The 144,179-nt window shown below is 40.1% G+C and overlaps 2 protein-coding genes across 8 annotated transcripts in view; both read left to right on the top strand.

The window, feature by feature from the left end:
* The first annotated feature begins 7,555 nt into the window (after positions 1-7,555).
* Positions 7,556-103,034, top strand: PPP2R5C (protein phosphatase 2 regulatory subunit B'gamma). Of its 7 annotated transcripts, XM_044437116.1 has the most exons (17): positions 7,556-7,830; positions 10,081-10,146; positions 12,020-12,058; positions 27,532-27,691; positions 76,541-76,740; positions 78,193-78,303; positions 79,695-79,787; positions 79,875-80,005; positions 84,226-84,285; positions 84,532-84,640; positions 88,026-88,079; positions 89,805-89,975; positions 90,396-90,523; positions 93,638-93,739; positions 95,602-95,674; positions 98,017-98,133; positions 100,035-103,034. In XM_044437116.1, the coding sequence occupies exons 1-17, from the start codon at positions 7,798-7,800 to the stop codon at positions 100,164-100,166; spliced, it is 1,779 nt and encodes a 592-aa protein (XP_044293051.1). In that variant the 5' UTR covers positions 7,556-7,797; the 3' UTR covers positions 100,167-103,034. The 7 variants fall into 7 exon arrangements, with proteins under 7 accessions (XP_044293051.1, XP_044293054.1, XP_044293053.1 ...); XM_044437119.1 differs by lacking the exon at positions 98,017-98,133; XM_044437118.1 differs by lacking the exon at positions 79,695-79,787.
* Positions 103,035-120,605: 17,571 nt separating this feature from the next.
* The window catches only part of DYNC1H1 (dynein cytoplasmic 1 heavy chain 1), a 57,247-nt gene continuing 33,673 nt past the window's right edge, over positions 120,606-144,179 (top strand). The window contains exons 1-28 of the mRNA XM_044435964.1: positions 120,606-120,986; positions 126,050-126,137; positions 127,818-127,991; positions 128,654-128,909; positions 129,734-129,920; positions 130,025-130,296; positions 131,161-131,388; positions 131,769-132,845; positions 133,350-133,529; positions 134,244-134,393; positions 135,254-135,400; positions 135,532-135,672; positions 135,859-136,035; positions 136,557-136,667; positions 137,025-137,144; positions 137,391-137,630; positions 138,100-138,255; positions 138,428-138,541; positions 139,110-139,220; positions 139,310-139,519; positions 140,245-140,391; positions 141,289-141,455; positions 141,651-141,824; positions 142,418-142,583; positions 142,672-142,860; positions 142,962-143,156; positions 143,263-143,545; positions 144,020-144,120. Of these exons, the coding sequence (XP_044291899.1) occupies positions 120,725-120,986; positions 126,050-126,137; positions 127,818-127,991; positions 128,654-128,909; positions 129,734-129,920; positions 130,025-130,296; positions 131,161-131,388; positions 131,769-132,845; positions 133,350-133,529; positions 134,244-134,393; positions 135,254-135,400; positions 135,532-135,672; positions 135,859-136,035; positions 136,557-136,667; positions 137,025-137,144; positions 137,391-137,630; positions 138,100-138,255; positions 138,428-138,541; positions 139,110-139,220; positions 139,310-139,519; positions 140,245-140,391; positions 141,289-141,455; positions 141,651-141,824; positions 142,418-142,583; positions 142,672-142,860; positions 142,962-143,156; positions 143,263-143,545; positions 144,020-144,120 (5,823 nt within the window). The 5' untranslated portion in view covers positions 120,606-120,724. The remainder of the gene's footprint in view (positions 120,987-126,049; positions 126,138-127,817; positions 127,992-128,653; positions 128,910-129,733; positions 129,921-130,024; positions 130,297-131,160; positions 131,389-131,768; positions 132,846-133,349; positions 133,530-134,243; positions 134,394-135,253; positions 135,401-135,531; positions 135,673-135,858; positions 136,036-136,556; positions 136,668-137,024; positions 137,145-137,390; positions 137,631-138,099; positions 138,256-138,427; positions 138,542-139,109; positions 139,221-139,309; positions 139,520-140,244; positions 140,392-141,288; positions 141,456-141,650; positions 141,825-142,417; positions 142,584-142,671; positions 142,861-142,961; positions 143,157-143,262; positions 143,546-144,019; positions 144,121-144,179) is intronic.

Below are 144,179 nucleotides of genomic sequence, written 5' to 3' on the forward strand. Positions count from 1 at the left end.
AGCAGTATCTGTTAAATTGCTTCTACAGTTTTGACTTTGTTACTCTTTCTACTGCCTGGATGTATTGCTGCCTTTGATTGTTTTTCAACATGTTAGTGAGCAAAATAGGCAGAAACAGGTGATCTGAATGATCCCAGAGTTACAGCAGAGGTTTCCTGAGGGGTAGTGATATTAGTCTACTGCTACAAAAACAACAGAGAGTCTTATGGCATATTCAAGAAAAATAAATGTATTATGGCAGGAATATCATGGACTGCAGTCCATTTCATCAGATGCTTAATTCTTATCCTGAGTGACAAGCTATACACACACATGGTTAGAAGTGTGTGGTTGTAAGTATTCAGTGTGATCAGGCTGAAATAAAATGAAGACACAGACAATGGTAATTACATTATTAATAGTGGCCATTTATCAAACAATTATTGGGTGATAACACAGACATGCTGACATTACTAAGCTAATTAACACATTTAGTGTGTAATTTTTAAAAAATTCTTTGTCCTGATTCAAGATTCTGCTGTCTCTGAGAAAGACATCAAACCAAGAACAGAGTAGATTTACTTGTTCATTTGCCCTATCTAAACTTCAGGTCAATGAGAGAAAACGATCTTGCTGCCAAGATTTCTCAAGGGCTGTCTATGCTCCCTTCCCTCAGCTGCTGATCATTTTGTAGCTTTTGCATGTTTCCCCTCAGGGTTTGTTGCTAGCAGTAAGAGCTTTAAAATAAATGATGCTGAGGGTGTTTTGAAGCTTTGACTCAGCCCATTTTGGTTCTGGCTCTGTCCTTGCCCATAACTGGAAGGCTCCAAGAGTTTAATTTGGTCCTGGGCTGAAAGTGGTTCAACATCCCTGATCAAAACTTAAGCATGTTGTCCCTAATTGTACAGAAATATTGTACAAGGGGCATATCCTATAAAGATATCACACTACAAAAGGCAGCTGTCGTGCAGTATTTCTAAGCATAATATCAGAAACTACCCTGTGCTTCTGCATGCACCTGTGAATATGGAGATCAGCAGCAGCTTCACTGTAAAAAGAGGTGGCAGCAGGAAACTGCAGTCTACAGATTTGAGCTTATTACAGGTACAACTTATTGTGAGTGCATTCCTTTGTAGATTTAGACAGAAAAGTATACAACTCCCAGCATGCCCCAGCCTAAATGGGTGTAGGATAGCACCTTTAACTGACTATTCCTTGAATACAGGGGTGAGAAACCACTTCCAGCTTAAGGGCTGAAATCAGTTTCAAAGAAGCTCTTGCAGGCTGCATTCCAGTGGTAGGTGAGGCCAAAAAGAAAGGGAGCAGGGCCAAAATATCAGCATATTTATCTAAAAGCTCTTGCTAAGATTAATTGTTAGTAGAGACATCTCAGTCTTATAGAATGGACAAAGAATACTTATAGAATGGGCATAAGCTGGAAAACCAATAAACATCAGGGGAAAGGAGATGTGGTCAGGAATGGGGACAGAGCCCCAGAAGACTAAACTGGAACACCAGAGATGCCTGATTTGGCCCTCAGAGCTGTGATTGCCCATTCCTACACCAGATTGATCAGCATAGGTCTGCACTTAGCCTGATAATAAGCATGGAAAGTCAGGGAAATTTGCATGGCCCTGTCAAACACTACACTTAGCCACCTACTGTTGTCCTTTTTGTGACTTGCAGGTGTTAAACAAGAATCTTGCTTGACCAAGATCAGTAAGAGTCAAAACACACTTCCAACATTGGGTGTTTCTGTACTAGGAATGTTCCACATGAGTTTTATCATATTGAGGGTCAATGTAGTGTGGTGGTTAGTGTTGTACTGGGGATCCAGGAGATCTGAGATCTAGTCAGTTGTTGCGGCCTGATGATGTGAACAAGGTGCTTGGACAAATACACCTTACCACCTGCTTACTAGACCCATGCCTATCTTGGCTACTTAAGAAAGCCAAGGACAGGATTGAGACCTGGATCCTAGAGGTGGTCAACGCCTCTTTAAGAGACGGCCGGGTACCTGCCCCTTTAAAGGAGGCAGTAGTCTGGCCACTCTTAAGGCATCCCTGGATCCAGAGGTGGCCGCCAATTATAGACTGGTGGCCAACATCCCATTCCTGGGCAAGGTGCTAGAGCGGGTGGTGGCGGGACAACTCCAAGCACTCTTGGATGAAACTGATTATCTGGACCCATTTCAGTCCGGCTTCAGACCCGGGTACGGCACTGAATCTGCCTTGGTCGCCCTGTGCGATGACCTGTGCAGGGAGAGAGACAGGGGGAGTGCGTCCCTGTTAGTTCTCCTGGACCTCTCAGCGGCTTTCGATACCATCGACCATGGTGTCCTTCTGAATAGGCTAGCGGGATTGGGAGTTGGAGGCACCGTGTGGCGGTGGTTCCGCTCCTATCTCAAGGGCTGATTTCAGAAGGTGGTGCTGGGGGACTATGTCTCTGCGCCATGGCAGTTATGCCATGGAGTTCCACAGGGGTCCATTTTGTCCCCTTTGCTATTTAACATCTACATGAAACCGCTGGGAGAGGTCATCAGGAGGTGTGGGCTGTGGAATCATCAGTATGCTGATGATACCCAGCGCTACCTCTCGTTTTCCACCAATCCAGGTGAGGCAGTGGCTGTGCTGAACCGGTGCCTGGCCGAGGTGATGGGCTGGGTGAGGGCCAATAAACTGAAGCTCAATCCAGACAAGATGGAGGTCCTGTTGGTGGGTGGCTTGGGCCTCGGGATGGGGGACTTGGGCCTTGTCCTAAATGGGGTTGCACTCCCTCTGAGGGACACGGTTCGCAGCTTAGGAGTGCTCCTCGACTCTGAGCTGTCTCTAGAAGCTCAGGTGATGGCGATGGCAAGGAGCGCCTTCCTTCAGCTTCGGCTGATACATCAGCTGCGTCCCTTCCTGGAGAACAACTGCCTGGCGACAGTGACACACGCATTGGTGACTTCCTGATTAGATTTCTGTAACGTGCTCTACGCGGGGCTACCCTTGAAGACGGTCCGGATACTTCAGTTGGTGCAGAATAGAGCTGCCAGGTTGCTGACAGGGACTGGGCCTTGTTCCCATATAACCCCAGTTCTCCGTCAGCTCCACTGGCTCCCGATTGAAGTCCGGGCCCAATTCAAGGTGTTTGTTATGACCTATAAAGCCCTCAACGGTTTGGGACCTGGATATCTAAAGGAACGCTTGCATCCATATATGCCCTCCCGCCCCTTGAGATCAGCAACAGATGCCCTTCTCCGGGAACCCTCTGTGAATGATATTAGGATGGTGAGTACCCGGAGGAGGGCTTTCTCTGGGGTGGCGCCCCATCTATGAAATGCACTCCCCAGAGAGGTCCGCCTGGCACCATCGTTATTTGTTTTTTGGCGCCAGGCTAAGACCCTTTTATTTAAAACTTATTTTAATTGTTAAATTATTTGTATTTATAGGATTTTAAATTTTTAGCCGAGATGCACTGGGGGTTTTAAATAATTTTATTGTTCTATTGTTATTTATGTATTTTGTTTCAGTTGTGAGCCGCCCCGAGGCTTCATTGCGATGGGGGCAGCATAAAAATGTTTTAAATAAATAAATAGTCCTCACCTGCTAGTCCTCACTAGGTGACTTTCCACTAATCACAGACTCTCAGCCCATCCTACCTGACAGGGTTGTTGATGTGAGGATAACACTGAGAGGAGGAGAATTATGTATGCTACCTTGAGTTCCCTGAAAGGAAAACAAGGTGTGACAGAAATAGAATAAATAAATCATACAACTCCTGTGTCCCCATTCATGGAACTCTTCCAGGTAGAGAAATGATCTTGCACTTCTGTGTTTTCTGTAATGTGTTGCATTTTCCCATGGCTGCTTCTTTTCGCAACAAACCCTGTTAATGAGAAAAGATAGAACAGCTGCCTAGTGCTTCTGAATTGGTAGTGGTAGTTGCCCTTCTGGACACATAGCTAGAGTGTTTATCCTGAAAAATTGTTATCATGCTTTTAATCATAATCAAATTGTTTCTCTCATGGGTATCCTAACACTTTTGTTGTTGTTAACCAGTAAGTCATTTCCAACTTATGGTGACACTTAAGAATAAATACCCTCTACAATGGTCCATCCTTGGCTGTTGTAAACCCAAGGGTGTGGCTTCCTTTATAGAATCAATCCATGCCATATTGGGTCTTCTTGTTGTTCCTTCAACTTTTTCTAGCATGAGAACTCACAAAATCCAAATCTGAAAAGTGGCGGGGGGGAAAAAAGAATAGGACTGTGGTACTGCCTGTACTCCTCTGTTGCCTCACAGCTACTCCTCTGCTTTTTAAAAGTAACATAGCTTGGGTGTCTGAGCCCATTGGCGCATTCTCTGTACAATAGCAAATGTTCAGCACCATCTTAGTGATGTGGAGATGTCGAAAATTGATTTTTTTAATTCAATTTGAAATTCAAATTCAATTCAAAAAATCTAAGTTGTACCAAATACTTCCTTCTCCTACATTTAAAAATATTATTAATATATTAGTGCAACTGCACAAATGAAGGCATTTTATTTATTAGAATTGTATCCCACTTTTCCCCAACAAACTCAAAGAAGCTTGCATCATTCTCTTCTTTCTGCTCTCCCCACAACAACAACCCTGTGATGTAGGTTGGGCTGAGAGCCTGTGACTGGCCCAAAGTCAACCAGCTGACTTCACAGCTGAGCAGGACTAGAACCCAGATCACCTGAGTCCCAGTCCTGTACTCTTAACCACTACATCACATTGGCTCTCATTTTAGTTCATTAAGAAAAGATTACTCAGATAAATGTGCTGTTAAATTTACATACTTAGCTGTATTGGCGGCATAAAAATGTTTTAATAAATAAAAATAAATAAATATTGTTAACTTAACTATTGACATAACTATCTCACTCTCATTAGTGTGGATGGAACAAAGCATCTATCTATAAATATAAGCAGAGGTGTTGAACCTTAGGCTAGTGGTCAAAACTGGCCTGTCTATGCTGTCAGTACAGCCCTCTGAAATTCCTCAGATGGCCACATGCTTTTCTTTGACCTTTTGAATGATCCCTATGCCCTGCATTCTAACAGATTGAAGCACCTCTCCTAAGTCCAAGTTATTGGCCACAAGTACTTTGAGCTAGTAGGGATGTGGTGGTGCAGTGGGTTAGCTGCTGAGCTGCTGGGCTGGTTGATTGAAAGATTGACAGTTCAAATCCACAGACAGGATGAGCTCCTGTACTCTGTCCCAGTTTCTGCCAACCTTGCCATTCGAAAGCATGAAAATGCAAGTAGATAATAGGTACCGCTTTGGGGGGAAGGTAACAGCGTTCCATGCACCTCGGTGTTTAGTCATGCCAGCCACATGACCACGGAGACTGTCCATGGACAAACGCTGGCTCCCTCGGCTAGGAAACGGAGATGAGCACTGCCCCCTAGAGTCAGGCATGACTGGATGTAACGTCAAGGGGAAACCTTTACCTTTTTACTTTAAGCTAAAATATGCCAGTATTTTTGGTGTGCCTCTACCCACAAGGATTTGTGGACTATATAGACCATGGGTCCTCAAACTATGGCCCAGGGGCCGGATCCGGCCTGCCATGCCCATTTGGACCCGCCACAGGCACGCGCCCACTGCCGCCCTCCTCGCTCCAAGATCTCCAAGCGAGCAAGCCGCTGCCTCATGCACCCGCCTCGTGGTGCGCACCCGCACCTTGCCTCGTCGCACACCCTGCCCCCGCCTCAACATGTGCACCTGCACACACCACCCCTGCCCCTGTGCCGGCCCGCATGCACCGCCGGCCCCACCTTTCCAGCCCACGCCCAGCATCGGCAGCTTTCAACTGGTCCCCTGGAGAAAAAGCTTGAGGATCCCTGATACAGACCAAGGCTTCATCAAATGCATTAAGTATTGACCTCTAACTGGTAGATTTTTATACTTACTGGGAGCAACAGGCATGAAGATGTACACTGTCATGTCAGATAGAACTGAATGATAATCACCAGTTGCCATTCACCAAAGTGTTGATAATAGTTACCCAATTAAAAAGATAAAAAAGTCATCCTGGATCAGCCCAACAGCAACTTCTAGCATTCTATTCGGACTGTGGCCAACCAGCTGCCCACAGGATATCATAAGCTTCTTCACACCATGTAGCCTTAAACTATAGAATTCACTTGTAGAAGAATTCACTTGTGGAAGAGATGGTCACCAGTTTGCATAGTTTTAAAAAGGGATTGGAGAACTTCATGGAGAAGGCCATCAATGGCTACTAGTCCTGATGACTACTAGTCCTGATGAATTGCCATCAATGGCAATTCATGACAATTGCTGGGGAACTTGGGCAGGAGGGTGGGGATGCCTCTATTACTGGCTTGAATCTCCCACCAATCAGCTTCACAGAATTAACAGGTTTCTAGTATTTATTTATTTAAAAAAAATTGTATGCCACCCAATTGTGCCACAGCACTCCAGTATTCTGGAAAAGGGAGAAAAATCTCTTTCCACTTTCTCAACGTCAGGCACAATGTTGCACACCTTTGTCATGCCTCCCCCTTACTCACCATTTTTTAAGCCCAACAAATCTTAGCTGTTAGAGGAGAGTTGCTCCATCCCCACCATCTTTTTGGATGCTGTTTCCTGCCCCTTTCCCATTTCTACAATATACTTCTTCAGGTGCATCAATTAGAACTGTACAGAGCATTATCTGGTCTCAGCCCAATTTTCTATAAGGGCAGTATGATCCTGGCAGTTTTATTTTCAAGCCCTTTCTTAATTATGCCTGACATGGAGTTTGCCTTCTTCACAACTGCCACACGCTGCGTTGACATTTTCATCACGCTGTTCACGGCACCCCTTACATCCCTTCCTTGGTCAGTCACTGCCAGCTAAGATCACACCATCTTACAGTTGCAATTTTGCCCTCAACGCACATTACTTTACATTTAGTTTTATACACATTTGTCATTTTCCTGCCCAGTCTCCTAACCGCAATATGAATTGTGTAAATAAAAAGATCCCCAAGAAGCTGCCCTGAGGTTGCTGGCAGGCCCACAACCACCGTTAAAATTCGAGGGGAGGCGGGCACAATAGCAGCAAGCATTGTACTAGCTCGGGATGATGGGAGTTATGGCCCAACGGATCTGCGAGGGGCCGGGCAGGACTGAAAGGTTATCCTGAGGGCGAGGGGCGCTGCTCTTCGGGAGGCAGCGGAGGTGCGGACCGACTAATAAGCGAGGGCTGTCTCCCGCTCTTTCCCTTGCCTCGGAAAGGGAAGAGGCGAGAGACAGGGACGAAGCAGCCGCCGCCTCGGCGCAACCCAGCGTGAGGAAAAAGGAGGCGGCGGCGCAACACCCGCCCCGCTTCTCCCGCCTGCTGCGGGGGGAGGGGACGTGGAAGGCGGCGAGGAGGGAGAAGGAGAACGTTGGCCCCATGTGACGCAGCCGAGCCAATGGAGAGGCGGCCTCCTGGCCCCGCCGAGAAGCGGAGAGTGGAGAGGGTTGGGCGACGGAGGCCGCCTCTTTTTCCTCCTCTGCTATCTTCGCTTCGGAGTCGGGCGGGGGAAGAGGAAAGAGTCCTGCGCAGGGTCCGAGGGAGGGAGGAAGCGAGCGAGCGAACGAGGGTGGGCGGGAGGCTAGCCGGCTGGCTGGCCGGCCGCTGGAGTAGAAGTAGCAGTAGCTAGAAGCAGCAGCTGAAGAAGAAGGAAGAGGAGGGGGAAAAGGAAGGCAGAAAGGCAACCCCCACCGCCACCACCACCACCTCTACCACCACTGTCCCCCGTGGGAGGCTGCGACTCTCCGGCCTGGCGGGCCCCCAGCCACCTAACCGATCGGCCATGCCGAATAAAAACAAGAAGGAGAAGAGTCAGGTCAGGCCTGAGAGAAAGCGGCGGCGGCTGGAGTAGTTCCAGACAGGAGCAGGCCCCGAGGAGGGGTCTAGTTGGCTGGGTGGAGAAAGGCCTGTGGGTGCTGGAGCGCGAAAATTGAGGGGAGAGGCGGTATGAGAGAGGGAGAATTGGTGTTAGGGGGTCCCGTGGTGGTGGACTCTGGAACCTGTAGGGCTTGTGGGGTGGGGGTCCAACGAGACACACCGACAACCACACTAGCGAAAGGTGTTATTCCTGGGAGTGACGCCTTCCCACCTGTAGTACTTGAGATTGTCACACGCGAGTACACACACACACACCCCTCTTTGTTGTTCTCCAGTCCCCCAAAAAACCCTGAAAGGGTGACAAAGGGCAATAGGCACGAGTTTCTACTTTGAGGAGAAAGATGTACGTGTGGGAGAAAACCAAGAGTCTTGTAGCATTTTAAGGACTAAAAGATTTATTGCGGCATAAGCTTTAAATCTGTTAGACCTTCTCAGGTGCCACAAGCCTCTGTTGTAACAGACTTAATGCAGCTATGGGCTCTGGAGGTTGTTGCTTTGAGGCTTTTTCTGGAGGTATCGAGGGTTCTGTGCTAAAGCGTGGTGGGCTCATTTTAAAAGATAGTGCATGGTTGTGGGTGGTATATTAAGGTGAGGGGGTTAAGGGTCTTCTGTCAAAGGACATGACTAAGGGCAATGTGAAAGCACTCCCAAAAGAGTTAATATGGAATTGATGCTTACATGCATACATTTAAATAGGGCATGCACTTACAGATACTGTGTCATTTTTTTCTGGATTTATCTGGCATGTATTTTAAAGCCAACAGCAAGCAAATAGAGCAGGTGGGTTGCATATGTAACCTTCTGTTCAGGGAGGAAGTCATATTTGCATCTTGATACAGGCCCATCTACTTTGAAGTAAGCAGTACTTCAGCATAATTCTAGTTAATGCTGCAATACTGTGCACGTGTACTTGGGAGTAAACCGTGTTGCTCCGTGAAACTTATTTTGCATAAACATACATAGAATCTGGTTGTGTGCCTGTGTCACAGCTCCTATTTCCTACTTGATAGGGTAACAGACAAAGTCCTCACCTCTGATAGGCATTCCAAGGAGTCTGTTTTGGTGTTATCCCTGAAATAAAAAGTGTTTTCCACTAGCAAGTCCCCTGGAGTGTTGAATTCCATGCAGCATCTCCACATCTGTTTAGAATTTAAGAATGTTTATTGCACTATATATTTTATTGCATCTATATGTTAATACAATGTTGGCCAAACTGGCCTGCCACAGCCTGTTTCTCTCCCTGCCCCCCAAAGAAAGAAATACCTAGCAGTCATTTCTTTCTAAGGACAAACACTGACATGGTGTGAGAGTTGGTAGTTTCAGTTCTACTTGTCAGCTAAATTCTGAAGTTCTAGAAAAAATAGTATATCGTTATAAGCCATGATTTAGTTGGTTTGCACATTGGTGCTGCTTGTATGCTTTAGGCACACATGGGAATGATTCTTGGGGTGATTCCAAACAAAGAGCTCCTATTCAGTCAGTCAGAAGGCACTGTACAGTATTTTTTAAACCAGAGTTTCTATGGTAAGCGGTGGAAAAAGTGGAGGGAAAACAGTAGTGTTATGACCCCTCCTTAAAATTATCTGAATGATTGAGGGCATAGGTGCTTTAAAAGTCACATCTCGAAGCACCATTGTATTTACATGCCCTCACTGCTGCATCTAGACTTGTCGATGTGAACAGAACTAGGACTTAGAAGAGGACCCAAAGTGGGAACTGATTCTTAGAATCATAGTACTAAAAGTGATGTCATAGATCACCAGTCTCAATTCTGCTACCAAGGTTTACTTTGGTTTCAGCTCTGGCCATTCGGCTTCTTCCTAAAATTATCCAGGGAAAATTATTGCTTAGACTCTAGTGTCTTTCTCCAGATTTCTGAATAGTCCTTACAAACTAGAAAGCATTGCATGATATCTGCAGTACTTGCTTCCATTTTGATCCACTGATTCATGTTCTTTCCATTGCCTTTTCTTCTTTCCTTCTGCTTGCTTTGGTATTTTAAAATTACTGTTTGACTAATAGTAGTTTCCCTTAAAATTATACTACTTGTTGAGTGTAGGGTGATGTTTTCTCTTGTTATAGAAAGCATGTGTTTCAGTTTACCTAAGAAAGGGGGGGGGGGATTGTAGCCAAAATTGTGCTGTGTTTCTGTTTCTACTTGAAACTTAGATATCTCTGTAAATTTCAGGAACCTCCAAAAGCAGGCAAAAGTGGAAAAAGTAGCAAAGATGTGCAAGATAACCTGGAAATCGAGGTAAATTTTATAAAATAAACATATTTGCTATCTGTGAGAAATTATTGTGTTGACATTCTATACAATTAGAAGTATCTTTCACTGATACATGTTTGTCACAGGTTTTTTTCATATGTCTTGAAATTATCAGTGACTTATAAGTTACAAACTTAAACAAGTGACATTTCTCAATGACGATATTTTGTAAGAAGTAATAATGTGAAGCACTTAATGTTCAATAAAGTATTTCTTAAGAATTTCATTTTCACTCAGACCTGTATGATTAGGAAATTCATCGATGAACAGGGAAATAGCCTGTTTGGTGGCCTACTGCTTATTAATATTTTGGCTGTGAGTTTTAGAAATTGCTATCCATAGGAATTGCTATCCATAGATTTCTCTATCCCAAAATCTGAAACAGAGGAATAATGTTGATCTATCTAACAAGAATATTGGAGAGTCTTGAGATCATGTACACTGAGTGTGGAACAAAGTGCTGAGTGTGAAAAAGTGCTGTATAAAAGCTAAAGTTATTATAGGGTTATGGTTATCATCTTTATTGTTGTTTTGCAAATACTTGGTCATGGCATCAACCATTCTTCTTCTTTATAAGCAAGCTGCTTTTGCAAAGAGGAATATCTCATGCTGCTTAAAATTCTGCCAAACACTTTAAGAATTGGCATTCTTAGACTTGTATATCTTTCTTGTTCCCAATAGTTAATTGACTGCCTTGCTTATCAGTTAAACACCATCCATGATGCACCTATAGCTCTTCCTGACTTTAATTTCATCCTTCACACTAGAATTTTAGGAAGAAATTTTTAAATTTCATCTGAATAGTTAAGAACATGACTGTAGTAAATTGAACACTCTTTAAGTGTTTTTGTATAGCAAATAAATATTCTGATTGCTATTTGTCAGTAACCAATAATCTAAAAGCACAATTTCTGTCCTTTGAAGTTAACGTTTATGGTTTGGATTTTTCATTTGTGTGTGCTGAAATAATATTTTTAGCATATTAATGTGTTATTGTAAAAACATTTTAAGAAAATGCGCAAGAATGTAATCTTTCTGGTACTGTTAAAACAATCTTTAGTACTTTGTCAAACTGCACTGCACCACCTAATCGGTTTAAAATTATGGTTTCTTTATTAAAAAGTATGAACAATCTCATTTAATGTCTCAAGGTTACTCTGAGACTGCAGGCAAATCATATTTGAAGGATTTTGATGTGGTGTGCCAGCCGTATTCTATATACGGTGGCACAGATGCAACAGGGCTCTTCCTTGTCTGATTTATTGTTAGTGAATCGAAACCAACTCAATGGAGCAGGATAGATGTTATGTCTGTGAGCAAACCTTAGAACTCATAGCTATTTCTGCTTAGCTCTACCCAGTAGTATGTGGTACATGGTTAAACCAGCTCCTGCTGTGTATAAAGTGTGCTTTCTGTGGCAGCTATTAATGAATCTTCTGTGAGTGTTGGAGAGCCCTACATTTAGAAATATGACATATTTCACTTCTGCCTTCGTCAAAACTGGATATAAAATGGTTTGAGTTCATGACTCCAAATTTCTGAGGTCAAGGTAAAATAGTTATTGTAAATGGGAATCATGCATAATTTTCTTTTGAGTGTGCACCTGCAGGAAAACATTCCAAAACAAGAGTATATTGTACTTCATTTGAGTTTTTCCTACTTTTTTGCCATTGATTATGAAGAAAAGAAACTCTAGAGACAAGTCTTCTCTGTTGCTGGGAACAGTAGGAAAAGAGTGTCAACAGATATTTGATTGAGCATATGCCATGGTTAGCATCCATAGCAGATATTGTTAAATTGCTTAAAATCTTGGGAATTAAACATTCAGATGTTTCAGCATATCATTTATTATTGACAGAATGATTGTGCAGTGTTGGAAAGTGAGAAGAAGGTGCAGGTACCGATTTAATGTTCTATTGTAAACATTCTTAAGTAATATTTTATCAGTCCTGTGTGTATTTTTTTTTACCAGCTTATGGGGTGTGAGGGGTCTCCAGTATGAAATTATGTTTTTTTCTATGAAAATACAGAATTTGTATTCTGAAATTATTATTATAACATTTCTATGCCGCCCCTTGCCGAAGCCTCGGGGCGGCTTACAACACAATAAAATACAATAATGACAATAATGACTGGAGATGTCATACATACTTTTAAGAATTCCTTCCCAGCTTCTGTTGTATGTGATGCAATTCTGCAAGCCTCACTCAGCACTAGTTCTAATGGCTGGGAAACACTAGGATGTATAGAAAACACATGCTGTTATGAGGAAGCACAATCAAATGGGGCAAAAGCTCAGTACAGAATCTGGTTTCAGTCAACATCCTTAACAGCATTTCATGTTTTCAGTCCCCAACAGCTGCTAAAACATGTCTGTTCGACTGGTTATAATGTCGAGCATGGAAAAGGTTGGGGTTTTTATAAAGCAGTAAGTGGGTACTCATTCTAGTATAATAGGTAGAACTGTCCAAGTGTCCATTTTTCTCTTGGATCTAGTTCCCCCACCCCAGCCAAGTCTCTGTCTTACATACTTCTGGCTAATTTTTGAAAATACAATCTTAGACCTCTGCGTCTGGAAATGTACTACCATATGTTGTTTTTTTCAAGTGCATGTGAAAAATGCCAGATTGTGAAGATGGGAGACTGTCCTCTGTTCAAAGAACAAGGGAACACAATAGGCAGCATCCCATAAATGTAATATTTATAGCCACTTATATAAGTTGTTGTATATTATTCAGTGGATACATTCCTTGTATTTGTATTCAGCTCATTTTTGCATCACTTTCTCTCTATCTCTGAAAGCAATGATAACATGGACAGTGTTTATTCAATGTAAAACAGTTGAATAGCAGAGCTGAAAGGGGCCAATAAGACTGTCAAGTCCAACCTCCTGCTCAGTGCTAGACTCCACAATTTATCTTGCACAGCTTATGTGTGCATCTGGCATTTTTAAGGTTCAGATAAAAATTGTTTCCTAGCCTAGATTGTGCCTCATGATTTGTATTTTGGTAGACCAAAATGTGCATAGCCAGAGTGCTTAGCTGATTCAGAAAGTATTGCTGCCATGTCAGCTTCTCATTCTCAGTAATATCTATTATAACAAAAATACGGGATGTCATGATCTTACGAGTTTCCTGGCACCAATAAGCAGCAGCTAATTAAGTGGAGTAAATACAGAGAAGCTCATGGGCTATAAAGTTACCTCATCTGGTTTGGTTTGGTTTGGTTTGGTCATTGAACATTACTGGGGTGGGGGCGGGGAGTAGGGAAGCACAGCTGCAGTTTTTGGTAACAGCTGCTATCATGTCTAGTTTTAGTCTCAGATTCCTGAATGTGTCCAATAGAAATCTTGATTTTCGCAATTGCACTCCCTCTACAGAAGTTATCATTACACAGTCTTTTGATAACCTGCCTTAGACCCAACTCCCAACAGTTCGAAGAGCTGTTTAATAGGGATATCCAAATAAATTCTACAAGCTTATATCACTAAAACTCCATGATAAGTTCCTTTCAAAGTTCCAAACAAATGCTTCTTTGTTTGAGAGAAGCATTTTTAACATTAAAATTTAATGTTTATCTTTGGGCAAAACAGAATATTCATTAAGAGGACTTCCTTAACTGAGACAGCAGTAGAGCATGGTAAGGAAGCTGTTTATTTCTGATTGTTTCTAACAGGTTGGAAGGAACAAAAAGATGGCTAGTAGAATTATTTGTTGTTGGCTTTAGAAAAATGCTGGTTTTGTTGTTCACTGTTTAACCAGAATCAATTCAAGATATGAAGTGCTTTTTTGGGGGTGGGAGGTGAACTGCATATATAGTGTTAAAATTGAGTGACAACATTAATACCAATAATTAAAACACATAATTTTGTAAGAATATACCATCCCTCAGTGTGTTCTGCTAATCATATGAGAAAATACTTAGTAGTTGGGAAGAGGGGGGACGACCTGCATGTTTTTGTTTACCTTTAAGAAATAAAGATTTTTTAGGAATTAAGTTGATGCTTGCTGGTACTGAGCAGTTGTTTGTGTTTGTTGATTTTATTTGGCCAATACTGTTGTTTTCTTCTAAGCTACCATATGTGATCCTTATCCCAAAAAAAGCTTCAGCTGTCAGGCAAACTGATAAACTTTATAAGATAACAAAGATGGAGGAGGAGATGTAAGCTGCCTTGAGCCCTTTGAAGGAAAAAGGCAGGATATAAATAGAAATAAATAAATAAAACAGATTTAAAATTTTCAAGGAAATTTGAAAACATGAGTTTTAGGATACTTTGTTTTTTACAAATTTTAAAATTTTGAAAACATGAGTTTGAAAACATGAGTTTGAATTTGAAAACATGAATTTTAAGATACTTTTTTTTTTTTTTTACAAAATCTGAAACAACTGCAGTTAGTATTATTAACTACAAAGGCTGCTTCAAAGATTTTTTTTTAATGCAGGCTGCTGCAACCTGCTCTTACATATGTACATGCCTTTGATTGTAAGGAGAAATAAAAGAGTGACTGAGCTGTATACAGACAGTTGGCGTTGATTTCTGCCAGTACTGCAGTGGTTTTCCAGCTACCATATCGTGGGCATTGCTGTGTCCTTGTGCAGCCTTTTTCACACTTCTGTATATCCATGTGATTGTGGATGTGTGAGTAGTTAAGAACAGACTGCAGTTACTTGCTTGGAGAATGAGAACATAATGTAGTGGGCGTGGATGCCATAATAAGCCATTTATTATTTTGTTTGGTATACAAGATTTTTGTTTAAACTGGGGGGGGGGTATGGGGTGCTGTAGTATTATTCCTCATCATTTTAGGAAGTTTATATACTAGCATTACTTTACTCACTATGCCACCAGCTCAGCATTATTTGTTTTACATTGATATTACTATTTGTAGATAGTGAAACTGCTTGTGTTGTGAGGTACCCTGAGGTGCTGTGGCATACAAATGTTTTAAATAAATAAATACATAAATAATGCAACTTTTTAAAAAAACTTACCTTCTGGCCAGCATAATTTTCTAGAACTTTTTTCCCAAAATCACATCATACCAGCTAAACTTTGGTAATCTTTAATGCTGTTGCTATAACATCATTAAGTTATCCAGTCTTCTGCATCCTTGCTGCTGGAATTAGTTAACTATGGGAAAGAGTGATAGAAGTTGTAAACTACTTTTTCAGCAGCTGGGGTAACAAGATAAGAGATGCAAAATTCTTAAGTATGTTGGCGTGAGTGCTGCTATGTCACCTATGCTATTTCTGTTGGCTGGTTTTGATAGACAGTGATGAGAACAAGCATCCTCACAATAACCATCAAGCTTGTAAATGTTTAATGATCTCATTCATTTCAAATATCACTTACAAAAACATTTTAATTGCTGTGGAAAGCAATTGTCTGGAAGTACCCAGGATCAAAAGATGAGATTCTAGCCACTTTCAACAGAAGCCTTGTACACATGGCCTAAATGCAGTCATATTGCACAAGCAGGAGTACAGAGGTGCTGGCATTTTCAGGCTTGGCTGATAAATTCCTCAGCTACTTTCCCTTATTTGCAGCCACCTTTCTTCATCTCACAAGTAGTTTCCTTGAGAGGAAATCAATAAGATCCAGAATAAGCTGTGTTCCCAAATTATTAGTGGCAGATTTGCTGTCAGCAGGTGCCTATACAGTGTCCCTAGCCCAGCCACTTCTGAAACTGCCTTATATTGTGATCTCACAACAAAGCTAGTTAGTGTGCTACTCAGAAACCTAGTTGAATATTTTTTGATCAAAGCCCTTAAAATCAAAGGCTAAGTAGAATTTCTGTCCTCCACAATTTCCTGTTCTGAATGAGAGAAGGAAAGGTCAAATTTGCTGTCATGCAGTAGGATAAGTGCTAGAATTGGATTTTCAACCAATGATAGTGACGAGCTGAGTAGGTATAGTACATTAGTATTTATATAGACAGTGGTCATAATTCATGTGTCACCATGGAATTTCAGTAGATAGCTACAGCAATCAAAATTCCGGGAATACGTGAGACTAACTTGTTGATAGTAGAGGACTGCCAATTCTGTGTGCATGTAATCCATCTCTGGGATTGTAGCCAGTATGTACAAAATGCCAAATTGTTTCATAGGCAATGGCTTTAGTATGGGAAACGTTGTGTGATTTAGTAGCTTAATAATTCTGGATTGGTTTTGTCCTATGGTCTCTAATGATTGAGGATGAAACCCTATATGTTTTTCTGGGAGTGAGTCCCATTGAAACCAATGGAACTTTTGAGCATATGATAAAATTGCACCATAAGGTACATAACCCAGTAGAATTAGTCATAATCACATATTTTGAAGATAGATAGCCATCATTTGTATTTGGCAAACATTCTTCAACCAGCCAACCCTTACCAGACCAGCCTGTTCACTCTCATCTTTCTTACTCTTTTCATTCATGTGTGAGTCCCTGGCTTGCTTCTCATTGTTTGCATTTTTCAGATTATAAATCTGCAACTAGTAGGTGATAAATGCGATCACTGACTTAAATTTTAATCCACTTTAGATCCACTTTGTAGGATTGTAGTTGTAAGTTACCATGGTCAGTGGTCTCAAAAGCTGCTGAGAGTTTCAGAAGGATCAACAGGGTTGCAATCTCCTATATCTCTCAAAGCATAGATCATCATACAGGGCAGCCAAAACCAGCCTGAGGCTTGACTGAAATGGATCAGATAATGAGTCCCATGCAAGAGTACCTGGATCTGGTTGACCACCACCTACTCAAGGACCTTGCCTAGGAAAGGAACATTTGTCATTCATCTAAAATTATTTCAGTCTTTTGAGTCCAGAGAGGGTTCTTTCAGGAGTGGCCTCTGTAAGGCAGCATGGAACCATTCTGTTCTATAAAGAGTCATTAATCACTTCCCTGGCCCAGCTGGCTGTTCCCACCCTGCCAGCTTTTAGAAGCCAAGAGGAATAAAGAAGTGATTGCCCAAATGTGCCCAACCTCTTTGTCCACATCCTCTAACTGTAATGACCAAAATTCATCTGACAAAACTGGATGACACTGAACTTTGGGATCTTTGCCAGATTCAACTGCTGTAAGATAGGAAACTAAATCTTGGTGGATGCAGAAGATTTTTATCCTGGAAATGCCTAACAATTATGTTAGGGGTATATCTCCTCAGACTGAATCTCAAGTGTTCTTGAGTCCAGCATTTGATTGGCCCCTGGGTGACTCTAAAGGGCAAATGAAAGACTGGACAGAAGCAGTGAGATGTTGTTTCTTTGCTGCTCTTACTCCTCCCAAATAGTTCTGACCATAGGCATTTACAAGGGCTCAAGTGCACCCACTAGAAGTTTTTTTTTCCATCTGCACTTCTCTCAGCTCCAGGGCATATCGCAGAGCTATATGAGCCTCACTACAGAGACGGCACTCAGGCAATTATGTCAGCCACCCAGGTCATCTCTGTATTGCAGAGGTCAACCAAGGATTTGACAGAATTGCTAGGCATATCAGCCAGAAAATCCCTAAGGGCCCTCTGAAAACCACCTGCATCCATTAGCAGGGGGAGGGGAGATTTTAATAGGTCACTTAACCTTGAAGAGGGGAAAAGTCACCATTAGTCTAAATCTCAACAAGCAGTGAACTGACCATGACAAAGGGAGCAATGTAAAGTCCTGCTTAGTTTGCTATCTCCATGTCTTGCAAGAACGCACGCCAAATCCAAAGTGTACCAAATACATAGATTAGGCTGATTTCATCTTGGGATAGTCCCATGGTTGTCATGGAGTCCATGAAATCTTGAAATGCCTTTGAGAAGGTACTCTTTGCATGGATGTTAATGACCCTCAAGGTCAACAGTCTTGGGAACCTCAGCATAGCAGCTGAGACCACTTCTGTCAACTGAGATAGGAAGTCTTTTAAAAAGCAGAGTGCACCAACAGAGTCCCTGATTTGTCTTGCTGGCTCTACAGAAATGGGTAGAAATCTGTATAAGTGAATAACTTTAGTCACAGATGAATCCTTGTAAATTAAAGGTATTAAATTATAAGTTTTAACTATTCATTTTAGGTTTCATAACCATGATTTTATGATGTCAAGTTCAAGCATGCAGACTCTGATATGAAGCGTTTACTTGTATAGCCCTGGACTTTTTTGTTACATTCAAACTAGGGAACTATGGCTTAATGTCAGTGGCCAAGCTACGAAAATAAGGCAAAGAAGCCAGGATCAAATTGGACATAAGGAATCATGGGAGTTTGGAAAAACAAGGGAAAGAGTAGTTGTCCTTTGTGCCCCACAAATATAAAGCCTGGAACAATTGTCTGAACTAGGCCTGTATATAACATGTGTTATGCTTTATTATGGTATAATACCAACTTCTAAAAATACACATAGTATATTTTCATTGTAAACATAAATTTGTGTTCTACTGAAAAGAAATAGATATGCAAATCAAATTCAACATATGGATTTTTTTGCATATTTCACTTTATTTTATTTATTTATAAAATTGTATGCCGTCCAATTACTAACATCTCTGGACGGCTAACAGCATAAATAAATTGACGACCCACTCTGGCTGCAAGTTAATAAAATACAATAATAAAATTCTATATTAAAACATATTAAAATATTGATTGAATAAAAAGGTCTTAACCTGGCGCTGAAAAGCATATAATGACAGCACCAGGTGGACCTCTCTGGGGAGTGCATTCCATAGTCAGGGCGCCACCGCAGAGAAGGCCCTCCTCTGGGTACTCCTAACATCTTTCACAGAGGGTTCCTGGAGGAGGGCTTCTGTTGCCGATCTCAGGGGGCGGGAGGGCAAATAGGGAAAAAGACGTTCCTTTAGGTATCCTGGTCCCAAGTTATTTAGGACTTTATAGGTAATAACCAGCACTTTGAACTGAGCCCGGACTTCGATGGGAAGCCAATGGAGCTGATAGAGGACTGGGGTTATATGAGAATAAGGCCCAGTCCCAGACAGCATCCTTGCAGCTCTGTATTGAACCATCTGAAGTATCCGGACTGTCTTCAAGGGCAGCCCCATGTAAAGCACATTACAGAAATCCAACTGGGAAGTAACTACTTTACAAGGTAGTCTTGATAGCTACCCTTTACATTCTTGCTGCATTCTTACATGCAAGCACAATTCAAGAACTTGCAGTGACATTGTATACTTTTGTAAGTTTTGATCAGCTTGAGACAACATCCCTGCATAGTGGGAGAGGGGGTAGACATAATAATTGGTTGGTGCAAGTTTTGTTGGACTGCTTGGAGTTTTGCAGTTTCAGTGCCATACCTGGAGCTGCTAGATTTGAGAGTGGTGTTTTTATTTGAAATTGTTATTCTCCTGCCTCATTCGTAGTGTTAATGTTGCTTGTGGTCCCCACATGTTTTTCATTAAACATTATAATGCTATAGCACCCTGTGAAGGCATGAAATCCTATGAAAGCTTTAAACTTTGCATTTTCAGTAATCTGTTAACTACACATTCCTAATATAATCATTCTCTACAATGTTTGTGGACCAGTTTTTGACATAAAAAATAGCCTATGATCAGGTCAATTACATTGATATCCATGGTATATAAGAATATTTTAAAATTGTTTTCTAACTTGCCCCTCAGGTGAAGAATTGTTCTACTCTTTGTTTCTCCATGGCCCATAAAATTTATAGCAATCAGTGGGGTCTAAGCATTCTTGCTACCTTAGTTGTAACCATATATAGTAGTTACCATTTGAATGGACAAAATGCATGCAATAATGTATTTACAGTATCCGTGTTGTTGTTATTTGTATACCATATGAAATACCTCTCACCCCATTGATCATCAGGGTTGATTCAGCATTACAGTGTTGTGACTACTACATCACATGGGTGGGTACACACACACAGATCTACAGTAGTCAAACTAGTTTCCTTTATGTGTGAAATCCCTCATAAAATTCTGCCAGCTGTCTTGGAATAGTATGGTACGGATGTATTGCCTTCAGATTACAAGAACTTTCTTCCATTACAGGTCTCTTAATAGTTGAAGAGATTTATCTATGCCAGGTAGCTCAAGAAGGCATTTCAGCAATGTGTTTGCAGAAACATTGTTGGAAAGTGTGCCCATAATAATCTGTGACTGTATCTCTGTGATGTATAGTCATCCCATTAGCTGGAGCTGGTTCATCATACACTATGGCATTGTATCAGGAACCGTAGAGGTTATGCTAATTTTGCTCATACTTTGTCTCTAAAAGTGGTACAACATCTGTCTTATTTCCCACTTCCATATTTCCTCATTGCTGAAAGGCAAAGGGCAAGGTCCATTTTCATGTTTGGATTTTTTTTTCAGTTCTGAAATAAGGATCCAGTTTGCCTTGAAATAGCGAAGTCTCATTCATGCTCCAGTTCTCTTATTGGTATTCTTCTTCACTGGTATACCAAATGCATACAAATTTGGTTTTTTGTGTTTTAAATATAGAGTGCTCTTATTAGCAAGCATTCTTTAACAACAGGAATTATATAGATTTTTTAATCAACTCTTTTTTTGTAGAGCTAACAGCTTTTTTGCCTTCAGTGATTCAGATGACAGTAGCTACAAGCTTGAGTATATTCCATTAATAGTTTGCTGTATTCTTTGAAGCTAAACCTCAATTCCTGCACTCTTTGCATGAAATTGATGTGGAATTATTGTTTGCAACAATTAAAGTATTTTTTCTGTTATTTATTGCTACTAACAAACTTAGCCATTAGAAGTTGCAGCACTGAAGGATGCTCTGTGGCATTTTGGTTGTAGCTTTATAATATACTTGATCTAAAACTATTATTGAAATTATGAAAAACAAGCTGGACAGTGTTGAATTAGGTTGGACATCATCATGACTGAAGAGCCTTTAGATATTTTATTTATTGCCTTTTTAAACCACCCAGTAGTCCAAGGGCTCTTAGATATGACGAAACTAAATAGTGATATCATATTATCCACAACCATTATTTTTTCAGCTAGACACTTCTCCCTGTTTCCTATTTATTTTATTTAGGATAATCAACTTCAATAGTTTATATTTCTAACTTCTTATATATCAACAATTTTTCTTGTTTTCTGCATTTTTTGTGTTTTATAATTTCTTGATCTTTAGCTTTTATATATTTTTGTTGTTTATCTTCTCAGACCATTAAATGTAAATGAGATAAATTCATATTAAAAATCTTTCAGTCTTTTTAATGGTATAGACATCTATCAATTTGGTCTTAGTTTCATTCAGGTTCTATAGATGAACTGATAGTCAGCATGCACAATTACAATTGTCAAGAGAAAATGATGTCTATACCAGATATCAGACTGTCATCATGTAGGAAGTGTTTACCTTGTCTGAACAGATAAAAAGGAGTTAGAAAACTTTGTGGTTTAAGTATTCGGTACTTCTGCATGATCTGGAGAGAGACCACTGCTGAATACTGTTACTCAGATCTAACATTGTCATTATTATATGCTTCATTCAAGAGATGTTAAAGTGTTTTACCAGTTATGTAGTGTAGACTTCTTGTATCTATTTTATGTACATCACAGAAGTGTCTGCACTAGCAATGTACATAGGCCAGAGCTCACAGTGGGCCAGTTTGCATTTCATGGCAATCCACAATCAAGTCATAGTGGATGGTTTTATCCATAGCTAAGCCACAGTATCGCTACCAGATGGCTTCTTATCACAAGCTATGGATTGTTTTCCTCTACCTTCCTTGTCTGTTTCCAGTATGCATCCCTGCTGGCAAGCCTTCACTATGTCAGCAGCATTTTTGCCATTGACCCATACTTGCCTGGGAATGGATTAATTTTTATTTACCCCCAGGAGTGCTTGTACTGTGCCGGTGCCCTTTCCTTCGTTGCATTGTAGCCCTTGGTTGGTGCTGGAAGAAGCCAAACACAATAGTCCCCAAAACTTAGTAACTGTCGTGTGTGTGTGTTTTGGCAAGATTCCCAGGTGTGCATGAGAAGCTGACCATTTTAATGGGACTGACATCTCAGATTCTGAGAATGAGCTGTATGAAGGGGAGTTGGCCAGTCCTGGCAGGACTAACAGCTTGGGCTCTGATAACAAGATGGTTATTGAAACAGACACAGTTTCAGCTGCAGTCCAAGGCTCTGTGTACTCCCCTGTGCCTACTAGGGAAGAGATTAGTTTAAGAGCAGCCAAGGGGCTTAAGTCAACCTGCCTGTGGAAATGAAGACGGGCAACAACATCCTGAGAGGGTCAGATTTAGAGATGAGGAGTCTACTGGATGGAGAACTTCAGCCTCCTGAGGAGGTGGACCCAAATGTCCATCATCACAGTTACAGGATGGCCCAATTGGGATCTCACAGAGAAGAACATAGGCACGCCCAGTTCCACAGCACCCCTCCCTCTTGAGACAGGCACAGAAGGATTCATAAGCAAAGCTTTGGATAAAGTGGGCCAGAGAGGGTTCAACTTTTCACTTTGAGTATGCTCAGAGACTTTTATGTAAAAAAAGACGTTTAGCAGAAAGCGCTTGTAAGTCTGTTACTGCAGTAAGGGAGTACAGCTCACAACAGCAACATATATTGTGTGGGTAAGAGTCCCAGATGAAGTTAGCTATCACTGCTGTCACTGCTCATGCTTCATGGGACAACGTTGTCTCAGAGCAGAAGAGGGATGGTGGACTGCTAGCACTGGGGATTGATGGGAATGGCATTCTCAGCCCTGGATCTAGGGGTTGTTCTCAACCATGTCACCTTCAGTGTACTGATGTGAAAAACACAGCATATGACAGTAACATCTGCTACCAAGTCTTCTTCAACATCCAGAATCTTGTACACAGAGTATCAGTGTAACTTTAGCTACCCAGTCTTGCCCTGCTGTGATAGTGGCTGATGTTTTTTCCCTTTGGGTGTTCTCAGAGAATAGTAAGGTTCTATGAGCCATGGCTAGTCTGCATGTATAAATTGCTTCTCACTCTCATCCAGAATAAATGCACAACATGGTGCCTTTAGTATTATTTCCTCCAGCTTCATAGGTGGTGGTGGTGGTGGTTCTTCATGGTCTCTGTGCATCATAGATATGGGCTCTGCACCTCTGTGGGGCCTGTTGTCAGTTATATATAGAGAGAAATTCCTCGCTAGGCATTTTTGGTAAGAGCCCTGCCCCTTTCCCCCAACGCTATATAAAGATGAAGCTCCTGCCATTTTCTCCAGTTCGTTTTCAACTCTCACCTTGGGTGCCTTGGGTCTGTTCCTTTCTTAGCTCTCCTTACGACTTAAAGCTTTCTTTTCCCTCAACTCTGTTTTTATATCTTTATCTTCCCATTTCAGAATGTTTCTTTTCCTATTCTAAATCTTGTAACTTTTAAAAACCCACCTATCTACTGTCATTACCTACTTATGTCATTTTATACCCCTTCACCCTATTTTGCTCACTGATGGCAGCATTCAGAAAATGCATTAATGGCAGCATTCAGAAAATGTGTTCGCTGCAGCACTAAAATGTCTTTGACAGATGGACAGACATTTGCTCTGTATTCTATGCTTACATGACGATGTAGGAGAGGAAGAATAGGGCATGACAGCTGTGCCATGAAATGTGAACTAGAGCTGTGCAGGCATCAGATATGGTCATGTCTGTTCCTTCCACCTTGCAGGCTGCTCGCCCCCCATCAGCACCTTCTGGGGCTCCACCAACTGAGTGCGTGGAATTGGCTTCAAAGGCCACTGAATGATGGTCCAAAAAGAGGCCTAAACATGGCCCCAAAATGGTGACCTACAGAGGGTAAAAATGGCAGTAAACATGCCCACCAAAAAAGCCTAAGAAGAAGGATCATTGCCAATCCCTCACACTGAATGAATCATGAGTCTGCTCCAAGGTACCTGCAGTGGGACTGATACTGGCTGCATTCAGCCCCGTCATGTGCACTGACTGCATCATTATACGGTTCAGTGCACTGACCAGGGGTGGAATGGGGGGTAGAGAGACCTAAACTAGTGGTGAGGATAGGCTATCGTTGATCCTTCCACGCTTCCATTGGGATTTTCCTCAAGGCAGCCCCACGGCGCTGCCTTGGAGTGTGGGGTCGGGTGGGGAGGGGGGACCCCACCACGCGCCCACTTTTCTTTGTTTCTCAGCAGTTCCAGCCTCCATTTTTCCTCATTTTGGCCTCCCTCCCCAGGTAGCGCCATATCAATCCCAGGCACCCTCTCTATCTTCCTCCTTGCTCCAGCTGCTGCTTCATCACCTCAACCCCATTGCTCGCTCCCTTTGCCCAGCTCCCCCCGCCCACGGCCACCAGCATGGGAGTCCGGCCTGGGAGTGGGTGCGTGGGCAGGTGGGCGTGTGGCTGCCTGGCTGTGCCTGCGGCTACCAAGTCAACAGGGTCCCGCCACTCCGCTGGGAGGGTAGCTTGGGCCGGGAGGAGGAGGCAGGAGGAGGGCGCCGCCGCCAGCACTTGGCACACGCGCTCGCTGCTCACCTGCTCCCTTTCTGGCACTCCCGCTGCAGCTGTTGCACCTGCCTCTGGCCACCTGTTCGACACCACCTCTTGTGGGGAGTCATGGCTAATGAGTGATGTTGTTGCCTTGCGCCATTACTCTTTCCGAATATGTGCATGGCTGCTGGGGCAATTCCACAGGGACAAGACACTGCTCTGTCCAGACCACTTCTTTATCCCTAAAGGAGTATCTTCCTACCATCTAAACTAAGGCCTCTGCATGAGGGGTTATCTTGACCTGGTGCTGAAAAGATGACAATTTTGGCTCCAGGCCAGCTGTAGCTGTAGCAGGGAGCTTGTTCCAGAGATGGTTGTCCTCCCAGTTGTGGCCCCTGGGTTCTTGGTACAGCACCAACATTGCCTGGTGGGCTGGGGAGGAGTGTGTGGCTGTGGTCCTCAGGAATTCTATCCCCCTCGTGAGGGTTCCTGTCCACCTGAATGCAGCTCTTGAGAGTCTCTACCTTGTGCTGGGAAACTGAAACAGATTAGGGATTCTTCTGGCATATCACCCAACCCACTGCTCATCAGACTTCCTGCCTGAGCTGATTGAGGTGGTCTTGGAGTTGGTGTTGAGGTCTCCTGGGATGATTGCTCTGGGGGACCTCAGTCTCCATGCTAACACTGTCTTTTCTGTGATGGCTCAGGACTTCATGGCTGCCATGGCAGTCATGGAGCAGTCTTAATATGCCCAACACATATAAAAGGCCACACTCTGGACCTGGTTATTTTCAACTAGGCAGGAAGATGGTGATCTGATAGTAGACAGTGAAGACTTGAGGACATTTTCCATAGTGTATATGGCAAAGATGATTTTAAACCCAAGATTCACAGTACCATTTCATGTAAATTTTAACTAAATAGTTAATTTTCATTTGCAAAAATACAACTTCAGAGTGACTTATGTGTATATTCCCAATGTGTTATGCAGAAATGGGTCTGTAATGTGGAGTTGTATTTTGCTAAACAACCCAACACCTGTTTCACCCATTTCAACCTAGTCCAGTGATGGTGAACCTATGGCACATGTGCCACAGTGGGCATGCAGAGCCCTCTCTGTTGGCACTCAGGCCAAGTTACCCCAGCATCGCCCCAGCAGCCATGCACATATTCGGAAAGAGTCATGGCGCCATTCATTAGCCGTGACTCACCACAAGAGGCAGCTTCGAACAGGTGGCCAGAGGCAGGCGCAACAACCGCGGCGGGTGCCCCAGGAAGGGAGCAGGTGAGTAGCAAGTGGGCGCGCCGAGCGCTGGCGGCAGCGCCCTCCTGCCTCCTCCTCCTCCCGACCTGCAGCATGTGAGCGGCTGCCCAAGCCGCCCTCCTAGCGCAGTGGCAGGACCCTGCCGACTTAGTAGCCGCAGGCACAGCCATGCAACCGTGCATCCACCTGCCCGTGCACCCACTCCCAGGTCGGGCTCTTGCACCGGTGGCTGCGGGGGTGGGGGAAGCTGGGCAAAGGGAGCGAGCAACAGGGTCAAGGTGGCAGAGTAGCAGCAGCAGCTGGAGCGAGGAGGAGGAGAGAGATGGTACCCGGGATTGATATGGCGCTTCCTGGGGAGGAAGGCCAAAGCAAGGAAAAGTGGAAGCTGGAACTGCTGCGAAGCGAGAGGAGTGGGCGTATGGTGGTGACCCCCCTCCCCACCCAACCCCACTCACCAAGGCTTGGCAGCACTGTGTGGGCACCTCAAGGAAGATCCCAATGGAAGTGTGGAAGGGATCAGCGATAGCCTCGCCTCACCTTTACTTTAGGGGTCTCTCTGCCCCATTCCACCCCTCTGGTAAAGCTCCTGCGGCACTCCTGGTAGTTAGTTTGGGGGCGAGGAGGGAAGGAAGGAGGGAGTGTACACGTGCCCGGGCACAAGCAAGTCCAGTGTCCCCCGACTTGGGGGCACTGAACATGAACTTGGCTCCTTCTCTATTGTGTTTTTTTTTTTAAGAAAAAAGATGTTAATGTATGTTTTGTAATGTTAATGTAATGTTTTTTTTTTTCTAAACTAAAACCTCAGTATTCAGGGTTTTATTGCAGGGTTGGCACTTTGTGATAAATAAATGGGTTCTGGGTTGCAGTTTGGGCACTCAGTCTCTAAAAGGTTCGCCATCACTGACCTAGTCTGTGGCTCAAGCCTCAGATAGATGATGCTTTCTAGTTATAAATTCTCATAGTTATGAGGCCTGTGTGCTTCATAGGTGAAGACTGTCAAGTGGAGAGGAGGAACATGGCCTTGGAAATACTTCCCAAAATATCTCTAGAAGGAAGTTATAGTGGCAGTTTGCCATTCCATAGCATGCATGAAAGAGCAAGACAGTAAATATTGAAATAGCACCTAGTGCTTCATTGTTTTTCTAAGTAGCTTCCATTCATATTTCTACACTTTGTAGAACTTTCTCCAAAGTTCATGTATCATATACTTGCTGTCCATACAGATCTTAAAGACAAATGTCTGACAACGTTGTCTGTTTCCATGTCGTAATTGTGAGTGGGAACAGCATTAAAAATGAGCCATTAGTAGTTTAATAATCAGACCATCATACATTTTCTTTCGGCAAAAAAGAACACAAAAAAACACAAGCTTAAAGAAAGAGAGCAAAAATCAGAGGTTCCATAACACATACCTTACAGCTTTTCTGCAGCAAATGAACAGTGACCATTTGTATGTTTCTCAAGGATGTTTATTTTCTGGATCTTGATGTGAGTATAGCAGTTTTTACAGTTTATGTTAAAGCTTCCTGAGTCTGTCTCCTGTCATTCTGTACTTGTCTACTTTTAGGTTTTCCAGTACAGGCTTAAATATATGTTGATCAAGAGAAGAACTTGACAGTAAGCACTAGAAGAAGAAGAAGAAGAAAAATAATCTGTTACTTTAAATTCTGTTTAAGGAGACTTACTTTACTTTGTTCTTGTTTGTTTGTAGGTCACATGCAAAAAATCAAATACCATGCCACCTGCAACACAGTTAGCTAAAAACAAGGTACCTCCTGCACAACCTGCAGTGAAGAAAGAAAAGCGTCAAAGTTCTTCAAGATTCAGTATTAGCAATAACAGAGAACTCCAAAAGCTGCCAGCTTTAAAAGGTATTTGCTGTCTTTTTCTTTTGTCAATCCTTGACATAGAAGTATGTTGGTAATGCAGAAGTGAGTAACTTTGTGCAACAGTAGTCTGTGGTCTCAGGGCTTATTTAAGTACATATAAAAGAACTTCTGACCTTTTCTCCGCAAAGATCAAGTCTTCACCCTGCATCATTGAGCATTTCTTGAACTCCCCCAACTTTCAAGAGTAACTAATCAAGCTGTGCATAAACTGCTGAGGAGGGGGATGGGAAGAAAAAGCCAGCACCCTGCTGCACATGCAGCTCACCAGATGGCCCTCTTGATTGTAGCCTTAAGGCACAGGCAGCAAATTAAATTCCACAATGCATGTGATCACATTGTGGTGATGTCAGAACAAAAATTAGCTGAGAACATATTTTGGTCTCACTCGACAAGCATCATGTTCAGGGAAGTATTTGTGGCTGGACCAAAATGATATGGGCTTTTGTGCAGTATGGAGTTGTGGACCTTTTTGGAAAGTGAAAATAAATAAGGTGCTGCACCATATGCAGGCTGTCATCCAGCAGACATAGCATGTGATCAGATCTTACTGTTGGCTGTGAAAGGCAAGAAACTATGATCTCATGCAATCCATAGCTAAGAGTGGCAAAGCCCCAGCTGTGGTTTAATGGTAATGTTTGTGTTTTAGAATATGCAAGGTGGTACTTATATATGGAAGAGCAGTATTTGAAAGTTACTATTCAGTAGTATGTTTGTGATTATGAATAATTTGGGAGGCTCTGGATTGGCTTTTACAGATGCTTGGCATTCATGCTTTATAGTCTAGAAGTAGCTTCCTGTATGGTTTTCTATTCTTCCACCATGACATGATGTTTTTGATCTACATGATTAGCAGAGCTACACTTCAAAAGATGTAGAACTCATACCAGTCAAATTATCATGACTTCCCAAACAGACCCTAGAATTTGGAGTTTAGTGAGATGCTGAGAATCATCTGTTAGAGAAACTTAGGGTTCTGCTGGTAGTGCAACTTCTATTTTTCTCTGGGAAGAGGGATCAATGCTTAAATTAGTTTTAAGAGCTGTTGCAGATACTTCAGTGAAGATTTCATAACTTCTCCTGGCTGATAGAGAGTGGGCTTAGGGGTGCTAACTTTATTTTGATGCTTTATCAAATTAAGCTTATTTTGTTGCTTTAACAATATATAATGCACCATAGATAACTTAGCATATAAAATAAAACTGTTTTGTATAGTTATATTGGAGAGAAGTTTTATTTACTTAGGTGCTTTTGGTCATCTTTATGAATAAAAACCCTTCCTGGACAGTTTATAGAAAAGGATCTTATGGGGGTTTACTCAGAAGTAAGGCCCACTTTATTTAGTGGTGCTTATGTTGAGAATTGCAGCCTAAAAGGGATAAATGCCTTAGTTTTGTACAAGCAAAATGGTGACTGTACCAAAAGAAGGAAAGAAAGGGGAACTGTTTCCTCCACTATATGCTGTGGAAGCACATGAGTCTTAATTTTTGCTTTCTGAGAAGTAGGGTAGCTGTGGGGAGTTGACTAGAAATCACAAATGTTAAAGTAAACTAGGGCTGAAGAACTATTACAACCCCAGGGACAAGATCACAGCAGGCTACTTGTCAACAGCAGGCTGAATATCAGCCAGCAATGTGACAAAGCGGTTAAGAAGGCAAAAGTCACTCTTGGATGTAAAGACAGAAGCCTAGCTTTCAGATACAGGGAGGTGTTGTTACTGCTCTACACGACTCTGGTGTGCCTACAACTGGAGTACTGTGTCTAGTGCTGGGCTCCACATTATAGGAGAGATATAGCTAGGTTAGAATTGGTTCAGTGCAGAGTCACAAGAAAGGTAGCCAGGTTGGGAGGGATGAAATATGAAGAGAAATTGAAGGAACCTGAGTCTTTTCAGCCTGGAGAAGAGGAGACTCAGAAGAGATCTTTTAATGACTTATAGGCAGATGGGAAACCTCTGTGGGCCAGAGGTTCCATATTCTTAAAGTGAGCAAAGGGAAGTGTATAGATAAAAACAGTCTCATATGTTCACTATCTTAGGGTCTAGGAGAAAACTTTGACATTAGGTTAAACTTAATAACAAGGTTGAAAACACTGAACTCTATACACAGCATTGTATATTATGTCCAGTGCTGTAGATAATCTTTAAAATTTTCATACGGCACATTTTGAGTGAATAAAACTCATCTCAGATTGCATTTTAGTTGTGTCTTCCTCCCCATACCTTTCTGTCTTTAAATGTTCTCCTGATTTACTTACTCTTCCTTCTGCAGTGAACTCCCACTTGGGTGGATAATGTTGACCTTGATTTAAAGTAATCTTTAAACCTTCCTTTCAAATCTCACCTAAAAGGCAGCTCTTGTCAGCACTAACAGTGGAAAATGCAAGTGCTGATTGTAATGCTTAAGTGTAGTTGGGAAAGATATGCCTGGAAGGAGGGAGAACATGATTGTATAGTACTCTGTTTTAGTTTGGGGAAGATTAGACATAAATTTCCCCTTCTAACTTCACCTGCACCTTGTAGAAAAAACACTTCCATTTTTAGAACTTGATACATAACTATGGTATTTAGTTACCTGGACTTAAATTCAAGTATTGGCAGCTAGTTGTTATATGTGATTTTGTTGGTTATCAAAAGTTAATGTGTCTCACAAGCTAATGAGGTGTAAGAAATAGCTGGCTGTGACGGTGGTGTGGGAACTGTTTGTCATTCTATACATAGAATGTAGTTTTCCAAATGTATGGTTGATGTGGTACCATTGAAACATGCATGCAGTTTTTGTGTTAAATTTGAAACCTTAAACTTGATGGGGGGATGCTTCTTTACCCTATATGGTTACCTGTCTGTAACCAGCATGGTCCCTCCATGTTCTTATTCCCCATACATTTCACACACCCAAATAAGTTTGCATCTTGAGACTCATAAGTGGGAGGTACCTTGTGGAAGGGGACTTTCCCATTACCCCATTCTGTGACCCTGCCGAAATCATCTTTGATGTTTGGGGGAGCTTCCTGAACAGTGTGATCTGAGGGCCTACAGGCCAAAAGCATAAATACATTTTGCTGACACTCAATAAAACAAGGTCATTTTTATTAAAATGCTAAAAGGGAATGGTGAATTTTGGGACAGAAGGGATTGTATAATTACTTAGTTATGAAATGCCTACATTAAATGTCAATTTCATCTAATGGAAATGATCCCAAACCTGTAGATTTTGCTTTACTTCTTATTTTAAAGACTTTTACTTTTGTCTGGGACATACCCAGTGATCAGGAATATGGGCTATCTGTGCTATATTTCACCAGTAGTTAATAATACTAATTTCATGATTGCACTATAACAAGGGTCTTGTAAATCCTCTTATACTATATTCATCTTTTATGATATGAATGGGATTCTTGAACTCTTAAGTCCTCTGTACCTTTTAACAGAGTGATTTATTTTTTTAAGCAAGCCAGTTTAATTACTTGGTACCTTGGCTGGATGGTTTCATGATGTTGAAACTGTTGGAAGAAGAAATTTGGACATCTCCATGTTTCTTGAAACAACTTTTTGATAACTGTAAACATTAGAAAAATTAAGTGTCATTCAATAGACATAATATCTAATCTTGATATACAGTCTTTAGTTGCCAAGAACAGATAGCCACAAGTTGTGGCAGGATTCTCTATTTTCTTAGGGGAAAAACCTGCCTTTGGTCAGCAACATATAGCAGGTTTGACTTGGGAAGGAGGGATGGTTAAAACCAAAGCATACTGATGACTTCACAGGAATAGTGGAGCAGTTGAAGTCTACCAACATCAAAAGTTTTCACCAAATGTAGTATGACTGTCTTCATATCTTCTAGAGAAATCGGCTTAGTTTCTATCCCATGTTGTAGCTAACATTTTTTCACAGAATTCTGTGTGGTCCTTTGGACCTGGGCTAGCAGTATCCAATAAGCAAGTTTCTTCGATGCTTCAAAGGCAAAAATGTGTGTGGGGGTTATTGTTATTGCAATCTCACATTGGATTTTATCATTTAGAAACTGGATTATCTTGAAGGGAAGCTTTTGGAGGGATAAAGAGAAATACATAAATAACAAAGCAGGGTACTTATTAAATTAATATTATTGTTTACATTTTCAAAGTATTTCTACAGTCCTTTTTCTGCTTTTGCGAAGATCCTTGTGTTGGATCACCAGTATTCCCAATTTACCTCTGGGGAACTAAGGCAGAAAATATACCTTGACCAATAGCACACAGTTTCTGGTAAGATTAGAACTTGAACACAACTGTCTGAGAACCAGTGTGATGTAGGACTGGGACTCGTAATACCTCGGTTCTAGTCCTCACTCACCATGTAACTTTGAGTCACTCACAGATTCTCAGGCCAACCTACCTCACAGGGCTATTGTAAGGATAACATTGAGGAGGAAGAGATCTTTATAAGCTGCCTTGAATTTCTTGAAAGGGAAAAACATGGGATATAAATACATATAATACATTAAAATTCAGCTCACTAGGTTATGAATATTAGAGTAACTATATAACTTCATTTGACAATCATGGTTCTCAGACTGCCTTTCTACGTTATCACAGCTTTGAAATAGAGCTAAAATGTGAACTAACCCTGAAAAATCTTATGCTGTCCATGTAATGAAAGTTGTGGCATTTGGTCATGATGAAGGTATTAATGCCTTAAATTATGTCTACATAGCTTTTTCCAGATTCATACCCTCGGAAGACCAACTAATAAATACTATAACAAACTGGTTTTGGAATAAAATCAGATCTATCCCTACTTCACAGTAACTTCACAACTGGAGTAAAAGGCATGGGAGGAACTTTCATACTCTTAAAACTAATCTAATTTAAAGGAAATCTAATTTAGTGAACCAATTAACATTTAGGAGTGATCTTGTTGCTTTTAAAGGGAATGTGGTCATCTGGCTCTAAAATATTGTGATATACGCTTCAGTTCACATTTGTTCATAGTTTTGTCTTGCCCTTTTGAACTCAGGACTTGGAAAAAGGATACACCTTTCATATAGATCTTTATCAAGGTAGGCATCCATTAACAAGTTGCTGGTTGCTCCCCATGGATGTAAGAGCATCTGTTGATTGTGCTCTTTACTTTAGCCTCTGCAAGTATAGGCTAACCTCAGAATGCTGAGCAGAGTTTGTGCTGTGTTTCAACTGAAATAGCTGCATGTGAGATATAAATAACTGCTATCATGCTTAACTCCTCTTTGCTAGAGTGCCTGCTTATCAACAGTCTCTTGAGTTTGGATGAAAGAATTTTTAGAGAAAGGTGCTGACAAAATATAGATTTGCATTTCCAGAGTACATTATACTGACAAGGCTATCTGTGTGCATGAGGTTGTGCTGACCTTCCTCACTTCTAATAAGAAATGAAATGCTTATATCAGGAAGCATGTCTGAAACTGGAACAACATCTGTAAAATATTTGATTTTAAAATTAAAATTGTTTAAAGTCAACAGTGTAGTGTTTTCATTCCCATTTTGTTTTGGTCTTAAATCTAGCTTGCAGGATATTGAATAAATTTCAAGACTGGTATTTTGGCAGGTTTTTGTTTTGTTTAAAAATAAAACCAAGCAATGGGAATCTTCAGAGATTGTTTACTTACTTCGCAACTCTGGAGGACATTGGACTGGTTGTATATAATACTAAGCCATGGTATAGTTTATGGAAGTCTGGTTTTTCATTTTGTCCAGGTCCATCCTGTAGACAAACCATGACAGGTTAACCAGCTACAGACCAGAAATAGAATAATACATGATTGTTGTTGGCTTAGAAGTCTAGCATTTTAAAATTATGGCCCGTCATGATATCTGAATCTAGAAATGTGACTTAACCCTGGTTTGTTTGCACTGTTGTCCACCCTGAGACAGAGGTGTCCAACAGGATCTGTCTGAAAAATTAAATTGCTCTGAATGTTGGCAAAATGGGCATGAGAGGAACAAGCCAGAAACAGGAAAAGCACTCACAGTTTGATTACCTGTTAAGACAAGTCATAGCTAAAGCAACAAACCATTGGTAGCATAAACTAGAGTTTTGCATTTACATGCAAATCTAGCCTTTGTGAAATTGTGATTAAAAGGCAGCATTTTGGAAAATAATATTCACTTTTGCCATACTTTTCTTCTCTGCGTCAAATGAGAACATGAATGAAAATACAAGTGAAAGTATTGCTTGCTATTCTAGCAAGTTTATAAAACTGCTTTCATTTTACTGAAAAATCCTTGATTAACAGAGGGCAGACAATGTCAAATTAAGGCTAATAGTATCCTAAGCCACTTTTGTTAAATATGGGTATGAGAAAGAGTGAGTTTTGATATAACTGTATTCAGCAGGCTTAAGGTGTACAATTGTATGTGGACCTTTTTGCATGGATTTTAATAACCAGCTTTGCAAGCTATATCTATTCACATGGTATTTATCTACAAGTCTGTGTTTGAACCCTAACAGACTGCAATGTAAAGGAGAGAAATTGTGGGACCAAGCATGAAATGTGTCCATCTGCATCAAGATGAGGTGAAGAATTTTATATAATGTAAAATATTTCTGTCCTGCCTTTTTGTCTCACAGGAACTTTCAGGCAGCTGACATAATGGAAACATTTTTAAGCGGTATTAAGTTTTATAAGAAACAGGTTAATTACATTAATGAAAGGAGGGTAGATACTGTTCCACTGGACAGGTAAAAGTCATGCTGAAACGATGCAGCCTTTCCTTGCTGTTTCAACAGTAAGAGGAAAGGGTCAGCTAAACGTGCTGGTTGGAGGGAACAGAATTCTTCAGAGTCTGTGACTGGCCTAAAGTTACCCAGTTGGTTCCATGGCCAAATGGGGACTAGAACCCAGATTGCCTGAATCCCAGTCCTGCGCTCTTAACCACTACACCACATTGGCTTACTTAGCTAGTTCCCCCGCAGCTGCTCATATATTCACCAGCTGTACTGGTGCTAATGGCAGAATACTGTACAACATTCCCTTCATGTTGGTTTTAGAATCACATTCAGTGACTGCTACAGCATGTGTCAGAGCAAGCCAGAAAAACAGGACTCTGTGGAACAAAACCCAGATTTTTCAGGAATGTGCATTTTCTTCATACACTGAACGGGTCTTAGGGCATCCCTAATTATGTTGTAATAAAAATACATTAAATAAATAATCTCAGTAAGGAATGGAACAAATAACTCTGTTGAAAACTTGCAAAGAGAGTTCAAATGGCCATTTTCCCCATGGCTTCAAAATTATCAGAAGCTAGTTTGTTTATTGTTTGTTTAGTTGCAAAGCCATGCCCAACCCATCACGACCTCATGGACAACATTTCTCCAGGCTCTCCTGTCCTCCACCATCCCTCAAGTGTCCACTCAATCCCACACCCACTGCCCCAGTGACTCCACCTAGCCATCTCATCCTCTGTGCCCCCTTCTTTGGCCATCAATTTTTCCCAGCCATCAGGGTCTTTTAGTTTGTTTGTACTACTGTTATATCTTCAAACTACTATGTTTATATCTCTAATTTTACACAACATTTTTTCACATAGAAATCACCATGAGGGGGTGAAGACTGGATAACAGTACTCACATTTTCTTTATTCTGAAAGAAAATGTTTTATAATCAAAAATTGTTCATATTTTCTAATTTAATAAAAAAGACAAAAATGCTAGAAAAAGGATAGGTCTTTTCCAGATTTTTTTTGAAGTGATCTTTGGTTCACGTCCTTAGACACAAAGCAAACCTATGTAATCAAAAGTATGCTCCATGGAATTTGCTTCCAAGGAAAGCATATGTGGGATTGTAGCCCAAGACCTGGTATAAATATAATTCCAGTTCATGTTTAACTCATAAATTGGTGGGGCTAAGCCAGAGTGAGTGCACTGCCTTCTGTGTGCACACTGCTTCCAATTTTCAACCACATTCATCAAAAGTCCTGAGGGGTTTGATGTGTTGGGCAAACCTAGAAGTCTGGCTTATTTGTCCCATGAGTTTTAACCCAAGAACAAAACATGGGTTCAAATTCCAGGTTCTTTGTTCCTCAGCAGTCTAGAGTTCAGAGTTCCCAGTTCGCATTAATAACCCTGAATTGTTGAGGAAAACAGATGCAAAGCAGGAATGATAAACAGGCAAGAGGGAGTATCCAGTTTTGTCCCAATAGACCATAGTTTAAACAACCTGTGCTTTGTCCTTATTTCTGTGCTGGGCCTAAGTGTACATAAATCCTCAGTGTGAAGGACACATATCTGAAAATGAATGCTCATTAAATCAGTACTGAAAATAATACTTACAAAATGCATTTAATATGGTTTGCAAAACATCATTCTTTTATGATTGTAAAAAGTGTTCACCATGAAACTTAAGTAATGTTGCTTTAAACATAAATTACTTTTTTAGCATTTAGATTGTTGCAGTCTCTCATTACATTCTCTCTGGGCCTCATTCCAGCTAAGATATTTAGTACAGATTTTTTTTTGTCATGGCAGACAATAAAGATAGACCTGCATTTGCATATGAGTACATACACATCCACATAAAATCTTGATAATTATGACAATTTAAAAAATTAAAAGGAAGAGCTAAAAGAAAAAGCCGCAACTTCCACAAGATTCAGACTGGCTTGCATCTATCATTTGAATATTTGACCACGGTGTGTGGTATAATTGTTGTCTTTACCAGCTCTGAGTGGAATAAATGAATGAGGCATGTGTTTTTCTACAGAGATACCAAGTTCATGCATCTGAAGTGAATGCTTTCCTAGGACTGCTTATATGAAATCCAGATAAACTACAAGTTGCAATGTAGATATATCAGTATACTGTCTATATTAAAAGAAGCCATTTATAAACTGTATCCCAGTTGACATAACTTCTGTACAGGTTTGCAAGTGCAAATGTCAGAATGCTTATTATCTCATTCATAGCTCATACCAGAAATTATGTTGATTTATGTAAGTACAACTGGGAAAATATACATAGCATAATAAAAAATAAAATATGTTACGTGGTATGGAATCTTCCTCCCCTGTTTCTCTTCTCTGTCTTTGTAACTGGCATTCAAAACCGGGGATTTATGTTTGTATTTGTTCAGTTTCATAAATTGGCTCATCTGTGCGAGATTGTTTCATTGAAATTGACTAGTCCAACAGAAGCATTGTTCCAGAACTTGTTCCTTAAATCTGAGAAATTAATGAGAACAACATGGATTTTAAACTTCAGATTTTAAACTTCACCTCCAGACTGGTGGACTCTAGTCCATGAAAGAGTATGCTCTAATTTGTCCAAGTAACAAGATTCTTGGTTGGATGTAAAACTGCTTGCTTTATTTAAGTATTATAATATTATAGAGTTCCTGAACTCTATCCCTATTTAATCTTCACTACTTCAAAGCATTACTTTGATAGTTAGTTGCTTCCTTTCTTGGCCACTATAGAAGATCTTTTACCAGCACATTTAATTTCTCTTTACACACACTGCTCAGGTCTAATTTCTTTACATAAAACTACAATCTGGGCATTGTTTCAGTAGCTTTAAAATACTGTTAACTATACTTGTCAGTTATCTTTTGTGACTCAGCATCCTTAGCTGCAAGTTCCACTTTACTAAATGCTCACTGTCTCAAGAAAACAGAATTTTACTTCAGACCTGTGTTTATTCTTAATTCCTTTGAATCTGTCTTCCTTTGGCAGATAGGGATGTGTGTGCTAAGCACTAATTCAGGAAAAATTGAATGCAGCCAATGAAATCCAAATTCATAGCCAAGAACAGCTGTATAAATTATGCAAATTGAGGAAATGTTGGTTTTGTTATTTCCATAATTCTGGCTTTGGTTCTCATGTGGAGAGGCACGGAACTATGTAACACTGTGAAATTTCCACCACTAGGTATCTGACTTCTGATATCTCAGTAGGAGTTGCCCCCTCCCCGCTGCCACACACAGAGTTTTATTCATTGAGATTATCACAAGATCATCACAATTACCAACAAACGAATGAACTTCAGCTATTCAATAAAATTAGTGCCAAAACAATTTAAGAATATAAGAAGTTAAGAAAAGACTGGATCAGAACAGTCCATTTTGTCCAGCACTCCATTAACATGGTGGTAAACCAGATGCCCAAAGTATCCCTCAAACTGGATGGGTACAAGACTTCTACTTGCCCAAGCTCCTGCGCGACTATAGGCACACTGCCTCTGATAATGTAGGTAGCACACAGTCTGCAGGGCTCGTAGCCATTGATAGCTTCCTTCTCCATAAATTTGTCTAATCCCCTTTTAAAGCTATCTGAATTGATGGTCATCACAGCTTCCTGGAGTAGTGACTTCCATTGTTTAAATGTGCACTATATGAAGAAGTACTTCCTTTTTTCTGTCCTAAATCTTCCACCAATCAGTTCCATGGAATGATCCTGGCTTTTAGTATTATGGGAGAAGGAGAAAAATGTCTCCCCCTCCATTTTCTCCACACATGCATAATTTTAAATATGTCTGTCATGTTTCTTTTTTACTCACCTTTTTCTAAGCTAAATAGTCCCAGTTGTTGAAGCTGTGCCAGTGCCTTGATCATATACAGAACTGTTTTGCAGTTTTACAGCAAAGCTGAACAAAAGCTATGTGCAGATTTAATCTGGGCTTTAACGTTTTGCTTTGAATGCTTAGAAATCAGGAATATTCTTTCCATCTTTACTTCATTAAAGTATTGCTGTTTTCACAATTTACAGAAAAGACATAGAATCTCAAGATTTCTGTTGCTTAGCCTTGCTAAAATCATACCATAGGTTTGACTGTTTGTGGGTTTCTGTGCTTTTGGGACTGGGTTTAGATCAAGGCTGCATGCATTTCAAATTTTGAAATGCAGTCATACCTAATTTGGCCATTTGTCTGAGTTGTAAGTTGTGACATTTAATCACTATTCCATTGGGCATTTGGATGACCCTGGATATATTTACTTTTAATTGCTGCTGTTAATTTTAAGCTATCAGTAGACAGTGGATTCTAACAGATTTCTGCTCTATTTTTGGTTGTTGTGTACATTTATATTTGTATTGGATTTAATAATTGCTAGTCACTATGTAGATATTTGTAAATGAATTTTGGGGATGTAAATATCTTGATAAATAACTGTCTTATGAAAAGTCAGCCTTAAATATAATAATACTGAAAAGTCCTGCTCTGTGGATTATTTTAGATTAAATGAAATATTTAAGAATTTTATGCCACCTTTTGAAACAAAGATTTATGTTATTTTTATAAACATACACTTATTAATAAATAAAAAGAATACTTTCTTCCTCAGCTTTTCTGGATCTGTTCATTTTTTCTTCTTTGCTGCCAGAACTTTTTTCTGCTGCATTTTTTAAATGCTTCTTATCTTCATCAGACCATCCATAAGAACCATCCAAATATACTCAGGTCAGTAACTGAACAGTATGCTTCAGTTCTTGTTTCCCAGTATTTGGGCTCAAGAAAGTAGTTTGCACGTTTGAAGATTGTGGGAAAAGATAAAATAAAGCAATGTTCTCTGTTTATAAAATGGGAATGCTTGATAAGAACAAGTTTTCTTGCAAAAATCTGCAAGTTGTTATGTGTTGTCAAGTCTTTTCCAACTTAAGATGACTCTTAGAATGAAAGCCCTCCAAAATGTCCTATCCATTTCCCCCCTGCTTGGTTAGTTTCTCTACATTCAAGACCATGGCTTCCTTTCTGAAGTCAGTTCATCTCTAATTTGGTCTTCCTTTTCTTCTTCTGCATTATACTTTTCCTAGCCACACACACAAAACTAGGAATAGCATTGTGCAAAAACACTAGTGAAGATCTGGAAATCTGGTGTGTAAACAACTTAAATGTGATTTGCATACTGAGGTAATACATTTTCCTGTGACAATTATAATATGATGAATAAATAGTGCAATCTGTATTGAGCTGTTAGAACTGGGGAAATGCACCAGGTTAGGAATACAAGCCTTAATTATGAGACAGAACTTACAGAAGTAAGATAGAAATTTGGATAGAATAAAGAATTCAAGTTTCTCCTATCCTTTAGTACTTTGTAAGAAGCTGCATTCGCCAAAAAATCTCCCTTGTTTAGATATTCAGCACGTAGGCTGCACACTTTATTGATTCTGGCCATTCAATGAAAATAAAAATAACTTTCTGTTCTCTGTAAAACAGGTTCTGCATAAAGAGGATTAAAAAGATGAAACAGGGATCTTGCTTGAGGGCCTCATTCCTTCAGGGGTAAAGTGTTGGCGCTTCAGTGCCAGCAGTATGTGTTCCCAGAGGGGAAAAAATGGATGTGACTGCCCCACACTTCTGCACTCTTTTTTACACATGCATACTGTTGCAATTTGCATTGGGAGAAAACCTCCAGTTTGGGGACCTGTCATGGGCCATAGATGATTTAACCTTTGCTCCTCTTTCTGTGGCTTGTATCCTGACTGCTCCCCACTGTTTGTTATTTGTATTCAGAAAAAAACCCCTTCCTATTCTCTCCAATAGGAGGCCTTTCCCTGAAGCAGCTTGCAAGATTGTAGCAGGAAAGGAGTACAGGGCAGGGTGGTGAATCTGGATTGGTACTGCTCCTGTAAATCATGTGAAGGGCAGGGAACTCCAATGGAGCAAAAGGATTTTTGTGTTAGCACAGCTAGTCAGAAAAGGGGCTTCCAGTCACCATTGCTGAAATGGCAGTGTGCGAAGAGTTACCCTGATATCAGCGTCCTGATCTGAATCAGGACTCCAGCAACTGCAGGGTACTGCTTTTCAGTGATGACTAGAGACGGAGCTAAGTGCATTTCTTCCTAGCCAGCAGAGAAGCCCAGGAGGAACAGATGTGCCAGCTGCATGGGAAACCTCCATTGGCTTCATCCAGCCTGTGGGCCTGGGGATTCTTCTTCACTAGTCCAGTCACAGGACACTTCTCTGATTCATTCAGGCAATACCTGTCTGGATTCCAATAGGTAGGGAGGAGCTGTCAAGATGGATTTTTGCACTTACCCACCAGTTATGCACTAGAAGCATCTGCTTGGCTCTGGGAAAGACAGAATGTTATATTTACTTTGGATATATATCACTATCCACATGTTATTTGGGCATACATTTTATGGTCTTAATTGTAAGTGCTTAAGAAAAGGATGAGGAAAATGTCTGCAGTTCAAAGGTTACATGGGGTCATACATATATGTGCCTTGCCCTTCTCTGCACTCCAGTATGCATAGCTCATCATTCTGCTGCTGAGCAGAGTTGCAAGCAGCCATGAAGGCCACTGGATCCAGTCCTTTGCTGTTGGAGGACACCAGTTTCCACCATCTCACTCACATGGCTGTCCAGTGTCTTTTTGAATGTCTCTCTTGTGAGAGAGCCCACCACCTCTCTAGACAACTGGTTCCACTGTCGTATTGCTCTGACAGTGAGGAAGCTATTCCTGATACCTAGCCTGAACCTGGGTTGTCACAGCTTGAATTATTACTCTGTGTTCTACAGTCTGGTATCAGTGAGAAGAGATCTTGACCTCCCTCTTTGTGACAGCTTTTGAGAGTGATATCATGTCCCCCTTCAGTCTTCTCAAGGCTGAACATGCCCAGTTCTCTCTGTCCCCAAAGGGCTGTGTTTCTAAACCCTGGATGTTGCCCTCCTTTGGACCCTTTCTAAGTTTTCTGCACCTTTCTTAAATCTTGGTGCCCAGAAATGGGGTCTGACTAATGAGGAATATAGTGGAATTACTACTTCTCGTGATTTGGAAGGAATACTTCTATCAGACCATCCCGAAAAAGCATTTGCTGTTTGGTGACTGCATCACATTGTTGGCTCCTGTTTAGCCTGTTGCCCACAAGTACTCCAAGGTCTTTTTCAGTTCTGATGAGCCATAAATTCCCTATCTTGTATTGATGCATTTGGTTTCTTTTTCCTAGGTGGAGGACTTGGCACTTGTCCTTATTGATTCTTATTTTGTTGCTTTCAGCCCAGCATTCAAGTTTATCAATTTGTCCTGGATCTTCATTCTGTCTTCTAGGGAGTTTGCTATTCCATCCAGTTTTGTATCATCTGAAAATCTGATTATCTTTCCTTGTACTTCCTTATCTTAATCATTAATAAAGATGTTGAAGAGCACTGGCCCCAGGACTGAACCCTGTGGAACCACACTTGTTAACTTCCTCCAGTTTGAGAAGGTGTCATTGATGAATACTCATTGTGCCTAATTCAGCAGTCAATTTTGAATTTTCTATCTAATCCAGTGTTTTCTAATTTTTTATCAAAATATTATGGGGCACTATTTCAAAAGCTTTGCTAAAGTCTAGGTAGATTTTGTTCCTCTGTCCTTTTGAGAGGTTACCCAGTCAAAAATGAGATTAAATAATTCTGACATGATTTATTTTTGATAAATCTATGTTGGGTTCTATCAATCACTGCATTTTCTTCAAGATGCTTGCAGACTGGTTTTTAAAACATTATCTCCAATTTTTTCCAGGGATTGATGTCAGACTAACCTGTCTGTCTGTAGCTCCCAGGTACATCTTTTTCCCCCTTTTGAAGATGGGGACAATGTTAGGTCTTCTCCAGCCATCTGGCACGTCTCCTGTTTTCCAAGATTTATCAAAAATAATTGCCATTGGTTCTAAGAGTTCCTCCATCAGCCTTTCTATGACTCTGGGATGGAGTTCATCAGGCCCTGAAGATTTGAACATGTTTATTCCATCTAGGTATTCCTTGACCATCTCTCACTTTCAGCTTGTACGTCCTCTTGGTTGTAGTTTTTTTTGTTTTTTTTTTGGGGGGGGTGGAGAAGACTGAGGCAAAGTAGGAATTGAGTGCCTCTGACTCTTCCTTGTGGTCTATTCTCAGTCTGCCATCTACTTTAAGTAGCTGGACACCCTTCTCCTTCACATGTCTTTTGTTTTGGATGTATCTGAAGAATTGTTCTTAGCATCCCTTGCTATTCTCAGTTCATTTCCTGCATTAGCCCTCCTGGTGTTGTCCCTGCAATTCCTTGCTATTTGTTATACTCTTTCTGGCCCTGCTTCCACTTCCCTTACTTTTTCTTTTTTTCTTTCAGGCTGTCACTTAATTTTTTGTGGAGCCATGTGGGCTTCCCCTGTGCTCTTCTACACATTTTTCTTGTTGGAATTGTTTGTAGTTGTGCTTGGAGAATCTTTTTCAAGTCATTCCACCTCTCTTGGATTTCTTTTTCCTTAAGGGTGTGTTGCCATTTCACTTCGCTTATCATTGTTCTGAGTTTATCAAAGTTGACTTTCCTGAAGTCAAGGATTCATGTTTGGCTGCAGTTAACCTTTGTCTCTTATATTGAGAATTCAAGTATCACATGATCACTTTCCCGCAGAGGTCCCATGGCTGTTATTTTGTTCACCAGGCCATTCCTGTTAGTATTAAATTGAGGATAGCTGATCTCTCATTCCTTCCTCTACCTTCCGATGGAGTTGGCAGCAACGCATGTCAGAAATCTCTTGGATGAGCCATGTTTGACAGAAATTATCTCCCAGCATATATCAAGGAAATTGAAGTACCCCATGATGATGACTACATTATTCTTCTTGGAAATGGTGGCAGGTTGCTTTTTGAAGGTTCCATCCTTCTCCTCTTTTTGACTGGGTGGTCAGCAATTGACAATAACTGTGTTTTTCTTTTTGCTCCCTTTAAATTAAACTAGATGCTTTCAATGGGGCCAGTAAGTTCCTCCTCTTGTATTTCTGTGCAGATATATATGTCTCTCACATACAGTGTGACACTGCCTCTCTTTTTGTCCTTTCTATTTTTCTTGAAAAGGTTGTACGCATCAATAGTAGACTTCCAGTCATATGAGTCATCCCATCAAGTTTCAGTTGTTCCTATAATATCATAATTGCCCCTTGTACTATGAGCTCAAGTTCATATTATTTGTTCCCCATACTCTGGGCATTGGTGTAGAGACATCAAAGTTCATTCTTGTTGTGCCCTGATTTTCTTCCTACATTTATGGGACACTGGCGATGGGCCCTGCTTGAGGTTTTTTCTCTGTTGAGATATACAAGTTTTCGTCAGATGATAGTATGCCATGCTGTACAACTCTCCCCCCTCCCCACCAATACGTTTCAGTTTAAAGCTCTCCTAATGAACTTTTTAATGTAGTGGCCAAACACATGCTTTCCATTCTTTGTGAGGTAGAGTCCATCATTTGCCAGTAGTCCATCTTTCAGGAACCTTAGCGTGTGGTCCCAGAATCCAAATCTCTCTTTATAGCACCACCATCATAGCTGGTCATTGACTTGAAGGATTTTTCATTTCCTTACAGTTCCTCTTTCATGTATTGGTAAGATTGGGGAGAAGACTATCTAGGCCTCAGTATTTTTGATTTTCCTTCCTAGAGCTTTGAAGTCATTAGTTTGGAAAAGAAGGAAGGGGTGTTTGTCAGTGGGTTGTATGAGTTCTGTGAACTTGTTGGTTATATCTTTAACCTTTGCACCAGGTACGCAGCATACTTGGAGATTCTCTGGGTCATTACAACTTATATATTTTTCCATCTCGCACAACAGGAAATCTCCCACAACTTGTGTTGGAAGTCGTCCTGAGGCTCATGAGAATGGGATGGCATACAAAAACTCCAAATAAATCAACTATCACTCTTCTCCGTTTGTTGTTGCAAACTTTGGTATCTTTTTTCTTTCTTAATAAGCCTTTTTTCTCTTTTTCAGAACTACAAAATCTGTCATGTAGTTCTTTCACAGTGGGTTTCTCACACATCTCTTCCTCAAGTAATTTAAAGCGGTTTGAGAGATTCTCTGCTTCCACTGGTGTAGAGCGTCTTCTAGGTCTTCTGCTTCTGTCACCCTGTTACAGGGAGATTCTTCATTTCCCGCTCCCTCAGGATAATAAGCTCTTCCTGCTTATTTCCCATACTCCTAGCATTGGTGTACATACATCACAGCTCTTGCCCATAAATCCCATTCCCTGGCTCCCCTGACCGCTTTCTTCCTCCTGGCCTCCCTGGCACAGTCTCCCTCTTTGCAGAATTCTTGCCAGCCCCTACAGTCCCCACTTCACCCTGCCCCTGAGACCCTGATCCTGTTCCTTCACCAGTTCAATCATGATTGGTTACCTCAACACCCGCATCTCTGACAGCAAACCCCTGCCCGAATCTGAACTCAGGTCAGGCTTCCTGAGCAGGTCGGTCTCCCAGGGGACTTGCAGCCCCAGTTTGCTTAAGCAGAGAAAATCTATTTCTCAGCTTCAAATCAGCACCTGGAGATGGAGGGCATGACTCTGCCCCTCGCCTTCTGAGGGTGGCATGCCTCCACGACTCTGCAGCTGATTCCCCAGTGCCCCCTTCCTCTTCATTCTGTCTGGAAGGGGGTTGCTACTAGTTGGCCTGGAGGACCTCCTGGGCAATGTCCAGGAACTGTTCCCCTTCCCTTAGCTCCTGGAGAGAGGTGGTGGTGTCCTCCAGACCCTTCACCTTTTCCTCAAGGAGGGACACCAGCTTGTACACAAGCTTGCACTTAGTACAAGTGTATCCTGGCTCCTCTTGGGGGAGGAAGACAAACATTCTACAGGAGCTGCAGGCAACCATCACACCTGCTGCTCTCGCCATGGCTGTCACCAGGCCTGGCATAGGCCACCGCTCAGAGAGCCCTGATTCTACTTGCCCTCTGCATCCTTGTCTTGCCAGTACTATGCTATCTCACTTGAGGCTGAGAACCCTGCTTCCTCAGTAAATACAAAGTCCCTGGGGAAGAGTCTCAGGCAACCTGGGATGCAACTAAGGGATGCAACCAAGGGGCAATAGGGTGGAATAGCAAACAGAATGAAGATTCAGGTGATCTTGATAAACTTGAACACTGGGCTGAAAGCAACAGAATTAGATTCAATAAAGACAAGTGCCAAGCGCTTCATCTAGGAAAAAGAAACCAAATGCATCAATACAAGATAGGGAATATATGGCTCAACAGAACTGAAAAAGAAAAAGATCTCAGAGTACAGTGGTACCTCGGCTCACAAACGCTTCAGTTCACGACCAAATTGGGTCATGAACAGAAATTTCAGTAAAAAATTGCCTCAGTTCACGAACTCCACATTGGGTGAAGACCATGATCACGGCCATCTTTCCTGCACGACTGCGACCCGATCGCACCCATCTTCCCTGCATGAGCGCGATCACGCCCATCTTCCCTGCACGATCGTGATCATGGCCATCTTCCCCACCCCCAGCATGATCACTATAACATGATTATGGTTTGGACTGTCCCCCCCCCCAGATTAGTGTTCTCTACTGTACTGTACTTTGTTACTTTGTTGTTCTTTGTTACTTTGTTTCAAATTTTTGTGGAAAAAAAATATTTACAGAACACATTAACCTTATTTACATTGAACCTTATGGGGAAATTTGACTTGGCTCGCGACCAGTTTTCCTCACTAATCAGACCTCATCTGGAATACAGTGTCCAGTTCTGGGCACCAAGATTTTAAAAAGATGCAGAAAAATTAGAAAGGGTCCAGAGGAGGGCAACAAAAATGATCCAGGGTTTAGAAACACTGCCCAATGAGGAGAGACTGAGAGAACTGGGTGTGTTCAGCCTTGAGAAGAGAAGGAGGACATGATATCCCTCTATAAGTAGCTCAAAAACTGTCACAAAAAGGAAGGTCCAGAGCTCTTCTCACTGATACCAGAGTGTAATGCAGCAATACGACAGTGGAACCAGTTGCCTAGAGAAGTGGTGGGCTCCCTCACAATAGAGACATTCAAAAAGAAACTGAATGGGATAGTGTAACTTGGTGTCCTGCAACAGCAGGGGGTTGGACCACCGATGGCTGAGTGTGGCTTTATAAGTTTCAGAGGCCACTGGAAGCAGTGGGAATTTACAAATTATCCTTTGTGTGATATATTGCCCCATGAATCCTTCCCTCAACTAGGTGCCCTCCAGGTACATTGAACTACAACTGCCAGTAAGTCCCACACAGCATGTATTGGAAGCCATGGTCCAATTCTTCTGAGAAACACCAGGTTTGGAAAGGCTGTCCCAGAATAACAGCACTGGCAATGTCCAGACAGTTTTTGCCACCTTTATTAACTGGGCTTTATGAAAACAGGAGTGGGGATTAGGCTTGCGCTCTCCCTCCCTTGTACCTTCCTCTCTTCATTACCTGTCACTTTTAACTCTCATTCCTGGTTCAAGTTCCTTGTTATGTCCTGTCAATTAAGACATCTAAAGAAGTGTCAAACATTGGGTACTGATACATTAAAGCATGCAGTTTAATGTTTTCCCCAAAAGCACGTTTGTGGTTTAAACTGGTCCAGATAGGTACATGCCTACAGTAAATTTGTTGACTGTTGTAATAATCCTTAATTTATGTTTTGATAGTCATTGTTTAAAGTTTTCTCTTGGCTCTGTTTTCTCTTGACTAAACTAATACCCATTTCATATAGTAGTCCTATAAGCCCCCTGTATTTTTTCTGGTGTACCATGTTTTACATATTCCAGTTTTAGCATCTGGGAATCAACGTTTGTGCCTTTTAAAACTAGGGAAGACTTTACTTCTGTATGTTTAAAAGCTATATGTGAATTGAAGCATGTCTGTTTTCTACCATGATTATGGTTCACAAGAATCATCCCTACATTCAAGAGTTCTCTGAAGAATATGCATAGCATACAGAATATAAAAGCATCAGTGCTGGATTACTAGTTCAGAGGAATATCCCAATGGGAAGCCAGAAGCAGGGCATGAGTAGAATAGTATTGATGTTCCCCAGAAACTGGCATTGATAGATGTGCTGCCTCTGAAACTCCAGCCAGTATATAGTCATTGAGTTAGATCCAGATTTATGTTGAATCAAATGTGCTAGTGGAAGTGAATTTCCCCGCCACCTCCTTCCTGTGGCATCCCTTTCAGCCTGGTAATGCTATGGAGAGTTAGGAGAACCTGCTGAATGGGGGCAGGGCATTGTTAGGAAATCCCCAAAAGCTGGGTGGAGAGACCTTCTTCAAGCAGAACCCTTCTCTGGAGAGCAAAAAGTTCTGGATTTAAACCCCTCATGGCAACGGAAACTTGGCAGGATTTTTGAAATTCTGAAGGGTTAAGTAGCAGGCCAGCCCACATGATTTACATCTCATGTAAACTGTGCATCAAATTGATTTATTCTCCTTTTAAGACTCCAGCATATCTTCCTGTCACTCTACCAAAAGTTTGCTGTTGAATCCTACCACAAACTAATGGTATGGTGACAGGAGTAAGTGTTGCAGTTTTACAAAACTAAATTTAACCTAACTTATCCTTTCAAAAATTTTAAGGAGGCCCTTGTGTGGTGAAAAGTGTTTTTCAGTATGTATTTGTGGAGAAAGTTTTTTATTATTCACACTAAGGCCATACAAAGAAAATACTGGAGCACATGCATAAAGTTGGCACATTTGGCCTGAATGGAGGAATGAGAGGAATAAGGAAATATTAAATATTTCTGTCAAATACTGCTAAAATAAAAAAAAAAACAGTATTTCTCTTTGTGGGTCTTTCCTGCAGAACATGTTAATACACCCTGGAAAATCCTCATTTTCTGAAGTGAGATTAATATATGCAAGTTCACCATCTTATTTCTTATGAAATGCTTATATATTCTGAAGTTCGTAAGTGCTTGTATTTTCAAATAGTGTTCTAGGTATTCATTTACTAGTGATGAATGGAGGTACAAGAGAACTGACAAATGTACAAGCTTAATGCATGGTGACAACCCTACAGAAAGCTCTTTTCATTTGCGGCTTTTTAGAGTCATTTTAAGTTGGTGAATTTAGCCAATCAGCTTTCTTGTCTCTGCTGACATCACTAACTAGCCAGTTCCCTCCAGCTGCAGAGAGCTTCAGTTTCTTTTTTTTTTTTAAACTAAAATGGAGGCTGGTTTCTTGCCTTAAGGAGTACATTGCTTTCCCTGCTGAAGCCTAGATGTTGACATGTAATAAAGCTGGCAGCAGGATGGTTGTGGACGCAGCCAATTCAAATGGGCCATTCCAGCCCGTGGCTCTTTTACATATTCGAGGTAAGTTATTTGTCTTTGAATGAATTGTAATCCTCTGTGTCTAGCTAATAAAGGTCTACTGTGATTCTCGGATAAGGAAAGCAGGAAGTCCTTTGTAGCAGAATCCATTTTTGTTCTGATGCAGATCTGTTAAAGTTGCAAAACGTAGGCGGTAGAGTTGCCTGAAATTTTAAAAGATTTAAGATTCAGATGGGCTGCTTGCATCCTTAAAACAGGTTTCACCGCTTTCTACCAAGTGTTCCCTTCCCCCCACCCTTTCAAGCTGTGCTGATGTTAAAGGATGTGAAGTCATTACCCCAGTAAGGTGTTTGTTGGGGCGGGCGGGGGAGGAAAAGCGGCAGGGCATTTAAGTTGCATTGCAGTCCCCCCCCCCCAGAAAATTATGGTTCTTTGTAGCACAAGCAAGCAATAATGTGGAGTAAAAAGATATTTGTTGGTATAATGTGGGTCCCTTCATAGTTGCAGTTTCGACTGCAACTGAACAGGAAAGTGACTAACCCTAACCTTTCACTACATTATTTAAGGTATCTAGTATATATTCAGAAAGCATTCAGAATAGCATGTTCTTTGAAAGATCTGTCTCTGATATTTTGAATCTTAAACAATTGTATAGTGCTGTCATATTTGAAAAGGACATGAATACATACAGCTAGCTAGGAATCTCAGAAAGCTGTAGCATATATAAGTGCCTAAGAGTTAACTAAATTCTCTCAAACTTATTTTCCATTTGCTTGGTTTCAAATACTTGTTATTGGTAATAGCTTTTTAACAAATAAAATATCAATATACATTACTCACACAGCAATGTTTCTGCATGAATTATAATCACTGTATATTTATAGTATCATTTATAAGGTGACATACCCACTTTCCCTTTAGTTTTTGTTGCAAAGTGATAGAATCATAAGCTAATATCCCCCCTTCTTCCCCCATGCATCTCTTTCTGGTATTCTTAGTACATTCTAAACAAGTTGGTAAAGGAAGGCTTCTTAAAGCAACTGGATCTAAGCTTTATACTGTGGAGGCTTCCAGAAATAAATTTGGCAAGGAGTAACTCATATGAATTTCTAACTTCATTCGAAATACAGAATGCAAAGAAAATTGGCCTTTCCTGTATGTTAGTTTGTAGGCTTTAATTTTCACACTTTGATATTGAAAGGTTTATCTTTTATGTTTTCACATGGTTACTGCAAGAGTAACTTTAAAAATCAATGGACTGTTCAAAAGCTGCAATCTAAAGGGAGAAAGACTGGGTCTCTCTTTTTGAAATCCTTAATTGTACTGTAGAATCTCTTACGCAGCAGTAAATAATGTTTTGCCTAAGAAAATAAGGTTTTCATATTTATGCCCTTTCCATAATTTTACATTGTGATTGTCTAAAGTTAAGGTAGAACAAGCAAAACAAACACAGAGATCCGCCTTAACTCTGTCTAGCAAAATATGCACTTCTATTCTTTGACAAATAATACTTGCTAAAATGATTTCAGTAAAAGCTAAATTGCTGTACTCCTCCTCCTGTGTAACCTTTGTTATGCAAATAGGCTCAGAACACCCACTTTCTACAAGTTCCTTTTCTCTTGAAATAGATTCCCACATACATCAAGTTTAACTCTTAATGGTGCCAAAGAACTAAAACATCATGAGTTGTGTCAGATACTAAGCTTTACTGTAGTATTTTGATAGTATGTATGATATGCCTACTGACTTACAAACTCAACAAGCATCATTTTTTTCCTTAAGTAGAATATCATCTAGATAATTCTGTGACCTTATGGAACTCTGCGGGGTTACTTAAAGTACTCTGCAATGGTTGGTTTTAATACAAATAAGTGTGAATCTTTGTTATCATCTTTCAAACATAAAAGTATGTTGTGAATTTGTTTATATATTTATAACTTGACTTTTCAAATGTTCATTCAAATTCATTTGTCATAGTTCTTGAGGAAAATAAGAAGTATAAAATTAAAAAGATAGGTTCCAAGTTAGGACTCTGGAACAATATTTATGAGAGAGATGGGGGTGGGTGATGTGAGGGCAGAAGATAGAAAAGTGACATGCTTAGTTCCTGGCAATTTAATGTCCAACTAGGGTTCTGTAAGCAGGTTCAAACAAATCCAGTTAAATATCTGCTTCAGGTCTTGCCCATCAACATGGGGAGGTTCCAGGTAAATGGTCAAAACTGGACCATGAGTATCATTCTGCCTACTGTGCTTAGAATTTGTAGCACCTGAAAAGTATTGCTGTGAATTGTAGAATAGTCCCTGTAGATTAGCTTGTTGAAACCCATATTGGCATTGAAAGGGGATTCAAGCAATGACTAGGTAATCAGGATACAGCAGATGGACTCACATGTTGGTATGTTAAGAGGGAATTCATATGAGCTAAGAAGTGATGGGCTGTAGTCTATTACGTTGATGATGTAGGTATCTATTTTAAATGGATGTCGCTTAAATACTACCATGCTGTAGCAGAATGTGCTATCTAGCCATGCTACTTCAAAATCTTTTCCATGTGAACGGCAAATAATTTTGTCTGTTCACAGATATACCTGAGTAGAAGACTTCTTGACTGTAAGATTAAGGGCCGCCACCTTTTAGTTTTAAGGTTCTAATTATGCTTGTGTGTGTTTATATATATCTCTCTCTCTCAAGGATGGTTAACCTTTTTCAGCTAAAGAACAGAATTCTACTCAGAGAAGTTCTTGGGGGCTGCATTCCTCTGGTGAGCGGGACCAAAGGCAAATGTGCTGACTGTTGGAATAGTAGAATACATATTGTTGTTCCAGGTAATCTTGGGGAGCAATACACTTTAAAAGAAGGTGCTTGCTTGCCAGATTGGCTCAAAAGGTTTGGGATCTTTTGCTGGGGTTTAACCCGCACTGCCAGAGAGAATGAGCCCTAGTTTTGCATTCACACAAACACAAATAACACTTAGAAAAGTTTACTTAGCAGAAAATATAGAACAGGCATAAGCTTTTAACCCAGTGTTATCTAGACAGCAAATATTTGTGTTGCATCCCGGTCTTACCCTATATTTCTAAAGAGGTAAAAATGCTTCCTGCCTAGCAGAGAAAAATAAAGACACTAGCAGACAAAGTGAGAAGGAAAGCAAGTCCATTACCCAGCTGCTGGATAAATTCTCAACAGCTGGCCTTTGTGAGGGAAGGAAGGGTACAAGACCTGTGTTCAGAGCTTACCCCTGCTTCCCACTATGTTCAGAGCTTTCTCTTTTCCTACATTCCTGATTTTTATCCTATTTTTCTCTGTACTTGCCACTATGGGAAAGATGAGTGTCCCAGAATTATGCTGATTGTTGCACTGGATGCTTGATGGTTTCTTAATGACCTTATCTATTGTTATAGATCACAGGCTGAATATGAGCTAACAATTTTTTAAAAACTAATGCTATATGGAACTGAATTAATAGAAGTATGGCTTCCAAATCACATAGTCCCCTCTGTTGAAGACTAGCTAGTACTCATCTTGAGTATTGTGTCCAATTCTGGGTACCACACATGAAGGAAGAGGCAGACAAACTGAAAAGGATTCATAGGAGGGCACCAAAGATGATCAGGGGGCTGGAAACAAAGCCCTGAGAGGAGTGATTAAAAGAACTGGACATGATTAGGCTTGAGAAGAGAAGACTGAGGTGAGGTATGATACCACTTTTCAAATACTTGAAGGCTGTCACACAGAGGAGTTCCAGGATCTCTTAATCATCCCAGCATGCAGGACACAGAATAATGACTTAAGTTACAGGACGTTAGATTCCAGCTAGACATCAGGGTAAAATTCCTGACTGTTAGAGTAGTGTGGCAATGGAACCAATTACCTAGGGAGGTTGTGGGCTCTCCCACACTGGAGACATTCAAAAGGCAGTTGGACAGCCATTTTTTGTCAGGGAAGCTTTAACATGGCGTCCTGAAGTAAGCAAGGAGTTGAACTCTCCTACAATTCTGTGATTGCTGTCTGCCAGGTGATCATCACTATGTGTATTTTGTATGGGTCCTGTGTTTGCTAACTATGATTGATGGGGTAATTTCCAGTTGTCTCAGGACAGGATGTCTCAGGGTCATCTTCCTTGCAGAGTTGTTTAGCCTAATCTCTGTAATGGGAAAGTCTGGCCTTCTAGCATTCTTTTTTTTATCTCCCACTGGCTATCCCAGGAAACTTAAGTCCTTCTTCCTGAATTCAAGCCTACTTAACATGGCCCATTGCCCGAAAGTCTTTTCTGACCTGGAAGCTTATTGTTATGGCACTAATATTGATATAAATGAATGCACTACAATATCTGTTCAGAAGTAAAAATAACATGTCTACTGAAATATAATCAAGGCAGACCTCTTCAATTCTACTCAGAAGCAGGAAAGGCAGAGGAAGGCAGAACATGCTCCAACGGATCAAAGCTCAGGCAACCAAGGTTCCATTTGGATGCCAGGAAGCACTTCCTGACAGTTAGGACCCCAAGGATATGAAATGAGCTTCCACAGGAGGTGGTTGAGGCCCCATTGGTGAAGGTGTGCAAAGATAGGCTGGACATCCACATGGTGGGCATGTCGTGAGCGGAGCCGGCTGGAGCCAGGGGTCAGACTAGATGGCCCGGAAGGCTCCTTCTGACCCACTGTGTTTCTGTGTTTGTGCAGGACTGACTCAGCAGATTTGTTCACAGGGAAGATTCTTATCCCAGATCAGCAGTGGCTCACTGCACTTTACGCACTTTATTTGGTAGTATTCCTTATAACAACCCTATAGTGTTGGTCAGTATGATTAACCAATATGCAAGGTGAGGGCCTAAAAAGAAGCAGTTTGCATAAGATTACCAGTGAGGCTTAAATTGCAGATGTTGTGATTCATGCTGGAGTCCAACATGCTAAACCAGTTTTTAGTATGTAATTAATCAATGAGTGCTTTCCTATTGCCTCCCCCCCACTAGTCCCCCCCCATTCTTATACATCCTATTGGCCACTCTAGAGCTTTCACTCTGCATAGAGTCAATTTCAGCAGCTTGAGATCAGTGGGAGAGGCCCTTCTCCGGGAACCCTCGGTGAAGGATATTAGGAGGGTGAGTACCCGGAGGAGGGCTTTCTCTGCGATGGCGCCCAATCTATGGAATGCGCTCCCCAGAGAGGTCCGCCTGGCGCCGTCGTTACTTGTTTTTCGGCGCCAGGCAGACCTTTTTATTCAAACGTTATTTTAATTGTTAATATTATTTATTTTATTTTCGGGCCATGTTGACTCAAATTATATTATATTGTTTTATAATGTGCTCATTTATTTATTATTGTGAGCCGCCCCGAGACATCGGCGAATGGAGCGGCATAGAAGGCTTCTAGATAAATAAAATAAATATAAGTGCATTTAAGGAAAATAGCAATGTGCGCATTAGGTCCCAAATCTTCTGTCTTTTCAACTTTCCAAAATAGATTCCACACTGGCTGGAAGAAATATAGCCTGCTATTCTGCAGGTGACACAGTGGTTTAAACTGCTGTGCTGCTGGGCTGGTAGATCGAAAGGTCGCTGGTTCGAATCTGTACAATGGGGTAAGTTCCTGTTGCTTCGTCCCAGCTCCTGCCAACCTTCAGTTCAAAAGCATGCAAATAGATAAAAAGGTACCACTTCGGTGGGCAGGTAACAGCGTTCCATGCACTTCGGTGTTTAGCCATGCTGGCCACATGACTACAGAGACTGTCTGTGGACAAACGCTGGCTCCCTCGGCTAGGAAACGGAGATGAGCACCGCCCCCTAGAGTCAGGCATGACTGGATGTAACGTCAAGGGGAAACCTTTACCTTTATTCTCTTTATGACAGAAAGGCAAAATGTTTCAGTCATGGTATGATACTTCTCAAAAATTACTGAATACATTGTCTGAAATGACATAGGATTCCCTTTTCTTGCTTAAGGAGGTTCCTGAGGTGATTTTAATACATTTTGTATATTGTGTATTTTAGCTTGAGGAACTCCCATCACCAGTCTCCATTGATCCTGGCTACAGCTGATGGGAGCTATAGAGAAAAACATCTGGAGACTCACAAATTGCACACTCCTTTGCTACAGAGATCTAATTTAGAAAGTGTATTTTACTTGTACTTAGTAAACAGAGCTCTAAAAAAGTATCCACTTTTTAAAAGTCCCTATATGGCACATATATTTGCCCTGAAATATTTGAGGGGGAAAATAAAGCATACTTTATGTGATTTAGATGTTTTATTATGAAGAATTTTGTTGAAGTAATTTTAAAAGATTAAAAAGAGCCTACATGTCCCTTACACTCTTTAAGCCAAAAAAAGGTACTGAAAACTGTTGACACACTAATTTTAGCAACACAAAGAAATGTGCATGATATGCTGACAACCACTCATCTATTTCATCAGAGTTCAGTGCTCTTCCACTCAGATTACTGAGGTACCACCAGTTTTGCGGTTACTATTTACTAGTTTCATTTCACTCTGAAACAGCTATTTCAAAAACATATGTATTTTCTTACAAACTTGCTAGGAATAATCAGCTGAAAAAAATTACATCTTTGAAGTTGCCAAGCTTGCCTAATATAGTATTTGTAATTGCCAACAATTTATTGTTAGTAACAAAACAAACATGTATGTTCACCAAAAAAACACTAGAACATTTTCCAAAAATATATTTTGGGGAAAATTTCTTTGGAAATATATTTCCAAAAGTGTAACTGATTCATAGAATCATAGAATAATTGGATTAGGAGGGGCCAATAAGGCTATTGGTTCCAGCCTCCTCCTTAGTGTAGGACTCCAACTTGAAGCATCCCTAATAGATGGGTATCCAACTGCATCTTGAAAGCCTCCAGGGTGGGAAAACTGATAACCTCCCTAGGTAATTGATTCCAATGGAACCTATTACCTGGGGAAGTTGGGGGTTTGTTTATTTATTTATTTATTTATACATACATACATACATGTATTTATAGGCCGCCTATAATTGCTGAGGCCTTCCTAGGCAGCTTACAATACGTAAAACACATTAAAACTAATTAAACACAATGAATTAAAACATCTATAAAAGCAATATAAGAAGGGCCACAGCATTCAGGCTAAATGTTTAAAAAAATCTTTAAAAACTATGTTCACCCTCTCTGGAGACATTCCGAAAGTGTTTGGAGAGTCATCCAAACAGGATGGTATAAATTAATGTGCTGCAATAGTAGGGGGTTGGACCCAGTGGCCCCCTTCCAACTTTACTATTCTATTATTGATTGTTTTGTCATGAAGTTTTTCCTTATATTCAGCCAGAATCATCATTCTTTAACTTGAATCTGTTATTCCATGTCTGTCGCTCTAAGGTGATCAAGAAGAGATCTTGATCCTACTCTCTCTGACAACCTTTCAAGTATTTGAAGAATATTATAATTCCCCTCAGTCTTCTCAAGGCTAAACTTGCTCAGTTCTTCCAATCTCTCCTCACAGGACTTTATTTCCAGTCCCCTGATCATCATTGTTGTCCTCCTTTGAACTTTTTTCAGTTTCTCTGCATCTCTTAAACTGTGGTGCCTAGAACTAGACACAGTATTCCAGATGAGGCCTGCGTACAGGGGAGTAGTACTTCACATCATTTGTAAGGGATGCTTCTATGACTGCAGCCTCAAATAGCATTTGCTTGTGATTTCTACCAATTCAAGGTCCTTTTCATAGTATGGTTGGGCCAAGTGTTTCTTTCAAATGCATTGTATTTGGTTTCTTTTTCCTAAGTACAGAATTTTTCATTTGTCCCTATTAAATTTCATTCTGTTGTTTTCAGCCCAGCACTCTAAGCTCTAAAGATCACTCTGAATTTTGTTTGTTTTTTCAGGGTATTGGCTGTCCCACCAAATTTTCTGTCACCTGGAAGTGTGAGATTATAGGCAACATTTGTAAAGCCTCTATGTACACTGACCTACATCACTTGTGAGGAAACACTGGTGACGACACTTTGGTCCATCAGAGTCCTCTTAATAGCTACACCCCTTTCCTTACATTATCAGGTCTTTCTCTTGGTTTTTTTCTCCTTTTTCACTCCCCACCCCATTGCTGGTGCTAATTTGCTGGTGTTTTCTTTCCTTTTTTTCTGCTTTATTTTTAAAGCTCCTACGATTTCTTCAGCATTCCACTTGGCAGTATTTGTTCCATAATGTGAGAAGGAAAGGATATTGTCAGTGGGCTTTATAAACTTTGGCAACCCCTCTAATCCATCATCCAGAAAGACAGCATACCTAACAAGTCTTCGCCACATACATTGGTTTCCATCCCACACAAAGGAGTCTCCTCAACTATCCTGCTGCTGCTGCCACCGCCACTGCTCCTCCTCCTCCTCGTCCTCTAGTTTCATTGCTTCATTTTGACTGACCTTCAGCTTCTTGTTTGCCATTGCATGGGATAACCTATCCTCTGCAGCCTGACCTCCAGTCTCATCCTCAAGAGCCTGAATATTTTTTCTCGTTTTCACTATTTCCACTGATAAAGAATTTCTTCTAGGTATTTTGTCACACTTTTCAAGGGAGTTTTCTCCACTTCATTTTCCCTTGCCTCAGGATTCTCCTCTTCCACTTCAGCTTGCTGTTGCTCTCTCAGCTCCTGTACTTGAATTTTTGGTTGAGGTTTCACTGCTCTTGAGAACTCTGTGCATTCTCTTTTTCTTCTGATAGAACAGCCAGCTTGTACTTGCTGCACACATAGGCCATGTTGGAGACTCCCCCACCCCAACATTACACAGACTCTGCAAGTTACCACCACTGAACAGTCTTCTCTGTCCATAATTTCTGCTCACTTTTTGATTCTACCTTACTTGGATGTATTGTAATGGCCTGTCCTTTGTCCCAATTTCCCTGACGGTTACCAACCAAGTCTTACTAGAGTATAAGTATGTGTTACAAGAGGAAAAATGAGGACTTCCCCTACCAAGCTCATGTTACTATCCATGTTCACTAGTTCTGCTTGCTCATTCTCTGGGAGCTTGCTTGTTTATATAGCCCCCAAACCAGCTGAAGTATGCTCTGCTCTGCTCTGCTCTGCTCTGCTCTGCTCTGCTCTGCTCTGCTCTGCTTGGAAACACAATGACATTTAAAACAATAAGGTTTTGGTGATTGACTTGAATACAGATAGCAAAAGAGAAAAGAGCCAGAGGAAACCAAGACTTAGCATGATGAATGGTGATGTCATGGAATGAAAGAAATTGAGAGAAGAGCATGTTCGTTGGAGTAAACATGAGAAGTTTGGGTTTGTTTATAATAAGTGTGACAATAATTCTGACAGAAATATCCGAGAAGAACATAGAGGGTTATATTTGGATAAAGGCAGAAATTTTGGGGTTAAGTGCTAGCTAAGGCAGCTAGAGCTTGTGTCATTGGTGTGTAGGTGGTATGAGAAACACTGATGTGTGACAGTGTGGAAGGTGGGAAAATAGTTGAAGACCATTTTACTTACATGCTATGATCATATTGTGCAATACAAATGGAAACTATACTCAACTCAAATTTCTGCTAAATGTTCATATCACTATGTACACATGTAACATTAAAGGCTGCCAGGCAACTAGGTTTTTGAGTACTTGTGGAAATGAACCTCATTCCAGATCTGTTTAGATCAGCAATTCCTAAACATTGAGTGATGGCCTACTATTCCAGGTTTCTTGTTCTTTGCTACCTCTCTATTTCTTGAATTTCAGTCAGTGACCATAACACACAGCATGAAGTCATGCTTTGAAAGCAATCTGTGTGGTGACTCTTGTGTTATGGCTGCTGCTTGGAACAGCTGCCATTCAGCATCCTCCCACACAAAGGCTGTGATCTGAAAAACTCAGTGCGCTGAAAGTACATATATAGCAACTTTAACCAGTTGATTCATTTAATTATTGATATGTAACTATTTTACTGATAATAAAATGAGTAAAATATATAATAAAGATATACACACTCATTTTTTAAAATTACAACAGAAATAGTAAAATGACAAATTAAAAAATACCATACTTTTGAAAGACTAAGAGAGCAAACGTGCAGACAAGTTCAGGACAAATTACATTAAACATTGTTGCATTAAACAAAATAGAAATGTGGGTTTAATTGAAGCACCAAGTAAATCATCTTAGTTTTGAATGGGAAATCTAAGTTTTGTTCTCCATTTATCTAGACTTTTCCCAGCAGTTTCTTATCAGAGAACCAGAGTTCCAATTTCCCACAGCCCTACTATAACTAAGGAAAAAAGCCTTCCAGATTATATACATGCTATAGAATGTCTTAAAGACATTATGAAAGAATATTCCCAGAAGTTAGCCCAAGCATAAAAACATTATTTCCCAATAAGTAAACCTATGATGTGTTCATTAACAGTCTCTTTTTTCCATTTGGTTCAGTTCTTTTTATACAATCATCTGCTAGTAGTAACTTACAGTAAAGCCTACCATATTGGCTGGTATGATTTCAAAAGTATTAAATGTATCTTAAAATAATGTTTCTTACTGCGTTCATCATTATTTTTATCAATTACATGTAATAAGTCTTTTTGGTTTTTCTTTTTTCTTTTGTTTTTGTAATTATTCTGTTTTATTTCTGGAGAGGAACCAAAATGGCACATCATCTGTTAAAGGCAAACTAGGATGAAGTCAAGATGAAATATGTGGCAAAAGGGCTAAGATCATCCAGAAAGACAGAAAATTACAAAAAGAAGAGACAATAATGCTTTTAAAATAAAACAGAAAAAAGGCAAGAAAACACCAGCAAATTAGCACCAGGTGTGAGGTGGGGAGGGTGGAAAGGAGAAGGGAAAAATCCAAGAAAAAGACCTGATAATGTAAGGAAAGAGGTGTAGCAGTCAAGAGGACTCTGATGGACCAAAGACCAGTCTTTCCTCACCAGTGATCTAGGTCAGTGTACATAGGGGCTTTACAAATGTTGCCTATATTCTCTCAAAAAAACTACTGTTCTGCAGTAATGGTTAGTCCTTTCAAATTCTACAAGTTTCTTTCATAGTAAAGGAATATATCCTGTAATTAGATCAACTTAATACTTGCTATTAGATAATTTCTATACTGAAAAGGTCAGTAATTTCTGAGTTTGGTATATGCTTGTGGGGCCTTTGAGGGGTTTACTGATCTGTAGCCATTCATGGGAACTATATACAAATCTTCATTAGCAAACCTGGCTGAAATGAAAATTAAAGTGAATACAATTACAACCACATCTGGATTGAAGGTTGACTGTTCTTGAATGGTCATTGTTGAAATTCTTAATAATCATCTGCAGAAGGTACCTGTTCAATTCTCACTTTTTAAACATATGCATTGAATATTTGGATTCAGAATCCAGTAGCTATATTTTTTGTGCTAGAACATTCCTAAACAATTCAGTTATTTTAGCTGGTATGTTAGCTGCAACAGTACGAACTTTTTATGGTCAACCTTTGTCTTTAGAACAACAGAAATTCTGTAGTTTACAGTCGCTCTCATTGCAGAAAAAAAATCTATTTTGATGAGAACTAGAAATCATGTTTAACTTCTTCTCTTTATCACCTCTGAAATGCAGATACATTACTCTGTATTCATTAAATTTGTTTTGTCCTCCTTGCATTCCTCCTAGTAAGGACTGTTTTAAAAAATTGAAAAAGAATTTCACATATTGCTGTTGCTGTTCAACATTTACATGAAACCGCTGGGAGAGGTCATCAGGAGGTGTGGGCTGCGGAACCATCAGTACGCTGATGATACCCAGCTCTACCTCTCGTTTTCCACCAATCCAGGTGAGGCAGTGGCTGTACTGAACCGGTGCCTGGCCGAGGTGATGGGCTGGATGAGGCCCAATAAACTGAAGCTCAGTCCAGACAAGACAGAGGTCCTGTTGGTTGGTGGTTCTGGCTTTGGACAGGGTGAACTGAACCTTGTTCTGAATGGGGTTGCACTCCCTCTTAGGGACAAGGTTCGCAGCTTGGGAGTGCTCCTCGACCCGGAGCTTTCACTAGAAGCTCAGGTGACAGCAGTGGCGAGGAGCTCTTTCCTCCAGCTTCGGCTGATCCACCAGCTGCGCCCCTATCTGGAGTATGACTGCCTCGCGACAGTGACACATGCATTGGTGACTTCCCGTCTCGACTTCTGTAACACGCTCTACGTGGGGCTACCCTTGAAGACGGTCTGGATACTTCAACTGGTTCAAAACAGAGCTGCCAGGCTGCTGACGGGGACTGGGCGTTGTGTTCACATGACTCCAGTTCTCCGTCAGCTTCACTGGCTTCCCATTGAAGTCCGGGCCCAATTCAAGGTGTTGGTGATGACCTATAAAGCCCTAAACGGCTTGGGTCCTGGTTACCTGAAGGAGCGCTTGCATCCATATATGCCCAGCCGCCCCTTGAGATCGGCGGGGGAGACCCTTCTCCGGGAACCCTCCATGAAAGAAATTAGGAGGGTGGGTACTCGGAGGAGGGCTTTCTCTGCGGTGGCGTCTAAGTTATGGAACGCGCTCCCCAGAGAGGTCCGCCTGGCGCCGTCGTTATTTGTTTTTCGGCGCCAGGCAAAGACCTTTTTATTCAAGCGGCATTTTAACTGTTAACATTATTGGTTTTATTTGGCCAGGGCGGCTTATTTTATACTGTATTGTTGTATTTTAATTTAATATTTATATTTTTAATTTATATTATAATTATTTTAACTTGATGATGTGAGCCGCCCCGAGGCTTCCGCGAATGGGGCGGCATAAAAATGTTTTAATAAATAAATAAATAAATAAATATGGGATTGAGGAAGCGTTAGGGCATACCTTTATATTTATTTTTACCTGCTGTGCCTGCCTTTATTATTTTTATGGTGTAGTTAACTTATGGTTTATTTGGTAGTTCTACACTGTGAGCATTGGACCTACAATGCAAGGGCAGGTTATTAAGTTCCTTAAACTCCTATAGGATTGTGCCACTATGGGGTATTGGTTTTTACCTTTAGAAATACCTCTGCCTCACAACCAGTCTCTAACTTTTGGAGCATGGTACAAAGCCGAACAGTGGTTCGAGATTCTATGGTTAATGTGCTGGGAAGGCAACCCAGCTAGCATTTAAATACTCATACTGGCTATATCCCTCTCTTTGTGTCCGAACTGAAGGATTAATAGAAAGGACTTTAGACACTTTAACTTTAATAATACCTATGTACCATTTACTGTTAATATAAGACAAGACCTGCTAGAATAGACTAAAGGTACATCTTGGCTTCTCACATTAGCTAGCTAAATGCCTTCCAGAAGCCCAAAAGCAGGCAGGAAATTAATAGCCCTGGGTGCCATATGACTGTAATTCATCTATGAATTTCTTTAATCTGTCTTTAAAGCCTTCTAACCTGAAAACCATGACTAGATACTGTGACAGAAAATTCTTTAATTTCCTTTGTCCTGAATCTGCTGCCAGTCAGTTTCATTGGCTGCACCTATTAAGCACCTTGCTGTGTGATGACTTAGGTATGCATGAATCATGTCAATATTATGATTATTTGGTTCATTTACAGCACTCTGGGGATTGAGTGTTCAGCACTGGCAAACTGTAAAAATTGTCAACTAAGATCTAAATTGGGAATATGGATGCACAGAAAAGAACTCTGTGCACCTATTCCCACTGGCCAGTACACATTCTGCTTTGTAGCATACAAAGACACATTTATCTTGATTTCTTTATCATGACAATATTGTTGTATGTATGCTTCAAAGCAGTGCATCATTTCCCTGTATCCTATAACACACTTTACCACATGCACTCAAGGTATTGTTTTAAGTTGCATGAGTTTTGCACTGTGACTCATGATTTTAGAACAATATTTAGGCAACTGGGTATAACCATATCTAGGTACAATAATGACTTGCATGCTATGCACTTAGGTTCATTTTTATTCCAGATCATCTAATTTCAAAAAGTGTCTTAAATTTGCTTCAGTCGTGACTTGGAAAAGCTGACTTGTGAAACATACTTTAATTGATCAAGAAATTTACCTTGTTTTAGCATTGGTGCCCATTATGTGTTTTCTAAAGCTATCTTCTTTTTCTTCCCTGCCTCCTTAAAGCATTTAGTAGAGTTCATGTATCATAGCCAGCCAATTCTCCATATGTTACCAACTACAGTGTTCCTAATTGAAACTCTAGTTTAAACTGTGTAGCCTTCATGACCACAGCATTTTATGCATTACAGTAAATACACACTTGTTAAAAAGGGTGCTCTAGGAAAAAATGTACAGGTCCCTTGGTGTCACAGTAGCTTGGAACTGTAGTTTGTTTATGATCTCTGCTTTTGATTATGACTTTTTTTCCTTTTACAATGCATTGTTCAAGTATCAGTAGATGAGTTATATGACTCCAGGACTAAAGCCTGAATGCAACACCCTGAAACTGATTTAAGTTTTGCTTTAATAGATTGAACATTCATGTTCATTCATACCTTCTTTGTATGCCTCAAGTTTAGTATTGTTTTGTGGAATAGCATTTTTGCTGTTCCCCAAAGTTAGCATTGTGGAAGGACACACTGGCTATACTATCTAAAAGCAAAATTCCATCTTCCAAGGTGCTTGGCATCCTTACAGATATATAGTACAATTCCATATGTAGTTATCTTTGACTTTGCTGACTCTGACTTCTCAATAGGGTCAACTGGAAGTAGCAGTCCTTTGCAAGATCAAGTAAAACTCAAATGCCAAAACTTCAGAAATGTAGTCAAGGGTCACAATTTTTGAATACTTTCTTGATATTAACCTGGTTCACACAACACAATAAGCCAGTGTGTTGTAGTGGTTAAGGGCATGGGTCTAGAACTCAGGCAATCTGGTGCTCATCTCCACTTGGCCATGGAGCCAACTGGGTGACTTGGGCCAGTCACAGACTTTCAGCACAACCCTACCTCACAGGGATGCAGTTGTGGGAAAAGATTGAAAGCAAGAGAATGATATAAGCCGCTTTTGAGTTATTTAAAAAGAAAATGGCAAGATGTCAATCTAATTATTATGTATTTAATATATTTCTATACTGCTCCAATAGCCCATAGGGCTCTCTGGGTGGTTTACAATTAAAAATAACTCTAGCACAGAGGAGATCTTAGTAACACAGGAAAAACAGCTATCCATTAAAAATATTTCTTAAATGAAAAGGTCTTAGCCTGGTGCCGAAAGGACAGCGCCAGGCACTCCTCACTAAATAAATAATAAGTAAGCCATTGTGGGTTGTCAGTGTGGGTTTTTTCAGGGTTACTTGCCATGATGTCCAAACCTGAAACTCATTTTTCTTAGTGACTTGATAAAGCAGGCAGCCTGGTGCACCTTGGAAGTATGTGCAGGACTGGTATCCTGCAAGTACTTGTAGTGCTTGCAGAGATTAGAACCACTACATTCATGGAAACCAGCTGGAAGCCAAAGGAGGTGCTATTAAAGGCCGCTCAGCCCTGCCTTGATTTGCTACAGCAACACAAACTTTTGTGGATGCAGCTTCACATTTATTATGCTGTTCATGCATCCAGTTCTGCAATGCCTTAATCCATGGGTCCTCAAACTATGGCCCGTGGCTGGATCCAGCCCGCCATGCCCATTTAACCGGCCCTCCCCAGAGGTTTTGCACTCGCCATGTGTGCATGGCTTGCTCGTACGGGGATCGTTTTGGACTCGCTCAGAGAAAATGATATCCGCACGAGCAAGCTGCTGCCTCGCTCCATGTGCCCCGCCACTTGCCGCACATGCCCCCTCACCAGCCTGTATCCCCCCCCCACCAGCACCACCTTGGTGGTTCACGCCCACTGCTGGCACCTTTCAACTGCCCCCCTGTTGAAAAAGTTTGAGGACCCCTGCCTTAATCCATGCCCTGTCTCCTTCCTGTTGCTTACACCACTTTTTGCCTCTGGTCCTGCTATGACTTTGTCAAGTATTTGTTCCTTGCATTTTCCTGACTTTGCCTTGTTGGTATCTGACCTTTGTTGCTCTGAATTTTGACTTTGGTTCCAGACGCCTTTGTTTTGCCAGTATCCACCCCACACCTGACTTTTACTCTGTCTTCACCTCTGGCTCTGCCCCACCTTGCCAGTCTCTTATCCTTACTTTTGAACCTTGACTTCACCTTTGCCTCTGGCCCTATTGCATCTCATGAAGACCTTCAATCTCCCTCCAGGACTCTGGTCCTGGTGCTTTAGTTAAAGACACCTGCTGCTTATATCTTGGAGCTTACATTAACACTCATTTGCATAAAAAGATAAGCCAGTGGTGGTTACTCTCAAGTGGAGTGGCTGTCACTGGTGGCAGCATGGGGCTGGAGCAGAGGCTTGGAATGAAGAGGGTTCATGTTCAGAGTTACAGATGGAATGGCAAGATGGGTTCTGAGTACCAGCTGGGTCTGGGGATAGGGAGGGGAGAACAATGCATGATAAGCATGATAATCTGTTAAGCATACTGTGGGCTTCTCCACAAACAACCCATTATACATTATTTATTTATTTATTTATTTATTAAAACATTTTTATGCCGCCCCATTCGCAGAAGCCTCGGGGCGGCTCACATTAGTCACAGTTGGTCACCATGTCATGTCATGCCTATTGAGAAGTCCCTTTTCAGTGAAAGTACAGTGATGAAGTGTTTTTCAAGGAACAGTGCATGAACGCTTTAAATGTAGCATAGCTATATGTCATTGATTTTCTTTCTCTGACCTTTCAGATACTAGATAAAATATCAGGTTTGCTTTAGGAAATAACTAAGATGTACAAAATTAGAGTTTTCTTAACCTCAATAGGCTATTTTTTCAATCTACAGTATTTTGTCCATCATCTTTTTAAATATTCAAGTGAGATTTAGTATTTAAGTTAGATCTATTTTGGGTGGTTTCAGATGCAGTTTTGGGTGATAGTACTTTTTCTCAGAGTAGTTTTCAAATCTTATGTAGTTCCCTTTCGAAACTTGATTTTTAGAACTGCTTAAATATCTCTTTTGTCTTATATGCCATATCATTGTAAATAAGGTAAGTTCTTAATATACCTTACTTACAAGGCTATGTCAGATCCTTCCTGACATGACTGACAAGAGCAGAAGCCATTAAACAGAAACTAAAGGAATTTAAGGCAGCAGTTAAATGTGTGATGGGTGGGATTAAATACTGGTTTATTTATGTATTCATTAATGAGATTTGTATCCCATCTTTTTCTTTTTAAAAAACTTGAAATCCATCATTCTTACATCATTCTCCTCCTGCTGCTCTCAACCTTATTCCCCACAACAACAACCCTGTGAAGTAGGTTAGACTGGAGAGTCTGACTGACCCAAAGTCAGCTCGTTGGCTCCATGGCTGAGTGGGGACAAGAACAAGATCTTGATCCATCTATGCCCCTTGAGGTTCAAGTGGCCCCATTGGCAATGGAGGGCAGGGGGTGTAGGAAGAGATAGTATGTGATGAGATAGAGGATGATGCAGATGGGGATCTGTAGAGGCGGCCTGGGTAAAACTGGAGGATCTTGACAGGGGCAGGGACCTGACAATGGGGGTATGCTATCGCCCACTGAGTCAGCTTGAGAACCTGGACGATGCCCTGATGGACCAGACTGGGAGGCTATCCCGGGGGAGGAACATGGTAATTTTGGGAGATACCAATCTCCCAGATATTAGTTGGGAGACTCACTTGGTGGCGATGGCTAGGTCACATAGTGATGCTACGGAGGGAGAGTTTTTCACACAGTGGGTCAAGGAGGCAATGAGGGAAGACCTTTTTTTATTTTAACACTATTTTAAGAACCATTGATTTTAAAAGGGAACAGTCGCTTTTATCTAATTTTATCTCTTTGTATTTTTATCAATTATTATCATTCCTATTTATTGTTATTGTTTATGAACTGTTTTGATTCTTATTCAATTTTAATGTTGTAAGCCATCCTGAGACGTTGTTGTAAAGGACAGCATATAAATGTTTTAAATAAATAAATAAGAAAGACCTGGTAGATGAGGTGCAGATTAGGGGAGCTCTGGATGTGAGTGATCACCCCCATCCTTAGCTTCCAGAGCAGGGGAATGGGGATGAGTGGTAGGTTGAGTACTAGAAGCTGGGACTTCACAAGGGTCAATTTTGGTCAATTGAAGGTCAGACTGGGGCAAGTCTCCTGGGAAGAGGGTACTGGAAGGCAAGGGAGTTCAGTAGGAGAGGATAGCGCTAAAAAGGGAGGTATTAGAGGCAGAAGCCTTGATGATACTGCTAGTTAGTAAGGCAGGGAGGCAAAGGAGGGCACCACTGTAGATGCAAAAAGAGGTGGTAAGTGGGATTAGATGTAAGAGGAACCACTGTAGGAAATGGACACTGGGCAAGTGGACAAAAGGTTATACCAGGAGGGGGAGGCTTGATGCAGAAGAATTCTTCACAAGGCTAAGGCTGATTGTGAGTTGAGACTTGCAAAGAATATCAAGAGCAACAAAAAGGGCTATGTAAATAGCAAGGGGAATGGCTGGGCTGCCCATACAGGGGGACTTAGGACCCAAGGAATGTAGTCAGCACCAGAACGAAGGCATCAACTCAAACTGCTAGCAGTATTAAAGGGACTGATAGCCTTCCAAACCATTCTGTCTGACAACCAAGTCCAGGTAGTGACAGACAACACCACAATGGTGTTTTCCATCAACAAAGAGGGAGGAACAAAGTTACCTACCCTTGCGGGTCTCACCCTCAGACTTTGGGACTGGTGCGTTGCCCACAACATCACTCTTGTAGCCATTCATATGGCAGGCTTGGACAATGCCATGGCAGATATGCTAAGTCACTCAACATACCTACCACGTGAGTGGATACTCAACCACCGAGTGATCCAAGACATTTTCAGGACTTGGGGTTAGTCATCAGTCTACCTGTTTGCTACAGAGGAGAACACAGTAAGCAAAGCCTACTGCTCAAAGGCAGGAATTGGACAGGGATTGAGTGGGGATGCCTTCCGCATGCAGTGGAACTGGACACTCTTTTATGCATTCCCACCATTCCCACTCATCACAGGAACCATCATGAAGATGAGGACGGACAACACACGGGCCATTTTGATCACTCCATGGTGGCCCAGACAACCATGGTTCCTGACACTCCTCCCTCTGTCTGAGGTACAAACACCTACCTCAAATACCAGGCTTGTTAACCCAAAACTACAGGAATATTGTTCATCCCAAAATTCACACCCTCTGCTTAACTGCCTGGCTGATACTGTGAGCACACCCCCAAGTATATTACCATACCAAGCACTGAACCATACTGTGTCATCTATGTCTCTACACCGTCACTTTACTCCAATCCGATTTCATTCACTTCTGTTGGAAATTCTCAAGTCCATACTATACAGGATGAGACACAATCGGATCCAATGAGTTCCCTCTCTGTTCTGACTAGCTCAATTCCCACTGCACCAGAACTGATGAACTCGAATCCGAGGGGTTTGAATCCAACAATAACCCAAACCATAGATTACGCTTACGAATACCTCATATGGAGCACGCTAAACCTGGACCCTGCAAACTAACAAGCTTCCCGTAAACCTAGGACAAGAATCTCCTATACTGCCAAATGGACAACGTTTAAACAATTTGCCATGCTCCATTCATTTGATCCCTCTTCCGTGTCGGTTCCTAGTGTCCTGCACTTTTTGCACCATTTACCTGTTGCTGGACCTAAACCTTCTTCAATACGGGTATACTTGTCAGTGATTTCTGCATTCCACAGACTAAATAAAGGGTACACAGTCTTCTCTCACCCCTTTTCTGTCGCTTTTTGAAAGGGTTGATGAATCTCCACCCTCCAACCCATCCCATGGTCCCGGTCCCCCCCACCCCCGGATCTTTTCCTTTGTTCTACATGCACTAACAGAGCCTCTGTTCGAGCCTCTAGCCAGTATTGATCTCCAACTGCTATCTTGAAAGATCTACTTCTTGGTAGCCATAACCTCAGCCTGGAGAGCTGGCAAACTGCGCACTATGAGTGGACTCTTCATACCTCTCATTCCATAGAGACAAGGAAGTTTTACGAACTGACCCTTCATTTCTACCTAAAGTCTCCTCATCTTTCCATATTAAGCAAGAGATAGTTCTGCGAACCTTCTTTCCGTCCCCTGCAACAGACATTGAGAAAGCTCTGCATACCCTCGACATCCGCAGAGCACTTTCATCACTTTCATTCTATCAGTCCAGGACAGAGCGCATCCACAAAACAAACTGTCTCTTTGTGTAATACGCAGACTACTTGGGAGGAGACCCAGTTGGACCCCAGTGACTATCCAGTGATACTGGATAGCTGAGACAATCAAGTTGGCATATGAACTTTCTTCTTTGCATCTACCAGACAGTCTGTGAGTGCATTCTACAAGTGCCAAATCAGCTTCTGTTCTCCATGCTGGACTTCCAGTTGAAGAACTATGCAAAACAGCAACTTTGTCAGCACCATTGACGTTCATTAAACATTATAAACTGGACTTTAGAGTGAGGAAAGATTGCTCTTACAGAAGTCCAATACTTTCCTCCATACTGCAATGACTGCAACATCTCTGAAGTCTCCCGCAATCACATATATCATTATGGACATAACTAACATGGTCTATATTACAGAACCCAGGTATATGTGTGAATGTATATACCAGTTCCATTTGTTCAGAGTAACATCATCGTTTATGGTACATTATTATATACATCAGTTGTCAGTTTATCTCTAATACAAGATAATGTGTTGGGTGGATAATATGCCTGTTGTCATGATTGGTGATTATATGCTTGTCTGATGCCTCTCACCACCTTGTAGGGGTACTTGTCAGTCATATGTGTGGTGTACAGAGACCACAACAAAGACGAAGAAATGCAGGTTGCATACCTGTAACTGTAGTTCTTCAAGTGGTCATTTGTGCATTTGCACAAGCACCCACCAGCCCTGCATCGGTGACAGTGACTGATTATCTGAGCCACAAGCTCTGTTGGTGAGATTTCTTGCATTCTTGTACGTATAATCTGGATACACAAATAAACATACAAACTGCAAATGTTGGTCTCAAGAGAACTGTCATAATGGTGGGAGCCCACCTTTTATATGTGAGGGGGACTCCGCAGAAAGTTCAATGCTAAGCTAGGGACTCTTCCTGAAATAGGCACTGTGCAGGCACAGCACTCATGCACAGATGACCACTCAAAGAACTACAGTTACAGGTATGCAACCTGCATTAGTTGAAGCCCCATCGGTGAGGACATTCAAGAATAGGCTGGACATGCACGTGGTAGGTATTTCATGATTGGAGCCAGCTGGAGCTGGGGGTCACACTGGTTGGCCTGGGTGGCCCCTTCTTACTCGCTCTGTTTCTGTGCTTTCTACCAGCTTTGGCTAGTGGACTGACTACACCCCTGTCCAGAAAGGGATAGCCTGACTTCAGTAAGCTATACTCTTATAATCTCTAAACTAGATTGTGGAAATACACTCTGCATTGGACTGCCATTGAAACAGTTTGTTTTGCACAAGCTGCAGCTTCCAGTGTGGCAGACAGACTAATAAGCAGGACCAGGTAGTCTGAACTGACGACTTGAACCACCAGCTTATATGCTTCCAAGTCCAGTTCTGGGTGCTGGCTTTAACCTATAAAGTCCTCCATGGCTTGGGACTACTATACTTCCTCTTCTAACCACAATTTATCTGGTCACATCTGAGGCCTTGGTCTGAAGGCCACCTCCAGGGGAGGCTCAGCTGGTGGCAATAAGGAGAAGAGCCTTTTCTGTGGAATGGTTGCCCACCAAGACCTGCCTAGCATCAATTATCTTTTTAGTATCAGGTTAAAACCATCCTCTTCTCTAAGACATTTACCAACTCCAAATAGCCTAGGAGAGTAGTGGGGGCATGCTGCTTCCTGTTTTTCTGCAGTCCTAACAGTATCAGATGGTTTTAGCTCTTTAATTGTAAAAATGTGGTTATACATTCAGTTTTATTTTTAATGTATACAGTTTTAATGTAAATATTTTATTTATTTATTTATTTATTTATTTATTTATTTATTTATTTATTTATTTAAAGCTTTTATATGCCGTCCACTGCAAGAATCTCAGGATGGCTTACAAGAAAAAGAAGGGAAAAAACAAAAATATAAAACAAAACAAGGCACTGCATCCAACCTCAGTAATAAAACCCAGAATAAAACCAATGAAACATTAAACTGATGGGAAAATAAACAGGTTTTTTGCCTGATGCTGAAAAGAATAAAGCAACGGCACCAGGCAAACTTCCCTGGGGAGCAAATTCCAGAGTCAGGGCACCACCGCTGAACAGGCCCTTCTCTGATTAACTAGAGAGGTTATCCAGTAATCTCCTTCAAGGAGGGCTCTCAGAGAAGGACCTCTGCTTCAGATCTCAAGGAGTGGACAAGCACATAGGGAAGAAGCAGCTCCTTTAGGTATGCAGGACCCAAGCCACTTAGAATGAGTCAGAAGGGGCCTCCTGGGCCATCTAGTCTGACACTTAGGGCTTTATAGGTAATTACCAGCACCTTAGATTGGGCCTGAACTTCAATTGGCAGCCAATGTAAACGGTCTAGGAGCAGTGTTATATGAGAGTACCTGCTGGTCCCTGTTAATAAACTGGCAGCTCTATTTCAGACCATCTTCAAGGGCAGCCCTACGTAGAGCACATTGCAGTAGTCCAATCAGGAAGCTACTCAATATGCCAGCAAATTTGGTGAAAGAGGAGAGCACAAAAGTTGGCCTGAAACTCAACATTAAGAAAACTAAGATCATGGCATCTGGTCCTATCACTTCCTGGCAAATAGATGGGGAAGAAATGGAGGAAGTGACAGATTTTATTTTCCTAGGCTCCAAGATCACTGCAGACAGGGACTGCAGTCAAGAAATTAAAAGACGCTTGCTCCTGGGGAGGAAAGCTATGGCAAATCTAGACAGCATACTAAAAAGCAAAGACATCACCCTGCCAACAAAAGTGCATATAGTCAAGGCTATGGTTTTCCCAGTTGCAATGTGAAAGTTGGACCATAAGGAAGGCTGAGGCCTTTGAATTGTGGTGCTGGAGGAGACTACTGCGAGTCCCTTGGACCGCAAGATGATCAAACCAGTCAGTCCTAGAGGTGATCAACCCTGACTGCTCTTTAGAAGGCCAGATACTGAAGATGAAACTCAAATACTTTGGCCACCTAATGAGAAGGAAGGACTCCTTGGAGAAGAGCCTAATGCTGGGAACAATAGATGGCAAAAGAAGAAGGGGACGGCAGAGAATGAGGTGGCTGGGTGGAGTCACTAAAGCTGTTGGCGTGAGCTTAAGTGGACTCTGGGGGATGGTGGAGGACAGGAAGACCTGGAGGAATGTTGTCCATGGGGTCGCGATGGGTCAGACACGACTTCGTGACTAACAGTCAGTACCTTCATAAACTTGCTTATTTTCAGACAATCAGTATCTTAAGGAGAAGGAGACTATATGGAATGGTGTTTGTAATAAATTTTGCTAAACTGTGTAATCAGTATTACATAAGTACATACTATATGCTATGGAACATTCTAATTGGTTTGGGACCAACATAAATTATATTTGCATATGACAGACCCAAACAAATGGGCAACTTTTAACTTTGAGTGCATACATTATGCTTATAATTTGCTATCTGGAATTGTCATAATCTGTAGACTTGAAATCTGGAGATCAAATCTGGAGATAATCTGGAGATCAAATTTTATATTTTGCATGTGAAAGTTGATCTTCCATTGGATTCCACTAAACAAGGAAAATGTGTTTATAGGAATATAATTTGCATAACAAGTAACTATATAAATGTGGCAAAGCCACTAGTTTATAATTTGAAGAAATTCAAAGTTAGTAATTTCTTATAAATAATTTGATGTTATGAGTTGGATAGTAGTGTGTCTTTTATATTTTAGGTTGAAATTTTTTATATTTTAGGGGTCTCCGAACTGGTTGAAACTATCCTGTCAGTTGTCTTAAGAATGGTGTTTTGTTCGTAAATGGCTGTCATTTAACACCTTCTTTGTAGTTACCAACCTCTTTGCTATCAATGGTCTCCTAGTAACACTGAGGAAAGCTATAATTGAATTTCACTTTGTGCTGTGTGCTTGCTTGGCTATGATTCTATGTTAACTTGAAGCTTTAATTTATTTTGAAGATGTATCTTAGCATTATTAGGTATATAAAATCTTAGCAGGACCTATAGTTTATTTTGTTCAGGATTAAATCTTTTAAATAACTTGGGATGTTTACTTCCTTAATAGTATAGTCTGTAGCTGATTACCCTGGTAATTCCCCTGTATTTTATGTGAAAATAGGCTGTACAAATACCTTAAATTCTTGAGGACTTTCAGTCATGTGTCCATGATTAAATGAGAGTTATCAGTTAAGGAATTCTTGCTTTTCATGCTTTTGAAAAAATGCTGACACCTCAAAACTTTCCCTTTAAAATGTGTGAAGATATCTCTAGAGATTAGAGTGTATGGTTACCTGTCTTGAGTTTGGAGGATTGAGAAGGATACAAGTTCAATTACATATAGATTTTCTACAAACTTCATTGAAAAAAAACTTTCTTTAAAGTAATTAATTGCTCAGAAGGATTTTTTAAGCATTAGGAAATTAAAAAACCTACAACTGTGGAACTCTGGAGAAACTTCTGCAGCTTGTTGGACTATATATTTGTCACTCCTAATCAACTTCTCTTTCTCTGTGCTTTTTTCTTCATGTCAATCCCTACTTTTTATGAAGCCCTTTGCTAAACTCCAGTAAATCTTCATCCCTAACTGAAACAAAGACTTAAGTATGTGTCAGTTGTAATCATATGGCCTCTACACATTGTCTGAGAGGCCATACCACAGTGGGGATTCTCCCCTTCTAGATCGGGAAAGCTCTTCAATTTCAGAAGGGGAAGTTGGAGGATCCAACTCTCACTCCTTATCCAATCTGGCAGAGCTGATAGGAAGAAAACTGCATCAATTGCCCTCTAAGGTTGGAAAATCAACCTTGGAGAAGGGGGAAAGGAGGTGTTCTAGAAGGAGGGAAGGAGATTGGATTGGTAAGATACGAGTTGTCCTAATTTGCTTCCCTGTCTGAAGTATTATTGCTAAACAGGCAAAAAAGCCAATTCACTAAAACTGGAAAAATATCTTTGCCCTCCATTCCAATAATAAAAATGTTTCGCCAAATCAAGAGCCTTCTGTGGAAGGAATCCTTCATATGCTGTAAACAATCCATGATCTAACCCATAGTTATTACCATTGACTATTAACTATGATAGTTAAATAGATCCTCCTTCATATTCAGAATGAAAAATGTTGGGGACAAAAAGAACATCTATCCTGAGAACACATGCCCAAAGAACAGTAGCTATTTAGAAATGTCATAAATATTTTGTTTTAAATCGTGCTCTGCTTATGAGCTCCGAGACCACTACCTGTTCACTGTTCAAGGCAAAATGCAGGGCTAGATGAAACTCAGTCTGATCAAACAAGACATTTTCTAATGTAGAGCAGAATTTAGTTAGGGATCATCCTTGGGTGATTAACAGTTGAATAGTAAGAGTTTGTGATTCTTTTTAACAATGGCAGCAACTGAAAGGCTTATTAAATAAAATTAAATTAAACTGCTGAAATTAAGATAGTTTGAAGGTAAACTAGGTATAGATTTTAGTTCTTAAGTGTCTTATGTGCTTAGTTCTGGTGTTGAAAAAAGATTTCTGGAAAACATAGTGTTCTTTAATTCCAAGAATGTGTCTCTTCCCTGGGCATTTGACTCTAGTTGGTAGAACTGTGGGGTTCTAGTAAAAAATATGGTGGATCCTACTAGCCTGAAGTCTGCCTATTGCTGTTTTAAGGTGTAAAAGACTTTTACACTATTTCATTAACTGTAGAAACTGAAGTACAATGAGCTATTTTGAGGTAGTTCAGCTTCTTTATTTGGTGATTTAATTGTAAGTTGTAGGAAGTTACAATTAAGTGGTGCGAGCATGAGCAGGTAAACAAACTGGAGAGGAGCTGTCTAGGACTAAAGGAATTGTTGAGTTGAGCATAGAAATTCTTAGTGTTTATATTTTTCAATGTAGATTCCAGTGATACAAAGGTATGGTAATATTTAGAAAGTCTCAGAAAAGCTCACCTTGGTTGTTCAAGAGTATTTTGCATTCTCTTAATTTTCAGCTTTCATTGATGAGAGATAAAGTCTCTCTCATTATCGTACTTTATGTAGATGTAAGGAACAAATTGCAGACACCTAGTTGCTCAGTAAGAACTAAGTCTTCTAGTATTCTACTAAGCAAATAAACAGAGACTGAGATTATTAATAATGCATTGCTGGAAGCAGAGTAGAAATGGAACAAAAGAATTTCTGGTATGCTTGATACTTAAGCTTAATTTTATAGTATTAATACATTTAAATATATTAAGCATGTTGATCCTAGGATGATCTCAGTGTGATGCCCAAGACTCCCTACTTGTTCATCAAATAAACAAGCCACTAGACTCAGAGACTCATAGTGAACAACACACCAGCCTGTGAGACACAGACCTCCCTCAGGAGCCAAGTATTCGGCCCACAATTTTATGTAAAGTCGTGGTTGTGGAATGTTATGGGATATGGATTAAGAGCTACAATGACTGTTTCAGCAGCTTGTGAAGTTCTTTAACTGGGCAACAAATATGGTTCAAGTAGAACAGAAGAAGCAAACACCGGTCCTGGAAACTGGACCCAGTCACTAGGAGAAATATTAGGAGGAAAGTGTTTCAGAGCTAAGTAAAACCTAAAAATTTTGTGGATCTGGTAGTCTGTCCATACTGATTCCCGCACTGAAACAGTGCTGAAAACCTGCACTTAAGGGCAGTTGCTCTTTTCAAAGGAAAGAGTATAAAAGGATCAATAGCTTCAAATTGGACACAGGATGGATAGAACAAAGGGGTCAGTAATTTAACTTGGGAATGAAAATGAACCTCAAGGAAATTCCTGGCTACTTGATTGATTTAAGCACAATATCTTGGGGAAAGGCAGAGGTATCTAGAACAAAAGATTATCTCAAAGGATGGCCATGTGGTGATTTATCTTGGCATGAGAATGATTGAACATTGGGCCATATTTTCCATGAAGGCTCTCTACTGGCCACCTGAAAGATACCTTTGAAGATTGACTAGTTGGGCTAGTTGGGTAGGCATATACATGTATCTAGAGTTCGCATGGAAGTAATTCCCTGTAATTTAAATAATACTGGATACATACACTACAAGAAACTGTGGCTCTCAGGTATCTAACTCTTTCTGCCTTTCTTAACATAATGCAAACTACAAATACATGGATACATAAGGCAATCAGGCTTTTCTATAATAACTCCATTCCAAGTATATTGTGCAGTATGTGAGATTTAAAACAATTTAAGCATGTGGAAATGAAACAGAACTCCATAGATTAACATTCTGTTCCGTATGTGTCTGGGGATGCTGTGCTGGGATGCTGTCCTCTCTGAGGTAAAGTTCATGTCCTGTGTTTAGTGTTATATGTAAAACATCCAATTTCACCTTTTTTTTTTTAAAAAAGTCACTGGGGTATATTGAGACATGTGTACTAAATTTAAAAATTCTAGGTCATATGGAAGTGAACCACCACATGTCCTTAAATTATCTGTGTTATCTATATATCCACTATGCAAGTTGATACATTTCAGATACACTCCCATATCTTTCATTAAATCTTACTGAGAAACAAAGTTCATGTGTATATGGATACACAGTCAGGGAAAATAGATTATGCATGAGTTGTGGCACAAAACCTTCTTCCTGGAAGCTTGTCATAGTTTTCTACTACAGCTTTTACAGAAATACAGTGTTATAACAATAACAGAATGTTTTTTCTCCTTTCAGATGTTCCCCCTGCAGAGCAAGAAAAACTTTTTATTCAAAAATTGCGACAATGTTGTGTCCTTTTTGACTTCGTTTCTGATCCACTAAGTGACCTAAAGTGGAAGGAAGTAAAACGAGCAGCTTTAAGTGAAATGGTAGAGTACATCACACATAATCGAAATGTGATTACTGAGCCCATATATCCAGAAGTAGTACATATGGTAAGTTATTTAAACTGAAACATTTTAAAACAACTTTTGATTTTTAGTACTCTCTAAAAAGCTATCAAAGTCCTCAGTGTTATTTGAAAGGTTTCCTTCATACTTGTGTCTAATGAGCTACATAACTTTTTAAGTATTGTGTATTATCAGGCTTGTAGTTCATAACTAACATGTAATTGATTGAATTGATTATATTTGTATGCCACACCATAGCCCATAGGGCTCTCTGCACAGCTTACAATAAGACAAGATACAAAATATTAAAATCAAAAGTTTACAATGACAAAAATATAAAATTCATATAAATACAATAATATAAACAAAGCAAATACAAGTTCAAATACAATATTAGCAACAGAGCAATACAAAATGAAAGTTACTTAATACAATAATATAATATATAATATAAATATTGAAATACAATTATATCTCCCCTGTTCAAACTCCCATATCCACCAGCAAAAATTGGCTGGTCAGTACAGCTTCAACATCTCCCCTACACCATGACACAGAAGGGTAGCCCAAATGGGGTGCAAAGGGGTGGTGCCCTTTGGCATTTGCCCTTCTGGTGGTGTCTATGAGAAAAAGGCCTGGTCTTTTGGGCCTGGCCCAGGGGGCAGTTGAGGCACAGCACAGCTCCCTGCTGGCTACTGTTGAGCTCTCTCTTCCCTCCCCAGCCTCCTTGGCAGCGTGACATACCTCTCATGAACACAATGCCAACTGAGGACGAGATGGAGAACATGGGGGGAGGGTGCAGCTAGCCCCTGTGCTGGTCTACAGCCGGCAGTATAATAATGCCCTGCTCTCAACGTCATTATTAAATATGTGATTTCTATCCAGCATTACTGACTTATTCCTTCAAGTTCTACTTTTATTTTTGGTAGAATTCTTCACCAATGTGTAGTAAAATCAGTGCTTAGCACAGTTTGGCATATCTTACTAGCCAAACTCATTACTAGTGATTACCACCAAACCTGCCATTCCCTTGATACTTTATACAAATAATTCAGGGAAGAAAGGTACCTGTTTGCAAAATAAACACAAAAAACATAATATTCCACAGCCTGAAGATAAAAGCACCAGCTCAAAACTAGCAGAGAGGGGTAAATTGGATCGCAGTTGAGAACTCTCATAACTTTGTTGCCCTTATGGAGAAGAACATGCATGGGCATCCTGTCCCATATGCTCAGCCATTGCACTTTAGAGGAACATGTGTTCTAATGACAACCAAACTGCATTGGTTTCTTCATATACTGTTTGCAAGGTTTACTGTAAAGAAAATATGGTGGGAGGGTGTTAAAAGAGGAATAAACTGAGATGTGGAGGAAAAAATTCTTAAAAGCAATTTTACTCAGTGTTTGTGCTTACATGACTTCGAAAAAAATTGTGCCAATAGATATTTTTTAATATGCAGAGGGTTTTAGACCTGCACTTAGACAAATATAATTTTAGTTTGCAGTTAATATGTTTCGCACACTACCACCTTCATCCAACCCAACGGGAGCAGAATTTGACCCAGAGGAGGATGAACCAACCTTAGAAGCTGCCTGGCCTCACTTACAGGTACTGCAAACTTAATTTCTTCAATTTGTTTCTGACTAAACAAAGAGTTGACTAAATTATTGCAAACTTAACAATAGAAAACTTAAGTCTCAACATATACTTAGTTTGGGTTTTTAAATATCTGATAAAGGGCCTATCTAAGTCTTCGGTTTGCAAGTTTAAATGTCAATGCATAGTAATGGTGGTGTTCTGTTATAGATGTAGCTTAATGTGTTAACAATAGAAATGAGTTTATATCAATTGCTGGTCTTTTTGATCTCAGTAGATTATAGTTTTGAGACCTCTTTAAAGATAGGAAAGCTCCTGATGCTTGCTGGTGTATAAGCAGAAGAGTTAAATATATGGCAGGCTACATGCAACACTGAGCTGGTTTAACTAAGGTAATATAGTGTTGGATCATGAACAAGTCTAAGGCTTGTTGACTGTAGGTGGCCTGTCAAGGCATGCTGTATTATTGTAGTATCAAATGGGAGCAGTGCAATTATAGCTGCCCTAATCTATTAACCATGATCAAAAGATCAGGACTGAAGTTGTTCATTGTGTGTCTCATCCCAAATCCTACCTGCAGATTCTCCCCTTAAACTGTATATGCAGTGATTATCAACTCCAACCTTTACAATGATTAACCCTAAGTTTTCTTTTAACCTATATTGGAAATAAATCCTAGTTTTGTGGAGAACCTGGTTAACATTAGCTATAGTTAGGGGAGGTGGAGAAATTAACTTCAAGGGGAAGTGTGCATTTTGGTATCCAGTTCCTGATCTCCCCATCTAAATTAAGAGAGAGGGTTAGGGTCATCCAAACCATGACTTATTTACAGTGGACATCATAACTTATCAAGATATCTGAAATGTAATATAGCCCAGTTTGTAGGTGGTTTGTCAGTTACACCAACAACCCACCCTTGCTAGGTTCACGTCATGGTAAGCCATAGTGACTGTCCACCATGGCTTGAATATCACAGTGGCGAATTGCAGCGGCTTCCAGCAGCCACCATGACTTAAATAAGCCAGAATGAGCTGTGGTGTTCAAGCAAACTGGATTCATGTGTCTACACTAGCCAAGAATTTAGAATGTTTGGAACTGAAGTGATACAGGAAACCTTCTGCATTTGTACATAAATTGCATAAAATACTAGGAGCATCTTCTGCTCAAGTTCTGTTGGAATGAATGGGAGCCTCACGACATCCGTTTGTTTCAGAGGAACTTAAGCAGGAAGAGTTGTGTCCAGTTTATACCTGCATAAGAGTTTAGAAGAAGCAGCTAATGCTGTTCATAATATCCCAATGTACTTTGGGGGGTGTTTTGAGTACTGTATTTACAGCTTTTCAAAGTTCAAGCTTGCATTTCTGTTACAAAACTAATTTTTATTTTTTGTGGATCTTTTTCAGCTTGTTTATGAATTTTTCTTAAGGTTTTTAGAATCTCCAGATTTCCAACCTAATATAGCTAAGAAATATATTGATCAGAAGTTTGTATTGCAGGTGAGGTTAAAAACTGAATATACCTTCAAACTTTAAATCCAGATTAATCTGAAATGGATTAAACAAGTAAATATGCATCTCTTGCAGCTTTTAGAGCTCTTTGACAGCGAAGATCCTCGTGAAAGAGATTTTCTTAAGACTACTCTGCACAGAATATATGGGAAATTCTTAGGCCTAAGAGCCTATATCAGGAAGCAAATTAACAATATATTTTATAGGTATGTCTTCATTGTGTGCTAATGCATATGAACTGGGTAATGTGTTTTTGTAACGTATGTTACAAAGCTGAAGGTGGTTGACAGGGTTTTGTTAAGGTCACATGTAAGCTTTGGAATTATTTTAGTCAGGCTTCTCTAGTAAAACCAAACTAGAGGGAGAAGATAACATATTAAAAGTTCTGAACACAAAATTAGGTTTCATCAAAATTGTGCTTTTGGACACCTTTTTCCTATAACCATTAATGTATTTTTTATTTCCAAAAGGAAGATCAAGGTCCATGGCTTCCTTTAAGTCAGAGTTCAGTTTACTACATTTAACTATAACACTTATCCCTGTCCTGTAAACCATATTCTGGCACATGGATTGATAAAATTGTTAAATTTTTTCCTGCATACAGCAGAAATGTGTAGACCAGTGGTTTTCAACCTTTCCATGGCTGGGGACTGGTGAAAACAGGAAACCCAACTCGGGATTGAGGCAGAAACAAAATAACACCATACACATAATACAATATTCTGTGTATTAGTTTCCAAACGCTAACAAAATGAAAATTCTCCAAAACAACCAGAAACCAAGCAACAAAAAATGCCAACAAAGGAACAAAGTACTGAAATTGGCATGGTGTGGCTCCCAGCCGGCTCCCCCTGAGCTGTCTCTCCCCTCCCTGGTGCCCCCTCCCCACAAACACAGTGGCAATCAAGGAAGAGGTGGTGGAGCACAGACCTTCCCCACGCTGGTCTGCAGCGAGCTGGATGTGCCCCCCCCCACCCACGGACCAGTGGGAAATCTCCCACAGACCAGTGCCAGTCCATGGACTAGTGGTTGAAAATCACTGGTTTAGACAACTTATGATAGAATGGTTTGGAATGAGATGTGTATTTCTTATTAGCGTATAGCACTGACTTTTAAGTGTTCGTACAGGCACAGACTTTGAACATGACATGCAAAGGTTCTTAACTATGTGCTTGCTTTATTCCCCCCTCCCTCACTTACTTCAAGATATACAGTGGTACCTCAGCTCATGAACGCCTCAGTTCACTACCAAATTGGGTCGCAAACAGAAATTTCTGAAAAATTCTGCCTCAGGTCGCAAACTCTGCATCAGGTGACAATCGTGATCCCGCCTGTCTCCCCCCCCCCCTCGATTGCGCCCGCCATCGTGCCCGTCTCCCCCCCACAGCATGCCCGCAATCACGCCTGTTTATAGCCATGATCGCGGTCACGTTCGTGCAGGGATGACAGGCATGATTGCAGTCCTGCTGCGGCGGGAGATGGCGGCGCTTGTGCTCAGGGTTGGGGGGAGATGACTGTGCTCTGTTGTTCTTTCTCACTTTGCTTCAAATTTTTGTGATTAAAAAGAAATAGTTACAGAATGGATTAACCTTATTTACATTGAACCTTATGGGGAAATTTGACTTGGCTCACAACCAATTTGGGTCACAGACAGAGTCCTGGAACAGATTAAGTTTGTGAGCCAATGTACCACTGTATTAAAACTATAATAGAATGCCTGCTTTTATCAATTTTTTCTACATTTTTTCTTTGTACAGTTATCCCAAAAGAGAACCTCTGGCGGTGCCCCTTTAAATATATTAGGCAAAATGTGCTGTATTTTTTTTGCCAGTTCATTCAGAAAAGGTGGCACCAGTTGTAGAGGAATCTTATTTTTCTGTACTCATGGTAACATAGATGTGTGGAGGTTGGGAGAAATTGAGACATTGTATGTATATGGCAAGGAAGCATGCAGTAGCTTTTTACTATACTCAGTCAACACCAGTATGTTCAATTACATTTTTTTCTTCACGCCAAGTGTTTTATAGGAAAAAAGGATATGAATTGAATAGGAAGGCTTTTTAAAGACTGGACTGAAGTGTCATTGTTTGGACAGAGTATCCTTGTTTGGACAGAGCAGTGCTAAAATATAGTGGAATTCTGATACTTTAACATGGAAAGGTCCCTTTGTCTGCAGAAATGGAAGTTTTGGGTTTTATTGTAACTAAATGGTTTTTAGCCTTTGCTATTAAGATACTAAGAAAGTATTTGAGTCGGGGGCACAGGAACTGTGAAGACTCAAAAGCTAAACATTAAAATCAAAATACCATCTAATAATACCTACACATTTAGTGCTACCATTCCATAGCTACATACAGGTTGTTAAAAAGAACTGTCTGTTTTAAGCCAGGTAAGTAACATTATCCATAAAGTCATCAAGAAGGAAGATTTTACGAGATAATGAAAACCAAGCTGAGAACCAGCCTGGGAGATTTCCTTGGCATGGTGTTCCAAAGAGTAAGCGTTTATATCAAAAAAGACCTTCTCTGTTTTTCTCTCTGCAAAAACAAAGCAAAACACACATAAGTCTTTTATTAGTGAATTGAGGAATTATGAAGAAGGGCCCCACCTTCTTATCTGAAGAGAAAAAACTATGGAAGGTGTGCTAGATACTGAAAAATAATAATCAGTACCTTAAATTAGAAATAGAAGTATATTGGCAGCTAGCACAGGGAAGAAGAAGCAAGGGTAATGTGCTACTTGCAGCTCATTTTCTTTAAAAGAAGGACTCCAGAATTCTGCACAAGCTGAAGCCTCTGACCCATCTTCAAAGACAGCCCCACAAGAATCATATTCTGGTAGCTGGAGAGTTACTGAAACAATGGCAGGCATGTTTCAGCTTTTAAGGGTACATTGCTTATACAGAAGGACTCTGCTACTCCAACCTTTGTCCAGCCAGCATAGGATTGGGCTCTAAGGCTGCAGTCCTGCACACTCTTATTTGAGAGTAAATCCTTTTGAAACCAATGGGAGTCAGTTCAGAGTAAACAAGTATAGTGGAAGTGGCAACTCAGTTATTTTTTCCAAGAATGGTGCAACCAGATACATCAGACATATTCTGTTAGCGCCAAACTACCTACTAAAACAAAACAGATATTCTGAACTTTTCCTAACTGGCAAGTTGGGGTAAGTGCTACTACCTTGTGTTCAGTAATTTTGTTTGATTTTTATTTTTATTTAAGGGGGCATTTTTTTTATTTTGTATTATTTTTCATATGTTGGGTGCCTAGCAAAAATGAACTTGAGAAGTATATACATTTAAAAAGTTTTGTAAACCTATTATCAGTTTTATTGGAAGCAGAGTTGTTAAATTCAGTCTCCAAACATACTAGAGCTTGCCATGTGGCAGTAACTAAATGAAGTCTGGACTCCAAACATTGTTTGAATTATACAAATTTATAAATATTTACTCAAAAATAAATCCCTCTGAGTCCGGGGATACTTATAAGCTGATGCAGGATTGCAGCCTATATTCTCTTAATAAATTGCATTTCATCTCTAATTCCATTATGATTGGAGAAGTTTTCAAAGTCCAGCTGTTCTTCTAAGTGGTTTATAGAATTCATTTCTTTTTCTAAGTCTAAGTCTATCACACATAATGGTACTTGTAGTTTCCTGTCATCTATCGCAAGTATTGACTCAGTGAGGAAGAAAGTTGCAATGCAGATTTGCAGTATCTTAACTTGACTGAATATGAACTAGACAATAATCAAATGTGAAACCATGAGTAGGATCCAACAATGTTAGCAGAGCCAGGAAGGGGCAATTCATTTCTTCATGTGCTTTCTGTATTTCTGTAACCACCCTCAGTGATCAGTCTAAATACTAGCTAAGAATATCATGATGCCTGTAAGCCTCTGAACTCAGAGCTTATGAGCATCCTATGCAGAAACAGGATGAGTAGCAGAAGCTGTGTTTGCATCCCTTTTTTCCTGTCATGCATTATCCCTCCCTGCTTTTTTGCCCTCTAGCTGGATCACATGAGAGGGGAAGGGAAGGATGCACAGTGGTTGCACAGTCTTCCGCTCCCTGTCCCACAAATGCTTTCTTATCCCTCTCTAGAAGGTTGTTTTCCCAACCAGGGGGGCGGGGGGGGGGGGAGGAATCCAGTTCTTTCCTCAAACACTGCAAGGGGGAAGTGGGTGGAGTCAAGAATTCTCAGCTTTTTAGGGCAGAGCACACTCTCCAGCCTCAAAATCTGAACTGTAACTCCTGAGACACTATCTAAGGGTCATGGAATTGTTCCCTAAGGGAACACACACAAAAATTTATTTATTTTTAAATACATGGCAGATGAGCTGTGCCTTTGGTCAATTTGAACTAAAAGTATCTCATAAATACAAGTAATTGTATTTCCTCACTGCTGATAATGATTTTGCTTTTACAGGTTTATTTATGAAACAGAACATCACAATGGCATAGCAGAATTACTGGAAATACTAGGAAGGTAAAATTCTTAAAATTTATGCTTCATAATAGTACTTGTGCATTAAAGTGGAGTGAGTTTTCAAGAGCCTTGGTTTGAAAGAAATGATTGCCAGTTCGTATAATTTATTTCAGTTCTAATTAGAATGTTTGTGTCTTTCCTTTTCATTTTAAGTGAGTATTTATACTTGAACTTTTAAAGAAAGGTTGAAGTTGAAAATGTGCCAAACTGTTTCAGATGTTTAAATCTTGTTTTTTTTCCCTCCAGTATAATTAATGGATTTGCCTTACCATTAAAAGAAGAGCACAAAATTTTTCTTCTCAAGGTGTTATTGCCTTTGCACAAAGTGAAATCACTCAGTGTCTACCATCCACAGGTAAATGATTCTATATGCAAATTATGTTTTAAGAGTTTGTTTGATAAGCTACAAAACCATAAACTATAATCAGAAAAAGGCAAAATAAAGCAGATATTACAGAAATTTCATCCTGATTTACAAGACTTCTTGTCTAATAATAGGTATACTATTTTTGATACTGGAAATACAGTGCTGATTCAAATCAAGTTCTACATGTCATGGTTGGTTTCAGTGGTGCAGATAGAACTACTCCCTTGGGAACAATGTTCACAATTGGGGGAAAGCTGCTGATAATCCAGATGGGGCAAATGAGAGGAATACTCAGGAGCATTCACTTCAGATGATATGGGCACACCAGGTCCACTAGGGCTGATGCTGGTTGCCTCAGTACCACTATATTTAAAAAAAACATAGCCAGGTCAGCCTACCCAATATGGTTAGAGATGCTTGTTTTTACAGTACTGTCCTTTTCTACAGTAAAATACTGCATAATCCCATAAAAGCTGTGTTTAGCATTAGAGCAGCAGAAACAACGTTTATCTTTTACTGATACTGAGGAGAGTGAAATAATACAAGTGAGTTTAAAATGCAAAACTGCAGATGCTGTCTGGTTTTAAATCAGGGTTGGCAAACACGTTTTTATTGAATGTTTGTTCTAGCATCTAGAAGTGCTTCTAGGCATAGAAGGGTGATGTGGAGGGGTGAAGAGGAATATGATGATTGTGTACTTCACAACTGAAGTGATACACATGGCTGTCTAAAGAGCTCACTCCATAAGACCATTAAGACCAGTGTCTAAAATTATCTAGCTGTACCTCTGGTTGGTTTTAAGACAGTCCAGGCTGCTAGAATGACTTAGTTGCATTTCATGCTAGAGCAGTGCTGCTATTGCAAAGCTTAGTTGATTTCCCAGGTGCTCCTGTAGGCACCATGCAGACATCCTGCATGAGGATTGAGGATTCCATCATATTGTTAGGTTCCCAAGCCTACTATATAACTTCTTCATTAGAACAACAAAGGCATAGAGCAGGACTGCTGCAGTCATGGCCACTATGGAATGTACTGCATGAGAGAGGTCACCCATCTGTGTCTCCTGCTCTTTTTCCTGGTAAAACGTGTTTGTGAGCATAAGGATATGCTGGATGTAGCTACTGTCACTTTGAGATTTTCTTTTGGATTTTGATTGGGTGTGAGGATATTGCAACTCTATTTATTCTATATGTTAAGGTTTTCATTTTTAAAGAGAAGTATTTTGAACATCATTGCAAGCTTCCTCAAGCACATCATGTCAAGGATACAGTGCTAATAAATAGTTGAATGTGCTTTTTTGAGTTGTATTGAAAGATTGCTTGGTAGGTTCTTTCTTGTACATCTTCTCCCTCATTCTACAGTTAATGATAGGCAGGGTATTTTTCCATCTACCAGGCAGTAAGGTGGTGTGTGTCTTCTCTTACAACGACACAGAAAATCATCTGGAGAAGCTCAATTCTTGTTTGAGCAACATCGTAGATTGTTGTTATTACACTGGGGAATATACAACTGCCTTTGTTGGATGGATCCAAGTTCAGATAACTACACAATAGAATGTTACCCAGCTGGTTTCAAGCCCATACTTTTTCTCATCTATGAGTAGTTGGTCACTCTCAATAAACATTCATAGGAAAAGTGAGGATAGAAATTATTTATTCTCCATTGCAATAGGCAGGGCAAGACATCATCTGACTGAACAAGAATTCTTAAGTTCCCCTGCTTATTTTTTTATAGTCATATAATGAATTTTCCTGACTCATCTGTCACTTCATATAAGGACTGGATTCACACAAAACAAGAAGCCACACTGCATAGAAAGCTATGCAGTGCAGCTTGCTTTCCCCAAACTCACAATATACCCAGCAGTTGTTCAGCTATGGTGTGGATCCTAAGGCACCTCTTCCCCCTCAGTTCTCCTCCTAGTATTCCAGTAGTTAAGTATTCTGCAGGAGCACTGCAGGAAGCTGAATAAAGATAGCAGGTGCCTGAACAGTCCTTGGGAGCAACTGTCAGAGGCTTTCCACAGCTGAACCTGACAGCAGCACAGATGAGCCATGTTCTCCTGGCCCTCTTGCTTGACCTCCACCAGCTATGTGAATTGCCTCACAGACAATTGCTATAGCAGGCAGCAGGTTGGATTCTCCTGGGCCTCCTCCTAAGGCAGCCTTGGAAAATGCACCTTCTCCCCCATGCCTTGCTTGGCATTATGCCATTTTGAGTCTGATAGGATAGGATCCACCCTTGAACAATGGATTAAACCTTTAACCCTTCTACTAATATACACTATTAGTATATAAGAGTTAACTGTAAAATTTAAATATGTAAGTAGCCTTCCATCTTTGTGCAAAATGAGGAATGTGAAAATAGCTAGCTTCATTAGCGCTGTTAAAATGTATTCTGTAAAACTCAATAAAACTGACAAAGTCTCAAATGAAAAGTTTTTTAAACTGCGTTTAAATAATATAAGTGCTAGTACTCTGTATTATGTTAAACCACTTGCCGCATCAGGGTTCTGGGGAGCAGTTTGTTGGATATGTTTGGCTTCATTCTCTACCAACAGCGATGATTAGCAGGCAGGGAAGGAGCTCTACTGCCAAAGAACCACCTGCTGCAGTAGCAGAAAGCTGCATTAGTAATGTTCTTCCATTTTTTGCTGCCCTGGTAATCAGAGATGAAAAGGGGTGTGTCGGGCATGGATAGGATGAAATGTTGGCTTCACCAAAACATTTAGAAACATCCTGCAGAAGGTATTCACATACACCTGGCAGGGAGAAATGTTCACCAATCCTGGAGCTGACATAATTATAGTCCCTCCACTTGAAACCCATGGGAGGAAATTTGTACAACCAAGCAAGCAAAAAAGGAAAAAAAGACCAGCTCCTTCAACTAATGTGCTGGCAGGTGAGCCAAGCAGGATTTAGGAAGTGACTGTCCTCTCTTGTCCCCAACCCCAACTCCATATTGATAAGATTATTCTACCCATGTTCTAATATTTTAACTTAGACCTTTACTTTATATGTTATGATGAAGTCAGCTCTAATGTGAGCCATCGTAGGAGAGCTGAACTAGCACACAAAAGCTGAAAGAAGTGTTGGTATTGGCAACTATACATGTACAAATTCTGTTGCCATCTTAGCTAAAGATGAAAACTGAAAATCTCAATCCATGGTTAGCCTGCTTTGCTTTACTTTATGTTGATTTCCTATCTTTATTTGAAACCATAAGCCTTGCAGGATTTTGCATTTTGTGATATTTGAAATTTCTGTCCTTTCATCCATCCAGTATAAACAATTCAATAGCAGCAAAATATATTTTACTTCTATAATACTGAGATGTTTTAGCATAACAGTATTACTCTTTCTCTTCAATTTAGCTGGCATACTGTGTAGTTCAGTTTTTAGAAAAGGACAGCACGCTTACTGAGCCAGTAAGTTTTATTTCTTCTTTTTTATTACTATAAAGTATTGAACAAAGTAGTTTTTAAAGTACATTTGATTGTAGGCCTTATCTACATAACTACCTTATCAGGAATAACTAATAAGTTGGCAAAGTGTACAATTTATATTGTAATTAGTTGAAACTACTGTGAATGCAATATACATGTCATGCGCAGTCTAACTCACCCGTATTGTGTCTTAAAAGCACCTTCATTTTAAGGTGGTCAATTTTTGAGCCTTCAGTTCACGCAGGAGGAAAACTTACGTATATAAAAATCCCTCCCTTCAACCTTCTCATATATCCCCTTTTTATGAATTATATTTATTTGCCACCATTTTCTCAATGTTATCCTCACAAAAACAGCCCTGTGAAACAAGGTAGGCTAAGGGTAATTGACTGGCCCAAAGTCACTTAATGATCTTTGTGGCAAAGTGGAGACTAGAACCCAGATCTCCAAGATCCCAACCCAACATGCTGACTACTACAGGCTCCCTTTTGGCTAGTTAGTGGCTGGTATGCCCCCATTGATCAAGTGCAGTTGAGCTCTCGTAGAGTACAGTACTTGCAAATATCCACCTATCACTGGAAATGGAAATAACAAATGATGAATATTTGAAATATGAATATTTCCTACTAATCTTGTACAAGATCATGGTTTGGTTCCAGATTTAGCTTTGTGCAACTGAACTAGAATCATAAAATCATAGAATAGTAGAGTTGGAAGGGGCCATGAAAGCCATTGGTTCCAACCCCCTGGTGTTACAGGACTCCAGGTTACACCATCCCACTCAGATGGCTGTCCAGTTTCTTTTTGAATGTCGAGAGTGTGGGAAACCACCTTTCTAATGACTTCCCTGCAGACTTCCTATGGCAGGCCCTCCAGCCCCCCAAAAGTTCTGTAGAGGGTCAAAGAGACCCTGCCAAATGGAGTGAGCTGTAATGTGAGGGAATGACCCCCAGAATTCAGGTAGAGGCACCTTCCAAGCATGGAAAACATCCAGTCTGTTAAGTCTTGCAATATATTTAACTCTGTGCTTCAAAAAAACCCCCCAACACCCTACCTATTTAGCAACATGGATACATTAACTATTAGTTTAAGTGTATGGTTCCTTATATTTCATTAAGCACAGCAATCAAAGCCAATAGCAAGATTGCCTGTTTAACAATAGCAAGATTGCCTGTTTAACAAGCAAACTGAAAACTTTCAATAATATGTTCATTATTTGAATGTTTAGACTCTCATAATAGAAAATACATTCTCTCCAGGAACTCCAAGACTACAACACATTTCCCTAAAACAGAGTGGCTAAATTGTGTACACATACACAGAAAAATGTGTGTTTAAGCAATTTATAACATGCATAAACAATGCTTGGAAGGTTGTTGCTCTTTTGGAATGACTCCTCTTCAGAGTTACAAATGCTCTTACTCCATCTTATTCACTGCATGTCTGTGTTATATACAAACTCACATTCAGTAGTTTTGAATATGATACAAAGCACATGCTAATCATTTTTAAATCAGAAAATAGTTTCCTAAAACTATAATGCCACATTTTATTTTTAATACATCAGGTATTATTTCAACATGTTATAAGACATATAACAGTAACAGTCAATGTGAGCAATTCATGATAGACCACTAGAAGACAAATTTATAACCTAGAAATTAAATAATTTCTCATCTTTTTGGTTTTGTTTCTGTTTTTTTACAGGTGGTGATGGCACTACTCAAATACTGGCCAAAGACTCACAGTCCAAAAGAAGTTATGTTTTTAAATGAATTAGAAGAAATTTTAGATGTTATTGAACCCTCTGAATTTGTAAAGGTTATGGAACCTCTTTTCAGGCAGCTAGCCAAGTGTGTCTCCAGTCCACACTTTCAGGTTAGCCATTCCAAACATGTAGACGTGTTGTTCCCTTTGACATTTACACTGTGCACAGTGGATTTGTGGTGGATTTGTCTTAACTTTTAAATACACCCTGTTTCAATATGTGATATGTGTGGGTAGCAAAGGAATAAACTCAGCTGATGCAGCTGTGATGGCTTCCTTTCTGCCAGAGAAACAGATATTTCTATGTTGCTTCTGTGCAACAGAAGATGCCTAGTGGCAGCTCTGACAACAATCACACAGGTGTCAGCCTAAAAAGAAAAGAAGTTGAATGCAGGGAAACCGGTGAGCTATGGGAGAAAAGCTCAATTAACACTGAAACAGGACACTTTGCTTATTTTCCTTTAAGGCCAGAAGAAAATGCAACTGTTTGCGTGTGTTACTAAGTAGAAAAAATGTTCCCATGTCTTTTAGGTGGCAGAACGAGCACTATACTACTGGAATAATGAGTATATTATGAGCTTAATCAGTGACAATGCAGCAAAGATTTTGCCCATCATGTTTCCATCTTTGTACCGGAATTCAAAGACTCACTGGAACAAGTAAGGAGCTGTTGAAGTATATTCCTTGGTGACCTAAAGTCTAACCCTTCTCATGCTGTAAAATTTCTTATACCTGTATAAATTAGGGTAAAGTTTGTGTAGTTTACTTGAAATTCTTGTGCATGTGTGCATATGCACATGCACACATTTGCATGTTGGTGGTAAGAGAATTTTCCATAAAACAGGTTAAGTGAAGATAAATGTCACATGAGGAGAAGAAAAATGGATAGATTCTTCCATATGTAATGTGTTGTTCTATACAGTAGTCAGGCAAGTTTTCCTAAAGGCTTGGTTTGCAACCCAACCTGGCATATTGACATTACAAGTAGGAGCCCCCAATATGTATGAGCTGTAAATGGGATGGGCACATTCACATATCACACCAGCCCTCCTTAGCAATACGCCACAGTGGATTGATTGTTCTGTGAATAACCCATCTCATGAGTACTCATGAGATGATCAGACTAGCCATGGGTTGTTCACTTCCTTCCTCTTGGTCCTCCCATGGGTCCATCCCAGGAGAACCTATGACAAGACCAATTTTTCGTTGTCTTCCCCAGCACAATCGCTAGCTGTTTTTGGCTCACTGCAGGTCCTTTGCCAAATTAAGATTTTTTTCAGTCAAGATGAAAGCTGGCTTGACAGCTGGCCTTCACAGTCTTCATTTTGAGAACCACTCACAGCCCCCTCAAAGTGCCCAAGCAGAACTTTGGAGGCTCAGCCATTATACATAGAAATTTTATATTTTTTGCATGGGCAATTTTCGCAAGTAGGTTCATTTTATTAAAAAAAAAATTAGCTGCACTTAGAGCACACTCTTGTGCACTTGTATAAATATAGAAATTTGAAGTTGGCTAGGCCCATGTCTGGGGGAATACCTATTGCCAAGGTGTAGCATTTACCAACCTTGCCCATTGTACCAAAGGGGCTGCTAATTGCAAGTTGCCCTTTGCTTTGCCTTGCTAGCTGTTGAAAGGTAAGCTATGAAGAGAAAACAAAGGCAGGAATGATCTTTGTTATCAAATCAGGATCATAAAAGCCAGTAGCAACCCACAGTGTCATATTGTACAAACCCAGTAAGTGTGTTATATCCTTATGTATGTATACTTGTACATTACATCCCAGGAATATCTACCACCTTTCTCCTGCAAGAACAATCATTTAGATGGAGCACATATATGCAGTCACAAAATGTATTCTACATACAGTGGTAGATGTGGGCTACTTTCTGCTTCTCCGTAACAAAGATTTGAGCTTTCTTTAGATCATAATTACCCTAAATCTGGAGGGAGGTGGATGGGGAAATCTGGCATAAAAACTTTTTCACAATCCATATTCACTGATCAGCAAAAAAATAAAAACAGTAACTGAATACAACCAGAGGGGAAGTGAAAAAATGCAAATGTATTATACCAGTCTGCCTGCTTCCAGCTGTATTGACACATTTCCCACCACATGTATTCTCTACTGTTATTTTATAATAACAATCCAATAGCAGACTCTGCATTAACTTGGGTGACTTAAATCCAAACTATGGTCCATAAACTCCTATTGAAAATAAAGTGGTTTTATCAATATTAAGATATCTTCTTCTTTTTTCCTTTTCCATCTTTCTACATTCCTGTTCCAGTGTGTATATTTTCCATATACATTTATATCTCTTATCATTTTACAACCACACAGTTTAAAATTCTAGCATGTACCTAATACCCTAACCACAATGGTTCTGCAACTATTCCATGTCTAAAGAAGTTTTTATTTGAGCTACTGTGTGAATGCTGAATGTATTGGCTGTTACATAGCCTGGTGCTACCTGTGGACTAAGGACTACTGATGGGCTGGCCAAAAATGCATGATATATCTGTATTTTGGCACAGTGAAAGAAGATGCCAAGTAAACACTATTATTAATGGTTGAATTATGCCACTGGGTGCAAGTAATCCATTGATAAAATGATTTTAAAGTAACATGGATTACTTTATTTAAGAACAGCATATTGTGAATGTAAAAGCACCATATTATGAATCATATCTTCCCTTGTGGCTATCAATCATTATGTCCCAAGCATGAATACAGAGTATGGCGCACAGAGTATGGCACACTTTTTCACTTACTGAATTTGCATGATTCAGTTAAGACTATTACAGTTTACCTTTTGGGTCTGAACATGTAACATGTGATAGATTACTTTTACAGAGTAAATTAACTTCCTTGGCAATGAATGCTGTCTAATTCAGGTGAAGACATTTTTCTTCCCATTTTTAAATATCAGTTTCTCATCTGCTAAAATAGATATTTCCCTACTTGAGCAAACTTTTTCATTTCTTTTACCAAACAATGTAATCTGGCAGGCATTTACTTTGTGGAAATTGTATAGTTGTATTCAGAGGACATTTTAGCTTAGTGTAACTTGATTAAGGGGAGCAAATCGTGGGTTGATTAACCCATGATTTGCCAGGTGGCAGTACACACATCATATGCACTCTGTTGCAACAACCAGTCAGCCTGATTGCAGTCTGTTTTGTGATGTTCAAACCCCAGAAACTTTGGATTGTTTGTAGGTGAAAAACCCAATTTTAAACTGTCATTAGTTGTTAGGTTAACTTTGAGTTGTTTAACCCACAAACAACTCAAAGTGTCTGGGTTCAGGCACCACAAATCAGGCCAGAGAGAGGATACATATTTAAAGAGACAGCAGCATGCACATGACTTGGCAAGTTGCGGGTTACTTAAAGCCCAATTTGCAATTGTTATATGCCAACAGGACTTACCCCTGCAAAAGTAATACAACTAGGTACTTTTCACTTCAGTTGCAATAAACAAGTTAATAATATCTAATATTGCTGAATATGCATGTCTTCTGCAAAGACTGTGTGGAATGCAGTAACATGAACTTTTACCAGAATTCATATTCTGAATATTAGCATAATATTTAAAGGAAGAGTATTGCAACAGGTAGAATTAATTAGTGATGAGATGTAATAGCTATAGAACATATAAGTATTGGATATGTCATGTTTTAGCTAAAGAAAGTATCTATTGACTGGTTTCCAGAGGCATGTCTGTTTGTATGCATGTTTTGAGAAGTCTCAAGCCCAGTTTTTTTCTCTAAAGGACAATACATGGCTTGATTTATAATGCTCTGAAACTCTTCATGGAGATGAACCAAAAACTGTTTGATGACTGCACACAGCAATTTAAAGCAGAAAAACTCAAGTAAGATTCCTTTTACTGTATTCCTTTTTCCCCCACCTGCTTTTTCACCATTTACTCAGACATTTGCACAGCCCTCTGAAAATGTCATTGCTATTGGCATTGTTTTACATTGCACTGTTATATTTGTGGTATATTTCAGATTATGTATTTGTGCTGTATTAAACCCACTAATCTCAATTCAGAACGAGAGCACTACTCCCAAGCCTGTTTTGGAAATTACTGGGGAAAGCCTGAGCTTTTTTTAAGAATCTTCTAATCTTTTAAGAGCCTGGAAAGACAGAATCTGGAGAAACTCCTCCATCATCATCATCAGGATTCCAGTCTTCCATTTCCCCAAATTATACTTTATGGGGGGGTAGAAGGAAGGCATTCTAGGAACAATGAAAAGCCAGTAGCGTTCCGAGCTTCCAACTATCTGCACTAAAAAAATTGAGCATTCTCAAGCATCCTGCTTTCCACAGGAATTTGGTTTGTCTTTGGGGGCAGGGTTGCTTATAAGTTTATATACCTTCTGGTAATTAAGTCCAAAAGGATAGAGAAATAGACTTTCTGGAGTTGGCAGTACAGGTTCTGACTACTGTTCAGAAGTATGTGACACACTCATGGTCCAGGGAATGGGTGGCAGGAAACAAGGCAGAGGTACCAGATACAGCAGCAGACCTCAAGACAGAGTCAAAAGTCCAATAGCAAGTCCAAGTCATAGTCACAGAGCAGGTCATGAATCAGAAGTACATATCAGGGCAAACCACAAATGATCATGAAAAAGCCAAGAGTAAAGAACCGGGAAGACAGAGGTACAGGAACCTCGAGACAGGATAACTTGACAGAATACAGAGTAAAGCAGGATACATGACAAGGGTCAGGCAAGATGCAAGAGCTGGACCTCTGCTACCAAGAAGGATCTGTGTTGCTCAGTCAAGTTCTGGAGGGAAGAGTTTGTTCTTATATAGCTGTTCCTTCAGGGCTCCCAGCTGGTACTCATCAGGAGGCTGAGAGCAGCCTAGATCCTAACAGATACAGAGCAATGCAGTGCTTATTTTTATGCTCCACCTTTCCTCAAGATACTATAAAAACTAGATGAAAGGCAGGGAACATTTTGAGGCCCACAGGAACATGTGGTATTTTTGAAAAGTGTCCTGGGTACAGGGACACACATATTTATTTATAGTAAATTGCTGTGAGTTATAGAATCTTGCAATCACCATCTACTCTGAAGTCTCAGTCTCCCTCTTGCCCTACCTTCTCTGCATTTTCTTTTATTTCTAGTTTTTTCTTGCCAGAGTGTCTTTAGATTCTCAGTTTTCTCTCCACCTCTGCCAACAAATTGTTTGTCTCCATCTCTCTTGAAGCCCCTTTCCCCTTCTGTTGAAGAAGTGGGTGAAAGGGTTGCCTGCCAAAGAGGGGCGGGGCTAGAGGGAGGGAGAAGCTCACTCAACTGTCAAGAATCATTTTGCCTCAGGAGTCCTTGATGGTGGGGAGGAGGAAGTTTCTCTTCTTTCAAGCAGTTTTAAATAACCTCAAGTTAACCCATGGGTCTACCACTTAACCAACTGCTACTTGGTTAAGCTAATGAAAAAAAGTGAAGGAGAGATCCTGCCAAGCCAAGGCAAAAATTTGTGTTTGGCTTGTAATGATTTTCCTCCCCCTCTTTCCAGAATTCTTCCCTATTTCTAACTTCTAATGCCTATTGTTATCCTCATAGTAAAGGAAGCATATGTTCTATTTAGAATCTATATTAAAGTTTAAATGAGTAATTAAAAAAACATGCTTTCTGGAGCTTCAAAAACATTGGTGGTAATTTATTTTTTTAAACTTATGTGAGCTTTATCTGTGATGTATGTATGGTTTCTTTTCCCTCCTAGGGAGAAACTAAAAATGAAGGAACGGGAAGAAGCATGGGTTAAAATAGAAAATCTAGCCAAATCAAACCCCCAGGTATCTAGAAAATTTTCAGAGGCTGAGTATGTCAACTTTTTATTGCATATTTCTGGAAGAGTAAATGTGTCCACAGATGTAATATGTCTCTTCTTAAATTTATAAAACAAGGTAAAGAAAGTGACTACATGGATTTTGGTGGATTCCAATGAGTATTTTATTTATATGGTGATAAATAACACATGACAGTCTGCCTGTTTAAAAAAATTACATGGTGAAATGGTTTGCATCATAATGGAGAACAAATATGCCAAGCAGTCTACCATTTATGTGAATGTTCTGGGACCTTGCAAAATGTCCATCTTAACATTTCAAATGCTACAAAGACAGGTTGAATTGTTTCCTGGCTGTTACTTCACCCACAGTTGGAAACCATGAGTCTTCTTGGAGTAGCCTTAGATGTACATTCACAGTTCAACTGATACCATAAATCAGCAAAAGTCCTTTAATCCTAAATAACCTGCGGGTTATTTGAGGTTTATTCAACCATCAAACAAATCCCTGCTACTTAGGTTTGCATGACATGACAAGCCATAGCAAACTGGATGGTTGCGGGAACTATGGAAAAATAGTACTGACCTGACCCAGCACTTCCTGTGGATAGGATCTGGCATGTCATGCACGTCAGGGTGATGGTTGCAATCCAGAGAGTTGAGCAAGAGTAAATTACCTAATTGATTTTAGCAAGTAAACACAGATCCTTCAAGAGAAATTATGTTTACTTGTGAGGAATAAAGGAGACTTTTTTTTTTTTTTTGCTGATTCCCTCTTTCAACCTATTGCACCTTCTGAAGGTTGGAAGACTTTCTGAAATTACATGTGTAGGGGATGCTCAGAAGGCTGGGGCCGGGGAGGGGAGGGAGAATCAACAAAAATGGTCTCCCTCTGTTTTTCTATACATTGCAGCTTCCACTGGGTCATCCACACTTCTGTATATAGAAGCAGGCCTCCTATGAACAAAGCAGCTGCTCTGGATCCAAGCAGAGCAGCTGGATCCAAGCAGTTGCAGACAACATGCAGTCTGCAAAAGAACATTTTTAAACATTGAGGGTTGGCTAAACTGCAGAGAAGCCCTGCAGCATGGGTTCACATGACATGACAACACAGGTACCCAGAGGTGCCATGCAAAAATGCCAGCATGAGTCATACAGTTGTGTCTTGTGAACCAGGTAATTTTGCCACAGGAAAATTTAGTATTACCCATATCTCCTTAAAGCAGAAGTATTAAAAATGTACAACCTAGTAAAAATACAATCTATATTTATGCCCAGCGAATTACAGATTCTCTTTTGTCATATAAACTGTAGAATGTATACAAGTTTTGATACTGGTTTAATTGAAAGTTGCTGAACATTTTGGTGGAGGTGTTTTGATTTTTAAAAAGGACTAATGGTGAAATCAGATATTGACAAGCAGATCTCTGTTCATACAGTGGCACTTTTCTCCCCACTGCCCATTTTCTCTGGAAGGTTTCCAAGCTGAGATTTATGTAAGCCACCTTGAGTTCCTTGAAAGGATAAAAGCAAGATATAAATATAATCATCAAATAAACTTTATGGAGCTGATCTTAAGGGTGTAGGGGAGACTGAAAGGGGAAGAACAAAGGAAATCATTCTTTCAGTAGGAGACGTTTCATAGGATACCATCTCATAAGTCCCCAAATTGTTCAGGTGGGAGCCTGACTCTTAAACACATTTGAAAATGAATTTAAATTTGTAGCATAGTCTTGCCACTTGCAAGGATTAATAGTTATTTTTATTTTGTTGAATTGCAACCAGTTTCCTGATCTCCAGGTGACATTTTAATAAATAAAGCAAAAAATATTTTGAGTGTTACTTATTCTATTAATTTTGTTTGTTTTGGAAAGATACTCTATGTATTCTATGAGATCATGTTATTAAGATGTCAGAAGAATTCTGGCAAGAGTTTTCAGTATAAAGCCTGTTTTTTTCAATTAAGACCTTGACTGTTCTGATTGCCCTGTTAGCCAAATGTGGGGGGACCATCATGTATAATTTTACAAAGATCTTTCATACCCTGTTCCCCCAATTAACAAGATTAATGTTTTCTGACCAAATGAATCTCTAGAGTCATAGTTTTACAAACTTCATAATTTGTATAGGACATAATTTTTAGATTTCAGTAAGAGAATTCTTATATTTAAGAAACTCAAACGAAAACTTTTCTATTTTGAAGCTGAAATGCTTAGTGCATCAAATATGTACATTATAGTTCAAGTTGGAAGTGAACATTTCTAGCAGTGAGATTCCTGAATATCTGTAGTTATCTAATCTTGAGTTTTACTTTTAAAATGCTGACATAAACATTTTGCATTTGGTTAGTACTCAATATATAGTGACACCTGTCTGGTGAGCAGTCCTGTTGCAATGGAAACAGATGGGCCTTTAATTGAAGACTTGCAGGTGCTGAGAAAGACAGTGAAAGAAGAAGCTTGTCCGGTAAGCACATAGGAAGAAAAATTAGCCTACTCGTTCCAAACTTGATTCAGACATCTTTACTCGTTTTAGTTAACTGTTCTACTTTTCCTCTTTAAACTGCAACAAATTTGAAACGAGCAGAATAATTTTAGTAATTTCCAAGCTGAAGTTTCCTATGGTTGTCAGTAAAATGGTTTTAGTAGCAGTTAACATGGTCCTAAGCATATGTAAGCAGTGAGGTTTTTTTCTTGTCTGTGTCAAATGGCTTCATAACTGTTAGAATGATTTGAAGCCAGCAAAGTGGTGTTTGAAAGACTACATACAAAAAAAGACTGCTTAATCCCAAGTCACTAATTGAGATTCACATTTTTAGATCTCCTCATCAAACCTGAACATCAGCTGCCCAGACTTACCTTCCCTGATGTCAGATGAGCAAAGCCTACAGACTCCACTAGGGCTGGGCCCACTCTCTTGGGGACTGTAGTTCAGTAGGAGAGCACCTGCTTTATATGCAGAAAATCACAGACTCAGTCTCCCACATCTCCAGATGGGGCCAAGAAAGACTCCAGCCTCAAAACCCAGAGAGCTGCTGCTCATCAGTGCTGACAATACTGAGCCAAATAGACCACTGTTCTGACTTAGTATAAGGCAGCTTCCTGTGCACCAAGGGACAGCAGAGCAGAAGTAGCTATCCTTAAATCCCAATTACTTCAGTCAGACTATTCTACATATGATTGGCATTGAATATTACCAACTAATGTTGCATATTTAAATATGATGCAAAGCATTGTGCAACAAATTTGGGTAGGGGCTTCCTTTCAAGTGGAAATTAGGGTAGCTTTATTACATGAGTGAAACAGTATTCCTAGCCATACACACATCCTTTAAGTAAATAGAAAAGGATCACTTGTTGTCTTTTCTCCCTTGCCTCCTCGGTCTGGATCTTACAGTCCTAGACTAACACAAGTCATGCTTATATTGTATATATTAACATGTCTTACTTTTCACAGGTGTCATGTCTGGGGCTAGAAATACACTTTAATTATTAAATAGTGGATGCTGTGGAACTTTTTTCTGTCTAAACATGCATAGGACTGTACCCTCAGAGTGCCAAAAATTACAGAGGGATCAATTGCTCATTTAGTTTTCCATCTTTCCACTTTCTGCCCTTGCCTGCTATCGCAGATGCATTCCATCCTTCCCACCACCACTATATGATTTTATAAAGCCTGTCTTAATATTAAAAGTCAGACTGAAAACTTTCATAGCCCTGGAAGGAAAACACAGCAAAAGGCTATCTAAGTTGTTCTCTCTCTGGCTTCTGACCAGCTGGCAACAGGAGCCAGGCGAACATAGAATAGGTGTGTCCCGCATTTAGGAAAATACAAAATCACTTCAAGTGCATATGTGGTAATTCACACTCTCCTTTCCCTTATTGGCATGATTGGAAGAGTGATGCAAAACCAGCCATCGTGATGCTGCGCTGTGTCTCTGAACTTGTGGGAGCTGATTGCTAGGAAGAGGCTGTTTTGGTGGCAGCAGTGCAGTTTGAATAGGTATCCTCGGTGGCAGGAAGGGGCTAGATACAGTTTGCTACATGACTGCTCACCAGGAGGAATGGCCGTTAGCCTAGGCAACATGCAAAGTATGCCTTTTAATTATAAGACATGCACCAACTGTTAAACTTTGGATGGTGACTTCCTGGAGAACCAAGAAGAGGCAAAAATTAATTTGAGAAGGATTCCCTGTATGGGTAATATACTGTCACGCAGGTCATTACAGCAGTAGCCATTTGATTTTGGTGTATTACTGGGATAAATGTTCTGATACTTCTTTTTTGCTCTTCTTAAAAAGAAAACAAGCCAGCTCTTAATTAAAAATAATTGAAATTTAAAAACAGCGTTATTGCATTTTGTTTTCAGGCACCGAAGGAACAGAAAAAGGAGCGTCCTGTGATGCGGCGCAAGTCTGAACTGCCTCAGGATATCTATACCATGAAAGCCTTGGAGTCCCATTGCCGAGCTGATGATCTAATAACACATGATGGGCATTAGACAATTCAACTGAAATCTTATTTGCAAGAAAACCCTTTTTTCTGGACTCTGTTCCACAGTAGAGAACTTACTTTTTGTGCCATACTGATCAGTTACACATGTCAAAGCTTTTTTCAACCCTGTTCTGTTAGGCAATAATTTTGATACAGTGTGTGCAGCTCAAGATTATTAGTTCAAACAATGGTAGATTACCTGATTCTATATGCAGAAACTTGGGTTGGTTAGAGTTAAACTAAGGTATTTTCTTGATGCTGTTGTCATAGTACCAATCAATCAGAAATCTACGATTTTTCATATTACTACAGAGAGAGGAGCAGTCTTTTGGAAGCACATCTGCTGTGCAACTTCCAGAATCTTTTCAGGCTACCTAACACATCACTTTTTGTGTATACACAGAAAGCAGTTCTGTATGGGGGAAAGCATGAAACCATAATATTAGTCATCATGTTTGCTATATATATATATATGCTAGGAAGCTACAGTTAAACTGCAGCTTCTAGTTCTTGTATATCATGCACATGTGTATCCCCCCCCCAAAAAAAAACACATGTGTGAATGTCATATAATGACAAGCTACACAGGAGTTTCAAGTTTTTCCTATATAGGACAGATTTCTGGGTAACGTGTACCCTATAAAGTGGACTTGCATTGGTTTTTGCTTTGCAAGCCCCATTGAAATGACTAGAAGTTGCACTACAGCGGTGTTTGGCAGACTGTTAGGCCCACTTTCTTTCTGTCCTCCATCTCAAGTTGGTACTGTAGCAATGGTCTAAATTCTAAATTTATATATCGCTATTAGGCATTTTTAAATGACAGAAAATGTTTGACGAAAAACAACCCTACAAAAACAACCCTAGGCACATTCTGGCAGGTTGGAAACATATAGTTAAATTGATTTCTCAGTGCAGCTTACAGAATGGTAATTTTCATGACAATCTTCAATCACGACTAATTTTGAGAAGCTCTGAAAACTGTTCCAGAGAAAGGCACCCTTGTCTGAATACTTTTTATGGATTGAAGCCATATTTTCCAGTCCTTTAGCATATAATACAAAATAACTATTTTGGAACTGAGCTATCTGCATTGCCTAGAAATAAATTTTAAAAATTCATTGGATACCTCTTTCATTTTTCAATTTTTTTTTGTTAATTTACCCAAATGCTTCACTGTTTATTTCCTTATGAGCTTCTACTACATGATATACTTTCGGCTCTTAAGAATACTTATTACAGACATCATGCAACCAGCTTAGCTGAATACACTTCTCTGGAGTTCATCATCAGTAACTTTTTAGATTATTTTTAATAAGACAAAAGTTTTTACAAAGGCTTTACACATTTTTTCAAATGCCTATCTTAAGTAGGAGCTGAGAAATGAGTTTTAGTAATTCTGCTGTTCAATACTTTTATCTGTGGTGAAGAGTCCATATAATACATACACACCTCACGAGAAAAGTAAAAATTCATCTGAGTTGCTGTTGATCTTCAAATGCTGCTATATATTCCACAAGATTACTTGCATGTTATGAGATCTTTTTTCATTGTTCTAGTTGGGAACACATGAATGCATTTTCATATATATATATCCATATATATATATAGTGCTTTGTCTTCAATATTTGATTTCTCTCAGGGTGGCCAGTATTTTAGACACTTATAACCTGCTCAAGAGCTGTTTAATTTACAATAAGTGACTTGTTTCTTTTGTCTCTGCCAGTAACATGACAATGTTTAATGTTTTGATGCAGAAAAGTTTCACGCAGCTTCTTTAAAATAGTTTTTTTTAAGGAAATAAGGTATCTTGAATCTATAAAAATTATTGTGCAAAACAGGCATTTTAGTAACCTTGTGCAGATATAGTAGTGCCTGCTATCTGGTCTCAAAATAAAATGTCCAACCTATGGAAAGAAAATTAGATCAGGTGTGATGGAAATTACTGCTAAGACAAAGTTAAATCTAAAGACCACTCCGAGCTTTAAATGAAATACCCATTCTGTGTAAAAATAATTCCTGTTAAACTTGAAAATGGATATGCTTTGCCATAATGACAAAACTATAACTAAAGCAGTTCAAAATGTTTTTCTCCATTTTGAGGGGGGAAAGGGTGCTTTTATACTAACATAAAGTAATGTCTCTATGTATTTTGATATACCATTGTTTGAACTTCCATCTTTAGCTGATAACTTATCGAATACCTTTTTTATAATTTGGCCATTCAGTAGGTTCATGAAAGAGGCTTCTGGAATGAAGCACTTGAATTTTATCCTGTGGGGGGAATGGGAAAATATTGTATATCAATGTTTGGTTGACTGTGTAACGCTCAATGTATAAGATCTTTCACTGTCTAGATTTTATTTTTGCTCTTTACTGAAGATAAACATTCACCAAAAAGCAAATACTCTTGGATAGATAAAGGAATTATGCCATGGCAATTTGCTCTTGAGATTTTGGGCCAGTTGACAAACTTGCCTAAGCAATATTCTAAAATTTAGCAGCACTAATTCTATGGCTCATTTGTTATCACCATTTTTATGCTTTGTATAAATTCTGTATTAAATTATTCTAAGAACTAATACATCCAAAATAAAAATGTGCAAATAAAATTGTTTTGGTGACTGTTGTTCTTCATAAAGTTCAGTGTTAGCAACCTTCCCATGTTCTCCAGAATTCTATGCCTGTATATCAGGAATGTCAAAAAAATATTACAAGTGTCTTTTTTTCGTGTGGCTTTAGTATGGCTTCATTTTAATATTGTACATACATTGTACTTTGTTTTATTGTAATGAGTAATAAAAATGTAGACTTCATATTTTGTACAGAATGGTCCTATGTACAGAATAAAAAGTTCCTAGAAACAGCAAAAACAGTAGGTAAGTGGCACAATTTTTCTTTTTACAATATATGTATCTTTATGCTTTAGTGGAATGCTATGTTCAAATGTACCGACATATTTTTTAATATTTTGTAATTCAGATTTTTGTTCAAACATTGTTTATGAAGAAAACTTCATACACCTGCCATTTAATATGCTCTTTTATCTAGTTTTTAAATTCTAAAAATGGTGTATTATATGGATTAAATAAAGAAGAAATACAATTTTACCTGCTCATCATAAAACTATTTTTAGCACTAGCAGAGGACCTTCTGAAAAGATTGCAGATGATAGAATTCACTAACTATGACTGAAATTGGGTTTGATCCATGACTTCCATAAACTAGAGGGGCCCAGAGTGCTTTTACATTTTTGTTTGTTTTTTACTGCACTGGTTCATTGTACAGGTCAGCCTTGCTCCCCTTCATAATTTGTTGGAAGGCACAGAACCCCTTTGGACTAGAATAAGTGTGAACAATTCCTTCTCAGGCATAGTCCCTCTGGCCAACCCATAGGCATTTATTTCCAGCTCCTGCTGCTCTTCAACTAGCAAAATGTCTGTTCCCACTTAACCACTGTCTATCCTTGACTCAACTGGCCAGGGAACAATACCTCTGATTCTCCCCAAATGGATACAGTATCACCTGTCTGGGTAGCTTTCTCTTCCAGGAGACTTCCCTGTGTAGCTTCTCATTGGTTTCCTTCGTCTATCTTCCAGGAATAAAAGTTCTCTTTTTAGCCTTCCTGTTCTGTGTCTCATCTCATTCCAGTTACCTCCACTTTGTGATTCTTTTTCTCTGGCCCTTTCTTTCCTTTCTGGCTCATTCTTGATGCTTTCTGGCTTGTTCTGTTCCCCTCCTTACAACAGTCCCACATTCCAGCCTTTGGTTCTTTTTTTCTTTTTCTAACTGCCTGCCCCCCCCCCCCATCTGAGTGTAATGAAACCTGTCAGCACAGGCATTCTGCAACCTCTCTGAATCACCCAGGATAAAGGCAGTGAATCCTAGCAGTTCTCCACACTGAAAAAAGAGCATGTAGAGCCACGCTCCAATAATGACACCTTTTATTTGGGGTTACATCAGGTATGCAGACATTTGTCTTTACAGTGGTAAAACAACATATGGAGATAATTGTTGAGAGAAACAGATGCTTCCAGTTTCCCACTTCATGATATGTGGGATTGCTCTGCCCATAATCAAGTAATTCTGTGCATGTTCAGACAGAAGAACACTGTACAATTCCCAGCATGTCAGCACAGGACTACAACCTAAATTACATAAAACAGTGCCTAAAATATGGATTATGACAGGTGGATTTCTTAATTCTGTACAGACATGGGCACCTTTTCTTTAAAAATGAGTGCAGTTTCAGTTTCTTGCATAGATATATTAAAAATGCAAGACTGAAGAAGGATTTAAGCTATTTAGGTGAATCTTGGTCATGACTTATTAACAGAGAAATCCATTTTCCTTCAGTTAACTTACTACATTAGGAGTAGAAGCCAGTTTGAGGTAAGTTCCTCATTGTATGATGAAATGTAGATGTGAGGGGCTATCGACAAAGAAGGCACACTCTTATCAGCTGTACATCCTACTCCTGCCTTTTCTTAAGTCTATTATCCAATAGTGAATTCTGTCAACAACTTCATTAAACTGGAGGAGACCATCTAATACAGTCTTCCTTAACCTACTGCCCACCAGCTGTGTGCACTACAACTCCCATTGGTCCAGCACACACGGGCAAGATCATGGCCTGTGGGCGCTGTATTCCTTCACAGCTGGAAAATACCACATCAGGGCAAGCTTATATGTACATCTCCACACTGGCACATAGCATAAACAACCCTTCACAAATGGAGCCATTTGATAGGATTGAATTCCTTCTGAAACTTGGCAGATTCCAAGCCTCAGCCTATTTCCAGAAGTGCTAAAAAAAAACCTTAGGTGGTCTAAAGGGTTCTGAATTCTATCTTTTATCAGTATTGATACTCAGATTAAGACTTCATTTCCTTCATCCTCAAACAAAATTATTAGTGGACGTGACAGGGATTTTCATGGCTCCCTGTTTAATGTCTATCTTCCTCATGTCTTGCACATTTTAATACAAATGCATGATGGATGCTATTGTTCATCTCGCATTCGTGGAGAAGGCAAGCCTTGTTGCTACATGCTGACTTAAGGTGACCCTATGAATGAAAATCCTGCAAAATACCCTGTCTGACAGTCTTGTTCAGCTCTTGTAAACTCAAGGCTGTGGCTGCCTTCATGGGATCATTCCATCTGATAGTTGGTCTTCCTCTTCTTTTGCCTTTGACTTTCCCTAACATAACTGTCTCCTCCAGTAATTCTTGCCTTCTTATGACAATCTGAAATTCTAACATCAATTCCAGGGCAAGTTCTGGTTTGATTTGATCTAGGAGCACTTGTTCATCTTTCTCTAAGTCCATGATATTCACAAAGTTCTCCTCCAGCACAATGTTTCAAACACATGCATTTCATCCTGCCAGCTGTCTTCACTGTCCAGTTTTCACACACATACATACAGATTGGAAATGCAGTACGGCCAGTTTTGGCCTTAGTCTGCAACTAAATGTCTTATACTTCCTTCACTGGTGCCATTCCAAGGCTCAGTCTTATAATTTTTGGCTGCAGTTTCCATTTGAATCGATGATTGAGCCAAGGTATGCAAGATCTTTCATAATTTCAGTTTCTTTATTGTTGACAGTAAAGTTCTTAATAAATTCTGTAGTGATGATTTGTGTTTTTTTAATGTTCAGATGCAATTCTGCTTTTGCACTTTCTTCTTTCACTTTCATCAAGAGTTGTCCAATTCATTGCTGCTTTCTGTCATCTGTATATTTGGCTCTCTGGGCCATTAACAAAAGTTAAAACCATATAAAACAAAAAGGCAGGGACAACATATGAACAACTGTTGCTTTGTTGCAAACCTTCCTGAGACGCCAATAGATGAATGGTCTATAAAAGCCATAATAGCAGTTACCATTGAATCAGTGCAATCAAATAGCAACAGTACAGAATAAAATGCAGTATTAAAACTAAGATTTAAAAGCTGTTAAAATATTGAAAAAATAAAAAGATTTTCACCTGGTGCCAAAAGAGTAGGTGCCAGGTACACCTCTTTTGGGAGCTCATTTCATAAGCAGGGTGTCACAACTGGAAAGCCCCCTTCTCCTGGTAGCCACCCTCTTTACTTCCTTTGGAGGGTGCTCTTGGAGAAGGACCCTAGAAGATGAACTTAGGGTCCAGGTATGTTGATAAGGAATGAGGTTTTCCTAACACTAAGCCATTTAGGGCTTTAAATGTTAATACTAGCTCTTTGAATCAGGCCCAAAGTTCATCTTGGGAACCAGTGCAGCTGAAAGAGGACTGGTATAATATGTTCTCATGAGTCAGTCCCCATAAACAACCTTGACACCCTGTTTTAGATCAGTTAAAGTCTGGACTGCTTTCAAAGGAAGACCCAGATACAGTGCATTACAGTAGTCCAAATGAGGTTACCAGACCATGGATTACTGTAGCCAGGGTTTATCTGTCTGTCATAGTTGATATGTCAGCCTAAGCTGATAAAAGGTGCTCTCAGCCACAACATTCACATTTATTTATTTGTTTGTTTATTAAAACATTTCTATGCCGTCCCTTGCCGAAGCCTCGGAGCGGCTCACAACACAAAATAAAATACAATAAAATACAAAATAATAATATAAAATTAGCAATATAAAATAAATAATATAAAAGACTCAAGTGACAGGTCTGGATCCAGGAACACTCCCAAACTTTGACCCTTGTCCTTTAAGGGAAGTGCAAACCCATGCAGAACAGGTTGAATATCACCCAACTGGACAGATGATCCTTTTACCAACATCTTGTTTGGATTGAGTCTGTTTACTCGCCCTCATCCCATCCATTACCATGCCCAGACATGGATTTAGAGTAGCCACTGCCTCAGCTGGGTTTGGTGAAAGAGAGGTAGAGGAGTACCTCTGCATATTGATGACACCTCAGCCCATACCCCAGGGGTTTTATGTAGATGTTAAATAGCATAGTAGCTAAAATATAGCCCTGTGGAACACCATGACATAACTGCCATGGTGCAAAACAATCTTCAAGTACCACCTTCTGGAATTGGCCAATCAAATAGGAGCAGAACTACTGTAATGGAGAACCTTCTAATCTAGCCAGCCTCTTCAGAAGGATACTATGGTTGATGGTATTGCAAGCCACTGAAAGGTCCAGGAGATTCAACAGGGTTTCACTCCCCTGTCTTTCTCCTAGCAAAGGTCACCCCATGGGGCAACCAAAGTAGTTTCCATTCTGAAACCAGGCCTGAAGCCTGGTTGAAATGGATTTGGGTAATCATATTCATTCAAGAGTGCTTGAAGCTGTTGAGCTACCACCCACTCAAGCACCTTGGCCTGGAAGGGAATGTTAGCCACAGGCCTATAGTTGTTGACATCTTCTGGGTTCAGGATAGGCTTTTTCAGGAGTGGTTTAATTACAGTCTCTTTTAAGGAGGCTGGCACCATTCCTTCTCTCAAGCATTTATAGCCTCCTGGACTCAAGTACAAACCCCTTCCTTTATTCTAATAATGAGCCATGGCAGGCAAGGGTCAAGCATATAGGTGGTGGGCCAGACTTGGCCAAGCACATTGTCCACATTCTCGGGCCTCAATAACTGAAGTTCATCCCAAAAAACTGGACCAGACAGTGCTCTGTAGTGGATCTGCATTAACTGAGGTATCCAATTCATGACTAATTTGAGGAACTTTGTCTTCAAAGTGTAGTATATCTTCTATATACCTTAAATTATTGACCTATATTCCACTAATTTTCACTTGTTTTTTCTCTGATCCTAATCCAGTTTTCCTTATGGTATGTTCTGTGTATGGATTGAGCATATATGGAGATAACCTACTCTAATATCTGACATCCTTGCCTTTAGGAAACCATTCTGTTTCTCCATATTCTATCCCAAGAGTACATAAATATCTTCTCCATGTTTGTACTCTTGCCCGTAATACAAGTTATGCATCAGGACAATCAAGAGCTTGCTTACAATCAAGGCACCCATGTTCATAGACCTTGTCAAGAATGTTCATTTGTATCAGCCACAGACCTTAATAGAAATATACAGAAATAAAAGTACATAAAATGTACTGAACTAAAATGGCACTATTTACATTCTATAATTTATATTAAATACCAGTACCAAAATGAATAGCATAAACAAAGAACACAAGAAAAGCCATGCTGGATCAGGGCAAATGCCCATCAAGACCAGCACTAAGTACACATTGTGGCAAACCAGTTGCCCACAGGTTTGCTCAAGCAGGATGGGTGCAAGACCTCTGCTTGTTCATTGCTGCTTTCTTCCATCTGTCTATCTGCTGTGTGTTACACATATCCTCTCAAAACCTACAAAAGTAAGAGCTCAGTGTATCTTGTTTTCATAGTACCAGCAAAACATTCTGCAGTATTCACTGTAGCTCTAAAAAGGCATACTCATTTCTTTCAAGACCATCCATAGCTTCCAGTGATCCACACAGTGAAAGTCTTTTCTGTAGTCTATTTAGCATAGACTGACCTTCTCCTCTAACTTGTAGTGCACTGCGGTAGCCAACATACATAGATGATATGATCTTGACTGCTTCTTCCTTGTTGGAATCCAGCTTGAACATCAGGCATTTCTCCATATACGGCAGGAGTCCTCACACTTTTTCAACAGGGGACCAGTTGAAAGGTGCCGGCGATGGGCACAGGCCGGGGGGGGCGGGGCACACATGGAGTGAAGCAGGGGCAGGCACGCGTGGAGATCCGAGCGAGTCCAAAACGATCTTGCGAGCAAGCCACCGCACAGTGAGGCGCTGGCTTACTCATGCAGAGATCGTTTTGGACTCGCTTGGAGAAGATGATCTTGTGAGCAAGCTGCTGCTAGACATGTGCACAGGTGCGGCAAGTCCAAAACCTCTATTGCGGGCAGGATAAATGGGCATGGCGGGCCATAGTTTGAGGACCCATGATACAGGGTAAAAGTCTTGATTGTACTACCTTGAACATTACTGTGTGCCACCTTAATGCTTGCTACACTCCTTAGCCATTTTTGGGAACTAGGGTGTATATTTCTGGTCCACAGTCCATTGTTTTGTTTTCCATATTTGTTGTCATATTCATGTTAGGATTCAGACTGATTCAGTATCTGCAGCTTGAATTTGTTCTAACGTTGCAGGTTCTTCCACATGAGATTCCTCATCAAAGGAGGCTGTCATCCTTCTATCACTTCTGTATAGTTCTTTGATATATTTCTTCTGTTTTATCCTGGTCAAAGAATATGTTTTCCTATTGCTCTTTCACCTTTCCTAATCTAGGTTTGAGATTCCCTTTGATTTCTTGGATCTTTTGGAAGGGTCTCTCATTTTTCCTCTTTAGTTTTCTTCAATTTCTTTGCACTAGTCATTGTAATATTTTTTTGTGAGTGTTTCTCCTGTCAACCTTCTAGATTTTAAAGGAATTTCGGTACAGAAATTGTCCTTTTCCATTCTTCCCTAATGTATCTGGTTTCACAGTCAGTTGAGTACAGTTATGCAAATCTTTAACATTCACATAAAGAAAAGATTTTCATCTTTTCCTCAAGAATTTTGAGTTGTATTTTAGCACTATTGTTGTTGATCTTTTTCAGCTTTACTCTGATTTTTGATGATACCTCATGGCCACTACCACTGCTCCTGGAGCACAGTCTCCTCCTGGTCTTGTTTTAGCAGTGAAGAGACAGATTTTCCATGTCTTCCTTCCAATTATGTAATCTGTTTGAGTTTTGTGCTGGCCATCTACTGATATACATGTGTACAGACATCTAATTGGTTGCCTGAGTATGTATTTGCAATACACAGATTGTTGAATTCATAAAATTCTCTGAGTCATTCTCCTGCTTTGTTCTTTACCCTTAGCCCAAATTCTCCAACAAGATTTGATTCTGCTTTGTTTCCTACTTTGGCATTCCAGTCATCTATGATTATCAGCATGTCTCATTTGTGTGTGTTACTAATTTCTTCTTGGAAGCTTGCATAAATGTTTTCAATTTCTCCTTCTTCAATGTCTATTATGGGAACATAGACTTGAATGATGTTGATAGGTATTCTGAAAATTCTGATAGATATTGTTTGATTGGACTTGGCATTCCAGCCGAATTGAGTTCATTCCCATCATGTTCTGTGATGTTTCTTGCTTTACAATTTCCAGTTTGCCTTGATTCTTTTTGTGGGCTCTATGCCTGTGTAGAGCCTGTTGTCAGGATGATTCTACAGCTAAGAGGTTGTTTGGGTAGGACTCCCTCCCTTTTCTGTTCCCTGAATCCACAGGAGGGCTTCCCGCCCATTCCCTCAGTTCCTTCTCAACCACCCCCAAGCCTAAATGAGGAAGTGCTTCTCTCCTCAACTTGAGGGGGTTTTTTTCAGCATTTATTACCTTTTTCTCTGCACCACTTACTACTGTTTGGCTCCCTACTCAGCCACCATTTCTGCATGAACTTTGTTTTCACTCCTCTCATACTTCTCACCTCCCAAGTTTCAGTTGTATGTGAGGTGCAACATTGGGCTTTCTTCTTGCCTTCTGGTTTTGATCTAGTTGCATAATTAGTGACAGCACTATACTTGTTGCTGAGTGCCTTCTGACCTGGGGATCTCATCTTCTGGCACTATTCTCTTGTTTCATTTTGAATTATTTCATCATAAGCTTCTCAATGCAGGAAAAATTCAGAAATGGTTTATCATTGCCGACTTCTATGCAGTACTAACCAAAGTTACCTGGAATGTCTCTACGCTTGTCTGTGAAGATCTTCTACCAGTGTTGCCTTCAGCTATTGCTACTACCCACCAACTGTCCTTCTGGAGTTTCTCTGCCCCCATCACCATTGAAGATACCAATTTTCTTCTGTTGATGAGACCATTATTCCTAAAGAGGGTGGATTTGTGTTCATCTGATGACTCAGTTTGCCTTGGTTGACCCTGCTAGGGGCTTAGACTAGAAAGAGGGGCTGGTTTTCTGGCAGCATCGCACTTGGCTTCTTTGACAGCCTCAAACTGCCTCACCATGTTAAGAGGGAGAAAGCAAGCAAAGATTAGCAAACATTTCCCTCGCCTTGGATAAGCAGAAGTTCTTTCTGCTAGCACAAAGTCACCACTGGATACAGTCAGATGATTTACATGATGATGATTTATCATGATACTAATGTACACATGTTTTGTACTTCAGGCCATCAGTACCACTGTTGAGGGTTGTAGGTCTGAAAACTAAATTTGGAGACAAAGTTATTCAACATACTGTTCCAGAGGCTAAGGGCAGTAGCACCTCCAGATGAGTCAGTGTTCCACAGAGTCTGCTTAAACTAAAAACTAAGAAATGGACTGGGAGAAATGAAAGAAAAAGGAAGTATATGGCCTGTTTACTATGGCAGGAAATCAATCCCAGCTGATCATTGGAATTGTGCTTTCCTGTCCAGTTAATAAAAATTCCATGCTTTCACGCTTCTCTGAATCCAAACCTTACTCTAGACCCAAAAGAGTGATATACTTTCAACAGCACTGTGGTGTACAGCTTTTGAAATGAGTTAGTTTCAAAAGCAGCTGGCAACATGGTAACAAGGTTAACTTTTCATATAGCTGTCAAACATTCCACCAGGTTAATATACCCAACTTGCATGAGCCTAAACATCTCTGGATTCCATCATAAGTTAATAATATGCTATATCTAGTGAAATTCTGTTCACACAGCAGGACTCCCCTTGCTCTCCTCCCCACTGCATTCCCTCCAAATACCCAAAGGCTCCTCAGCACAGATTTAGATGCTTCAGGGGGGCTGCAGGAGAGAAGAGAGACTCTGTTCTGTCAACTTTCTATTCTGCAGTCAGATGAACGGCATTGGGTATAACTAATGCTGCCCTAAACAGGTGGAAGATAACTGGAAAACCAATTCAGTAGGTTTTTCTGAATCTAGAGTGTAAGCCACCTTCAGTGTTTCAGCTTTTATTTGTTCAAATAAAATCCTGATTCTGAAGTAATTGGGCAATTTGGGGACCATAAAGCCAGTTTCCAGGTTGCAGGACACAATCCCAGCTATACATCTTTCTAGACCAGGGGTGGGCAATTAATTTTCCTATGGGGCCACATGAGAAACTTTGACAGTTGTTAAGGGCCGGACCAATACACTTACAGCTCTGCTCAATAAATACCTCTATAAAAACAGTAAATGAAACATTACAATGATACAATGAAAATGTGGAGCACAGAACAACACTATTTAATGAATGTTCACAAAAACATTAACATTACATGAAAAGCAATAAATTCAATTCAATTTAGCAGATCCTTCAAAATAAAAGCAGTGCAGTTGTATTGCTTGCATCTATATTATGACGATATATGTTTGCATTGACTTAATTTGCCAGTGACCTCATGCGGGCCAGTCAGGGTCAGCCATCAGACTGGATGTGGCCCGCGGGCCATACAATGCCCAGGTCTGTTCTAGACGATGCATTTATGCCTATCATTTTCCATTCATAGGAGAATGGTCTACATTCAAACTTAAATACAACAGTCTTGAAAGCCTATTGTTTCATTGTTAGATGATTAAAAACTGGATGTGACAAAAAATGTGTATCTCAGATCACTTCAAAATGTTGTCAATAGCTGGGTGGGGTGAGGGGACAGCACAGGGAAAAGCAGTAATTTGCCTTTGAGCTATACAATGGGTCCCAATCCTGACACCTCCCCCCAGCTATTTCAAACATTTTGTGAGACTGGAGAAGTACCCCTTTAGGTCTTGGCAACTGAATACTAAATATAAATACAGATGATCAGGTACCACTTATAAATGGTGTTGCTGGCTCCAATATACTTTATCAGGGGCCTAATACTTCCTGCACCACCAGGAAGTATATTTTGATATATTTTATCGGCCAAAGTTGCTATTTATGTTCTTGCTGTGATGAATGGATAAATAGCATAAAGTATTTCTTTGTACTAATTTGCATGGATTTTTTTATTTGAAATAGGTTCCCTTGTACCTAAATGGACCAGTTTGGGCAGAATTCTGTTTTGTGGACCTTAGCACGTTTTAAAGGATAACAGTTGGATTGTTCACCAATAAAGCCAATGTTAAATCATTAAAAATTCATGGAGCTTGGGGAGCTAGGCTCCCTAAATAATGCATCTCATTTTGTATCTATGCCTGACCTCATGCGACTGTTGCTCATAAAAAATTAAGAATAAATATGTTGCTGATACAGCTAGCTACTTTTCTGTATTTAATCCTCAGGGCAGTAATTTACCCTGGTTGGTTCTCTCCAAATCTAGGAAAGAGGCATTTTCAGCATTTGAACCTTTTGAAATAAGTACTGTAGACAAAAATGAAATCAAGGCTTCAATCCTGCGTGGGCTTACTTAAAAGAAAGTGTCACTGAACTCAAGCTTGCTTTTGTCTAACCATCCTTAAAATCACAATGCTGCAAGAAACACAAGGCTATCACAGTCAACCTTTTTCCCCACAGTCACCTTCACTCAAATTAAGTAATGTAATCCAAAACCTACTATCTTACAAGCTCAGAACATTTGCATGAGTTTAGGCATAGACAAACAAAAAAAAAAAAAAAAAAAGGAAAACACACTTTGGGGAGTTTATCTCTCACAGCATCAAGGCCAACAATAAATAATTCTTCATGAGAAATAAGAAACCATCTACAGAGGCAGTTGGACAACTGGATGATAATATAGTTAACAGGTACTAAAGGAGAATAAGATGATTTCAGAGAAACTGAATGAATTCTTTTCCTCTGTCTTTGTAGCAGACAATACAGGGCAGATACCCATGCCTGATCTGATGCCTTCAGAAAGGGAATCTGAATAATAGAGATAAACATTGTGTTGCTGAGGTTTTCAACCTTAGCAACAACCTGAAAATCAGTAAATCACCTGGCCCAGGTTGCATCCATCCTAGAGTTCTTAAAGAACTCAAATAGGAAATTGCTGAACTTCTAACACAAGATCATCCTCTGAACCAAAGAACAGAACAAAGGACAATGGAATAGCTGTTTTTAAAGGGATCTGGGGGCAGGGGGTGGGGGGATCTGGGAAATTCCAGACCAATTGGCTTAACATCTATTCCAGGTAAATCCATTGAAAGCAATATTAAAGAGAGCATTTGTAAGCATATACAAGGATAAGCCTTGAGGAGAAGGAATTAACATGGCTTCCACAAATCTAAGTCCTGCCTCATGAACCTTTCAGAGTTCTCTGAGGGTGTCAAGAAACACATGGACAGGAGTGATCTATATCATTGTTTACTTGGACTTCTATAAGACTTTTGACAAATTCCCTCACCTAAGACTTAAGAGCAAAATTATCATTCATAGAATGAGGAGGTTCTTGTATGGATCAGTAACTGATTAAAGAAGAGAAAGTAGAGAGTGGTCATCAATGGTAAATTCTCCCAATAGAAGGATGTAAAGTGAGGTCCCACAGAGATTTGTATTGGGACCAGTTATTTTTAACTTATAAATGTTCTGGAATTAGGAGTGAGCAGTGAAATGGCCAAGTTAGCTGATAACACCAAATTTTGGGGGGTGGTTGAAACCAAAAGGGATTATGAGGAACTCCAAAAGGATTTCTCCAAAACAGGAGAATGGGCATTAAAATGGCAAGTGCAGTTCAATGGAAAGATGTGTAAAATAATGCATATTGAGGCAAAAAAGTTCCAGCATCAAGCATAAGCTGATGGGCTCTGAGCTAGCCAAGAAAGCAATCCTGGGGTTCTGGTGGTGGGCAGCTCCGTGGAAATGTTGGCCCAGTGTGCTGCTCCTCCGAAAAGGCCAACTCCATGTTAGGCATAATTAGACAAGAACTTGACAGGAAACCTGTCGATACCATACACAAATCTGCCCTTACACAAATCTGCTGTGGCTGAACTAAAATGCTATATACAGTTCAGGTTGCCACATATGGAAAATTATATTGCTGAGTTGGAAAGGGGGCAGAAAAGGTCAACGAAAAAGGCCAAGGGGCTACAGCAACTTCTGCATGTGGAAAAGTCACATCATCTGAGATTGTTTAGCTAAGTTGAAAAATGAAAGGGAGACATGATAGAGAAGTGCGGAATTATGCTTCATGTATAGAAAGTGTATAGGAAGGTTTTTTTCTCCCTCATAATACTAGAACCCAGACCCTTGGTGTGATCCAGCATGGCTCATGTTAAGTTTTTGAATTCAGTTAAATAGCAGGATATTTGGGTCTTGCTCTTGGACTTGCAACTTTAAGATGGTAACAGCCCCTAGAAAGTAAAATCCAATGACCCAACAGGGAGGCTATAACAGGCAACTGAAAGCGACAACGGAGGCCTATCCAAATCCCTGAGCCTGTTCATTATATATAAACAATGACCTGGATTAGACCAATTGAGTTTTATCAAGTTTGAGTCAAAACTCACTCTGTAGCGCTCAGTGTAAATTAGACCCTAGAAAAAAGCGGCAATAAGTAAAAGTGCAAGATTGAGACACACCCAAGTATATTAGAGTTTTGAACATAGTTTAAAAAAAATCTGTTCGGCTGCTTGGTGACTCAGCAGTTGTCTCCACTTGCAAGTGCTCTCTGCTAAGGGGTATAACTAGCCAACAAACAACTGATCTTTGACAAAACGACATTCATGTCTATCGATAAATAGATATGACCATGTCAGGAGTTTCTACAGAGCAGGCAAGGTGGGTAGTAAAACCCTCCAAAACATTATTTGTGTAAAAAAATTAAAAGGCAATGCAACGGGGTTTTCTCTAAGGCAAAGGCTGGATGAGCCTGCCATTAGGTTTTTGCTTAGAAATATAAGCAATATATAGATCGGTGCACAAAAGTAGCTCAGAGAACCAGAAACGCATGAATTTGCGTTACGTTGTATTTCAGGAATGGATCTTTAGGCAGCAGAGTTATTTTGACCCTAAAAAAGGAAAAAGTATGAAATGGGTAGGAGGGTGTTACTACACTCATGTTCTGCTTGAGGGTCTCCTCTAGACCCCTGATCAGCCATAGCATGAACAGAATGCTAGACTAAATAGGTCCTTGGTCTAATCCAGCATGGCTCTTACATCCTTAGAGTTACTTCAGTTGAAAAGTTGGCAACCCCAAGGTACAAACCACAGAATGCTCAGGGAAGAAGGTAAAGCTTTTCAAGGTACTCTGGAATAAGCAAGACCATGGTGTAGAGAGATGGTACTTAATCTTTGAGCAGGGTGCTTAGAGCAAACTATTATAAAATAATCAATTAGCAAGTTTAACGTATAATAACGTCTAGATGTAGGCTTAAGTGCATAAAGGAATGTTCACTTTATGGGTCCTTCCCTTCCTTCTATGCTGACTCTACCCTCTTCAATGAGAGGGATGCTAAATAGAATTTTTGCTGGCAGATTTTCCTTGTTAATGAGCAGGATAATTTTTCTAATAAAAACACTCTGTCCTGTCTTAAAACTGGTATATGTGTATGTGTGCACGTGTACATCAGAACATTTCAGCACTGAAGGCCTCTTCTGCCGACTTCACCAAATTCAAAGCAGGCAGACAATCGGAGCCTGTCTTACTTTTAAACAGATGGTTTAAGGAGAAATCATCAAGTCCCAACATAACTGATTTCTCCAAATAAGGAAAATTACAGGATTACCATCATAATGTGCTTGAATCCAATAGCAAAACACCAGCCAGAAACTGCAGGTACCTTAACAAAATGGCACATGGGGAAAGGCCGCAGTTACAGAGCAAATCATAGAATGTACAGACCAAATTCAAGTAACAACCATCAAAAATTAGATGCGAATAGGAGAAACTGTAAGATGACATAACCATCTATTGCAACATAGATTAATACACTGACACTGTTCAGGAACATTTATTTTCTATTTATTTTTTGCTTTACCTTGGAGAATATCTATATAATTCAGCAATGGATCCTTGATGATCTTTCAACTGACATATTAAGCTTAAACAATCTGCAATGCTCAGGTTTGGGTAACAAGGTGTGGCGTCCCGTTCCCCCACCCCCCCAACATGGCTTGCCAATTCAAAATGGTGGCTGGTGCACATCTCAGACCCCTGCAGTAATACATAGTTATTCATTGTGCTGTGTGAACTGACCCACCTGCAAGCTGTAGTTAGTGTTAAAGTTTTAAAAAAGCAAGTCAGGATCATTACCAGAACCACCCTGACCACCTGTCTAGTATATTTATTAGCAACTTCCACTGAGTTCAACTACGCTTACTCCCTAGAACTTCAGCTTGTGCATGTGCATGTGTCTCTCTCTCTCTCACTCACTGCTTTGGCCCACTCTCCCTGCTGCATACTCAGCCATGGATCTATTCCTACCACTCCATTCCTACTACATTCTGAAAGTTCTAATAGGCTTATGGTCTATTCCTTTAGGGGAGAAATTCTTCACACTTCATACCAGGACAAAACAACATAGGAGCCTCTTGATGTTTTGGCTTGCCACTCCCATTAGCACTCACCACTGACTATTGCTTGGAGTTGTAGGTCAAAACATATGGAGGCCACAGGTTAGCCAGCCCTGCTTTGGATACCCACTGACATATCTTTCTCTACTGCCAAACTGGGAGCACTGCAAAAGAGTGGAAGAGGTTAGGATTAGACCTCATAGACTAATCCAAAGGATTCTGGAGTTAGTTAAGAACCACTCCCCCCCATTCCAATTTGCCTATGTTCTGAGGTCATCAGCAGAAGCCTGCCACCAAGCGCTATTAGCTTGGTGAGCACAAGAAAGATAGCCAGGGCCACGAATTCATTAAAGACTTGTCTTTTTTCCTGTAGCAGACTAAGGGTGCACCCCTGTGCAAGGAATGGGTACAATTCAAGCAAATTTAGCCAGAAAAAGGGCCTACAACTCCCAGCATGCCCCCAGCTGATGTTGAGAATGGTATTATACCTCGCCTTTCTTCCTCCTGTAAAGAACACAAGTTGGCTTACAAAGGTTCACCAACTTTCCATTTTATCCTCAAACAGCAGCTCTCTGAGGTAAGCTGGGTCTGAATGCAAAGCCCATGCAGCAAAAGGAAAAGAGCGACTCGGAGTGTGGCAGTGACAGTGCCAAACTGTCTGGTAACTCTTCCCCACCCAGGTGGAAAGTAACAGCCATGGTGATTCATGGAACTGGTAGACTTTCACAAACTTTCTCCTGAAAGCTGCGTGACTACAAGTCTGGGACATGTGAGGTTGGCAAGATGTGCTCCTTTTCAAAAATCCAATTCCCATCCTGGGAATTGCAATTCCTTTAGTGTGCTTGTCATTGTGTTTGCTATTGGAAAGCCCCATAGATTTTAGCTAAAATTAATACTTGCTCTATCCTAAAAACATTCTTTTAATGTGTGCATTATCATCATCAGAAACTTGGAAAGATAATTTTGTGTTCTGAGTCAAAAAAAGTGGTAAGAGTCATGATTCTTTTGGTTTACAGATTCGTTTGAGTTCAGTGGGACTCACTCCAGGGGACTGAATACAAATTTGCAGTCTAGGACTACAGTCCTATGCATGCTTGTACAGAAAAAAGTTAACATGAGTGGCTAGGGCAATGTTGGGAGTTGTAGGGCTTTTGGGAGGGGTATAAACAAGCATAGCTTTGCACCTCTCATTGAGTATAGGGCAAGGAAGTCAAGGCAGCAGGTATACTACATAGCTAACACAAACATTGTTAAAGATAGAATCAGCAAGTACTTAGAGGGATAAGCCCTGCTGAAAAAGAATCAATCTGGCTTCTGCAAAGGGAAGTCCTGTCTCACTATTTATCAGAGTTCTCTGAGTGTGTCAAAAGGCATGTAGACAGGAGCAATCCAGTAGGCATTGTTTACTTGGACATCTAAAGGGCTTTTGACAAGATCCCTCCCCAAAGGCTCCTGAGCAAAAAAAGTAGTCAAAGAATAAAAGGTGGATTCTGTTATGGAACTGGTTAAAGAACAGAAGACAGAGAGTTTGAATAAATGGCCATTTCTCCCAATAGAGGGATGTACCCAGTGGAGTCCCAAAGGGTTCTGTTAGGACCAACGCTTTTCATAAATGGTCTGGAATTAGGAGTAAACAGAAATGTGGCCAACTTTGCTGATGACACTAAACTATTTAGGATGGTTAAAACCAAAAGGGATTGTGAGGAGCTCTAAAGGGCTTTCTCCAAGCTGGGAGACTTGATATCAAAACGGCAGATTGTAATGTAAGCAATGGTAAAGTAATGGGGCAATAAATTCCAACTTCAAGAACAAGCTGGTGGAATCTGAGCTGGCAGTGAGTAAGCAAGAAAGTGATCCTGGGGTAGTGATGGACAGTTCAATGAAGATGTTGGCCCAATGTGCAGCTGTTGCAAAAAAAGGGCAAACTCCATGCTAGGCGTAATTAGGAACAGAATAGAAAATAGAATGGCCCAGATCATACTCCCCTTAAAACAAATCTTTGGTATGACCCCACTTAGAATATTGTGTACAGTTCTGGTCACCTTACCTGAAAATGGCATTACTGAATTGGAAAAGTACAGAGAAGGGCAACAAAAATGATAAATGGGGAGCAACTCCCCTGTGAAGAGCAGTTACAACAACTGGGGCTATTTAGCTTAGAAAAAAGGTGAGTAAAGGGGAGACATGATAAAAGTGTTTAAAATAACGCATGGTGTGGAGAATGTTGGAGAGGGAGACATTTTTCTCCCATATCACTAGAACCCAATGTCATTCCATTAAACTGATCGGTGGGAAGTTCGGGACTGATAAAAGGAAGTACTTCTTCACCCAACGAATAGTAAAACCATGGAATTCTCTACAACAGGAAGTGGTTGCTGGCCGCCAATTTGGATGGCTTTAAAAGGGGATTGGGTAGATTCATGGAGGAGGAAGTTATTGGTGCCTACTAGCCTTGCTGGCGGTGTGCTGCCTCCTTTAGCCGGGTGGCCTGCATGCATATGCCAGTAGCTGAGGTGCCAGGCAGGCAGAGGTTTTGCACCCATCCTTCTTGAGTGATCTGTGAGCAACTGGTTTGCCACCGTGTGTACCGAGTGCTAAATCCAGCATTGCTTTTCTTATGCTCTTATGGCTACTCCTCTGGAGATTGTAAAGTCAAATACCAATCATCAAAGGAAAAGAGCTAGGAAAAAGGGAAAAGGGGAATAAGGAGATCTCTAGAAACTAGAAAATGTCTAGAATCACAAACTCAGCCTAACCTACCCCACAGGGCTTTTTGAATGTTTGGAGAGGAGGATTGTGCTAGTCGCCCTGGGTTCCTTGCAGGAAAACCGGCGGAGTATAATATAATAGATATAACATAAAGCCCGTGCAGGACAAAGACAGTGTCCAAGCATGAAGCCCAACGCTTTTATAACTCGAACTACCATTCCCACATCCCTCTCGGGCGGCTTTGAGATGCAAATAGGGATTTGTAGTCCTTCCGCCTGTCTCTATTGTCATCAGCCGGGAGGATTCCCGACTACGCTTCCCAAGATCCTTCGGGGCGCGGCTGACAGAGGGAGGCGGTGGTTAAAGAACGGCGCGGCGGGCGCGGCGGGCTCAGTGCGAAGTCGCAGAACTCCGCGGTCGAGCAGGCCCTGTCTGTTGGCCGTGACTGTCCCTCTGGCTTTGGCGGAGGGGCCATCCCAGCAGCCATGTCCGATCCGGGAGGTGGCGGCGGCGGCGGCGAGGATGGAGGGCTGGAGGTGACCGGCTCGGCGGTGCAAAATGTGGCAGACGTGTCGGTGCTTCAGAAGCACCTGCGCAAGCTGGTGCCACTGCTGCTGGAGGATGGCGGCGAGGCCCCGACCGCGCTCGAGGCAGCGCTGGAGGAGAAGGGCGCTGTGGAGCAGATGCGCAAGTTCCTCTCGGACCCGCAAGTCCACGCCATCCTGGTCGAGCGCTCCACCCTGAAGGGTGAGTCAGTCGCCTCTGCCAGCGGCGAGGCAAAGCAGCGGAGATGTGTTGCAGGATAAGCCGCTTCTGGAGCGGAGCGGAACAGGGCTTGGCTGCCGAGGGAGGGTGACGGAGGAGTGCTGCAACGATGGAGGGGCGAAAGGGGGACAGGAAGGCCCGGCTTCGCTCTGCGCTCCCGTTGTGGCTGGAGACAAACAAGGGAGGAGCCGGGCGGCGAAGGAGGAGAAGACGACGATGAAGAAGAATGGGGAGGGGTGTGACCGCTGAGGGAGGAGAGGGCTGTGGCTGCCAAAATGGCGGCGCCGCTTGTTGCGGCTTTGTCCTTATTCCCTGTCAGGAATTGATGGCCTTCGCGGCCCCTTCCCCGCAGCTTCTTTCCCGCAGTTATGCTCACAAAGCCCTGGAATCCAGGGTTAACTCTCATTGCGGCCCCGTTCAGTTGTGTGAGTTTATCCGAAATAGCATCCTCTGCAAAATCTCCACTCGGTTGTGAGTGGTCGCATTTGGATGGCTTTGGGCCAGTCATCATTTCAGCCTAAGCTACCTTACGGGGTTGTTGTTAGGATACAGTGAAGATTACGTGGACGCCGCCTTAGATTCCTTGCAGGAAAGACAAAGAATATTAATTACAGGCAAGACAAAGAATATTAATTACAGGCAGACAGACACATGCATGCCTCTACCTTCAGAGCATCACCTGAGATTGTCAGCCTTTTTAAACATAAATTTTGGCTAGAATTCCTTGCAGATTTGGACACAAAGAGCCCTGCAGCTCCTAACATTGCTTGCCCAGTCGGCCATAATGACTGGGCAGTGTTTGGAGTTGTAGGGCTCCTTTTTTTCTAAACTGGCATAGGATTGCACTGCTTACTACACACCTGCCCTGTGTGCATGGCACATACTTTCCCTGACGCCCTCCAAAGGTAGTAGACCCAGTATGCACAGCCGGCACAGAGTTCCCCAGTTCATCTATACCAGGTCTGAGGATAGCCTTTTATACTGCTCACGGATCATGACTTAGATGAATGCTGAAACCTCTGTGTAGCAGGACAAAGTCCTTTCTGTGTTTAGATAGGAAAAAAAGCCTTACAACTCCTGTCATTGTCCTAGGACTTTGGGATGGATGTTTTGCACCCTAAATTGGTAAAGTTTTCAACATTGGTCTTTCTGGGACTTGAATTCATAGAAAGTGGCCTTTTGCCAGGACAAATGGTTTTGTCCATTTAGCCTAGCATGATCTGCTCTTATTGTCATTGTCTTCTAAGCCCAGTGTTCGTCATTTTCCTCTATGCCCCCTTCTAGAACCATGTGTTCATTTTATTCTAATTAATTATTATTAACTGATGTAATTTAATTACATCATTCACCACATAACCAAAGTTTTCAGCATAACATGCACAGTAAAAATGAATACAACAAAGTCAGTAATATGTCTGCCAGCTGAAGCTAAGTCTGCATGCATCTGATGAAATGGATTCTTTTTCTCCAGAGACCTTTTATTATGGGAACAGCATGATCTGTTGTCTGTTTTAACTGTTTTTTTTAAAATGGGTTTCAAGCAACATCATTATTATGTTAATGGACCACATATTTGTTGCTTGTTCTGTTTCCCCCTCCCCCAGGCTGTAAGAATTTGGCCAATAATAAATTTAAGGCTCCACAAGCCTTAGAATTAGAATTATCTAATCCAGTACCACCTTGACCAGGTCCAGATCTGTCTTGTGGAAAGGGCATTGTGAAAGATGGTGAGGATCTGCTTTACCTCACCCTCCTTCAGAGTGTCTGTATCGGCAGGAATAGTTGCCAAGACTGCTGTAGACTTTCACATCTCTTCGGCTTCTGGGTTGGCAGTTGGAGGTGCAGACAATTACCTCTTGAAACAGAATTGGTTTATTGGCTACTAGTTGTAAATTTCTAGTTCATATGATGATTATTTTGTTTATATTTTCTTTATTGCTCAACCATTTGCCTAGCTCCCCCACAGATTGTAAATTGTAAGCATCTATTTATTCTTAAATTCTGTCTCTTCTCCTCTGTTGAGCAGTGATTACAATGTCCTTAGAAATAATAGGAGATAATTCTGTATGAACTGCAAATGTGTGGTGATGGTGCTGCCTGAATAAAATCTGTGTAGAGCCATTAACAATCAGATAAGCTTAGTAGCCAATCTGAAACGAGATGTGTTTTATTGGTAGATACAAATAGCTTTTACTCTAGTGCAGTAGTTTTCAGTATTCAAGCCCCCATTTGAACATTGGCTAGTGTGTTAAGGAACCAGTCAGAATAATGAGGGATGTCTATTTGCTCAATTTGCATGATGTTCTCCACAGTCCTTTTGCTCCACTGGAACAGGGTATGCCCTAGAATGCACCCAACACTATTCTAAAATTGCATACTCCAAGGGCATAATAAAACTTGCTGAGTACACTGTCTTTGTAGATTTCTTTGCCATCCTGCACACTATTAATACCTTAAAAGCTATAATGGAAGCCGGGTGTTCTTCTGAGTAATTGAAATTCAATGAGTACATAAAGCCTTGCATATGAAAATTTTGCAAAGTGCTTTCTGATAAGATTACTCATGTATGTTGTCATCAGTATTCAGTAAATGCTGGCTGTAATTATGTTAGCAAACAGCTGTTTTTCCCATTTTATTAATCCTTAGTGTTTTATGAAATGATTCTAAGATGAACTGCAAGTCAGAACCCCACCCATTACTGAAATTGTATCTCCATTGCTTAACTCAAACTGGTATATAAAAAAGCATGCCTTTTTTCTGGAAAAAAGAAAAAATACTGTGCTCAGCAGTATATCACATAAATAATGTTTGTATTTGTTAAAGAATGAAATGTGAGATCCTGATAGGAAAATATTTTGTAAATCCTTGCACTTTTTCCTGTTTTATCAAGTTAAAAAGTGGATATAGTCAATTCTAATCTTATCTTAAATATTCTTTGTAGTTTTACCTTTCTGCAATAATTTGCCATTGACAAGCACTGTATGTTCATTTTCAAGCTTTTTAAATTCCTTTCCAAGAGGCACTGACCGTTTTTCAAATATTAAATCTGTGGCAGGGCTTTTTTTGTGTTCAGGCATTATCCCGGAAAGACAACCTGAGCTGCTTGTTGAGTTGCATTTATTGAGCCTTTCTAGATCTTAGATAAGCTGAATGCCGGAAATCTTAATGCTGCATATATAACCATTAGAAGTAAAATGTTTTGTTTAGGAACAATTTAACTAGAGAGCCTAGATGCTTCCATTTCTAAGAATCAGAATAGGTATTCTAGGCTTAGCATAAAGTCTCTGTGTTTATGAGCTCTTTAATTAATGACTGACTAAATAGTCCTGGAATAGCTTTATTAATCTTTGCATTGTATGCCCATTGACAGTGTCTTAAATCTTTCTGATAGTTTGAAGTGACCTGTTTTTGGGGTAGTTAGTGTAATGATTTTAATACCCTTTTAAATATAGATGAGGAGCCTCGCGAATCTTAATCTTGCCATGCTCAAAATGGTGCCTCCTAGTTCTTAAGTGCTGATTCATTACATCACTGCATTCAGCTCTGTGTGTTACATTTGGAAAACTTAAATAAACAGTAAGATTATCTGAATACTGTAAGAGTATTTGAATATTCTGGTAAAGTTATATATGTGTAAAATATAACCCAAACAATGTACTGATACAGTTTTTATATGAGACTTTGTTGCTGCGATAAAGTTTTAAATGTTGCAAGTGGTAGCTTTTTGGAACAAGAATTTTAATATAAAAATAAATACTGCTAACAGTAATATTGAGTTACTGTTTAGTTCTTGTACTACAATCCTTTATACACTTAACTCAGAGTAAGCATGATTAACAACTAGGTGGCTTACATGTGTGGGATTGTAGTGTAGGTCTCCTTTGATCAAGTCCTAATTTTAAGTAGTGTTTGAAAGAGAGGTGGGTGAAAAGAAATAACATCTAATAGTATCTAATAAGCCTAGTAAACAAACTGTATGTCTTAAAATGCTATACTGAAAATTATAGCCCTGTATCTGAAGTTAGTTACTTACCCTAAGGGATAGCAAAATTAAAATGTTTGCTTATGTTATTGGTGAAAGAAATCTAAGGTACAGTGCTATGCATATTTAACCAGAATTCTCCATGCTGTTGGGGGATTCTGGGAGTTGTAGGACTTTTACAGAAAACTAATTTCCAGAAAGTATGTAAAAGAGGCATCCATAAGATTTGTAGAAACCTGAATTTTGGCTGCATGTGCTGCAGTATCCTTTTTATGAAGAAGGGACAATAACTGGGCATTTTTAAAGGATTGATTGGTGGTTCAGCTTATAAAATATAAGAGTCTGACTGCTCTTGGCAGAAAGTAGCTTAGCTTTTACAATGAAACATAATGTGTAGTTTACCTCAGCCCTCATAATCAAAGCCCATGGTATTACAGGGAATATCCAAAATTTCCTTTATTAAAGTTGATTTCTTTCCTACAAATAGATATATTCTTTCATCTCATATACTTTCTCTTTCCCTTTCCCCAGTTGGGTGTGTCTTTTACATGGAATTACTGCTCTGCTGCATTGCAGTGATTTCATTGCTGTAGTACTGGCTGCTAAAGCGATGACATCATCCTCTGAGTTGACAATCAAGTTTACAGTGCTCTTTTTTTAATCTCATGCTGTTCTTTTCCTATGTACTCCTAAAGGAAATTCAGAACAGTTTGGCAAAATTATAATTGCTTTTAAATAAATATATACCAAATTTAGTATATATTAGCATACAAGATTTATACTAAATGGCAGTCATTTTTGTCCAGCTGTGGTAGACCTATTTCCATTTCTTAACATTTTTAAGAGCTTGAGTTTAAATGCCAGCTTTCCTTAGGAGGTAATCAAATACATAAAATATTTTATTTTTGATATTTTTATGCTGCCTTTTTGCTGAAGCTGCCAAAGCTCTGAAAAAATAGATAAGCATTGGTAAGGTATGATCAGTAATAAAAGGCCAAAGATACTTGTTAGATGGGTGCATTGCAAGATCTGGTACTAGTAAGATCTCCTTAATTCTTTGCAGAGGATGTTGGGGATGAAGGAGAGGAAGAAAAAGAGTTTATTTCCTATGGTATAAGCACTGACATACATTATGGCATAAAATCAAACAGGTGAGTCAACTAAATTCCTCTTCTGAGAATGTATTAAGAACTGATCCTGCAGTATTCTGGTAATACCTTTTGCATTAAAGATGTCTCAGTGTATTCAGGGTGCACTCTTATGCATGTTTAGATGAAAAAGTCCTGCAATGCTTAGCTGTGGGGAGAGGGAAATGGAAGGTGGACTTGAAGCTCCTGTCTTCTGGCAGAGGCCTGAGGAATTCATTCAGAAGAGTGGTACAAGTAAGAATTGGGGTGATGCTTGAATTTAGGTAGTTTTCTGACCCCCTGGAAAGGGAGATGACACCTGCCCTAGAATCGCAGTGCTTTAAGTGTTTAGAAAAATGCTACTGTTGGGGCATAGGGAGATATCTGTGGTATCATAAAGGTCTACGAAGGTTTTGGGGCCTGCAAGATGGTTACTGAGCTATCACGAAAGGTGGGAGAGACAGTGTAAGTCCTGCCAGAAGAACAGACCAGTAATGCCTTTCTGATGTCAGCTAATGGTGCAATGTCTTCAGCCTCTTCAACTTTCAGTCCAACTTTAATATGCATGTTCTAGAAAATTATAAACCATTGCAAGAGCGATTTTTGTTCTTGTTTCAGTTTATATAACTGATTTAGTCATTGAACTGACAAGGAGTTCTAAGATTTGGAAATAAACTTAATTTGAAGGAAATTCTCATTAGGGCATCTAATGTCAATGGAATTTCCCTGCTGCCTTAATTTTCTCCTTTCCCCGCTTGCATGCTTAAACATTTTGTAGAAATATTGTTCCTGCTTTCTAACTTGGACATGACAAGAAAAAAAGGAGAGATCTCTTGTGATTCTAGATGTAGCGAAGATGCAAAGCAGACTTCTAAAGACTAAAAGGCAAATGGATACCAAATAGTTATTAAAGAGAAAAGTTTAGTAACTTTCACGAGTGTGTTTGCATCCAGTATATTTTCTGGATGCTTTACAGGAAAACTGTGCTGTTTATTCCAAATGTCTGGGTTAGTGTTTTACCCTACTCAGTTTAGTACGCAAAGGATAGGTCCTTCCAGATAAAGAAGGGTTTGCCTTCCCAGAATATCCTGCACAAGGTCTAAACGAGAAGTATCTAATCTGCCATTTGAAGAAGGCACATATAGCAGATCTACTCTTGAGCAAGGCTTGGTTATGAGCGGGAGTGAGTCTTTTGATATAGAACCCAAGCAGATGATATGCAGTTTCATCTGTGGCCTGCAAAAAGCAGCAGAAGTAAGTTCAAGAAGGGAGAAGGATCAGAAGAGAGTGCTTTTCTTTCCTCCTCTCAGAAAAAATGTTGGGAGACAAAATCACTCTATGCCCTGAGAAATCACACAACTCAAGAAAGGATTAATCATACCCTGTTAGCCTCTGAGGGACTCAACTCTGACCTGCCTGGAAATTGTGGAGTTTATTTGTAGGTACTATCGCCCCCATGCAAAATAATATGAACGTTATTGAAGCTTGACTCTTTGATTTTATTTTTATATTCTGTAAAAGCTAGCTTTGTAAAGCTTTATTAAAACCTAGAAAGAACTTAAGATTTAAAGGATTTGTAGATTCTTCCTTTAAAGCTGTACAATGTATGCTAATACTTGTTATCTGCAAATACCCTATGAACCTAAAATGTGTGTGTTCTCAAACTAAACTGAAGAGATGATTGCTGATTTCTCTCATTTACAGTTTGGCATTCATTAAACGAGCACCAGTAATTGATGCAGATAAGCCTGTGTCCTCACAGCTTAGAGTGCTCACTCTCAGCGAAGACTCTCCCTATGAAACTTTGCATTCCTTCATTAGCAATGCTGTGGCTCCCTTCTTTAAATCTTACATCAGAGAGTCTGGCAAAGCGGACAGGTAATTATTTTAATTGTTACTCATTCTAGCTATTATGTCAGTGAAGGTATAAAGAATGCATAGAGGTGGGATGGGAAAATATGGAAGGAAAATAATGCCCCTGAACCGAAGAGCTTCAGAAGAGCTCCATTCATATGCACATGTGAATCAGGGCTTCCCCATGTTCTACTGCTGTATGTGATTTCTCATACCATAGTCAAAGCTGCTTCTAAAGGTCCCCATTGATTGATTGATTGATTGATTGATTGTTACATTGACTTCCTCCCATTTTTCCAACAAGTGCAAATGATTTCTCCATGTTATCTTTCCAACAGCCCTGTAAGAGGGGTTAGCCTGAAAGTCAGTGATTTGTCCAAAGATACCAAATGGCCTTCATGGCCAAGTGAAGAATAGAAATCCTGGGTCTCCTGAGTCCCATTTCCACACTCCAACCACTAATTCACACTGGCTTGCAGGGGGGCCTTTTAAAACTGTGTAAAAGGAGCACATCAAGTGGCCTTTTGAATCCCAGTCTTTTTATTAAATCTATAAAAAAGATGTATAGCTTCAATAAAACTTTGAAGCTTGACAATCCTTATGTTGTCTCTAGAGAACAGAACAGCCCATATTGGATGGAATATGTTCTTTGGATTTTTACTTGGCTTACTCCTCCTTACCTACAGGGATGGTGATAAAATGGCCCCCTCAGTTGAGAAAAAAATTGCAGAACTTGAAATGGGACTGCTGCATCTGCAGCAAAATATTGAAATACCAGAGATCAGCTTGCCAATTCATCCAATTATTACTAATGTTGCCAAACAATGCTATGAACGTGGTGAGAAGCCAAAGGTTACTGACTTCGGTGATAAAGTTGAAGACCCTACTTTTCTCAACCAGTTGCAATCTGGAGTTAACCGGTGGATAAGAGAAATCCAAAAGGTAAATGAGGAAAAAACATTTAATACTATATTAGATAATTCTATGTTGTCTTCAGAAGAGGTTATTTTACCATTTTTAGTTCATTGTTAGAGTCTCTGTCAATTGCATTTTGCTACAATGAGGCAGGAATTTACAGTATGCAATCTATCTGGGGTGTATTGAGAATTGTATGTTCATAATTCATATTCAAGAAGTAGTTCTGCGTTAGACTGTGGCCCTCCAGCAGTTCTGATCATCCTTCGCCACTGGCTTGGCTGGGTAGGGCTGATGGGAATTGCATTTTACTAACCTCAGTATGGTCACATGTTCCCCACCCCTGCACTAGATTTGTCTGTTGTATGTCCTACATAAATCAATGCACAGAGAGAATTCTGAGCAAACATACAAAAGCTGCTTGGTAGACAAATTGTTCGGAGGCTTTTCTTGGGGAGGAAACATATAAATAAATACCTTGGAGCATGTGAGAGTGTGTTCAGAACCAGTTAATCTTATATACTGCCTGTGCATGTTTATTCAGAGGTCAATCTTTTGTGTTCATCGGGATTTGTTTCTTAGTATCTTTAGTATGCATGTTTCAGCTTGGTGTTAAAAGAAAGGCTTTCTGCTCCATGTAACTCTTTTCTGTGCACAGATATAAATACCAGCTTGGCAGAATATTTTCTAGCACTGTTTACATAGCCAAGCACCTTTTTAGTACATAATCATGTGGTGGGGATTCAGCAGGTACTGTGCTCATCTAACCACTTAAGGTTATGCTTTAAAGTGCTTTTACTCCATATTTTTTACAACAGAGGTTTTGCTAAGCACTCATTAATGTTTTCAAGGTGACCAAACTAGATCGAGACCCTGCATCAGGCACAGCTTTGCAAGAAATCAGCTTCTGGCTGAATTTGGAACGTGCTCTTTACCGTATTCAGGAGAAGCGTGAAAGCCCTGAAGTTCTCTTAACTTTAGACATTTTGAAACATGGCAAACGCTTTCATGCTACTGTCAGTTTCGATACAGACACAGGTAAGAACTTCTAGAAGCTGCCCAGTAACAAAGTGGAGCAGAAATTTAGCATTTGGGTCATGCAAGTTAGTGATGTGAGGTCAACTTTCTGTTATACTTTCTAGGTCTAAAACAGGCATTGGAGACAGTGAATGACTATAATCCATTGATGAAAGATTTCCCTCTGAATGACTTGTTGTCTGCTACTGAACTGGATAAAATAAGGCAGGCATTGGTTGCAATATTCACTCACCTAAGAAAAATCAGAAATACCAAGTACCCTATTCAAAGGGCTCTGCGCCTTGTGGAGGCAATTTCAAGAGACTTGAGCTCCCAACTCCTCAAAGTACTAGGGACACGAAAACTGATGCATGTTGCCTATGAAGAATTTGAGAAGGTAAGTCCTGTTGAATACAAATGGTGTGTGGGGGAAGGGGATTTAAAACTAAACATTTGGAAGGAAAGTTTAGCCTTAAAGGTAGCCTGAAAACAATTTAATTTAGATAAAATAAAGGAATGGTACCTCTGTGCCAGAAAAGTCACATTGTACTTCTCCTGGCTCTCAGAAGCTTTAGCATTGAAAATAGAACAGGCTGCTTTTTCTGTTAAGGCTGAGTTCTGCGGTGATGCTACCTAACAACTTTTTAAAGTTTCCAACTATTACTTCCATTTATTATGATTCTTAATTATATTTCTGTTCCAATGAAAAGCCAAAGTTCTCTGAAGAGTCTACGGTGTCTGAGAAAATAGAATAAAATACCGTATAAAATCCAGAATAATAGCCTCATAAAAACACAAGATTTAGAAACTAAATTTGAAACCAGATTTTAAAAAGCTATAATAGCTTACACAAATTAAGTAACAAGACCTGTTAATCAGTTGGCATAGTGCTCCAACCTAGCATAAAACTAATTAAATGTCCTGTCAGAAGTATTAAACTTTGTGCCTGGTGGGGAGTTTCTTCCATAAATGGGAGGCTGCTACTGAAAAGGCCCACCTCCTTGTTGCCACCAAGCAGATCTCCTTTGGAGGAGGCAACAGGAAGCAAACCCGAAAACTTGATCATCATGTCTGGGTAGATTGCAGTTAGGGGTTAATGCTGGTCATAACCTGGAAGACAGAGTTCAATAAAATGGAGTATAACTTCTGCTGTGTTGTAATATCTGATCCAGTACTCCTGTCCCTTCCTCCATAAAGTTTGAAAGGTTCTGCAGGTAGATGCAACATACTGAGAGTTTGTGATGGAACCTCTTTCTTTCAGGTCATGGTTGCATGCTTTGAAGTCTTTCAAACTTGGGATGATGAATATGAGAAACTGCAAGTCTTGCTGAGAGACATTGTGAAAAGAAAGCGAGAAGAGAATCTGAAGATGGTGTGGCGTATCAATCCTGCACACAGAAAGCTGCAGGCTCGTCTTGACCAAATGAGGAAGTTTCGACGACAGCATGAGCAACTGAGAGCAGTTATTGTGAGAGTGCTAAGACCTCAGGTAATATAATTTTGCTTTGCTTTACCCCGTTGATGATGCTCCATACCTTTTTAAAACTAGTAATAGTATATGTTATGCATATTGCATTAGTGATAGCAAAGCAATGAGAGTAAGAACACATTCTTCTCTTGACCCAAATTATTTTCTCCTTGAATAGCTCTAATTCAGGGGAAATAGTTCTAAATCCACTTCCAGAGGATAGTGGCTTATATGTTAAATATTGCAAAGTCATTATGAAAGGCACTTAAAATTCATGACAAATAAATGAACAGGTGAATTAGTTGATTGGTTGCTGATTCTTTTGATCATATATATCATGAAAGTGTGATTATTCATATTGCATTGCACTAAGATTTGCTTGATTGTATCACTTTACGTAGGTGACTGCAGTGGCCCAGCAAAATCAGGGAGAAGTACCTGAACCTCAGGATATGAAAGTAGCAGAAGTATTGTTTGATGCAGCTGATGCTAATGCAATTGAAGAAGTGAATCTTGCTTATGAGAATGTTAAAGAAGTAGATGGCTTAGATGTTTCCAAAGAAGGCACAGAGGCCTGGGAAGCTGCAATGAAGAGATACGATGAAAGAATTGATAGAGTTGAAACCCGCATTACTGCTCGCCTAAGAGACCAGCTTGGCACTGCCAAGAACGCCAATGAAATGTTTAGGATCTTCTCCAGGTTTAATGCTCTGTTTGTCAGGCCGCATATCAGAGGTGCTATCCGTGAATACCAAACACAGTTAATCCAGCGTGTGAAAGACGACATTGAGTCACTTCACGACAAATTCAAAGTACAGTATCCACAAAGTCAGGCTTGCAAAATGAGTCATGTTCGGGACTTACCTCCTGTATCAGGGTCTATAATCTGGGCTAAGCAGATTGACAGACAGCTCACAGCCTACATGAAACGTGTTGAAGATGTTCTTGGGAAGGGTTGGGAGAACCATGTGGAGGGTCAGAAACTGAAGCAAGATGGTGACAGCTTCCGTATGAAGCTCAACACTCAAGAAATATTTGATGATTGGGCTAGGAAGGTTCAGCAGCGTAACCTTGGGGTTTCTGGTCGTATTTTCGCCATTGAAAGCACTCGTGTTAGAGGCCGAACAGGAAATGTCCTCAAGCTAAAGGTCAACTTCCTTCCAGAAATAATTACTTTGTCAAAAGAAGTCCGTAACCTTAAGTGGCTTGGGTTCCGTGTTCCACTTGCAATAGTTAACAAAGCTCATCAGGCAAATCAGCTCTATCCTTTTGCCATTTCTCTGATAGAAAGTGTCCGTACATATGAACGGACCTGTGAAAAGGTAGAAGAACGGAACACAATTTCCCTCCTAGTTGCTGGTCTGAAGAAAGAAGTGCAGGCTTTGATTGGTGAAGGCATTGCTCTGGTGTGGGAATCTTACAAGCTTGACCCATATGTCCAACGACTGGCAGAGACTGTCTTCAACTTCCAGGAAAAGGTTAATTTACTTTTATATTCAAAGTATATTTATATTTAATGTTCAGGTTTTGGGCTGGATAAGGTAATGTTTTAGAGCTATTGCCATGCAGATGTTCGGATAGCATTAGCCATCTGCCAGACTAAATTGAGGGGTGGTCCTTTTCTAAAACAATGGATTTTGAAAGAGCCTTTTAATAAATCAGTTTGTAAAAATCTTACTTTTTGTTTTTAAAATTGTTATTTGTAGAGGGCAAAGTATTATGAATAGTATGGCTACTAATTTATAAAACTTAGAAAATATAGCATATATTTGCATCACATTAGTGTTCCTGGGAGAGAAATCATAATACTTCATAACAAGGGGTGCACTTGTTCCTCTAAATGCTAAATTTCTTATGCTGTGTTTCCATGTCAGAATGGCAGATCTTTGGACACTCTTTAATGAAAAGGGGGTTTTATGGAAAAGGACTATTTGGAGTACTGAAATTAAACTTTGAAAGGCTTTTTTCTGTTTGCCATTTAGGTGGATGACTTGCTTATCATTGAAGAGAAAATAGACTTGGAAGTCAGATCCTTAGAAACTTGCATGTATGATCACAAAACCTTCTCTGAGATCTTGAACAGAGTTCAAAAAGCTGTGGATGATTTGAATCTTCATTCATACTCCAACTTGCCCATCTGGGTTAATAAGTTAGATATGGAGGTAAGTTGTCAAGAGAAAGTAACTTTAATAACTTGGTAAGAAACAGAGCTATCTGCTTTACACAGTTCAGAGATTTTTAGTAAAAGGCTGTTGAAGTCAATATTTCTTTAAATAGCCCTATCATATTCAGGTACTGAAATACTAAACTAAGCTGCAATTCTTCACACACTTAACAGGGAGTAAGCTCCATTTGTATCAGATTGTCTGTTAGTCCTGTCTGTACTTAGAAATTTAGAATTGAGTCCTGTTGCTTAGTTACAAAACATATTTTAATCTTACAAATTGGTAAGTCCTGAAAATGATAAAAGGACAATGAATAATGAATAATCATCAAATTATGTTAGAATAATGGGACCAGGAGAAGTTAATCACTGGGCATAGACATTAAAACTTACAGGGTAAAATGATCTCTACTCTGCTCTATTTGAAAAGTCTGCAAAATAAGGATTGTTCTTACATCAGTTAGTTCCACTTAGAGGCCAGCAACTTGCATTTCAAACAGTCAGAAATGACCAGTAGATGTTTTAAAAAACATCCCTAATAATTCTGTCTGGACCTGTCCCTTCATAGGAATAGTTTTCAGGGAACTCTAATGTTTCAAAATATATACATCTGTGCAGGATTAATATTGTCTATGGATAGGTCCTGATTTCTGGATATCCAAAGCTTGCATTTCTGGAATGACTTGAATTTCATTATGTGTTTGTTTCCTAGATTGAGAGAATACTGGGAGTTCGTCTGCAAGCTGGGTTGAGAGCATGGACACAAGTACTGCTTGGTCAAGCTGATGACAAAGCAGAAGTGGACATGGACACAGATGCGCCCCAAGTCAGCCATAAGCCAGGTGGAGAGCCAAAGATCAAAGTATGTGGTGTCTTCACCTTTATTTGGTCCCATGCACTTTGTATGCTACGTAGCAGTGATACATAAGGAATCTCAACTAGAGCTAGAAAAACTGTCTTGGAATACTGTAATATAACTGAGGTTTGCATATGTTTGTACAAGTACAGCGGATACTAATCTTGTATAGATATTGGTAACCAGAGAAACCTTAATTTTACTGAAAAATTTCTAGGTCTAGTGATAACAGAATTTTTCAAACATTGGGAATTTATTTAAAGGCTTGGTGTAGTAAGCAGTTGGGGTACCTTTGACCTAGATGTGCTCATGCCTCTCTCCATCCTCGCTGTGGGCAATACCTTTTAGCCTCATACCTGATATTCATCCCTTCTTGGTCTCATTATTCCTGTCATGGTCACCATTGGGGGAAAAAACCCAAATACAAATAATGAAGCAACTCATATGAAATATATTGGTATACTTCTAATAATAACAAATTTGGAGATTTTGGTGCTGAATTATGGTGGTGTTAGAATTAGGGATTATTATTTCATAAACAGAAGGTATTGTTCTATCCCCAAAGAGCATACAATAGAAATATTTGTATTTGAGAGACAACTGCAGAGGAATGAATGCAAGTAAATGTTAATTACTTGTGCTTAAGCTTGGTTAGGCTTAAGGCTTCACAGAAGAGTCAAGTTTGGGAGAAAATTTGAAAGAACTCAATACATAATTATGCAGCTTGTGAATACTAGTGTTTTATACACAGTGTTATAAATACTGTGGCTGTCATGTAGTACCATTTTTTCCCACTGAAGCAACTTTGATTGTGTTACAACTTCATCTAGCAAGACAAAACAGAACATGTCTTTATATTCCTGCAGAATGTTGTGCATGAACTGAGGATAACCAATCAGGTGATCTACTTGAATCCACCAATTGAAGATTGCCGATACAAACTATTCCAAGAATTGTTTGCTTGGAAGATGGTAATACTGTCACTGCCTAGAATCCAAAGCCAGAGATACCAGGTAAGAATAAAGAAATATAATTTTTGATCTAAGAGTGCCTTAGCAGAATTAACACAAATCCTGAATAATTTATATTAGATCATTTGCTTTGAAATGAAAAAAGCAAATTACTTCATTCTGGATTTTGTTAGGTGGGTGTGCACTATGAGCTGTCAGAAGAGGAAAAATTCTACCGTAATGCATTGACACGGATGCCAGATGGCCCATCAGCACTTGAAGAGTCTTACTCTGCAGTCATGGGGATTGTAACAGAGGTGGAACAGTATGTTAAGGTAAAATGGAGATTTGGTTTGTCTTGAAGTTATAATACAATGTTCTTCTGTGTGTCAATGCCGTAATTAAAATGGTTTAAAAGTACATTTTTCAACTTATTCATTCATAGACATGAGAATTGGATACAAAAGAGATACTAAATTCTTTGCTTGGGGTTTCTTTCTGTGTGTGTTTTTGACCTGTAGGTTTGGCTGCAGTACCAATGTTTGTGGGATATGCAAGCTGAAAATATCTACAACCGCCTTGGAGAAGATTTAAATAAATGGCAAGCACTGTTGGTTCAGATAAGAAAAGCTAGAGGAACCTTTGATAATGCAGAAACCAGAAAAGAATTTGGACCTGTTATCATAGACTATGGAAAGGTAAATAATTTGAAGTATAATAAATGCATTGTTGATTCATTAACATAATTCTGTAGCTCTTTCAGCCTGGCAGCTGGATTCCATTTCAGAGAAGTTCTTGGGAACTGCATTCCAGTGGCATAGGGGTGGGACCAAAGTATAGGCATATTTTAGCGTAGAGTTCTTACCACAGGTAACTAAGCTTTAGGAGAGGGATTCTGAAAGTCTGAAATGAGGGAGAAATGGCACAAAAGCTGGAAAACCACAGCACAGGCAGTGGGAAAGATGATGGTGAAAGGGGGTTGGCTATCTGGGGAACCCTTTGGCCTGCAGTTCTGCATCCCAGTGTAATGCCTGGTGCTTGACAACAACAACCCAGGCACTGCTTTTATTTTCATGAACTTTGATTAAATGTATGCAAGTGAAGACGCAGAAGTAGAAGGTGTGGCAAATGGGTTATTATAGTATATAACAAAATTGAGGGGGGTTGGTGAAGAGGTAGAATGGTAATAAGTAAAAGTGTCATTGTCTTAAACATGTAGGTACAATCCAAGGTGAACTTAAAGTATGATTCCTGGCATAAGGAAGTACTCAGCAAGTTCGGCCAAATGTTGGGTCAAAATATGACGGAATTCCATTCACAAATTTCCAAGGTAAGTATACTCTCAACTTGGCATTGTAAAAACAGTTGCCACAGTAAACATCTCCAAGCAAGAAAGGGACCTCTTTGTTAGTAACTCCTGCTCCCCACTTCACACAGAGAATGAATTACATGGCCTTGTTCAGTTTCTGAGGGTCTTGGCCAAAAATCCTATGAGTAGAAGTGGGATGACTGTGGGATGTCTGCTTGAATTAAGAGCTGCTGTCCATGTATGTGTCAAACCATAATTGGGTCCTTAGAGACCTGTGTTGCCTATCAGAGTAGTAATCTTAAACATAATTCTTTCCTACACAACTAGATCTGTTCTTGCATTTCCTGTTAGATCTCTAAATGTTTTGTTTACTCATAGTCACGGCAAGAGCTGGAGCAGCATTCAGTGGATACAGCTAGCACATCTGATGCCGTAACCTTCATCACTTACGTGCAATCACTGAAACGGAAAATCAAGCAATTTGAGAAACAAGTTGAGGTAAGCTCTCTTGGCTAATTTCTTACAAACTTCAACTTAAAAGTTAAAACTTTATCAGCATGTGTTGTTTAAGCTCATCCCAGATAAAGTCATATTTATATACTGTTCAGGTAACCTTTCCAGATTAATTACCCTTTCAACTACATATACAGATACTTTTTTTTGGTATTATGGCAGCAGCTGATAATGTGACCTTCTAACAGGAATATTTTTAATATAACCTTTACCTTATTTTTCTGTTTGTAGCTATACCGCAATGGCCAGCGCTTGCTTGAGAAGCAGAGATTTCAGTTTCCTTCGTCTTGGTTGTACATTGATAATATTGAAGGGGAATGGGGTGCCTTCAATGACATTATGCGTCGAAAGGATTCTGCCATTCAGCAGCAAGTGGCAAACCTACAGATGAAGATTGTTCAAGAGGATCGAGCAGTGGAGAGCCGTACAGTAGACCTGCTGACAGATTGGGAGAAAACAAAGCCTGTAACAGTAAGCCTCTGTCATTTAAATTAGTGGTCTTTGACACCTGTGTCCTATCTTTATCCCAAATAGACACTGGGGGACCCACTCCTTAATTTCATACTATATATTTGCATGATGGCAATGTTGCTGCTGCAGCCCAGTATAAGTCAGGCTATGACCAAGTTGTGCATCCTGGCACAAAAGTTTAAGACTTGTTGTTTAGATTTTATTCTAGTATAACAGTTCATTTAAGCATCTCTTTCACACTAAAAATAGCGATAACTGAGTACACACTGCCTAGGTACATATTCAAAGATACTGGCTTAATAGAAGAGTTTGAAAATCAGGTAGTTCTGCCTCTTTTTCTCGGAATAGAACAATGAGATGTATGTAAAGGTAGCTAAGGCAATAGCATACTATCTGTAAAGCTGAAATTTGGTGCATGCTCAGAGTGCATCATGGTAACCCTTAAAACGTCTACCGCTGCTTTCTTAAGGGCAACCTGCGACCAGAGGAGGCTCTCCAGGCACTTACCATATATGAAGGAAAATTTGGGAGGCTAAAGGATGACCGTGAAAAATGTGCAAAGGCCAAGGAAGCTTTGGAACTTACAGATACAGGACTCCTCAGTGGAAGTGAAGAACGTGTACAGGTATGAAAATCCAATATTTGAGTGTATGCATTTCAGCAGCAGTATTCTATAGTTATGGAGTGATATTCAAAAGAGTTCTTTCTGGTTATAACCACAGGAATCTATCAAACATTCAGTCCTATGCATGTCTCTGCTCTTACTGACAGAGTTTGAACCACTTCTTACATTGTAGGTTGCTTTGGAAGAACTGCAGGATCTTAAAGGAGTCTGGTCTGAACTTTCCAAAGTCTGGGAACAAATTGATCAAATGAAGGAGCAACCTTGGGTTTCAGTGCAACCTCGCAAGGTACTATATCATCTTTACTTGTAAAGGACTTGAGAGCTACAAAAAAAGTATTTTTAGATTTTTCGATGTAAAATCTGCCATCCATGATATTTTTAAAAATATTTTTCATGATAGTATAGTAGTTAAAGATATTTCTTGAGGTATAGTCAGTATTACAAAAACTGCATTGACACACATACAAACACTCAACAGTCAAACTTTGGGAAGGTTCCAAAGCCACTTGCTATGGGATGCAAAATGGTGAATTGATTGAAAGAAAAAAAGAAAGAAAACCTGTAGGGTTTATATATGCCTATGGCATCAGCCTAAGCAACCATTAGGATTCTGGAAAATAATTCAGTTGACAAGATCAATTCATACTTGAAGCTTTTGGATAATTGCATAAAGGAGAGTTTTTGAGTAGGCCTACAGCTGGTCTCTGCCAGATGACAAGGAAAAAGTGGTACCTGGTCAGTGTTTTAGGGGAGCAATGAGGAGTACTTGAGTAAGAACATCTGGTAATAAAAATGTCAAATTAATAATCATAATCATTACCAAGTTTTCTAAACTGGTGTTTTGAACTTGACAGCTTCGCCAAAGCCTAGATGGCTTACTAAACCAGTTGAAAAATTTTCCGGCTCGCTTACGGCAGTATGCATCTTATGAATATGTTCAGAGACTCCTAAAGGGTTATATGAAGGTAAGCTTTCCTTTGGTATGTGCTTGGATATAATACAGGTTGACACTTCAGAAGTTAAGTTTTCTTTATTCTTAATTTTTCTTTCTCAGATAAACATGCTGGTGATTGAATTGAAGTCAGAGGCTCTTAAAGATCGTCATTGGAAACAACTGATGAAAAGGTTACACGTTAACTGGGTGGTTTCTGAACTAACACTGGGACAAATCTGGGATGTTGACCTACAGAAGAATGAAATGATTGTGAAAGATGTACTACTTGTGGCACAAGGAGAGATGGCACTGGAAGAATTCTTAAAGCAGGTAACGTTAGTTCAGGATTATAAGTGTATATCCCAGTTAACTTCCAGTTTAAGCACAATACTGTGAGCCTTTCCCATCATAACTTGCAGTAAGACATGTCCAAATGCGTTAGTTGCTGCTTCTGCACCTGCATATTGAAAGAGCAAAGGGAACTGCAGGAATAAAGCCTCACAAGAGAATGATGGGAGGGAAAGATGGTAAGAGGCTTACCTCTAGGTTTGCAGCCTTTTGCATTCTGTTGTTGAGAGGAGTATCATGCTGCTTCCTGGCTCAGCTAGGAACTCCTGCTTCACATTTTCAGGAAACTGTTTGGCAAGAACTTTGACAAGGATTTTTCTAAAATGTAATTCTAACATCTAACTAAATGCTTCGGGAAGGGGCGGCATAGAGATGTTCTAATAATAATAATAAATGGAAAGAAATCATTGTAGAACCCATGTGTTGAAAGTATCTGAGGACTTGGCAGAGCATTTAAGGCCCAAGTCTTGCTTCCCAGCATAATAGAGTATCACTTGTTATATGTCCTATATAGAATGTCCTATCACTTGTTTGTAAGCTGCCCCGAGGCTTATGCGAAGAGGGCAGCATATAAGCTTGCTAAATAAATACATATATATCTAGCTTTTTTCTTTATAAAAGAAAATGACCAGGTTTTTCCTTTACTGAAGCAAGTCATAATATTTGTCATCCTGCACAAATTCTCAGCATTACTTTGCATTTTACAGATACGAGAAGTATGGAACACCTATGAGCTAGACTTGGTTAATTATCAGAACAAATGTCGTTTGATTCGTGGTTGGGATGACCTTTTCAACAAAGTCAAAGAGCATATCAACAGTGTGTCTGCAATGAAGCTCTCTCCGTACTACAAGGTATTGGCCAAATACATTTTTCTTTCTGTTACTTTATTTTAAGTCTGTCTCAACATAATTGAATATATTAAGTGCTTCAGCTTTAACGCCATATTAAAAAAGAGGCAATCTAATAAGAACGGAACACAACTGTATAAACTGCCATGCCAACCTGTTATGTCCTCATCACATTGTAATCTTCAACAGAGAACTTCCTGTATCCCCCAAGGTCACAGAAATGCATTTAGTCAGAACCAGAAAGGGGGCCTTTTAACTGATGGTGCCCAGACTTTAGAGCTCCCTCTCCATTCATTCATTATAGCTATATCTCACCTTTCTTCCTTCCAAGGAACTTAAGGCAGCTTACCTAACTCTCCTCCCCATCTTTGTCTGGTCTTCACAACAACCACCCTGTAAAGAAGAGTGTGACTTGCCCAAAGTGAACCAATGAGTTCCATGCTTTGGTTAGGACTAGAACCCAGATCTCGTAAGTCTCGGTCCTGTACTGGTAAACCATCATGCCACACTGCCTCTCAATGGAGTCTGGCCTTGCCCCTCATAGATGACCTTCTGATGGTTTATTTAAGATTTCCCTTTTCAGGAAGACATTTGGGCAATAGTTTGTAAATGCTTTTACTAAATTGTATTAAATACCTAGGAGCTGACTGTTCAAATGTTTTTAATAGCTGTTTGTTTTCTCTTAGTTTTTTTACTCTGCAGGCCTTAGTGGTTTTTATCTTCATTTTCTAATCTTATCTCCAACCCTGCCCCCCTAGTGATCTCCTCAAGAAAGGTGGATTTTTTACAAGAAGAAAACTATAAAGAAACTGTGTGTGTGTGTGTGTGTTAACAGACATCTAACTAGCAAGACTTGGAAGAGTATGTGCATTGCATAAACTGATGATCTGTTAATCTTAGGTATTTGAAGAGGATGCCCTTAGTTGGGAAGACAAACTGAATCGAATTATGGCACTCTTTGATGTCTGGATAGATGTTCAGAGGCGCTGGGTTTATCTGGAAGGCATCTTCACTGGTAGTGCTGATATCAAGCACCTGCTGCCAGTTGAAACACAGAGGTTCCAAAGGTAATGTTCATATCTCAAAATTGGGTGTGAATCTGAGAATCTTGGTTACTCAGTCCTTGGAGACTTTCATGAAGAGGTTAAAGAGGCCTGTATCAGTAATCTTTTGTATATAAGCTTTTCCATTCCTCAAGGCAGTAGTGATATGTCTTGGGACTGATGTGTGTATTTTCAATCTCTTTCCTCTTGACTTTTCAGCATCAGTACAGAGTTTCTGGCGCTTATGAAAAAGGTTTCAAAATCTCCCTTAGTCATGGATGTTCTGAATATTCAGGGAGTACAGAGATCGCTGGAAAGATTAGCTGACTTGCTTGGAAAGATCCAGAAGGCTTTGGGAGAGTACCTGGAGAGAGAGAGAGCATCCTTCCCTCGGTAAAGAATCATGACACTTCATCACATTCCATTTAGTTTTATAATTAGAGTTTGGCATTAAGACACTGATTACTGGTTTCTGCGTTACTGTAAGCATCCTTGTGATCTAGTCTTCTGCATACAGTGAGAAATAGTGTACATTTTTATTTCTACATTGACAGGATTGTGTAAAAAATCCTACGTGTCCTGAAATACTCTAGTGCAGAGATTTTCAACTTCTTTTAGCCCAAAAGACCAATTCAATTTCAGAGAAGCTCTAGGATGCTGTATTCCAGAAGAGAGTGGGGCCAAAGGAGATGGGATTAAAGGTAAAGAGGGTGAACAAAATACCAAAAATGCCAATGTATTATTTTAAGGCTCTAGCTGCTAGTAACTAAGTCCTAGGAATGGCACTGGAACCTTTTAGAATGGTGGAGAAACTGTTAAAGCGAGGAAAGCACTGAACTAAAGGCAGTAAGGGGAAAGAATCTAAGGAAGCCTGAAGGTCTGGATTTAGCATACCAAGGCTAAGGCTCTGCACTCCTGTACTAGGCTTTTGTCATGTGTTGTGTCTATTACTTTTGGTCCAGTAAAAGTTTGAATTTTATTCATAGGTTCTACTTTGTTGGTGATGAAGACTTGCTGGAAATCATAGGGAACAGTAAGAATGTAGCTAAACTGCAGAAGCACTTCAAGAAGATGTTTGCTGGAGTGTCAAGCATCATCCTTAATGAGGACAACTCAGTGGTTCTGGGAATATCTTCACGTGAGGGAGAGGAGGTATGGTGGCATTTTCTGGATCATGTGGCATAGTGATATTGCTCCTTGAAGAAAATAACCCCTAATCAACCTACAATTCTCCTCTCAGGTGCTGTTCAAAACTCCTGTGTCAATCACTGAACATCCGAAGATCAATGAGTGGCTCACACTTGTTGAGAAGGAAATGCGTGTCACGCTTGCAAAGTTGCTTGCCGAGTCTGTCACTGAAGTAGAAATCTTTGGCAAAGCAACTTCAATTGATCCAACAACCTACATTTCCTGGATTGACAAATACCAGGTACTGATTTGCTACCATTAGTACTGAAAAAAATTATACTTTGTGGGGAAGGAAAGAGAAACACCTAATAAAACCTAACACACATTCTCCTTTAAACCTAGGCACAGCTCGTGGTACTGTCAGCCCAGATTGCCTGGTCAGAAAATGTAGAATCTGCTTTGAATGGCATGGGTGGTGGGGGTGACAGCAGCCCTCTGCAGTCTGTCCTGACCAATGTTGAAGTCACCCTGAATGTGCTTGCAGACTCAGTGCTGATGGAGCAGCCACCTCTCCGCAGAAGAAAACTGGAGCACCTGGTAATGCTTCAGCAACCCTTTCCAACCAGATATTTTTCTTCTAGTTCATTTTAAACATTTAGATGTTGTTGTTAGATGAACTGAAATTGCACTTTTTTTTTTTAAGATCACTGAATTAGTGCACCAAAGAGATGTTACAAGATCGTTGATCAAAAGCAGAATTGACAACTCCAAAGCCTTTGATTGGCTGAGCCAGATGAGGTTCTACTTTGACCCGAAACAGACTGATGTGTTGCAGCAACTTTCCATTCAGATGGCAAATGCCAAATTCAACTATGGTTTTGAATACCTTGGTGTTCAAGATAAACTAGTGCAGACTCCTCTTACTGATCGCTGTTATTTGACCATGACACAAGCTTTGGAGGCCAGGCTGGGAGGATCTCCATTTGGTAGGTAGCTGCTTGTTCATATCAGTCAGGAACTGACTTAAATGATGACTTGATGTTGTGTGTTTGAGGGACAAAGCAAACTCACAGCTGTGCACTTAATCAGTCTTAATTAAAAGGGTCACAAAGTCTGGTTTGAGGTGTATCATGCAGCAAACTGGTTGAAGGTGATCAACTGTGGTCAGTATCTGGACACCAACAGTAGATTGTCTGGGAACTCTACATACAATAGTTTTGGGATTCCAGCCTAGAATAAAACCTGGATATAAATGCAACACATTTTTGTATACCGAGTAAACTTTTATGGAAATATGCACATATTCTCCCCCCTCTGCCCCCAAATGAAGATTATTTCAATACTAAAGAGTGTGTGGTTTCAAAGTGGTGATGAACACTGGACATAATAACTTAATTAAAGGGTCCTAGTCAAAGTAATTCATTTTAGCCATGACATACTTGCCTCTTTTACATAAACAGGTCCTGCTGGAACTGGTAAAACAGAATCTGTTAAGGCTCTTGGACACCAGCTTGGACGATTTGTTCTTGTTTTCAACTGTGATGAAACATTTGATTTCCAGGTACAGTATTTTGAACCATTATTACATATATTTGGGAAATGTTTAGTAAAATTGTAAGT

This window comes from Varanus komodoensis, unplaced genomic scaffold (genome assembly GCF_004798865.1).
Source record: "Varanus komodoensis strain SLA01 unplaced genomic scaffold, ASM479886v1 scaffold3, whole genome shotgun sequence".
Lineage (NCBI taxonomy): Eukaryota > Metazoa > Chordata > Lepidosauria > Squamata > Varanidae > Varanus > Varanus komodoensis.

What these genes read in the sequence shown, in the direction of transcription:
- PPP2R5C (XM_044437116.1), top strand. Translation starts at nt 7,798, where the DNA reads ATGCCGAATAAAAACAAGAAGGAGAAGAGTCAG. An exon ending in ATTAACAATATATTTTATAG is followed by an intron (nt 80,006 to 84,225) that starts GTATGTCTTCAT and finishes TTGCTTTTACAG; the next exon opens with GTTTATTTATGAAACAGAAC. An exon ending in TCAGTGTCTACCATCCACAG is followed by an intron (nt 84,641 to 88,025) that starts GTAAATGATTCT and finishes TCTTCAATTTAG; the next exon opens with CTGGCATACTGTGTAGTTCA.